Below are 144179 nucleotides of genomic sequence, written 5' to 3' on the forward strand. Positions count from 1 at the left end.
GCGCAATACCGAGTCTTCTCGACTATCGACCTCAAATCCGCATATCACCAGCTCCCCATTAGAACGGAGGACTGCCCATACACTGCCTTCGAGGCGAACGGGCGCCTCTACCATTTTCTCAGAGTGCCCTTCGGGGTAACAAATGGGGTCTCGGTCTTCCAACGTGAGATGGACCGCATGGTTGACGAGAATAAACTACAAGCTACCTACCCCTATCTGGACAATGTCACTACCTGCGGGCACAACCAGCAAGACCACGATCTAAATCTTGCGAGATTTTTAAAAACTGCCCTAAAGCTGAATCTAACCTACAACGAAGACAAATGTGTCTTCAACACAACCCGTCTCTGTATCCTCGGCTGTGTGGTGGAAGATGGGGTAATTGGACCGGACCCTGACCGATTACGCCCCCTAAAGGAACTGCCCCTGCCACACAATCCCAAAGCTTTAAAAAGGTGCCTGGGATTTTTTTCGTATTATGCCCAATGGGTGCCCAATTACTCTGATAAGGCCCGACCCCTCATTAAATTGAAGTCCTTCCCACTATCAGCTGAAGCTCGGGAGGCTTTCACCAGTATTAAACAGGACATTGAAAGGGCTGCAGCGTGTGCAGTGGACGAATGCATTCCCTTTCAAGTCGAAAGCGATGCGTCAGACTTTGCCTTAGCTGCGACCCTCAATCAGGCTGGGAGACCTGTGGCCTTCTTCTCCCAAACCCTTCAGGGACCTGAAATCAGGCACTCTTCTGTCGAGAAGGAGGCACAGGCTATAGTGGAGGCAGTGCGGCACTGGAGACACTACCTAGCCGGCAAACGTTTCACCCTGCTCACCGACCAGCGGTCGGTGGCTTTCATGTTTAATAACAAACAAAGGGGGAAAATCAAGAATGACAAAATACTCAGGTGGAGGATCGAACTATCCACGTTCGACTATGATATTATGTACAGGCCGGGAGCCCTTAATGAACCCCCAGACACCCTATCGCGGGGAATGTGTGCCAGCATTCATACGGACAAATTACAGGGTCTCCACAACGACCTCTGTCACCCAGGGGTCACCCGACTATACCATTTTATAAAGTCCCGCAATCTGCCCCACTCCATTGAGGAGGTCAGGGCAATGACCAGAGCCTGCCGCATCTGTGCGGAATGCAAGCCTCGTTTCTACAGGCCTGACCGTGCACACCTTATCAAAGCCACACGGCCATTCGAGCGCCTAAGTCTGGACTTCAAGGGACCCCTTCCCTCTGCCGACCGTAATGTATACTTCCTCAATATCATTGATGAATATTCCCGCTTCCCCTTCACCATTCCCTGCCCAGACATGACCAGTGCCACGGTCATCAAGTGTCTCTGTAATCTATTCTGCATGTTTGGAATGCCGAACTACATACACAGCGATAGGGGGACGTCATTCATGAGTGACGAGCTGCGCCAGTTCTTGCTCTCGAAGGGGATAGCCACTAGCAGAACCACTAGCTACAACCCCCGGGGTAATGGGCAAGTGGAAAGGGAGAATGCTACTGTTTGGAAGGCTGTCACGTTAGCCTTAAAGTCAAAAGGCCTTCCGACCTCCCGCTAGCAGGAAGTCCTCCCAGACGTGCTCCACTCCATAAGGTCTCTGTTATGTACTGCCACTAACGCTACCCCTCACGAAAAGATGTTCGTTTTCCCCCGGAAATCCACCTCGGGCATATCTCTACCCGCGTGGCTGACGTCTCCGGGGACAGTACTATTGCGGAAGCACGTGAGAGGCCATAAAACGGACCCCCTTGTGGAAAAGGTACAGCTCCTCCATGCAAACCCTCAGTACGCCTATATCGAATACTTTGACGGGCGAGAGGACACTGTTTCCATAAAAGACCTCGCTCCCTCGGGGAGCGGAGAGAACGATGGGAGACTACCCGATGAAGACCTACACAACAAAGAGACAGGACGCCCAGAGGTATCAATACCCAACTTTAACCTGGAGGACACTGCAGATAACCTGGAAGACACTGCGGAGGCCCGGACAGCGGAGGAACCAGAATCCACTCCCCGAGAGGCACCCCAACCGGCTTTGCGCCGATCACTGAGAACTGCAAAACCTCCTGACAGACTCACTTATACCAACTTTTAAGAAACATCACCCCGATGGACTAAATCTATAGAAGGGGTGAATGTAATGAAATCTGTTTGTCTTGGTCCTGTATTTGTTTTGCACTCATGTATATTACCCTCCCCCACTGTGTATAGTTTCACTTCCTCTTTCCCGACTAACCTGGGAGGTTCCAGGTCTTGGCTCTTGGCTCCGCCCCTGACTTCTCTTACATAAAGATCCCAGGATCTGTATGACTCATTCCTGTGAACCAGTCGGCGTGTTGAGATGTTAGCTCTGATCTTAGTGATTAAAAGCCAACTTGTTTAAGTCTATAACTTCTAGTTTTGTGGTTATTGAAGGCCCATCACTGTTTTTGCCACCAAAGTGGATAACCTCGCATTTATCCACATTATACTGCATCTGCCATGCATCTGCCCAATCACCTAACCTGTCCAAATCATACTGCAGTTTCTCGGCATCCTCCTCACAGCACACACGCCCACCCAGCTTTGTGTTGTCTGCAAACTTGGAGATATTACATCTAGTTCCCTCGTCTAGATCATTAATATATATTGTGAATAGCTGGGGTCCTAGCACCGATCCCTGCGGTATCCCACTAGTCACTGCCTGCCACTCGGAAAAAGACCCGTTTATTCCAACTCTTTGCTTCCTTTCTGCCAACCAGTTCTCTATCCAAGTCAGTACCTTACCCCCAATCCCATGTGCTTTAACTTTACATGCAAATTTCTTATGCGGGACCTTATCGAAAGCCTTCTGAAAGTCCAAATACACCACATCCAGTGGTTCTCCCTTATCTATTCTACCAGTTACATCCTCAAAAAATTCTATTAGATTAGTCAAGCACGATTTACCTTTTGTAAATCCATGTTGACTTTTTCCGATCCTGTCACTGTTTTCCAAGTGCTCTGCTATTACATCTTTTAAAATGGACTCTAGCATTTTACCGACTACCGATGTCAGGCTACATTAGCTACCCTCCAAACCATGGGAACTGTGCCCGAGTCTATAGAATTTTGGAAGATGAGCAGCAATGAATCTACTATTTCTAGGGCCACTTCCTTAAGTACCTTGGATGTAGCTTATCAGGCCCTGGGGATTTATCGGCCTTCAATCCCATCAATTTCCCTAACACCATTTCGCTACAAACACTGATTTCTTTCAGTTCCTCCCTCTCATTAGACCCTATGTTCCCCAACATCTCTGGGAGGTTATTTGTGTCCTCCTTTGTGAAGACAGAACCAAAGTATGTATTTAATTGTTCTGCCATTTTTTTGTTCCCCATTAAAAATTCCCCTGATTCTGACTGCAAGGGACCTACGCTTGACTTCGCCAATCTTTTTCTCTTCACATATCTATAGAAGCTTTTACAGTCAGTTTTTATGTTCCCTGAAAGCTTACTCTCATACTCTATTTTCCCCCTCTTAATTAATCCCTTTGTCCTCCTTTGCTGAAACCTAAACTGCTCCCAATCCTCAGGTTTGCTGCTTTTTCTGGCCAATTTATATGTCCTCTCCTTGGATCTTATGCTATCTCTAATTTCCCTTGTTAGCCACGGTTGAGTCACCTTTTCTGTTTTATTTTTATGCCATTAAGCCAAAGGTTCTCTCCCTTGCTACGGTGATGGGATATGATGGTCTATCCCTATATAGATCCAGTGACAATGTGCCTTGATGTTTTTATTTTATACTCATTGAAACCACCTCCCATTGGCTTTGCTTTATTTCAGAAGAGGCAGCTATCACGAAAGTTCACTTCAAGAAGGAAATGGTCTTGCATTGATGACAGTGACAATGTCGTAGACTGGTGGTCAAAGTACTACGCTTCTGTGGAAAAAGCCCAAAATGTACGGCATACTTATTCATGAGGGTTTGCTTCATAATGCTTGTCTAAAAATCATTATATCATTTATTGAAATGGTATCACTGATCAATAAGAATGATTGTATTTCACTGATTTTATTTATAATATATAAAACAAAAACAAATGGTTAAATACAAATGACCAACAGAAAGTTAAAAAAAAACAACAAATGCATCGGGTTCTTGAAAATAAAGAGAAAGCCACTGCTTCCCCCTTTCCCTGCCTGTGTGCTTTCATAAAAACGATTACATTTCTATAACATTTTCCAGTTCTGACGAAAGGTCATCGACCTGAAACGTTAGCTCTGTTTCTCTCTCCACAGATGCTGCCTGACCTGCTGAGTATTTCCATCACTTTCTGTTTTTATTTCAGATTTACAGCGTCCGCAGTTTTTTGCTTTGTTCTCATCCTGTTGCGTCAGTAGCTGGGCTCCCTGGAAGTGCAGCAGCTCCTTAGCTCCAGTGCTTTTAGGTGCTTGCACTATGGAGTCAATTTTCAGCACTCCTTACACACAACTTCATGTGCCAGCTATGCATATCAGAAAATTAACTGTTCACTGTCCGTGGTTTTCTATCCAGTCACTTTAATGCATGGAAAACTGCGGGCAGCGAGTGCCCAGCTTTCCGATATACCTTGCCAGTGTGAGAAGCACTGCATCAAGCATGCGGAAGACAAAACGTTACCCCTAGAAGTGAGTTTGTTTGAAATATGAGCCAATAAGCTGTGTCTGTACTTGCAAATTCTTGTACAAGTGCAGTACTATCAAGATTACCATCAGGATTTCTATGTGCTTGTGAGTTACTTGTTTTTTATCGGCCATCCTTTGTTTTTGTCAATATAATCCTTTAGTGACTTTTTAATCTAAATAATTCCATTAGTAATGCTTGAGTATTCAGTGACTAGAATAACAACACATTTATTTTAGTTTATTTGAGTAGAAAGTAAGTACAATTTGTTCCTTTTTCCTCAACCGAGGATTCCCCTCCACTGTAGTTGACACGGGTCTCGACCGTGTCTGTTCTATTTCCCGCACTTCTGCCCTCACCCCTTCCCCTCCCTCCCAGAACCACGATAGGGTTCCTCTTGTCCTCACCTTTCACCCCATCAGCCTTCACATTCAACAGACCATCCTCCACCATTTCCGCCACCTATAGCGTGATCCCACCACCAAACACATCTTCCCATTCCCTCCCCTTTTAGCATTCTGAAGGGACCGCTCCCTCTGCGACACCCTGGTCCACTCCTCTGTCACCCCCAACACCCCTTCCCCTTCCCACGGCACCTTCCCGTGCAAGCGCAGGAGATGCAACACCTGCCCTTTTACCTCTTCCCCCTTCCCGCTGTCCAGGGCCCCAAACACTCCTTCCAGGTGAAACTCATCTTTTGTTTCTTAACTTGTCCCATTACCATCTCCTTTCACCTTGCACCATCATTCCTTTTGTCATTTAATCTCTCCTGCCTTCCACCCTATCATAGACCTTCCCTTTTGTTTTTTCCTCCCCTCCCCCTTTCCCTTTCCCTACAGTTGCTTAAAAATCTGTTACATCTCTAACTTTTTCCAGTTCTGACGAAGGGTTATTGACCTGAAAAGTTAACTCTGTTTCTCTCTCCATAGATGCTACCTGACCTGCTGAGTATTTCCAGCATTTTCAGTTTTTATTTCAGATTTCCAGCATCCGCAGTATTTTGATTTTGTATAATTTTAACAGATTCCCCCAATGGCTCAGTGAGTTTACCCAATGACTAGCTGAGCTATACAAGGAAGTCCCAATCCAATTGTTGATGTGTGCCAACTGACCTCAGCTAAGGGAGTGGTGGAGGTGCCACAATTGGCCTGAATGTCTGTGAATTAGGGAAGGGGAAATTATTCAGAGTTCTTGCTCCTGATTTCTTAGAATTGTCACGTTAACTTTACTATAGGAAAGCTAGCAAACGTGTTATTATAACATTATTTACAAGTTAAATGCTTGCCTACTCACTTTTAATTTTGTCTTTCTGATAATGCAAAGCTGAAAGATTTAAGCACCAATCTGCATGCTGAGGGATATGAAAATGGTAAGTGAATACTTACGACAAAACAAGCTCCGTAATTGTTAAGAAAGCCTATCCTAAATACAAACCACTGCTCACATTATGTAACACTATTAATAGGCCCTATGCCCTGTGTTGGGAGACTTAAGCAGTCCAATTGTACCTAAAGGACATAATGTATGATTTATATATGTTGTGAAACACGGAGGCCTTGCATCTCCAGTGGACAAGAATGCTCACTGCAGAATTGGCCGCAGAGGACAATGCTTCTGATTTGCAGCACTGTCAATTTTCTGACCATTAATTTTAATCACCAGAAAAGTGGAAGTGGCCGAAAAGGTGAGCACGCTGACCTCCGTTCCTGATTCTCCGCTCTACACTGGCCACAGAACCGCACAAAATTTACCCCATAATATCTGAGATTTATTTGCATAAAATAAATTCTTTAAAACCTTTGGTCCAAAGGTAGAAGTGGTAGCTATAGAATATTTAGCATACTGTCAGTCAGGTTAGTGCATTAGCCAATAAAATGATGCCCCTTGGTGATTTTATAAAGGATAATTTTATGGACTTGCACTCCTAGTCCCACGCTTCAGCCGCCAGGAGTGTGTACCAGGAATTAGGGTGGGCTCCAAATACCTGAAGCTGTATTTCACTCAAACAATTGTCTTCTGAGGGTTGAATTTAGAAAATTGCCCAAATATTGCATTTGCCTGGCTGTCGCATGAGTGCTAATTCTGCTCATAATGCTATTCATAGAATCATTGGGGGCGAAATTCGTTTTAGCCAGTAAGGTTGCCGGTGTCACCGGCAACTGGAGTTAACGGCCGCTGAAAAGGGCCGCAATATTAACGGAGCAAAATTCGTCTGGGGACGAAGGAGATTGTTGGCGCATCGCTTACCTGCCGTGCAACACCGTCCTGGTGGCATCCGACCCGAAGTTTGCGTGCAGGTGCGGCGTTACTGCTTCCCACAGCCTCTGGAAGCGAGGCTGTGGAGCTCGCAAGGAATTGTGGGCAATGAAGAAGCCTGAGAATTAAAAGGGCCATGCATGCTGAAGCAATACAAATTACAATGAAGTGAAACAATGCAGTTTTCAGCCCTTTCTGCGTTAAAAAAAATTTAACATTAGAAAGAAGTCCCAAATGTGAATATTCAGCTCTTAAAGCTGAATTCCCTTCCTGACCTCAAAAAAATGGGAAAAATGCCTCAGCACAAACACACATGGTTCAGCAAGCTAGGGAAGGGGCACCCAGGGTCTCGCACGCAAAGGATAAAAGATGCTGTTATCCTCATACTTTACCATACTTCTAGCCTGCACCTCTTGCTTTCCCGCCCTCCCCTCACCACAACTCCACCCTTGTGCCTTCCTCATTTCATACACCCAAGAAATGCAGCCTGCCCAGCCAGTGGGTGACCTAGAAGAGGGAGAGGAGAGTGAATAAGAACAAGATTGATTTTACACTCTCAGCCATCAGCTCCTCAAGGTCAACCAGCAAGGCCATTTGCAGTGTCCCCCACTGAAAGTCAGCAGCCTTCCACCAGCCATGCTGCAGTCACTGGGGTAGCACTGTGTGACATCAGTAGGATAGGCAAAGGCACACACAGGACTTTCACTAAGCGAATGCATATGGGTGATGAGTTGATTTCATTGGATGGATAGACGTATATAGGTCGATTGGAAAGTTTGCTTTGTGGTGGCTTTTATTTCAACATTGTGGCCAAGCGGATGTTGTGATGGTCAGTAACAGAGGGAAGGTAAGGTGTGGGACTAATGTTGAAAGGGGAATTGGGGTTGTGGTCACAAAGAGGCTGTCTGAGATGCATCCTACCGTCTGCTTCCTCCTCTTCTGCGTCTTCCTCTTCCCTCTGCAAGCAGATGTTGTAAATGTGAAATGACAGCATAAAATGCTGGAAATACTCAGCTGGTCGACCTGAGACATGGGGCAGGATTTTCATTCAGGAATCGGGTAGGAGGCAGGGCTACAACTTTCGGGGTTGTAGTCCCGCCTCCATTGAGATGTGGCCAATCCACGCGATTTTAACTTGATTGACCTTGTTGAGCCCGCCCAGCGGGCTCAGCAGGCCAATTAAGGGCCACCCGGCAACAGGTAACGTCACAGACTGAAATTTCATCTGTCAAGAGGTTTTGACAGATGAAATATCAGCGTTTCACAGCTGTTTGAAGCTGTCAAACACTGAGGTCTAGAAATTGGATTAGGCCTGAAAACGGGCGGTGTCATGGTTCAGCGCCATTTGGCTGCACCCATTCAAAGTGGTCCAGGCAGCACGCAAAATTCATGCTGCCTGCTCATTATAAAGATTGGAGTGCTGATCTCAGCACTAAACATGCTGCTGTTTGGCTCACCGCTCAACAGGTGGGCCAAGATCTGGTGCAGCCTCATGGCCAGTAATGTTTGGCCTAGGCTTTCTCCACTACTTCGATGCAGCAGCACCTCATTGTCATTGGAGTTGGAGCTGGAATTGGAATCGCAGTTGCAGTTGGAACACATGGCTGAGCACCAGGAAAGAGAAGGAGCCAGAAGGTTCTCCGATGCAGCTCTGGAGGCATTGGTACTGGCCGTGGAGAGGAGGCGGGCTGTCCTGTTCCCAGTGTGGCAGGAAGCCATCAGCACATACATCGAGAAGGCTGTGGCAAGAGATAGCTGGGTACGTCATGGTGGTGCCGAGAACATGGATCCAATGCTGCAAGAAGTTTAATGACCTCACACGGCAGGTCAAGGTGAGTGAAGGCTTAAGCAAATGCCATATCCCACCATCTGCAACACTAGCTTCACACACTGCTCAATGCACCACACCCCCATCACTCACCTACCAACAATCTCTACTTTTCACCACTCATACCTCACTTCACTTCACCCTCACAACATTACCACTGCTGCAACACTCACACCCACATCTCACACCTTGCACACACTAACAGTTATTCAACTATGGCAGGCACATCACCCAAACACATTGCAGCACACTCACTGACACACTTCCCTTTCTCTTGCAGGTTAAGTTCACTCACAATCGCTGCGAGCAGTGGCAGATGGGAGGCAGCCAAGCCGCTTTACAGGCATTGAGCCAACTGGAGGAGACAGTGCTCGACATCATTGGAGGGGAAGTCACCGAGGCCGCGGCAATGGGCGAAGTTAAAGCCCATGGAGACAATAACAGTCTGCTTATTCCTAATCCTCCTTCTCACATCCCACTTCCCCCTCATCCCACAATCTCTTCTCACTTACAAGCTGCTGATGGAGTATGCATCGATATCTTGTGATCCCCCTCTCCTCACCATAACGTGACTCTTGTGCCTTTCTGCTTTCAGATGACCAAGATCTGCCATCTGCACAGCCTGTTTCCGAAGTAATGGAGGAGAGTGAAGGAGAAGAAGAAGGCACACAGTCACTGCATCTGACACTCGCAGACACCAGCTCAGAAACAGGCACTGCGTGTAATTTACATGGTAGTATAGATGTGGGATCTGCACAGGGTGAGGCACCGGGCACGAGTGGGCTGCAGCAAGGCCAGGGGGAAAGGGTCGCTTGGGGGCCAGCTCCCGGGGGGCGAGTTCGCGCATGAGTTCTGCTGCACACGCCTCAGATGAGGACCTCGATGGGGCGTGTTATGTATTGTGTGTTCTATTGTGTGTTCTCCTCCCACCTGTGGTGGCGCTGTCACAGGAGATAAATGGTTGGGTGTTCTCTGTTAAGTTTAGCTCTCTTTGTTTGGAACTTTCCAGAACTTCCTTTCCTTCCAATAAAGCACTTCATGTTTGAATCTCTGAGTTCTGAGTCCTAAATTGTGTCTAGGTAGAAAGGTACCAACACAACAGGGCGGCCTTCAGAAGAAGGATGATGGGCAAGCACACGGAAATCCTAGGAGCAATGGCAAGCCTGCCAGAGAGCCTCTTGGCAATGTCAAGGAGCATGGAGGAGTCTGTTTCCAACATTGGCCAGGGCTTTGCACATAGCTTGGAGCCCGTGATTTCCAGGCTGGAAATGATGGACAACTCCAGGAGAGCCCGCGTCGAACCAGACATGATGCTGCGTGTGATGGGCGATGTCGCGGCTTCCATTGCAGCACAGGCGGAAGCGATAAAACGTGTCAGTGCTGCAGTGGATGCGCAGACTGCTCTCCTGCAGTCTCAGCTTGCTGCCACCCAAGCTCAGACTGCTGCCATTGAGGCTGGGTTTATCAGTGTTGAATGGGGCTTGCAGGGTGTCACAGAAGCCCAGCAATCTCTCCTCTAACAGATTGCTAGGGATGCTAAGGTGCTCCCCCGGGGGAGTGGCAGTGGGTCAGTGGAGCAGGACTCTGCTGTCCTGTCTCAGGATGACAGTATTCATATTCCCACCACTGCCACTTCGCTATTGCCCTTGCCGCTGCCTGTCAACCAGCCAGCCCAGACTGCCGCCGCCCATGCGAGGTGGTGCAGTCTACAGCTGGGCCTTCTAGGTCCAGAGCTGGTTGAGGCCATCTGAAGTCTCCCCCACGGAAACTCTGCAGCCTTCCACCAGCCATGCTGCAGCCTTCCACCAGCCAGTCTCCGAGCAGCCACCCTTGGGTTTGACGTGGTAGCTGGAAGATTGCTGGCACACCAGACTGAGACAGGATGAAGGCATCATGACTGCTGCCAGGATAGCGGGCATTGACCATCAGGATTCGCTGTCTGTGGTCGCACAACAACTGCACATTAAATGAGTGGTAGTTATGGAAGATCTCAGGATTATTATGCGGTGCCCGCAAAGCCATGTGGATGCAGTCAATGGCACTCTGCACCACGGGGAAGCCCGCTATCCTGGCAAAAACAAATGCACGTTCGTCTTGCTTCTCTCTGCTCAGAGAGAAGACAACGTAATCCCTTCTCCTGGATGCAGCGATGAATGGCGAACTGGGAGATGTTAGCTATGTCTCCTGCTGCAGACTGGAAGGATCCGCTGGCGCAGAAATTGAGGGCCACAGTGACCTTGAGGGCTACTGGGAGAGCTGTGTTCGCCCTGCTCTGAGGCTACAGGTCTGGTTGCAGGAGGTGGTAGAGTTCTGTGACCACCTCCTTGGTGAAGCAGAGCCTCCTAATACACTGCTCCTCGCTTAAGTGGAAACAGGAGAAGTGCTCTCGGAAGACCCTAGGTGGGTAAGGCCTCCTGTTGAGAGCCCTCCTGACCCTCCTCTCCTCCCTCTGTGCACATCTTCTCCTCTTCGCTGCCTGCGCTCCCTCTCCTGAAGATACTCGAGCATGAGGGGGACTGCCCCATGACTATGAGCAAGTGTTGTGAGCAGAAGCCTTTAAATAAGAATGAAGGCGTTCTCCACTTGCTCCAACACTCCCAATCACCTTAGTACATTGAAAAAAGTTTAGAAAGTTGCTGGATTTGCAGAAAGCGCCACAGAGCCATTCAAACTGAACAAACATGTCAGCTGCAAGTAGTTGCTGATGATCCCTTTAAATAACGCAGTTGGAGCCTCCTTCCTGCTCATCAATGCTTGGTCAGCTGATTGCAATTAACACAGGCCAGTAAGTTGAGCAGCGCACTCCAAAATGGCAGATTGGGCGGCAGGTGAGCGTTGCACACTCACTGACATCACGATCTGCACAGTATCCATATTGCTAGCGAGCGTGGACATCGGCAGCGCCGTTGCCCAGCCAAAAATGGCGGCCGCCGTCAGCGGGCGTACGTGAGGCAGCCGCCATTTTTTTGCCGAAACGGGCCTTAAACGCCACGCTTACACCTTCAATTTCTGGGCCCTAGTGTCTTTGAAAAGTCAAAAACTAAATGTTGTTTCTTTTTTCTCTGTTCTAATGCACAATGTGATTACGTTAATAGATGGTGCCTACTTAAACCTCTTGTCTTTGTTTCTAGTGCGGTCTGCACATGGCACGCTTATCACTTCAGCTGGTGAATATGGTGAGAAGAAAAAGAGAGAGAAAATTGTCAAAAGGACCAAAATGCAGAAGCCTGGATTAGCAACTCTGGAGGTAGAGTCCAAAGCTATGTTGCCCATATTGTTCATTCTAGAAATACATGTCTATCAAAGCCATTCTTAAGACCATGTCTAATTGGTCCTATCATAGTCTAGACCTCATCTATTCAATCTCCTGAGGGAGGTGACAAACCACATGTAAAATCTCCAAGACAAATTACACACTGTGTAATTTCATCACGAAGTCCAATGAAATCTTTGCAAAAATCTCAGATATGAATTTTACACTAAATCCTACATTAAACAATCCTTTTTGAATTTGCACTCCATGGGTGACACCGCTATGGCCCCAGCACCATTGTATTCCAAACAGTCGCACATAGAATCATCAGCCCCGATATTTACACGGGGAAGCGGAGAGAGCAGGGCTGGGGAAGCGGCGAGAGCAGGGCTGGGGAAGCGGAGAGAGCAGGGTTGGGGGGTCGGGGGACAGGCGAGGATTTGCAGACGGAAAACCCGGAAGTATTGAAATTAACAGCAGGACACCTTTTAAATTTTTTCTGCAAGTTGCTGGTCGCCTGGCTGGAAAGCCTGCAGCACATGAATGCAGTCAAGGAGCAAAGAAGAGGGAGGGAGCGATGGCAGAGGGTGGAGATCCAAGGGGGGGGGGGGGGTGCTTGGTGAAGGTCGGGGGTTTGGTGAAGGTTCCGAGGGTGAAGGTCAGGGGTGTGTGGTGAAGGTCGGGGGGGTGTGAAGGTCGGGGGGTGTGAAGGCCGGGGTGGTGGGGGGGGTGAAGGGTCGGGGGGGTGGTGAATGTTCGGGGGGTTGGGGGGTTGGAGGTCGGGAGTGGTGAAGGTGGGGGGGGGTCGGGAGTGTGAAGGTCTGGGGTTGGGTGGTGAAAGTCGGGGAGGTGAATGTCGGGGGGTTGGTGAAGGTTCAGGGGGGTTGGGGGGATGGTGAAGGTCTGGGGTGGGGGGGTGAATGTCGGTGGGTTGGTGAAGTTTCAGGGGGGTTGGGGGGATGGTGAAGGTCTGGGGTTGGGTGGTGAAGGTCGGGGGTTTGGGGGGGTGAAGGTCGGGGTTTGGGGAAGGTTCGGGGGGTTGAAGGTTGGGGGTCTGGTGAAGGTCGGGGTGGTGAAGGTCGGGGGGTTGGGGGGGTGGTGAAGGTCATGGGGGTGGGGGGTGAAGGTCATGGGGGTGGGGGGGTGAAGGTCTGGGGTTGGGTGGTGAAGGTCGTGGGGGTGGGGGGGTGAAGGTCGGGGGTGAAGGTCGGGGCATTGGGGAAGGTTCTTGGGGGGGTGGTGAAGGTCGGGGGTGGTGAAGGTCAAGGGGGTGAAGGTCGGTGTGCTTGTTGAAGGTTCGGGGGTCGGGGGGCTGGTGAAGGTTCGGGAGGTCGGGGGGTTGGTGAAGGTTCGGGGGGTCGGGGGGGGTGAAGGTCGGGGGGGTTGGTGTTGGTGAAGGTCGGGGTTGGTGAAGGTCAGGGGGGTGGGGTGGTGAAGGTCGGTGTGCTTGTTGAAGGTTCAGGAGGTCGGGGGGCTGGTGAAGGGTCGGGGGGTTGGTGAAGGTTCGGGGGTCAGGGTTGGTGAAGGTTCAGGGGGTCTGGGGGTTGGTGAAGATTCGGGAGGTCGGGGGTTTGGTGAAGGTTCAGGGGGTCGGGGGGTTGGTGAAGGTTCGGGGGGTCGGGGGGCTGGTGAAGGTTCGGGGGCAGTGGGGTGAAGGTCGGGGGGGCTGGTGAAGGTTCGGGAGGTCGGGGGGCTGGTGAAGGTTCGGGAGGTCGGGGGGTTGGTGAAGGTTCGGGAGGTCGGGGGGTTGGTGAAGGTTCGGGGTTGTGGTGAATGTCATGGTGGTGGGGGGTGAAGGTCGGGGGGTGAAGGTTGGGGCGTTGGGGAAGGTTCGTTGGGGGGTTGGGGGGGTGGTGAAGGTCGGGGGGCAGGGGGGTGAAGGTCGGGGGGTTGGTGAAGGTTCGTGGGGTTGGTGAAGGTCGGGGGTGGTGAAGGTCATGGGGGTGAAGGTCGGTATGCTTGTTGAAGGTTCGGAGGTCGGGGGGTTGGTGAAGGTTCGGGGGTCGGGGGGCTGGTGTAGGTTCGGGGGGTCGGGGTGCTGGTGAAGGTCGGAGGGGTGGAGGTCGGGGGTGTGGGTGATGAAGATCGGGGAGGGTGGCGGAGATCGCCGTGGGTGGGATTGTGGCGGTGGGGGAGGCGTTCTGTGAAGAGATTAGCTGGGAGGAAACGCTCCTCCTGGCCCACAAGCAGTGCTGTAAATGCACTTACCTTATAGATCCGGCCCTTCTCGCCTCCTTTTACCTGCCAGGATTCTGGCTTGGGGAAACCCAGCCGATATTAGTTAAAAAATAGATGCATGCAGCCTCCTTAAAAGATTTCAATGACCGACCCGCCTCCTGAGAGCGGATTGGTTGCCTGCCCTGCCTCCGTTAAAACCGAAAGTGGGCGGGTTGGACTCGGGTTTGAAATTCTTACAATTTTTGCTTCCCACCTGCCTCAAATCCACCCGTTCTTGTGGGTTAAAATTACCCTATAGAATCTTACAGCACAGAAGGAGGCCATTCGGACCAGCGAGTCTGTGCCGGCTCTTTGAAAGAGCTATCTGTTAGATCCATGTATCTTGATGTTGTGTGTCCTTCAATAATTAGACAAGAGACTGCAGGGAACAATCAACAGGTGTTTACTGGATGAGGGTTACTCTAAAATTAACTGTACAGATCCCTACTCAGGGTTTATATACAGGTGTGGTCACTGCCGGTACTACAGTATACAGGAGCTGTAAAAAGTATTTCTCCCCTTAAAGGTACATACACTACAATTCCTCCCCTTTTAGATTAACAGTACCATAACATTCATTTAACAATTAAATATCAACTAATTACAATTAACACTTTTAACATGCAACATTAACTGAAAATAGTCTATTTATAAATTCAGTCTTTGGGGCGGCTTCCTGATCCTTTCTGGATAGCGCCTTTCCTGAGTGTCTTGCTCTTGGTGCAGAGGCGATTCTGGCCCCCTGTCGTCGGTTGGTTCATCGGCTTCCGATGCTACTGTTTCTGGGGTAGATGCTACCTGTATGTCGGGTTCCTCACCAGGTACGCGAGACATGGGGTTGACTCGTTCCTGTGACTCTAGGATCTGGTCAACATGGCGTCTCACAATGTTCTCCCCAACATCCACTGTGTACATTAGTGGCCCCTGCCGTGTGCATATCGTTCCTGGTTGCCATTTCTCTGTTTGGCAGTCGCGGGCCAAGACTGGTTGCCCTACATTGAAGCTCCTTGTCGGCTTCTCATTGATGTGCTGGAATTGCTTATTCTCAACATCTCTTCATACATTTGGTCTGAGCAAATCCAGACGAGATCTCAACCTTCGGTTAAAGAACATCATGGCCGGGGTCTGGTTGGTGACTGCATGTGTCGCATTTCTGTAGGCTAACAGGAAATTGTCCACCTTATGCTGCAGTGGAATGTCGTCATCGCACATGGCCCTTACTGCTTTTTTAAAGGTTTGTACAAACCTCTCAGCCAATCCATTTGTGGCTGGATGATACGGGGCGGATGTGTAATGCCTTACCCCATTCCTTTTCATAAATCTTCGAAACTCTTCGGACGCGAACTGTGGTCCGTTATCAGAGCAAATCTGCTCTGGCAAGCCGTTCCTGGCAAATATGGTCCGTAGGACTGAAATAGTTTTCTCCATGGTGGTGGAGGACATTTTGATCACCTCAGGCCATTTCGAGTGCGCATCCACGGCTATTAAAAACATTGAGTCCAGGAATGGACCAGCAAAATCAATATGCACCCGTTGCCATGGAGATGAGGGCCACTCCCATGGGTGTAGAGGGGCATGTGGTGGTGCATTTTGGACCTTCTGGCATCCTGAGCAGCTCTTTGTCAGGTCCTCGATTTGCTGATCGATCCCCGGCCACCACACATAAGCCCTAGCAAGGCTTTTCATTTTCACCCCTCCCAGATGGCCTTCGTGAAGCTCATTGAGCACTCTCTCCCTTAACTTGGGTGGAATTACCACTCGGGATCCACACATCAAGGTCCCCTGGCATACTGACAGCTGTTCTCTTCTGGATGAGAATGCTGGCAACAGTGAGTCACCATGTGTTGGCATCCCTTCACCTTCAAGTCATATACCCGAGACAGTGTTGGGTCATTTCGGGTCTCCTTCTCTATATCAGCGTTAGTTACTGGCAAGCGTTCAATTATAGTCGAATAAAATATTTCGACAGTGTCCACTGCTGGTGCTTCCTCCGCAGTAGGCACTGGCAGGCGTGATAGTAGCCCATCAGCGTTTCCATGCTGTTTCGTGCCCTTATACTCAATTTCATATTGGTTCGCCCCTAGAAAAAGGGACCATCTTTGTAGCCGTTGCGCAGTCATCACCGGAACGCCCTTCTTAGGATTAAAGATGGAGACAAGTGGTTGGTGGTCAGTCAGCAACGTGAACTTCTGCCCGTGCAGATAGAGGTTGAACTTTTTCACTCCCCACACTAGGCTGAGGGCCTCCCTGTCAATCTGGGCGTAGTTACGCTTGGCTGAGGATAGTGACCAAGACGCAAAGGCTACTGGCCTCTCCGAGCCGTCTGGGAATTTGTACGACAGCACCGCTCCAATGCCATAGGGTGATGCATCACACGCCAACCGAATTGGTAGTGCTGGGTTGAAATGAGCCAACACCTCTTTTGATGTGATCAATTCTTTGCACTTCTGGAAAGCTCATTTACATTCGTCATTCCACTTCCATGGTACCCCCGTTTGCAGTAGGGTGTTCAGTGGGTGTAGTACTGTAGACAAATTCGGCAAGAACTTATGGTAGTAGTTCACCAGCCCGAGGAACGACCTCAATTGTGACACATTTTCCGGTGCTGGAGCCTTGACTACTGCCTCAATCTTTTCAGGGGACTTATGTAACCCCTCTTCATCAATAACGTGGCCACAATACGAGATCTGCTTCTGGAAAAACTCGCATTTGTGGCGATTAGCTCGGAGCCCATATTCCTTCAATCTAGTGAGCACCTGCTCCAGGTTGGCGAGGTGATCACTGTCATTTTTGCCCGTGACCAGGATGTCATCCAAATAACATTGGGTCCCTGGAATCCCTTGCAGGACTTGATCCATTGCCTTTTGCCAAATAGCCGGAGCTGATGCTACCCCGAACACCAGCCGGTTGTATTGGTAGAGACCTTTATGAGTGTTGATCGTGAGGTACTGTTTCGAGGCTTCCTCTACCTCCATTTGCAGGTACGCCTGGGCCAGATCAATCTTAGTGAAGCGTTTCCCTCCAGATAGCGAGGCGAAAATATCTTCAATCCGCGGAAGCGGATATTGTACCGTGTGAAGGACTGGGTTCACTGTCACCTTAACGTCCCCACAGATGCGAACCTTCTTTGGTTCCCCAGGCATATTACTCAACGACCTCTTCATTACAGGAATGATGGGTGTAGCCCACTCGCTCCAGTCCACTTTGGACAGTACTCCTGAACGTTCCAAACCTTCCAGCTCTGCTTCGACGGCTGGGCGGATCGCATAAGGCACCGGTCTGGCCTTAAAAACTTTGGGCTTGCATTTTCCTCTATTTTGATCGTCGCTGTTATGCCTTTTAGTGTTCCGAGTCCCTCCTGGAACACTTCTTGTGCGTCAATTAGCATTTTTGACAGTCGTCCAGGTGTGACGTCGTCATCCTTTTTGGCATCTACAGTCAGTGCTTGTATGGAATGCCAATCTAGCTGTATCTTCCGGATCCATTCACGTCCTAGTAGTGGTGGCCCTCCATCTGGCAATACATATAGGTCAATTTTTGGTGTTTCCTTGCCGTTATATATAACGTTCACCCTTATTTTTCCTTTTGGATAGAATTTTTTGCCCCATGTACGTCTTCAAGACAATCTCTGTATCTCTCAAGGGTGTATGTGAGAATAGCCACTTGTAGTCCCTTCGGTTTATGACTGTTAGGGCTGATCCTGTGTCCAATTCCATTTTCACTTGGACTCCGGCTATCTTGAGCGTGACCCAGATAGTTTGGTGATCCTCCTTTTTGATCACATTATGTAGTTTCAGACAACCCAGCTCCTTGCTTCCGGAGTCTGTATCACTTTTCTGTTCATCTGAACTACTCTCCGTCACCTTATGTACCTTCTTGTACTTCTCCTGTGGAGATTTCTTGCTGCTGGTTTTCTTTCCCGACCTGCAGACTCTTGCTATGTGTCCTACTTTTCCACACTGTCTGCACACTTTGTCCTTGAACCAGCAATCATTATGGTCGTGTGTTGTTCTGCCGCAGCGATAGCACTTCACTGTTCCGTATGACATTTCATTTGTGCCATATTCTTGCGGTCTCCATTGTATCTCTGCAGCGCCCCGTGCGGCTGCTTCATGTGATACTGCAATGCTGAAAGCCTTGCCCAGCGTAAGATCATTTTCTGATAGAAGCCGTTTCTGGGTTCCTTCACTTTGAAGCCCACACACAAACTTGTCCCTTAAAGTATCTGCTAGTCACGTTCCAAACTGGCAGTGTTTCGATAGCTTGCGCAGTTCCGTTAAATACTCAGCATTACTTTCATCTTTATGCTGGTTCCTTTTGTGAAACTTAAATCTTTCTGCTATCAGCAACGGTGTGGGGTTTAAGTGGTCCTGTAGGATTGACACTATGTTTTCAAAATCCTTTTCCACTGGCTTCTCTGGGGTTACTAGGTTTCGCAGTAAGCCATACGTTTTTGCACCCATTGAATTCAACAATACCAGCGCTTTCCTGTCATCTGGCACTTCATTCGCCTTGCAGTACACTTCTATGCGTTCGACATATGTCGTCCAATCTTCGACTTCATTGTCGAACGCTGTGACACTGCCACTCTTCGGCATCCCTGGGTGTGGTTAGACTGGCTCAAAATGGCGTCTCTCGCGCTCTCCCTTCTTCTCCGCTGTGGCTCAAAATGGCGTCTCCCGCGCTCTCCCTTCTTCTCTGCTGCGGCTCAAAATGGCGTCTCCCGCGCTTACCTTTCTTCCCCGCTGACGCTGCTCGGCCCTTGAACACCGGCTACGCTCTGCTCTCTCTCGTTGACGCCGCTCGGTCCTGAACACCGGCTGCGCCCTGTGCGCTCTACCCTCTCTCTTCTCCCGTCGACGCCGCTCGGTCCTGAACACCGGCTGCGTCCTGTGCGCTCTACCCTCTCTCTTCTCCCGTCGACGCTGCTCGGCCTTTTTCTGTGCCGTCGGTCGGCTCTAGCCGCCGCTGTCCGGGAAGGGTCTGCGCCGTACCTGTTGCCAGCCCGTTTCGCTGGACCACCGTAACTGGAGAACCAAGCCCAGCTCTCAACAGCCTCCCCTGCGATGCTCAAGTCTCCGCTGGATGGTCGACGCCCATGCTTCTGGACTCGGCCTTCTTCTTTCACTGTTCTCCAGGAGCGAATCCCTGGGAGGTGATGCAAAGTTGCAGGTAGGTTTGAATCTTCTCGTCGTCAATGTTAGATTCATGTATCTTGATGTTGTGTGTCCTTCAATAATTAGACAAGAGACTGCATGGAACAATCAACAGGTGTTTACTGGATGAGGGTTACTCTAAAACTAACTGTACAGATCCCTACTCAGGGTTTATATACAGGTGTGGTCACTGCCGGTACTACAGTATACAGGAGCTGTAAAAAGTAGTTCTCCCCTTAAAGGTACGTACACTACACTATCCAATTATTCTCATAGTTCATAACAGTTTTATAGTTGGGAGTTATGGCAGTCAGCGGTACTTTGGCCATCAAATAATTTTAGTAGTGTCTACCTGCAGTGTGGCTCATCTCGCTTGAAAGGGATAAAGTTATCGTAAGAACAAAACTCCACATGAAGTAACACACTACATCTGTGAAGGTACATTCATATCATGTTGGGGCATGCACATAAAAAAATAAACACGTACGTTTTGGTCTATGCTTATCATTCTAACCTTCAACCCTGTTCTGAATAAGATATTTATCCTCAAGGATTTACTTAATATGGCACTGTTTTAGCTGGGAATCTATTCCACATATCTGCTGGGGGAAGGCAGAAAAGCTATTCTAACACTGAACTTTACTTCAGGCTTGTTAACTCTGTGCTGTGCTCTGCAGTGCTTTGTTTAAGTTAAGCGACCTGCTGACATTAACATTATCCACCCTCTCATCATGTGAGAGACCCAAACCATGTCTCCTCTAAGCAGCTAATTCATGAGTATTCTGCTACAGCAAATGAGCTTCGCAAAAATTACCATTTGATTCTTCATTCTTTAATGAAGAGAAATTCAGTTCGGTGAATCCCTTTTCATAACCTGAGCTTCAAGCCCCAGAATCATCCTGGTCACTTTTCTCTGAACCTTGTCCACTACATCAATGTTCTTTTAAAAGGAAGGGTGCTCAAAGTTGCATGCAATACTCCAAATGAGTTGCACAGGGTTAAAATAATCTGTTTTGACTTGCAATGAAATCCCCTTAAACTGCATCCCAGCCATGGCCATAAGCTGCAAGTTTAAAATTATACATAAGGATTGACCCCAAATCTCCTCTGATCACTTGCTCCTCATTTCTAGGTAACGTCCAGGGCTAGTTTGCCTGGAAAATTTCTATTTACCAATTGTCTGTTGTGCTGATCAGTTGCATAATTGGAGTAGATGATCCAGTTTTGTGAATTGTTTCCACCAGATATATGATAAAGAATTAGAAGGAGAATTTGATAACTTTTTTGATTGGGTACAAACGTTTGATCTTTTTCGTGGTAAAGCAAGTGAAGATGACACCAGCGTAGACGATGAAAGAATTGTTGGAAAATTTAAGGTAGGTTTAAGTCTATATTATTAATAATCTTAGGGTAGATTTTACAAATTAGTGCTCTTGGTGCAGGGATTCATGCAACATGATTCGGGCACATAGGACTGTGCGTCCCACACAGGAGAGAAATAAAAATTCACGGGAGAAGGAGGAAGAAGTAAAAATCTAGCTTGCTCCATGTTGAGATCCTAGTCAACACCAAGGCTGTAATTCTCTGCTCCTTGTTGAGAGAAACATGTTTTGTCCTGTCATCTCCTTTGCCCCAAAAGGCATTGACTTTTGTTCGCGAGGTATTGGCAGCCTTCCATTACTTTCCACAGTTGGTCATTCTTCGCACCCAAACCATGGGTGTCAGCAAGCTATTAGATCATGGGAGGGGCTTCATAGCCAAACTTGATCCTGTCCTCACTCAATGTCCACAGGTATGTGCATCAGGGGTCACTGGATAGCTGTAGGGAGCAGGAAATCCTCTGGGTACCCCCCTCCCCCCCACTAGCCCAGGTCTTTGAGCAAATTGTAGTACCCCAACTGTGGTTGTAGCTGAGATCAAAGATCAAAGATCAAACCTGGCACTTTCTAGTCTATTTGGCTCAGTACCCACCAGGACCCTCGGACATCATTGGAAAAATGTTTCGATAAATATTTAATATTAGCAGATCTCCCATAGCATTACTCACAGTGAGTTGGAGGATCTGCTGTTTTATAATCATTGAATCATAGAATAGTACATAACAGAAGGAAGCTATTCGGCCCATCGAGTCTGCGCTAGCTCTTTCGAAGAGCAATCCAGTTAGCCCCGCTCTTTCCCCATATCCTTGCATTTTTTCTCCTTCAAATATTCAAAAATAACCGCAAAGTATGATGGAGAAGTAACGGTATGTTATACAGAAGACTAATTGTAGATATTTACAAGCACCATGACATCTAAAGAGCACCATTAATCTATTTCATTGAAGGCAATATGAAGTGTAATTTCATGAGACTCTGCTGCTGCATGGAGTCTCACTCACTTGTGCCAAGCACAGGTCAGATAATTGCCGTATTGTTTTGTAGGGTTACAGCCCCAATTTTCTCATCCATGCTTGGTACTAGCCAGGCTCTGCACCGGCAACGGGGCCTTGCAAAACCATCCCTCTGTTATCTCGTTATAAAAATTAAATTGTTTAGCTGCATTTTGCATTTTTTGAACAGTTATGCTCTTTGAATAGTATTTAGTAAAGCTGCAGGAGAGCTGTATTTTTCTATTGTATATGTGTTGACCACTATTCTAAGTTATCAGTAATTTGACAGAAATTCCCCAGCGCTACTGCCTCTCACATGGGGCTGGAGCTCAGCACTTCCACTGATCTGTGGGAGAACAGACTGCAGAAGCTGAGTGACGCCTTGAAAGACCCAATTCATTAGCTCCGTCAATCTGTCCAAGGCGGACATCTACCTCTCCAAGGCTGAGCACAGGTTTGAGCCCAAAGTCCGCATGGAAACAGTTTGAGCTTTTGCGAAAGCTGCAAAGGCTGTGAACATTGACTCTTGTTGTGAGGGCCCATCTGCAGTGCCCTGGAGATGACTCCACTCTCCGAAGTAGACTTCAGAGAGCTGATGCCCTGGGAGATGACACCACAGAGCTTGGAAGCGGTCTCCTCCACATTTTCAGGTGAAATTCCTTGGAAGGCCTTCCAATACCTGATAGAATTGCTTTTGTGAAGCAAGCCGTTTTCTTCTCATTGCTGGGCCCCTGATGTCTGCATCTCTGTCCTCCTTAACAGAGCTGGGAGAAGACCATACCCTCTGGTGGGCTGTCCCTGCCACCAGTGCTGGGTGTTTCACCACATGCAGACCTCATTCTCTAATCCAGCTGGGGTGTCAATCATTGTGATGGTGATTGGTTGTGATGCAGCATGTGATAGTGCCTCCTTAGACAGATTCTCCGCCTTTGGGGTGTCTTCTTCTGTGGGTTGTGGCCATTGAGAAGGACCTAGAGGAGAGAGAAAAGGGATAAGATTTAAGGAGCATCTTAAAGTAGGAGAGAGTTAGGGAGGGAATTCCAGAGCTTTACGGCCTAGACTGCTGAAGGCACTGCCGCCAATGGTAGGGCGAAGGAAGTGGGGAAGAGGCCCGAGTTGGAGGAATGCAGAGTTCTCAGGGTTGTAGGGCTGAAGGAGGTTACAGAGATCAGGAGGGGCAAGGCAATGGAGGGATTTGAACACGATTATGAGAATTTTAAAATCGAAGCATTGGTGGAGTGGGAGCCAAAGGTGGAGGTCAGGGGGTGTGATTGAGCATTTATAGAATATCGTGGTAAATGGAGGGCCAAAGGCAAGACAGTTGGGAGCTCTCTTTTTTTCTACACATCAGCATTCTATTTCTTCTCCCCTATTGGGATAACACTATAAAAGGCCTTCCTTACTTCTCTTTTCAGGGTTCATTCTGTGTGTGGAAATGTTATGATGGCTATGATACCGATGGGCAATTCAAAATTTTGCAGGGAATGCCATCAAACACCCCTGTCAAAGTTTTAATCAGAGTCTACATTGTATCAGTAAGTAACATGCATGTTTCTTCTCACTCACCCCCACCCCCCAGTTCTCCAACTTTAACTGAGACTTATGCACACCACAGAAATTAGTCTTTTTTTTAAAAAGCTAAAAACTGCAAATGCTGGAAATCTGAAACAAAATCAGTAAATGCTGGAAACACCCAGTAGATCAGTCCGCATCCGTGGAGAGAAAAGATGAGTTAACACTTCAGGTGTGGAACTGGCTCTGATGAAGGGTCTACACCTGAAACGTTATCGCATCTCTTTTCTCCAGATTCTGACAGAAACATTTCACCAAGGAAGCGGAAATTTTCTTCTTTATTTGCACAGATCCCAAATGAACGTTACAAAACATTTTGAATCGTGCTTTTATATTCTGCGTAATCTCTGTTGACTCATTCCTTTGTAAAGAAATGATTTCAGCTACAGTTCCTGGCCTGGTGAAGTCATCACGTGGCTGTATTATTACAAAGCTGTATGTTAAAACCAATGTGTTTCCTGATTATTTACTCAAATATAATCATGTGTTTTAAAAAAAAAAACTGTTTGACCTGTACTAGGCTACTAATCTACACCCAGCTGACCCTGATGGCAAGGCTGATCCTTACATCGTACTGCAGCTTGGAAAGACTGAAATTAAGGATCGTGACAACTACATCCCTAAACAGCTTAATCCACTGTTTGGAAGGTCAGAAGTTGTGTGCGCGCATTTTTACTGTCTGACTTACTCTGCACCGTGTTCCTATCTCCTAAGTAATCAGATAAAGTATAGACTAGAGGGTTAATTCAGCACTCCGAGTGTTGAGCCACATTTGCGTTGACAGCACCCAATTAGGTCTAATGTTACAAGCCACATGTTAATATAGTGAGATTAGGGGCGTGAAGGGTAATCTTCTGCTGCTGTCACTACATCGCAGCTGCTGGTACAGGTCTGATACCATTTGAATAGTCAGCAGGGCATGGTTACACTGGCCACGTGCAGCCCTCTGTCTCTACTCACTGGAATGTGTGCACTCACCAGCTTCCGGCTGTGGTGAGATTTCTGTTGACCAAAAAAGGCAGTAATGCGACACTAAACCTGTTTCAATCGGTAAAGATAATATGATGCTGCAGAAGGATGTCTTTGTTTCAAAGCTGATTTTTCAATCCCAATTTAAAATTGGACCCTGCACCTGCCGGCGTTGTGAATCTTGAAAGGCCAGCTCTTAGAGATGATTGTATGGCACATTGGAAAGCCTTAGAATTCGATCAGTACATCTCAAATCAAATAAATACTCTTTTACTGTAATTTTGTCTCCAGGGCACTCCAGTACTATAGTCCAATGTACCTCCTTGTACTACACAGTGCCGCGATAGAAAAAAAATGACAATTATTTGACCCTGAAGCCATATCCAGAACTGTGGAAGGAACCATAAGTTCCTGGCTATGAATATTTGTCTAAGTCGCCTCTTTCACTCTAAATGTAAAACATTCAAAGTTATAGTGGCCACCATTTTGTTTACTCAGAAATTAAATCTACTTGAGACAGAATCCTTTCAAATACAATATTTCACAAAGAAGCTACCCTGAAAGTATAACCTGGTCCCATCGATAGGAGTGGATTTTCCAAAATCTGGCGCTCTGGTTCTTTAAGATTAAGACGTTATTGTTCAAATTATTAATTTTTCATTTTATGACTATTTTTGGAAGAAGCCATCTCTTGTACAATAATTCTTTCCTTCACCTGACAGGTCCTATGAGATTGAGGCTACATTCCCAATGGAATCTCTGCTCATGATAACAATCTATGATTTTGACGTGATTGGAACAGATGATTTGATTGGAGAAACTAAAATTGATCTGGAGAACCGCTTTTATAGCAAATACCGAGCTACCTGTGGGCTACCGCACAAATACGAGATGTAAGGATGGGTTTAGTATAAATTATTTTTTACACTACAGATTTTAAAGCACTTACAGAAAAGACAGAGGTGTCTGTGTTACCATACAAGTATGACAGGTACCAATAAATTTGGTGTAAATGGTCTTAGTAGTCCACTGATTTGCAGCATATTGGAGTGCCAGGGTGAGGAATCTATATGGAAGGACGTAGATTCAAGCCCCCATTCCTCTGTCTTCAACCATGCTGCTGTGGGAGGGGAAATTGGAGGGATTGACATTACTGGGCTGCTGTTGCTGGCTTTCACAAAGGCCTTGTTGGGCTCAATAGGTGCACGGCCCAGCAAGATCAAGGGGGACTGCAGGAAGAACAGAGAGATTCATTTCATATCAGAAAAATTGGGCATCTTGGCACCAAATGTACATTTGCTGTAGGCTTTTCATGTCTGAATTACAACAACCTTGCATATGGGTATTATACTGCAAAGTCAATGTAATAAAAGATCATTACCCTGTCTTTGTGCTTTTCCTGTTATATCATAGAAACTTACAGCACAGAAGGCGACCATTCGGCCCATCGTGCCTGTGCTGGCTCTTTAACAGAGCAGTCGTGCTCAGCCCCACAACCTCGCTTTTTGTCTGTAACCCTATAAATTGCTCATCCTCAAGCACCTATCCAACTGCCTTTTAAAATTATTTATGGAATCCGCTTCCACCACCTTTTCAGGTAGAGCGTTCCAGATCCCGACAACTCTCCGAATGAAAACATTTCTCCTCATCTCCCCTCTAGATCTCTTGCCAATGATTTTAAATCTATAACCTCTGGTTATTGACCCACTTGCCAGAGGGAATAGTTTTTCTCTATTCTATCAAAACCTCTCATCATCTTGAAAACCTCTATTAGGTCACCTCTTAACTTTCGCTGTTCCAAGGAGAACGGCCCTAACTTTTCCAACCTCTCCACATAACTGAAGTCCCTCATCCCTGGTAACATCCTGGTAAACCTCCCCTGTACCCTTCTTAAGGCCTTTACATCTTTCCTGAAGTGTGGTGCCCAGAATTGTCCACAATACTCCAGCTGAGGCCTAACCACTGATTTATAAAGTTCTAGCATGATCTCTTTGCTTATATATTCTATTCCTCTACTTATAAACCCAAGTAACCCATATGCTTTTTACATCCTTATCAACTTGCACTGCCACCTTTAAAGATTTGTGTATATGGAACACAAGGTCTCTCTGCTCATTTACACTTTTCAAAAACGTGCCATTTATAGTATAGTCTTTCCATATTAGTCCTCCCAAAGTGCATCACTTCACACTTGTCTGCATTGAACTCCAACTGCTGTGCTTCTGCCCATTTCACCATCCTGTCTGTGTCATCCTAAACTTATAACTATCCTCATCTTGATCTACAAATTTGCCAATTTTTGTATCATCTGCAAGTTTTATAATGCTGCTCCCTACACAGGAGTCTAGGTCATTTATAAAAATTGCAAAGTGTAAAACTGACTCTTGGGAACACCATTTCAAATCACCTCCCAGTCTAAAAAATATCCATCGACCACCACCCTTTGCTTCCTGTCACTGAGCCAATTTTGTATCCATACCGTCACCTTCCCCTTAATTCCGTGGGCTTCCATCTTCTTGACAAGCCTCCTATGTGGCACTTTGCCAAATGCCTTCCAAAAGACCATATATACAGCATCTACTGCACTACCTTCTCTGTCACCTCATCAAAGAATTCAATCAAGTAATAAATGACCAAATAATCTATTTTATTGATATTAGTTGAGGGGATAAATATTGGCCAGGGCACAAGGAAAACTCCCCAGCCAATCTAAAAAATCATAAAAATATGAATATTGTGATATGCAGCCACTGTTTAAAAATGGTAGTAACTGACATGACAGCATGTGGACTCTGATTTCCATATATCTGTTTTTTGTAATTTTTTTCATTAGCATACATTAAGTTAAAATTCTATTGAATATCAGGCCTGCTCCTATTTACTCAGCTCATGTCACCGTTTCAAAATGAGAACCTGAACAGACATCCCATCAGCACCCTGGTGACATGATTTGCCTGTCATTTGGCAATGTTACTTCAGTGCAGTGCTGAGGGAGTACTGCACTGTTGGAGGTGCCATTTTCAAATGCAGCGTTAACCTGAGACCCCATTTGCCATCTCAGGTGGATATAAAAGAACCCACAGCACTATTCAAAGGGAAGTTTCTCCCGGTGTCCTGGCCGACATATACCTCTCAACCAACACCTAAATACCAGATCAGAGGTGTCCTCATTGGATGAGACGTTAAACCAAGATCCCATGGCACTATTCAAAGAAGTGCAGGCGAGTTCTCCTGGTGTCCTGGCCAATATTTATCCCACAACCCACATCAATAAAACAGATTATCTGGTTATTTATTTTATTGCTGTTGCGGGACCTTGCTGTGAGCAAATTGGCTGCCACGTTTCCTACATTGCAACAGTGACTACACCTCAAAAGTACTTCATTGGCTGTAAAGTGCTTTGGGACACCTTGAGGTCATGAAAGGCGCTATAGAAATGCAAGTCTTTCTTTGTGAATTAAAGTGTCCAGTAATGAAATCAGCAACTCACCAATTTTGTCTGCCATCAAAAAATGCTCTTTCTATTAAAAGATTGTTATGGCAGCTGCATAGCAACAACCTCCTTTTCTGCATATCTTGGTGTCATCCCCAAAGTCAAATACCCAGTTGGAGCTGTTACCATTGATCATTATATTTGTTATTTTTCCTGATTCCCCCCCCCACCCCCCACAGCCAATTTTCTTTCATTCCCAGAAGCATGATTCATGCTGGAGTACAGAGTCACAGGGGTTGGCTGCCCTCTGGTACCATTCTTCATTTGTAAGTCTACACTGTGAGCGTCAGGAAGCTAATTGACTGTCGTGGGAGGTGTCGCAACCAAATCCAGTCACGTCCTCGCCCAATGTCTGCATATACCACCTTCTAGCAGGAGCCATTCGATAGTGATCAGAAGTGGGAACCTTCGCTGATTTTACCCTCCCTAGCCCAGCAGCACATAAGCCAATTATAGTATCCCTACTACTGCCTCAGGTCAGATCAGCTACTATAGTACAGACCAGGGATTGAAGGTGGGATCAACAATCGAACCACAGGAACAGGAGGAGGCCATTCAGCCCCTCGAGCCTGTTCCGCCATTCAGTGAGCTCATGGCTGATCTCTGTTACTTGATCTGTCATGACATCAGTGTCACTTTTAATTATAAAATGTTACTATAGTCCTCCAATGGGTCATCCTTGCTGTATTTGTGAAATGATATGCATGGTGTTGAGGCATTGTACATTTTTCCCACCTGGCTCAAACAAGCAAAGGAGAGATAGATTCGAAAAGTTGTCACAAGCTTTTGCTCTGGTTTGTTTTGAATCATCAACAGTTTCCTAATACTGTAGATTTAAAAGCTAGCATAATTTATCCAACTGCCAAAAAGGTTATCCTTCACTTCTCATGCATCTTTTGACTGTAATTTTTAATGGAATCTTTTTCAATTGCAGAGAAGGTTACAATGCCTGGCGTGATGCAATGAAACCAACTGAGATCCTGACCAGACTGTGTAAGGAAAATGGTTTCCATGGACCCTCCTTTACGTCAGGAAAGATTCAGGTGGAAGACAAACTCTTCACGGGCAAAACAACCTTTATGGAGGATGGTGAATGTCTACACTTATATTAATAAGAACCTGGAACTGAGAGAGGTCAAAATAATATTTGGGATTGTAACACTTTTACATGCCAATATTGTAACCAGTGGTTTTGAGATTGACACGAAATCTGGACATCCTTCATCTCACTTTAGGCTGTTGTGCCTTTTTTTCTGTCCTCACCAAACATGCAGAGCTAATTACCAGAAGCTGGTTTGCATATTAGGGCCTTTACACACAGGGGGTTGATGTGTTCATTAAAAAACAAGCAATGTGATCATTAAACAGATGTAACTGTATAATATGCAGAATGCTGCAGGGTCAAAGCACAGATTCAGTTATGTATGTTCAGCTTTGGCTCACTGCAAGCACTCTCACCTCTGGGTCAGAAGGTCGTGGATTCAAGCCACACTCCAGTACTTTTTTTTTATTCATTGATGGGATGTGGGCGTCGCTGGCTGGCTAGGCCTGCATTTAGTGCCCATCCCTAATTGCCCTTGAGAAGATGGTGGTGAGCCACTTTCTTGAACCGCTGCAGTCCATATGGTGTAGGTACACCCACAATGCTGTTAGGAAGGGAGTTCCAGGATTTTGGCCCAGTGACAGTGAAGGAATGGCGATACAGGTCCAAGTCAGGATGGTGTGTGGCTTGGAGGGGAACTTGTAGGTGGTGATGTTCCCATGCGTCTGCTGCCCTTGTCCTTCTAAGTGGTAGAGGTCACGGGTTTGGAAGGTGCTGTTGAAGGAGCTTTGGCGAGTTGCTGCAGTGCATCTTGTAGATGGTACACACTGCAGCCACAGTGCGCCGGTGGTGGAGGGAGTGAATGTTGAAAGTGGTGGGTGGAGTGCCAATCAACCGGGCTGCTTTATCCTGAATGGTGTCGAGCTTCTTGAGTGTTGTTGGAGCTGCACTCATCCAGGCAAGTGGAGAGTATTCCATCACACTCCTGACTTGTGCCTTGTAGATGGTGGAAAGGCTTTGGGGAGTCAGGAGGTGAGACACTCGCCACAGAATTCCCAGCCTCTGGCCTGCTCTTGTAGCCACAGTATTTATATGGCTGGTCCAGTTCAGTTTCTGATCAATGGTAACCCCCAGGATGTTGATAGTGGGGGATTCAGCAATGGTAATGCCATTGAATGTCAAGGGGAGATGGTTAGAGTATCGCTTGTTGGAGATGGTCATTGCCTGGCACTTGTGTGGTGCGAATGTCACTTGCCACTTGTCAGCCCAAGTCTGAATGTTGTCCAGGTCTTGCTGCATATGGACACGGACTGCGTCAGTATCTGCCAAGTCTTGAATGGTGCTGAACAGTGTGCAATCATCAGCGAACATCCCCACTTCTGACCTTATGATGGAGGGAAGGTCATTGATGAAACAGCTGAAGATGGTTGGGCCTAGGACACTGCCCTGAGGAACTCCTGCAGTGATGTCATGTGAATGAGATGAATGACCTCCAACAACCACAGCCAACTTCCTTTGTGCTAGGTATGATTCCAACCAATGGAGAGGTTTCCCCTTGATTCCCATTGACTTCAGTTTTGCTAGGGCTCCTTGATGCCACACTCGACCAAATGCTGCCTTGATGTCAAGGGCAGTCACTCTCACCTCACCTCTTGAGTTCAGCTCTTTTGTCCATGTTTGGACCAAGGCTGTAATGAGGTCAGGAGCTGAGTGGCCCTGGCGGAACCCAAACTGGGCGTCAGTTAGCAGGTTATTGCTGAGTAAGTGCCACTTGATAGCACTGTCGACGACACCTTCCATCACTTTGCTGATGATTGAGAGTAGACTGATGGGACGATAATTGGCCGGGTTGTATTTGTCCTGCTTTTTGTAGACAGGACATACTTGGGCAATTTTCCACATTGCCGGGTAGATGCCAGTGTTATAGCTGTACTGGAACAGCTTGGCTAGGGGCGCAGCTAGTTCTGAAGCACAAGTCTTCAGTACTATTGCCGGAATGTTGTCAGGGCCCATAGCCTTTGCAGTATCCAGTATCTTCAGCCGTTTCTTGACATCACGTGGAGTGAATTGAATGGGCTGAAGACTGGCATCTGTGATGCTGGGGACGTCAGGAGGAGGCCGAGATGGATCATCCACTCGGCACTTCTGGCTGAAGATAGTTGCAAATGCTTCAGCCTTGTCTTTTGCACTCACGTGCTGGGCTCCACCATCATTGAGCACTTAATCTAGGCTGACACTCCAGTGCAATACTGAGGGAATTCTGCACTGTTGGAGGTGCCGTCATTCAGATGAGATATTAAACCAAGGTCCCGCCTGTCCTCTCAGGTGGACGTAAAAGATCCTATGACATTATTCGAAGACTAGCAGTGGAGTTCTCCTCAGTGTCCTGGCCAATATTTATCCCTCAACCAACATCAATAAAAACCAATCACCTGGTCATTTATCTTGTTGCTGTTTCTGGGACCTAACTGTGTGCAAATTGGCTGGTGCGTTTCCCTACATTTCAACAGTGACTACACAACAACAGTAATGCATTGGCTGTGAAGTGCTTTGGGACGTCCTGAGGCTCTATATAAATGCAAATTCTTTCTTTGCTTTTTATATTTTTGCTAGTGTTTTTTTCCAGTTGTCATCAAGACATCTCATCCCTTAGCTGAGATGGCAGGGGACTTGTTTCCAGAAGTGCTACCTCTGTTCGGATATGGCAAGTGGTGTGTGCGAACATGGTCCCGGAGGTGACTTGCCCTCTGATTTGCTTTCTCTCAGTGGGAAGGAACCTGCCTTCTGCTCACTCATGGTTTAACAGCAAGGCTGAGGTCTGATACCTTTCATTGTGAGCAATCATGGCACGAAGGGGCACTATGTCTTTCGGTTGCTTGGATGTGGAGCACTGTGATTGAATTGCAAAGCTCATGGATAAAAAAGACTTTGATTTCAGTTGGCAAATATACCAGAATTATTAAACGTAATGACTGGAGTGTTACAAAGTCAACAAAATTAAGGTGGACAATTTTTCTTTTTCTTTCTCTCTCTCTTTTCAGTATCTTTCTCTTTTCAGTATCTTTCTCTGTATACGGTTATATAATATGGTGGGGAGAGAGAGAGATTGAGAGGATCCAGCATGGTGTTGTTATATTGCTCTTAAACAGGATTGCTGTAAGTTAGCACTAGGGTTATCCTCTTGTACAAGGCACTGATTATCATTTTGAGCCATCCTCTCCTGAAGGCACTGACTCCTGCTGGAATATGGTTCATTGAGCACCAGCCTTCCTGCAAGTGTCCATTTTCCTGGTGTGTTGCCACCTGATACTGTCTTTGATGTGAAATTTAATGAAAATTTCACTCCACTATCATAGTCAGTAATATCACACTTGATCAGCAGAGGGCTCTGTAGCATTCAATAATCCTGTTTCAATGCATCAAGACAATGGGCGGAATTTTCCGGGGGGTCAGCGGGCGGGATTGCTGCCAAGTCGGGCGGAAAAGTGAATTTTTTTAACAGCGGGTCAGGACCCCGCTGCCAACCCACCGCCACGTGCCTTTCTCAATGTCGGTCTGTCAGCGCTGAGTACACCCGACAGGCAGCAGCTAGGGACCCAATTAAACTCATTATAACAGATCATTAACAGGCTTTTTAACTTACCGTTTCACTTTAACTTCATGGCCACGGGAACCACGCTGTTCGGGGACCGCAGATGTCAATCTGAGGTGGGAGTTGAGTGGCCATTGCTCCAGCTGATTACTTGACAGCTTCAAGGATTGACCTGTAAGGAATTGGCATCCGAGGAGGCAGCAGAGTAAAAAGAGCAAGGAAGGCCAAGACAGCAGACCTGGAAGGAATCGGCAGCAGAGAATAAAGAGCACGGGAGGCTGAGGGCAGCGTGGACCCGGCAGGAGTCGGCAGCAGAGACGACAGCAGAGAATAAAGAGCGCGGGAGGCTGAGGGCAGCGTGGACCCGGCAGGAGTCGGCAGCAGAGGCGACAGCAGATACAAATTCACCAAATTCCAAAAGAACAGCAAAATCAAGGAGTGACATCACAGGACTGCAGGTAGGTGATTGGTGGGTGAGTATTAGCATTTTATTCTCTCTATATTAACTAATTAATATAACTATAAATAATTGTGTGAATAAAGACTTTAGCTAAGAGAGCGAGCGAAGTGGCTGGAGATAAATTTAGGCCTGACTTTTAAGATTCTTAGGGGGCGATTTTCTGACACCGGAGGAGGCGGGTTTGGAGTCGGGAAAGGTGGGAAAATTAGAGTCAATGAGGTCGGGTTCGAAACCCGACTCCAACCCGCCTCCGTGGGATTTTGCCGGTGCCGGTTTTGGAGGTCGGGAAACGCTCCCGCCTCCAGCTGGCCATTGTGTTAATTAACGTCTGCAAATGCTTGTTAAGGGCCTCTCTAATCCTATTTTGAGAGGCCCTCGTGAATTCCCCATCATTTCGGCGTGCTTCACGCAACTTCTGAACCACGCCAGGTGGCCTCCTCACTGCTGCAGGTCTAACAAGACATCACTTATTGCAGCAAGGATTACTTGCAGGTGCCAGACCTTGGCTTTAAAAGGTCTCTGAGCACTTTTAGAAGGCCTTCCGAAGTCGGAGGTGCTGCAGCTTGAATCAATCAACTGTGGGACCTCCTGAGAAGATCCTTGCCCCACTTACAATGAGCGTTTCCCCAGAGGAGGTATCTGCAAGCAGAATGGGAAACATACATTTCCTTTCACCTTGGACCTCAGATGAGGATGAGGACCATCCAGGGCAGCAGCAGAACCAGGCAGCTCAGCAGCAACATCAGCAGGAGCCCCAACCTCCTGCTCAGCCACCTGATGCTGCACAGGACAGAAGGCGCCAGTGCATCGAGGCACCTCACCGCAGGAGATACCCCCCACAGAGGGTTTTTAGATAAATGATGAGCTACCTCAACATGAGTGAGCAGCAGTGCCAAAGGAGGTTGAGACTTTCGCGTGAGGTTGTCTGAGAGATCTGCAGCCTGCTGCAGCAAGACCTGGTGCCCATAGGAATGGGTTGACACCCCTTACCAGTGACTGTCAGTCACCACCGCACTCAACTTCTTCACCTCAGGCTCCTCCCAGGGATCATCAGCAGACATCAGCGGCATCTCCCAGTCAGCTGCCCACAGTTGCATCATGCAGGTTACCGATGCCCTTTTTGCTAAGACCCACAATTACATCCAGTTCACAAGGGATCAAGCAAGTATAACCGCCCGTTCGGTTGGATTTGCAAATATGACACGCATGCCAATGGTGCAGGGCATCATAGACTGCACACATGTGGCCCTTAGGGCACCCCATCACAACCCAGCTATCATTGTCAACCGCAAGGGCTTCCAATCCCTCAACATACAGCTGGTGTGTAACCACAAGAAGGAGTTCTTGCATGTTTGCACCATGTATCCTGGCAATTGCCATGATTCTTTCACCCTGCAGCACTCTAATGTTCCTCCGCTTTTCAATCCACCAAACCAACTTAATGGATGGCTCCTTGGTGACGAAGGCTATCCCCTGAAGAGGTGGCTAATGACGCCGATCAGGAGGCCAGCTAACAAGGCTAAAGAGCGCTACAACGCCAGCCACACTTCGACCAGGTCCATCACAGAGCAAACCATTGGGTTGCTGAAGATGCGCTTCCATTGCCTTGACCGATCAGGTGGAGCCCTGCAGTATACACCATTCAGGGTCTCCAGAATGGTCGTGGTCTGCTGTACACTGCACAACATCGCACAGCGTCATGGCTTGCAGCTTCCTGATGAGCAAGCGGCTCAGTTCCAGCCCTCCTCAGATGAGGATGAGGAGGAGGAGGAAGCTGAGGAGGAGGAGGAGGAGGATCTGGAGGAGGAGGATCTGGAGGAGGAGGAGGTCAGAGCGCCGGTGTATCGACCAGTGGCAGTGGCAGCACGCGGGCACATGGCTGCCAGGGATGCAAGGGATGAACTTATCATGGCCAGATTTGTATAGGTTGGCCAGTTGGCACATGTCCTTGGCTCCATTCTAGGACTTCATTGACAATGGACATGACTCTCTGGCCTCCTTTCACTCAGGCCACCAACCTGACAACGCAAGTGTGGCGTTGCCCACAATGTGGAGCTGCCTAAGGCTAAGAAACAGATGGCATAACGCCAACATTTTGGCATCAAATCATGTTAATGCTTTCCAACAGGGATGGCATTTCATCAATATACAGAAACAGTCTCCCAATCTACACACAGATCTGGAGCTTATATCCCTTGCCAGCTGTACCCACACAGCCTTGGTTTCTTTGGCAGGCCTCTTCCTCCAAGATGAGTGGAAGAGCACCTCCATGCTAGTTCTCACCCCCTCAAACAACATTTGCAGAGCCTCATCTGAGAGCCTCGGGTAGGCCCTTGCCTTGGAATTGGACATAGGTATCTCAAAAGATGTTGGAGGTGGTGCAGCAGAAGCAGGAATACAGTGGAACGAGCCAAGGGAGCAAGAAGCCATAAAATCAGGCTGGAAAAGTACTGTCAACAGAGGTGAGTTTCAGTCCCAAAACACTAATTGAGCAAGGGCATCCCACACCTCTGAAATCAAGTGGCCAATCAAGGGATAATCTCAATTTTTTGAAAACTATCAGTGGAGGCGAGATTCAGATACACCCAAACTGAAACCCGCCTCCATCTCACCTCCAGTGAGAAAATCACCCCCTTAGTGTTAAGTTTATTTCTGTAAGATAGTTAATAGTCGAATAAATAGAGGCATGGCAGGGCACCTCAGTCCCGTGGAATGCAAATCCTGTGCCATGTGGGAAATCCAGAATGCCTCCCGTGTCCTGGACAACCACATGTGCAGGAAGTGTCGTCAGCTGGAGGAGCTCGAGCTCCGGGTTTCGGAGCTTTAGCAGCAGCTGGCGTCACTGTGGTGCATCCGTGAGGCTGAGAGCTACGTGGATAGCACATTTCAGGAGGTGGTCACCCCGCAGCGTAAGAGTGTGCAGGCAGAGAGGGAATGGGTGACCGTCTGACAGACAAGCAGGACCAGGCAGGTAGTGCAGGAGTCCCTTGAGTGCATCTCGCTCTCCAACCTGGCTGGTGAGGGCAATGGTTCCTCTGGGGCGTTCAGCCAGAGCCAAGTCCACGGCACCACGGGTGGCTCAGCTCTACAGGGCGGGAGGAGGAAGATCGATAAGGCAATAGTGGTAGGGGATTCGATAGTTAAGGGAACAGACAGACATTTCTGCGGCTGCAGACATGACTCCAGGATGGTATGTTGTCTCCCTGGTGCTAGGGTTAAAGATGTCACTGAGTGGCTGCAGGACACTCTGACGGGGGAGGGTGAACAGCCAGAGGTCATGGCCCATATTGGTACCAACGACATAGGTAGAAAAAGGGATGAGATCCTGCAGGCAGCTTTTAGGGAGCTAGGAAAGAGATTAAAAAGCAGGACCTCAAAGGTAGTAATCTCCAAATTACTCCCTGTGCCACGAGCTAGTGAGTATAAAAATAGGAGGATAGAGCAGATGAATGCGTGGCTGGAGAGATACATAGAAACATAGAAACATAGAAGTTAGGAGCAGGAGTAGGCCATTCGGCCCTTCGAGCCTGCTCCGCCATTCAACGAGATCATGGCTGATCATCCAAACCCTAGCACCCGGTCCCTACACCGACAGCCATCCCACCCAAGCCCTATCCCCGTAACCCCGTAACCCCACGTATTTAATCCCCCCTAACACTAAGGGCCAATTTTTTATCATGGCCAATCAACCTAACCCGCACATCTTTGGACTGTGGGAGGAAACCGGAGCACCCGGAGAAAACCCACGCAAACACGGGGAGAATGTGCAAACTCCACACAGACAGTCACCCGAGGCCGGATTTGAACCCGGGTCCCTGGCGCTGTGAGGCAACAGTGCTAACCACTATGCCACCGTGCATAGTGCAGGTGCAGGAGGGAGGGCTTCAGATTCCTGGGACATTGGGACCTGGGGGAGGTGGGACCTGTACAGGCCAGAGGGGTTGCACCTCAACAGAGCCAGAACCAATGTCCTCGCGGGGGGTTTGCTAGTGCTGTTGGGGAGGGCTTAGACTAATTTGGCAGGGGAATGGGCACCAAGATGTAGCATTAGAAAAGAGAAACAAAATGCACAAATGAGTGGGAGAGACAGATAGCACTAGAGTAAGAAATAGTACGGTATTAGGTGAGGTCAGACTAAGAGAGAATACAAGAAGGTCTAAGACAGGTTTACAGCGCATGTGCATAAATGCACGAAGCGTGGTAAATAAGGTTGGTGAGATGCAGGTGCAAATAGCCACATGGGAATATGATGTTGTGGCGATAACTGAGACCTGGCTCAAAAAAGGGCAGAATTGGGTTTTAAATATTCCTGGATATAAGGTGTTCAGGAAAGATAGGGAAGGAAAGAAAGGAGGTGGGGTGGCAGTATTGGTTAAAGAGAATGTTACAGTGCTAGAGAGAGAGGATGTCCTGGAGGGGTCAAGGACAGAATCTATTTGGTTAGAATTGAGAAATAATTGAGGTGCCATTAAACTACTAGGTGTATTCTATAGGCCACCAACTAATGGGAAAGATATAGAGGAGCAAATTTGCAGGGAAATTACAGAGAGGTGCAAGAACTATAGAGTAGTAATAATGGGTGACTGCAATTATCATAATATAGACTGGGATAATAATAGTGTAAAGATGGGGAAGAATTTCTGAAGTGTGTTCAGGAGAGGTATTAGGTGGGGTCAGACTAAGATAGAGAATACAAATATTTTTCTGGTCCAATGAGGAAGGAGGCATTGCTGGATCTGGTTCTGGGGAATGAGGTGGGTCAAGTGGAGCAAGTGTCAGTGGGGGAACATTTAGGGAACAGTGATCATAGTATCATAAGGTTTAGATTAGCTATGGAAAAGGACAAGGAGCCATCTAGAGTAAAAATACTTAATTGGAGGAAGGCAAATTTCAGTGGCTTGAGAATGGATCTGGCCCGGGTAAATTGGAATCAAAGATTGGCAGGCAAAACTGTAATCAAACAATGGGCTGCCTTTAAAGAGATGGTTCAGGTACTGTTGAGGTACATTCCCACGAGGTGGAAAGGTAGGGCAACTAAAGCCAGAGCTCCCTGGATGATGAAAGAGATAGAGAGTAAGATGAAGCAGAAAAAGGGGGCATATGACAGATGTCAGGTTGAGAATACAAGTGAGAACTAGGCTGAATATAGAAAGTTCAGAGGGGGAGTGAAAAAGGAAATAAGAGGGGCAAAGAGCGGGTATGAGAATAGAATGGCAGCCAACATAAAAGGTAATCAAAAAGTCTTCTATCGGCATATAAATAGTAAAAGTGCAGTAAGAGGGGGAGTGGGGCCGATTAGGGACCAAAAAGGAGACCTACTCATGGAGGCAGAGGGCATAGCTGAGGTACTAAATGAGTACTTTGCATCTGTCTTCACCAAGGAAGAAGATGCTGCCAAAGTCATAGTGAAAGAGGAGGTAGTGGACATACTGGATGAGATAAGAATTGATAGAGGAGGTACTAGAAAGGCTGGCTGAAGTTAAAGTAAATAAGTCACCAGGACCGGCCGAGATGCATCCTAGGATGCTGAGGGAGGTTAAGGAGGAAATCATGGAGGTACTCACCATAATCTTCCGATCCTCCTTAGATACGGGGGGGTGGTGCCAGAGGACTGGAGAATTGCAAATGTTACGCCCTTGTTCAAAAAAGGGTGCATGGATAAACCCAGCAACTACAGACCAGTCAGCTTAACCTCAGTAGCGGGGAAGCTTTTGGAAACGATAATCAGGGACAAAGTTAACAGTCACTTGGACAAGTGTGGATTAATTAAGGAAAGCCAGCACGGATTTGTTAAAGGTAAATCGTGTTTAACTAACTTGATTGAAATTTTAGGTGAGGGCAATGCGGTTGATGTGGTGTACATGGACTTTCAAAAGACATTTGATAAAGTGGCACATAATAGGCTTGCCAGCAAAGTTGAAGCCCATGGAATAAAAGGGACAGTGGCAGCATGGATATGAAATTGGCTAAGTGATAGGAAACAGAGTAGTGGTGAACGGTTGTTTTCGGACTGGAGGAAGGTATACAGTGGTGTTCCCCAGGGGTCAGTACTTGGACCACTGCTTTTCTTGATATATATTAATGATTTGGACGTGGGTGTACAGGGCACAATTTCAAAATTTGCAGATGACACGAAACTTGGAAGTATAGTGAACAGTGAGGAGGATAGTGATGCACTTCAAGAAGATATAGACAGGCTGGTGAAATGGGCTGACACATGGCAGATGAAATTTAATGCAGAAAAGTGTGAAGTGATACATTTTGGTAGGAAGAACGAGGAGAGGCAATATGAACTAAAGGGTACATGATGCGCCTCAATAACTTCAAGACTCAAAGTTAACTGAATAAAACAAGGCTTTTATTAGCAAAGAAAGATGCCTGTGTCTTCACCTAGCGTTCTGCTGTTCTGCTGCAAGACAAGCCTGGGCTTGTCTTAAGTAGGGCCAGGTATGGGCGGAGCCGACACATCCAATGGGGAGAAAGGGGGCGGTGCACTATATACAATACAAGGTAAAACACCGGAGCAGGCAATACAATATGTGTAGTTAAATACAGAGTCTGATGAATGACATATTTCATCACAGTACAATCCTAAAGAGGGTGCATGAACAGAGAGACATGGGGGTATAGGTGCACAAATCATTGAAGGTGGCAGGGCAGGTTGAGAAAGTGGTTAAAAATGCTTACGGGATCCTGGGCTTCATAAATAGAGGTATAGAGTAGAAAAACAAGGAATTTATGATGAACCTTTATAAAACACTGGTTCGGCCTCAACTGGAGTATTGTATCCAATTCTGGGCACTGTGGTTTAGGAAGGATGTGAAGGCCTTAGAGAGGGTGCAGAAAAGATTTACGAAAATGATTGCATGGATGAGGGACTTCAGTTACATGAATAAACTGGAGAGGCTGGGGTTATTCTCCTTAGAGCAGAGAAGGTTGAGAGGAGATTTGATAGAGATACTCAAAATCATGAGGGGTCTAGACAGAGTAGATAGAAACTGTTCCCATTGGCAGAAGGGTCGAGAACCAAAGGACACAGATTCAAGGTGATTGGCAAAAGAACCAAAGGCGACATGAGGGAAAAAAAGTTTACGCAGCGAGTGGTTAGGATCTGGAATGCACTGCCTGAAAGGGTGGTGGAGGCAGACTCAATCATGGCTTTCGAAAGGGAATTGGATAAGTATCTGAAGGTAAAAACAATTGCAGGGCTACAGGGAAAGGGCGGGGGAGTGAGACTAGCTGAAGTGCTCTTGTTGAGAGCCGGGACGGGCACGACGAGCTGAATGGCCTCCTTCTGTGCTGTAACCATTTTATGATTTTATGATTCCATTCTATGATTCAAATGTACAGTAAAAGCTCCCACCTGACAGATCACCACTTGCCTCAGTCACAAGCTGTTTCTCAGTCAATTTCCAGCACAGATTCTACAGGCTTTCCACTTTCCACTCTCTATCCACGCTTACCTAAGCATATGGAGGGTAGTCATAGGAGAACCTGGGTGCAGCTCTGCACCTCTGTGCAGTGCTTGTCAGTGTTTGCAGCACCTCAATGCTGTAGAACACTGACAGCCCAATGTCAAAGTAAAGTTGGCCATGGTCCCTTTAAGGAAACCGGCTGATAACAGCTGATGAAATGACATCACCAGACCTGCTTCCTCTAATTGGACTGGCAAACGCGCTGGGCAGGTTTAGCCCAATCAACGGAAATTCATTTTGGACAGCGGGATGGAGCCAGCAGCGGGGTCGGGACCCGCCACCGACATCACCCGCCCTGGACCCATCGAGATGAGCTACATCCCGGCCAACAACTTGTATTTATATCGTGCCTTTAAAGTATAAAGGTGTCCCAAGGCACTTCATGGAGGCATGAGGAAATAGGAAAGATTAGGAAGGGTGACTAAAAGCTTAATTACAGAGGTGGGTTTTAAGGAAGATCTTAAAGGAGAAGGAAGTGGAGAGGCAGAGGGGTTTAGGGAGAAAATTTCCAAGAGTGGGACCTAGGTAGTTGAAGGCACGGCCACTTATGGTGGGGTGAAGATGGGGGGGGTGGTTGGGGGACAGGGTGGGGTGGGGGTGGGGGCAGGGTGGATGCACAAGAAGCCGGAGTCACAGGCAATGAGAGTACCAGGTTTGGGGGGGTTGGCGGGGGAGGCTGGAGGAAGATACAGAGATAGAGAAGGTTGAGGTCATGGATGGATTTAAACACAAGGATGATCAATTTAATTGGAGGCATTGAGGGACCAGGAACCTATGTAGGTCAGCGAGGATGGGCAAGCAAGACTTTGTGCAGGATAGGAGACAGCAGAATTTTGGATGAGCTGACATTCGTGTAGAGTGGAGAATGGAAGGCTGGCCAGGAAAGTTCTGGAATAACTGAACCTAGACGTGACAAAGGTGTGAATGGGGGGTTTTGCAGACAGATGGACTGAGGCAGTGTTGAAGGTGGGTGAAGACAAAAGAGAAATTGAAAATAGGGAAGCCACATGCAGTAGTCTCAGCTTCCTAAACTCAAGGTGTATCTGCAAAGACTTAATACTATGACACATGCTACATAAAACAAATAATTGTGATACTCAAAGAAAACAAGACCATGATTATCTTTCAATGTTCCTTTGTTCTTATCTGTTATAACAGAAAAGCTTGTTATTCTCTATATTTTTTAGAACATGTGTGTAACTCAGCCACCATTAATATTTCCATATGATCTGAACATACTCCATTGTGTATTTAATCTAGGTGAAGAGGTGAAATCGCATGAACACCTGGCTTTAAAGGTGTTACACCAGTGGTCAGTGATCGCTAGGACTGAATACAAATTGGTTCCTGAGCACGTTGAATCACGATCCCTCTACCACTCTGACAAACCAGGCATGGAACAGGTGACTTAAATATTATCTGTACAGTGTCCTGGATTACTGATAGCTGAGAGCTTCAACCATTATGTGATGTGATTTGTGACCTTTTTATATGACCCACCTCCATTATAAGGCAATGCTGGTAAGCCAGTCATTTTGTGTGTTATGGTGAGATGTGTGACACATTTATTGACTCGTCAAAAATATAACGTGATACGTCATGAAATAGTGGGAGCTAAAGTTTAGCAGCTTTATATCACCGTGTTTTAACTATGGATAGACACCAAACTGTATTCTAAACTCAACACACAATATTTTGCCAAATACTTGAACTTTGACACTTGAGATTTGGGTTGGCCTGTTCTTTTTATAAAGACATTTTTATGAATGGAAAAAGTCATCCTCTGTGTAGTGTATGTACCCGTCTACCTTTAAGGAAACTATTGTATGTAACCGTTCACCTTTAAGAGAACTACTTTAGGTGTGGCACTACTTGTTTGGCTTCTGTATACTGTAATACCGACAGTGACCACACCAGTATATAAGTGTTGTGGCAGGATTGCTGGGGCAGATTCGCCCTGACCTTCGAATAGTAAAGACCTGTTTGTTTGTTACTTCTGAAGTCTGTGTATTTATTAACTGCACAACCAACAGACTTTACAGTGGCGACGAGTCCGATCGTACCCTGCGGCAAGACTACCAAAGCAACGAAGAGCGTCGAAGAGAGGCATCCGCCCTCGTCGTGCTGCTGAAAGAAAACACGAGGCTGCAGCAGGAGAAAGGAGGAAGACTTTAGCAACAAAAGCTTCCATCAGCAACAGGCACTGACTACCCTTCTACCACGGTGCAGAGTGAGCCGATCAGCTGGAAACAAGGCGGCCGCGGAGACTGAGTAGGGGAAAGTGTAAGGAGTATCCGGAGGATAAGGGCAGAGCACTCGACCTCGGTCGAGGGGGAGCTGAGCCGGTCAGAAGTCGGGTCCAACGGCGTCGGGTGACAGCCGGACCGCGATCGGCGGGAAAAATCCGGGCAGCGGCCGAAGCCACGAAGCGCTGAAACCGAGCGTGTGGGAGAGGCAGAGCCGAGCAAAGGAGGCTGCGCAAGAGCCAGCCCAGCGGCTGAACTGTTCTCCGCCAACGGGGTACCCAGCGCCGGTAGAGCCGAACGTGCGGGAGAGGGAGAGAGACAGAGCCGAACAAGGGGGGAGAAACTGCGCGAGAGCCAGTCCAGCGGCTGAACTGTTCTCCACCAACGGGGTACCCAGCGCCGGTAGAGCCGAACGTGCGGGAGAGAGAGAGACAGAGCCGAACAAGGGGAGAGAGACTGCGCGAGAGCCAGCCCAGCGGCTGAACTGTCTCCATCAACGGGGTGTACCCAGCGCCGGTAGAGCCGTGCGGGCGGGAGGAAAATACAGAGCCGAGTAAGGGGAGCTGTGCGAGAGCCAGCCAGCGGCTGAACCTGTCCGCTGTGGGGAAAGCGTACCCCTTCCACCAGGAAGAAACGCGGGAAGCCGCCATTAGGCGGTGAAGACGGCAGAAGCGGGAAACCGCCATTGAAGTGGGCGGAGAGAGAAGGAGAGAGCGGGAAACCGCCATTTTCGTGGGAAAAGCCGCCATCTTAGAAAAAAAAAACATAATAATTTAAAGAATTACTGGTGTTGTACCCAAAGAAAGGAAGATGCCTAAGTGTGGGGACAGCAACAATTTTAATTCTGAGATAGAAGACTGGGCCACGTACGTGGAACGTATAGAGATACATTGTAAGGCGAACAAAATAGCTGAGGATGAAAAAGCTGTAACCTTACTTAGCATGATGGGTGCGAAAACATTCGGGTTGTTGAAGCACCTTCTCTCACCAGCTAAACCGGCGGATCAGACTTTCGAAGAGATTGTGGCGGTGCTGAAGGACCACTTGAACCCCACACCGTTAATGCTGGCTGAACGATTCAAATTCCATACAAGAACACAGAAGAAAGACGAAAGCAACGCAGAATACTTGGTCGAACTGCGGCGGCTAGCGAAAGACTGCCAGTTCGGGGGGAACCTGACAGAGGCACTGCGGGATAAGTTCGTATGCGGATTGGCCAAAGAAGGGACGCAGAAGCGACTGCTGGAAGAGAACGACCTCACACTGGACAGGGCTGTCCTTATAGCTGCATCGCACGAAGCCGCAGCGAAGGGAACGGCGGAAATGCAGCTAAAGGCGGCGGCACTTGGGGTGGACCAAATTACCTCGAGCACAACAAAATGCTATCGTTGTGGGAAGACAACACACGACCAGAATCAATGCTGGTTTAAAAACCAAAATTGCAGGAAATGTGGAAAGATCGGGCACATAGCTAAGAGATGCCGGTCAAGAACGACGTACAACAATAATGAGTCACCACAAGAATGGTACAGAAAGGTACAAGAGGTGACTAGGAAGAGTCTGAAGGAACAGAAGTCGGACTCACACTCCAACTGCAAAGGACTGGACAGTCTGAGAATTCACAGTGTGAGTAATGAAGCTGACCGACAAACTATCTGGCTAACGCTACAGATTGAAAAGGTCCGAGTAAAAATGGAAGTAGACACCGGATCGGCGTTGACGGTCATGAATAAGCATGACTATAAAAGGTTTTTCAAGCATATTCCACTACGGGATACGGAACTAGTACTGCAGACATACACGGGGCACAAAGTATTCCCCATCGGAAAGATAGAAGTCAAGGTGAGATACAAGGATAAAGATCACCACCGGTTGGATCTGTATGTGTTGCCTGAGGGAGGTCCACCACTTCTGGGACGGGAGTGGATCCGAAAAATAAAGATGGACTGGCATTCACTAAACACCATGACGGTGGATGCCGAAAAAGAGGATGTCAAACCGGAACGGTTGTCCAGAATATTGGACGAAGCTAAAGAGGTATTCCAGCCAGGACTGGGAAAGCTGCGAGGAATTAAAGCAAAGGTTAAGATTGCAGAACATGCAAGCCCAAAGTTTTTTAAGGCCAGATCGGTACCCTACGCAATACGACCAGCTGTGGAGGCAGAACTGGAAGAACTTGAACGATCAGGGGTTCTGTCAAAGGTGGACTGGAGTGAGTGGGCCACGCCCATTGTTCCCGTCATGAAGTCCTCACCAAGTAATAAGCCAGGGGGACCAGGGAAGGTCCGTATCTGCGGAGATTTCAAGATCACAGTGAATCCGGTGCTTCACACGGTTCAGTACCCGCTTCCGCGGATTGAAGATATTTTTGCTTCGTTGGCTGGAGGGAAGCATTTCACGAAAATAGACCTGGCTCAGGCATATTTACAGATGGAGGTTGAGGAAGAGTCACACCAGTACCTCACCATCAACACTCACAGAGGCTTGTACCGCTATAATAGATTGGTCTTTGGGGTAGCTTCGGCGCCAGCAATTTGGCAGAGGGCCATGGAGCAGGTGTTACAAGGAATTCCAAGCACGCAGTGCTACTTAGATGATATCTTAATCACGGGAAAAGATGAGGAAGAACACCTCACGAATTTGAAACTGGTACTCACCAGGTTGAAGGAGTATGGCCTTCGAATTAATCGCAAGAAGTGTGAGTTCTTCCAAAAACGGATCTCATACTGCGGTCATGTCATTGACCGAGAAGGACTACATAAGTCACCTGAAAAGATAGAAGCGGTTGTGAAGGCCCCCGCCCCAGGGAACGTATCACAGTTAAGATCATTCTTGGGGTTGATTAATTACTATCACAAGTTTCTGCCAAATTTATCCACGGTGCTGCATCCGCTGAATGAGCTGTTGCGGAAAGAAACACCATGGAAGTGGAGTGATGAATGCAAAAAGGCTTTTCGCAGAAGCAAGGAGTTGATTACCTCGGAAGAAGTGTTGGCCCATTTCAACCCAGCACTACCTCTTCGTCTAGCTTGTGATGCTTCCCCGTACGGCATTGGGGCGGTACTTTCGCACAGGCTACCAAATGGTTCTGAAAGGCCAGTGGCATTCGCGTCCCGATCATTGACACCCGCGGAGCGAAATTATGCTCAAATAGATAGGGAGGCCCTCAGTCTTGTGTGGGGCGTGAAGAAATTCAACCACTACCTACAATGTAAAAAGTTCACATTGCTGACAGACCACCAGCCGTTGGTGTCCATATTCAACCCAAACAAGGCCGTCTCCACCATGACAGCACAAAGGTTACAAAGATGGTCCGTTTTACTGGGGGCACATCAATATGACATCGAATACAAAAAGTCTAAACAACACGGAAATGCTGATGGGTTATCACGCTTGCCATTGCCGGTGGTAGAAGAAGCGAGTAAAGTGGACCCAGTAGAGTTGTTCCACTCATCCATAGTGGAGTGTCTACCGATTACAAACTCAATGATTGAGAATGAGACAAGGAATGACCCGACTCTTTCACGAGTCTATGATTTAACGGTGGAGGGATGGCCAGCACAGAGCGAACCAACACTGCAAGCATTTGCACAGAGGAAAGAACAACTGTCAGTGTGTCGAGGAACCCTGATGTGTGGGTCGAGAGTGGTGATTCCACCCAAACTCCAAAAGAAAGTGCTAAAGGAGCTGCACGAAGGACATCTGGGTGGAGTAAAGATGAAGAATCTAGCAAGGGCGTTTGTGTGGTGGCCAGGCATTGACGGAGACATAGAGGAGATCACGAAGAACTGCCTAGGATGTCAGAGGGTTCAGAACGCGCCACCACAGGCCCCTCTGCATCCATGGGAGTGGCCCTCATCTCCTTGGCAAAGAGTACACATCGACTTTGCTGGTCCATTTATGGACTCGATGTTCCTAATAGCGGTGGATGCCCACTCCAAGTGGCCGGAAGTAATTAAGATGACCACCACAACGACGGAAAAAACCATCACAGTGTTACGGACTATGTTTGCTCGGAATGGCTTGCCGGAACAGATCTGTTCTGATAATGGACCGCAATTTGTGTCCGAAGAATTCAAGAAATTCTTAAAGAGCAATGGGGTTAAGCATTACACGTCAGCCCCATACCATCCCGCCTCCAATGGATTGGCTGAGAGGTTTGTCCAGACCTTCAAGAAGGCCGTAAAGGCCATGGGTAATGAAGACATAAGTCTACAACATAAGGTGGATAGCTTTTTGTTGGCATATCGGAATGCAACACATGCGGTCACGAATCAAACTCCCGCAATGATGTTTTGTAATAGACGCCTAAGATGCCAGCTGGATTTACTCAAACCAAACGTCAGAAGGGACGTAGAGAACCGGCAATTCCAGGGCATGAATGAAAGGCCCACTAGATCTTTCCAGATCGGTCAACGAGTTTTGGCCCGGGACTACCGTACAGAGAAATGGCAGCCTGGAACTATTGGAAAAAGGCTAGGGCCGTTGATGTACACCGTGGACATTGGGGACAATATCATAAGGCGCCATGTTGACCAGATCATAGGGTCCGCCACAAATGTGCAACCGACTTCACCACCTTGCCCGGGTAATGTTGAGGCTGAGATACTCCGAACACCTACGTCCGATCTGGTAATACTGGAATCAGCTGAACCTGACACTGGCTCTCAAGCCGAATCAACTTTGCCAGAAACACCGACTAATCCGCCTGGAATGACGACACCACTGCGGCGTTATCCGGACAGAATCCGGAAACCTCCGGAAAGACTGAATCTATGAACTGTCTGACATAAAGCTGTATATATGTTATAATGTTTGTTCACTATGGACTCCGTATGTTGAAATCTAAAAAGGGAGGATTGTAGTGTATGTACCCGTCTACCTTTAAGGAAACTATTGTATGTAACCGTTCACCTTTAAGAGAACTACTTTAGGTGTGGCACTACTTGTTTGGCTTCTGTATACTGTAATACCGACAGTGACCACACCAGTATATAAGTGTTGTGGCAGGATTGCTGGGGCAGATTCGCCCTGACCTTCGAATAGTAAAGACCTGTTTGTTTGTTACTTCTGAAGTCTGTGTATTTATTAACTGCACAACCCACAGACTTTACACTCTGTGTACAGAGGGACTGGATACACCTTCAAACTTGCACACTAACTAAGTTACCCAACAACAACAACAACTTGCATTTATACAGCGCCTTTAATGTAGTAAAACGTCCCAAAGTGCTTCACAGGAGCGTTATCAAACAGAATTTGACACCATACCACATAAGGAGATATTATGCTAGGTCAAAGAGGTAGGTTTTAAGGAACATCATAAAGGAAGAGAGAGAGATGGTGAGGTGGAGAGGTTTAGGGAGGTATTTCCAGAGCTTAGGGCCCAGACAGCTGAGGGCACGGCCGTCAATGGAGGGGCAAAGGAAATCGGGGATGTGCAAGAGGCAAGAATTGGAGGAATGCAGAGCTCTCGGAGGGTTGCATGGCTGGAGGAGGTTACAGAGATAGGGAGGGGCAAGGCCATGGAGCGATTTGAAAACAAGGATGAGAATTTTAAATTCGAGGCATTGCTGGACCGGGAGCCAATGTAATATTAACCCATTACAGCTTTCCATCTAATGCTTAAGGAAAAGTTCCTGCTGTCTGGCTGGAGGCACAATGACAAAGGTTATTTCTTTTTTAATTAAAAAATGTCTATTAGTTCGTCACCTCGGGCGTTCAGTGGTGCTGGTGGAGTATGTATCTTCATTAAAGTTTGCAAATAAAAATGATTCCACGCAGTTTGTTGAGAAACAATATGCAGCTCTTTGGTGAGTATACATCCATCCAATCTGTATAAACCTACCAGGGAAAGAGTTTGTGGCCTCATGGTGGCAATTAATCCATCTGCTCAGACCCAAGTTCTCAGCTTGTCAGCTTGGCTCAGTGGTAGAATTCTTGCCTCTCAATTAGAAGGATGTGGGTTCAAGCTCCACTTCAGGACTTTAGCACATAATCGAGGCTGGCACTTCAGTGCAGAACTGAGGGAGGGCTGCGTTGTCAGAGATGTGGTCTTTTGGATAAGACATTAAACCAAGGCCCCATCTGCCAGTTCAGGTTGTCGTAAAAGGTCCCATAACATTATTTGAAGAGCAGAGAGCTCTCCCAGTGTGCTGAACAACATTTATCCCTCAACCAATATCACCAAAAATAGATTATCTGGGACATTGTGGGACATTACGCACAAATTGGCTGCTACGTTTGCCTACAAAATAACAGTCACTACTGATGTTCCCCCTAAGGTGCGCGGCTGCGCACCATTCGCGAGGTCCCGTGCAGACCACTCAGCTGCTGTTCCGCTGGAAGAAATGCAGCTTATTTAAAGGGCTCGCGCAGGGAAAAAAAATTAAGGGAACATTGGTCACTACACTTCAAAAGTAGTTAATTGGCTGTCACATACTTTGAAACATCCTGAGGACATGAAAAGGCATTATCTGAGTGCCAGAGGCATGACTGGTTGATCAAAACCCATTCTAAACATAGCACAATTCAGACTTGAAGGCTGCACTTATGTTACAGTTCTGTAGAGTGTGATCCTCAGTGAAGTAAAGTGGAATTCTTAAGGGTAATCTTACGAATTTATGCCTCTAGCATGGAGCTTTGCCCATATTGTAAAAATACCATGATTTTCTGTCCGTTTGTCCACTTGAGATATGTTAGATCCGTGATTCTTAAAGTTGGATGTTTCCCAATAACTACACGGAGGCTGTAACTTAACAATCAACAGGTGTTTACTGGAGTAGGGTAGTCTCAAGACTGGGAGTACAGAGGCATGCTCAAGGCTTATATACAGGTGTGGTCACTGCCGGTACTACAGTATACAGGAACTGTAAAAGTAGTTCTCTCTGACAGGCACATACACTACAATTCCTCCCCTTTTAGATTAGCAGTACCCATAATATGCAAATAACAATTAACACTTTAACATGCACATTAAACACAAATAGTCCATTTATAGATTCAGTCTTTGGGGCGGCTTCCTGATCCTTTCTGGATAGTGCCTTTCCTGAGGTTCTTGTTCTTGGTGCGGAGGCGATTCTGGCCCCCTTTCATCGGTTTCCACTGCTACTGTTTCTGAGGTAGATGCTACCGGTATGTCGGGTTCATCCCCAGGTACGCGAGACATGGGGTTGACTCGTTCCTGTGACGCTAAGATCTGGTCGACGTGGCGTCTCACAATGTTCTCCCCGACATCCACTGTGTACATTAATGGCCCCTGCCGTGTGCATATCGTTCCGGGTTGCCATTTCTCCGTTCGGTAGTCACGGGCCAAGACTGGTTGTCCTACATTGAAGCTCCTTGTCGGCTTCTCATTGATGTGCTGGAATTGTTTATCCTCAACATTTCTTCACATATTTGGTCTGAGCAAATCCAGACGAGATCTCAACCTTCGGTTAAAGAACATCATGGCCGGGGTCTGGTTGGTAACTGCATGTGTCGCATTTCTGTAGGCTAACAGGAAATTGTCCACCTTATGCTGTAGTGGAATTTCATCATCGCACATGGCCTTTATCGCCTTTTTAAAGGTTTGTACGAACCTCTCAGCCAATCCATTTGTGGCTGGATGATACGGGGCGGATGTGTAATGCCTTACCCCATTCCTTCTCATAAATTTCTGAAACTCTTCGGACACAAACTGTGGTCCATTATCAGAGCAAATCTGCTCTGGCAAGCCGTTCCTGGCAAATATGGTCCGTAGGACTGCAATCGTTTTCTCTGTAGTGGTTGAGGACATTTTTATCACCTCAGGCCATTTCGAGTGCGCATCCACTGCTATTAAGAACATTGAGTCCATGAATGGACCAGCAAAATCAATATGCACCCGTTGCCATGGAGAGGAGGGCCACTCCCATGGGTGTAGAGGGGCATGTGGTGGTGCATTTTGGACCTTCTGGCATCCTGAGCAGCTCTTAGTTAGGTCCTCGATTTGTTGATCAATCCCCGGCCACCACACATAAGCCCTAGCAAGGCTTTTCATTTTCACCCCTCCCAGATGAACTTTGGTGGAATTACCACTCGGGATCCACACATCACTGTCCCCTGGCATACTGACAGCTGTTCTCTTCTGGATGAGAATGCTGGCAACAGTGAGTTGCCATGTGTTGGCCATCCCCTCACCGTCAAATCATATACCCGAGACAGTGTCGGGTCATTGCGGGTCTCCTTCTCTACATCCGCGTTAGTTACTGGCAATCGTTCAATTATTGACGAATAAAATATCTCGATAGGGTCCACTGCTGGTGCTTCCTCCACAGTAGGCAGTGGCAAGCGTGATAGCCCATCAGTGCTTCCGTGCTGTTTCGTGCCTTTATATTCTATTTCATATTGGTTCGCCCCTAGAAAAAGGGACCATCTTTGTAACCGTTGTGCAGTCATCACCGGAACGCCCTTCTTTGGATGAAAGATGGAGACAAGTGGTTGGTGGTCAGTCAGCAAGGTGAACTTCTGCCCATGCAGATAGTGGTTGAATTTTTTTACTCCCCATACTAGGCTGAGGGCCTCCCTGTCGATCTGGGCGTAGTTGCGCTTGGCTGAGGTTAGTGACCGAGACGCAAAGGCTACTGGCCTCTCCAACCCGTCTGGGAATTTGTGCAACAGCACCGCTCCAATACCATAGGGTGATGCATCACATGCCAACCGGATTGGTAGTGCTGGGTTGAAATGGGCCAACACCTCTTTTGATGTGATCAAATCTTTGCATTTCTGGAAAGATCGTTTACATTCGTCATTCCACTTCCATAGTACCCCCGTTTGCAGTAGAGTATTCAGTGGGTGTACTACTGTCGACAAATTTGGTAAGAACTTATGGTAGTAGTTTACCAGCCCGAGGAACGACCTCAGTTGTGACACATTTTCCGGTGCTGGAGTCTTGACTACTGCCTCAATCTTTTCAGGGGACTTATGTAACCCCTCTTCATCAATAACGTGGCTACAATACGAGATCTGCTTCTGGAAAAACTCGCACTTGTGGCGATCAGCTCGTAGCCCATATTCCTTTAATCTAGTGAGCACCTTTTCCAGGTTGGCGAGGTGATCACTGTCATTTTCGCCCGTGACCAGGATGTCGTCCAAATAACACTGGGTCCCTGAAATCCCTTGCAGGACTTGATCCATTGCCCTTTGCCAAATAGCCGGAGCTGATGCTACTCCGAACACCAGCCGGTTGTATTGATAGAGACCTTTATGAGTGTTGATCGTGCGGTATTGTTTCGAGGCTTCTTCTACCTCCATTTGCAAGTACGCCTGGGCCAGATCAATTTTGGTGAAGCATTTACCTCCAGATAGCGAGGCGAAAATATCCTCAGTCCGTGGATGCGGATATTGTACCGTGTGAAGGACTGGGTTCACTGTCACCTTAAAATCCCCACAGATGCGGACCTCTTTGGTTCCCCAGGCGTATTACTCAACGACCTCTTCATTACAGGGACGATGGGTGTAGCCCACTCGCTCCAGTCTACTTTGGACAGTACTCCTGAACGTTCCAACCCTTCCAGCTCTGCTTCGATGGCTGGTCGGATCGCATAAGGCACCGGTCTGGCCTTAAAAAACTTTGGACTTAAATTTTCCTCTATTTTAATCATTGCTGTTATGCCTTTTAGTGTTCCGAGTCCCTCCTGGAACACTTCTTGTGCGTCAGTTAGCATTTTTGACAGTCGTCCAGGTGTGACGCCGTCATCCTTTTTGGCCTCAACCTTCAGTGCCTGTATGGAATGCCAATCTAATTGTATCTTCCGGACCCATTCACGTCCTAGTAGTGGTGGTCCTCCATCTGGCAATACATATAGGTCCATTTTAGGTATTTCCTGGCCTTTGGATATCACTTTCACCCTTATTTTTCCTTTGGGGTAGACTTTTTGCCCCGTGTACGTCTTCAAGACATTCTCTGTAGCTTTCAAGGGTATATGTGAAACTAGCTGCCTGTAGTCCCTTTGGTTTATGACTGTTAGGGCTGATCCAGTGTCCAATTCCATTTTCACTTGGACTCCGTCTATCTTGAGTGTGACCCAGATAGTCTGGTGATCCTCCATTTTGGTTACCTTATGTAGTTTCAGACAACCCAGCTCCTTGCTTCCGGAGTCTGTATCACTTCCCTGCTCGTCTGAACTACTGTCCATCACCTTATGTACCTTTTTGTACTTCTCCTGTGGAGATTTCTTGCTGTTGGTTTTCTTCCCTGACCTGCAGACTCTTGCTATGTGTCCTGTTTTTCCACACTGTCTGCACACTTGGTCCTTGAACCAACAATCCTTCTGGTCGTGTTTTGTTCTGCCGCAGCGATAACACTTCCCTGCTCCATATGACATTTCATTGGTGCCATATTCTTACGGTCTCCGTTGTATCTCTGCAGCGCCCCGTGCGGCTGCTTCGTATGATACTTCCATGCTGAAAGCCTTGTCCAGCGTAAGATCCTTTTCTGATAGAAGCCGTTTCTGGGTTCCTTCACTTTGAAGCCCACACACAAACTTGTCCCTTAACGTATCTGATAGTCCCACTCCAAACTGGCAGTGTTTCGATAGCTTGCACAGTTCCGTTAAGTACTCAGCATTACTTTCGTCTTTATGCTGGTTCCTTTTGTGAAACTTAAATCTTTCTGCTATCAGCAGCGGTGTGGGGCTTAAGTGGTCCTGTAGGATTTCTACTATGCTTTTGAAATTCTTATCCACGGGCTTCTCTGGGGTTATCAGGTTTCGCAGTAAGCCATAAGTTTTTGCACCCATGGAATTTAACAAAACCAGTGCTTTCCTAGCATCTGGCACTTCATTCGCCCTGCAGTACACCTCAATGCGTTCCACATATGTCGCCCAATCTTCGACTTCATTGTCGAACGCAGTGATACTGCCACTCTTCGCCATCCCTGGGTGTGATTTAACTGTCTAAAATGGTGTCTCCCGTGCTCTCCCTTCTTCTCCGCTGGCACAAAATGGCGTCTCCCGTGCTTTCCTTCCTTCCCGCGCTCGCCCTTCTTCTCCACTGCGGCTTCTAAAAATGGCGTCTCCCGCGCTCTCCCTTCTTCTCCGCGGTTCAATGGCATCTCCCGCGCTCTCCCTTCTTCTCCCCGCGGACGCGGTTCAGCCCTTGAGCCCTGGCTGTGCTCTGCGCGTTCTCCTGTGCGCCTTTCCCGTTGCCGTCGCTCGGTCCTGAACCCGGCTGCTGCTTTACCCTCTCTCTCTGTCTGTTTGTTTTTCCTTCACCCTCTCTCTTACCCCATCGACGCTGCTCGGCTTTTCTACGCCGTCGGTCGGCTCCAGCCGCCGCTGTCCGGGAAGGGTGTGCGCTGTACCTGTTGCCAGTCTGTTGCTGGATCGTCGTGGCTGGGGAACCAAGCCTGGCTCTCAACAGCCTCTCCTGCGATGTTTACTCTCTGCCGGATGACTGGGCGGTTGCTCGTGGTCGACGCCCGTGCTTCTGGCCTCGACTTTCTTCCACCGTCCTCCCGGAGCGAATCCTTGAAGGGAAATGCAGAGTTGCAGGCAGATTCGAATCGACCTCGTCGCCACTGTTAGATCCGTGATTCTTAAAGTAGGATGTTTCCCAATAACTACACGGAGGCTGTAACTTAACAATCAACAGGTGTTTACTGGAGTAGAGTAGTCTCAAGACTGGGAGTACAGAGGCATGCTCAAGGCTTATATACAGGTGTGGTCACTGCCGGTACTACAGTATACAGGAGCTGTAAAAGTAGTTCTCTCTTAAAGGTACATACACTACAAGATAATTGCAGGAACTTTCAACTTTGATGGAGATGCTAAAACACGGGCAATATTGGATCGGCTGCCCATTATGGAAAAGAAAATTAGGTGGTGTGTATAATGGACGGACAATCCCATATCATTTGTTTAGATTGTCCTTGCCTGTTGTTGAATCTGAGTCATTCTCATTAACCACGAATGAGCCCATCACTTAATTCCCCATTCCCTAATCGTGTGTCTTGATGTAACCGTTCCTTTAGTATCATGTAGAATTTTATTGAAGCAGGTAACTGGTTCTCTAATATCATGTTTCTGCTTCTGATATTCCTCCAGGGCCGTGTTCAGATGTGGGTGGACATGTTTCCAATGGATATGCCTCCTCCTGGGCCTTCTGTTGATATATCACCTCGCAAGCCGAAGGGGTAAAAGGAAAATTCTAATTGAAACACAAGTAGAATGATATAGTTTTGCAAGAGCACTGCACTGTTGGAGGGCTGTAATTTATTCTTTAAAAGGATATTAAAATTTAGTCTTGCCGTCATCCCTTTAATTAAATTGCTCACTTGTCTCATCATTACTGTGAGGCCTTCTTTGCTGCGTCTTATCCCTCTCTTCAGAGCTCTCTGTGCTCATTTATTTCTCTGACCTAAATTTGCATTATCAAAAAGACATCAAATCAAATTACCTGGAAATTCAAAAAAATGCACTGACTTTTGAAAACTAAATGTTCCAAAGTTTACTTCTGAAATCACCTGTACCCCTCCTTATCTGAAACCGAGACCAGTTTTAGAATTGAGGACGGAGAGGTTTTTTTTACTCTCAATTTCTTCTGGTGGTCCCTAATTAATGGTAGACAGTGGGAAAACTGATACTCCCGGCAATGACATTCCGCACTTTGATGAGTACAAATATATCACGAAAACATATAAATTATTTACTAATTAGAATGGGAAGTTTGAGCCACTGTGACAGTACTGGTTACAGAAATCAGTACAGTTATAACAATATGGAGTGGGTTGAAAGCTGTAAATAGTAAATCTTAATTCTGCAGATCATAAATTACGAAGTTTTGCTTTCTGGTTTCATCAGAATTCCTTGATTTCTTGAAGTCTTGTAACTCCTTGTAATAGTGTCTATTATTGCTTACTCTCTGGCACTGTTCTCTTATGGTTTCTCTCCTACACATCAGATCATAGACACTACATTGCCTCCAACAGCTTTTCCTCGTTCCCACGCAATCACCTAAGCCGTAGCTCAGGGTTCCGTCCTTGGCCACTTGCATTTCATCCCTTACATGCTACTCGTCGGAGACATCAGCTTGAAGCATGGGTCAGCTGATGACATTCTCTACAGCCGCCAATCTCGTATTAAGATCTGAATAAACCAAAACTCCCTCCAGCTAAATGTTGGGAAAATTGAAGCCATACACGTCAGCTCCCACCAAATACCTAAATGTCTCTGGCCTCCACTTCATCAACCTCCCTACCTGCCACCCCCAGACTAAGCTCAGAGGTGAGGAACTCTGGTTTCCGCTCCACCCAGAGCTCAGCTTCCTCCAATTTGTTACCAAGATTGCTTTCTTTTATTTCTGAAAAATCACCCACTTGCTCTCTTGCTCTCTGCTGCAGGAACCCTAACTCATGTCTTTACCACCTCGAGGCTCTAGTGCTCCCCTTGCTGACTTCCTGCTTCCACCTTCCATAAATGATGATTCATCCGAATGCTATGGCTTGTGTTCTCACCCAAACTAAGGCCTATGTCCACATCACCCCTGTCCTTCCCATGCTCAAACGGCTTCCCGTTTGAAATGACCTGAAGATACTCGTTCTCAACTTCATACCAGTCCGTGGCTTCACCCCTCCCAACCTCAGCAATCTCCTCCTGCCATACGTCCCTTCATGCACCCTCAGCTTTATGAACAGTGGTGTACTTCTCATCATCTGTTCCCTGTGGTGCACCATTGGTAGCTGTTCCTTCAGGTCCCCACCCCCTGGATCTTCATCCCTCAGCAACTCTCCCTTGTCCTCTCTCTCCACTTTCTAAAGCCTCCTAAAGTCTCTTCTCTTCGCCCACTCTTAACCCCATCCTTCCCTTATTCCCTCCTTCTTGGTGTCCACGAGTTGTCCACTGCCCTGTGAGGCAGATCTCTGTATATGAGGAGTTCTATAGAAAAGTAAGTTGTACATTTTATTTCGATTAGAATAGAGGGGGAATTTTGCCAGCCCTGGGGAGGCGGGTATGGAGGCGAGACTGCCAGGAAAATGGCAGAAACTGGGAATGGGTACCAACCCCGCTCCCAATCTGCCTCCGTGCCATCTTCCCGGGAGGCGGGCCCCCGACTCGCGCAGGGACCCATCTCCTCGAGGCGGGAAGGGGATTACAGCCACAAGTGTGGGCTTCCCGACGGCTGCGAACCTCGCCAGGGTCAGCGAGGTGAGCAGTGGGTTTGCAGGGGTGAGAGGGGTCGAGATGTCAGATGTAAAAGAGAGTGATGGGTGCAAGTGTGGAGAGGTAATTGTGAGAGGTGAGTGCAAAGTGTTCGAAAAAGTTTACTTACCTTTGCTTCTTCCTGCAGGCTTCAACCTTTGGGGATCCGGAGGTGCCTTATCTCCATGGTAGAGGTGACAGAATGGCTGCTGCATTCTCTGATGCAGCAGCCATCTGCTTTCTGCTAAGGAGAGAGATTTGGTGAGTCTTCAGTCCAAGGGCTTACCTTAGAACAGAGATTGTCAGTGTTTGACAGCTTCTCAAAGCTGTCAAACACTGACAATTCATCTGTCAAAAATATTTGACAGATGAAACGTCATACACTGACGTCCTCTGTCACCGGCTTTCCCTTAATTGGCTGGCTAAGCCTGCAGGGCGGGCTTAACAAGTTCAATCAAGGGAAAATAGCATGGGTTGGCTGGACGTTGTTGGGGACAGGACTGAAACCCGACAACCAGCTGTCCCGCTCCCAATGTGCCCCTATTGAGAAAATCCAGCCCATAGTGTCTGAGGAAATCAGATTGCCTCCAATTTAACGTATACATGTCATGTCTTAAACGTCTGTGAGATCGTCTTTGATCAATTGTTGTATTTGATTGCAGGTATGAACTAAGAATAATTATCTGGAATGCCGAAGATGTCATATTAGAAGATGAAAATTTTATTACAGGTCAAAAATCAAGTGACATCTATATCAAGGGGTAAGAGTTTCATTTGATTCAAATTTACTTTTTAAATTAGAGAAGTGTCTTATTGGAAACTAGGATTAAAATCTATTTACAATCTTACCGAGATCTTATAAAATAAAACAAATTTAAATGTTGGATTAGTTGTTGCACAAAATCAGGAACTCACTGTGTGAGGAATCAAAGGTACAAAACTTCTGTCTTACTCCAATTATTAGTACAAAAGCCTTCTCTGCCACTAAATTGTCTTATGCTCACATACTCCTACTTTGGGAAAAATATATTCATGTTTTACATTAGTTGTTGAACTATTAAACAATGAATTTAGAAATCCCAGCGTGTACAAGAAACTAAACTGCATCTGTTCAATGAATAACCAGTGCGTCCACAGATATATAACTGGCAGCAGGTGTGTATTTGAAATATACACACACTCTATAAGTTCATCTATTCATGTTTGATGCGGTTACAACTACATCCTATCACAAAATTTTAAGCAATTAGTAAAATGGTGTAATCTTGGAGCATAGTGAGGCCTTAATGATAGTTTCTCTCACTTCATTCCAGTTTGGAGAAATGCTTTGGATTCCCACTCATGATGTGTTTGTGTCCCTTATGTGTATTTTTCATACCCTGGGCAATGTTTACGAATACAGACAGTGTACGTTGTCCACATGCTTAGCCTCAATTTACTTCAACTTATTTCAGTTTTGGAGTATTCCCTAAAAGTGAAGACACACGTGTGCGTGTGTGTGTGTGTCTGTGTGTGTGTGTGTATATGCTGTACACGCACACAGATACAAAACACATTGAGTGATGAATTGGGATTCTACAGGTTAATTTGGATTAAAAATATTTTTTTCTTAATTCCAATTCAGATTGCTTGTATGAATAAAAATTGTTGGTGCCTCACAGTTGCTCTTCAATTTTGAACATAAAGTGTATGTGCCATTCTCTGACCCCGCACTCCCCCCTCCCCCTCCCATGCAATCTTGGCTTGCCTAGTGGCAAGTTAGCTGAAGTGCTTGGACAAGAACTGTTGCCATATGGGATTATGCACTTGTGGGTAAGATTTCCGAGCAACCACAGTCAATGGGCGGGGGCTGAAAGTATGCAGTGCACCCAATTTCTCCACAGGTAGTGTGTGAATTTCCAGCAGGGCCTTAGATCAGGCCTCGGGAGCTCAAGGCAAAAAAAGACGAGAGCTTTAATTTTAATAGAATAATATATTGTATGGCTGTAAACACAATGTCCAGTGATTCTTGACGGGATTACGCTACAACTTGAGTTTGCCCATATATGATATGTTCTGGGTGCAGGCACTTTGAGGGCTGACAGGATCTGAGCATTTAAAGGGAGACCTTCTGTTTTTGAAGAATATAGGCCTGGAAATTCGATATCGGTTAAAAGCCTGCTGTTGCCACCGCGGGCCGGTGTTAACTGAAGCCGGAAATGATGGCGCTGGCAATTCCGGTAAATTGGCGCTGGTGCCTATTTAACATTAGCCCAGTGCTAAACTCGCCGTGCAAGGCTGCTTTGGTGCCATTCGTCGCGACAGGATGTCCCAATGTAGCGTGGCTGTAGCGTTATTGTAGCAAGAACAGTCTTCTCTTAAAGCAAAGCTGTCATTTCGGAAAGCTATTCGGTCCTTTAAAGGGAAACTGACTTCTGAAATGAAAAAAAAAAATCTAAAAATATGCAGTTTTTAAACCCTTACAGCTGAACTGTCTTCTGAAAAAAATATTAAAAAGAATTCTCAAATGGGAGTCTTCAGCTCTTAAAGCTGAATTGCCTTCCGCACCTAAAAAAAAAAAAATGGGAAAAGTGCTTCAGCACAAACACAAATGGCTCAGCAGGGCAGGGAAGGGGCACCAAGGGTCTTGCACACAGCACTCCAGCTTTGGGCAGGGGTTCAACACTGCAAGAGAGGTCCTCTACCTACAGGGGCCAGGAGGCCCACCAGAAAGAACGATGTGGGACCACATCACCGAGGCCATCACTGCCAGCAGTGTCGCCCCCACCACCTGGCTCCAGTGCCCAAAGAAGCTTCATGACCTCAGACCACTGGTCAAGGTCAGTGAATGGATCTTCAAAAGCCATCTCCTACCAACTGCACCACTAGCCTCACACACTGCTCAATGCATGACTCCCCCTCCACTCACCTACCAACAATCTCTACTAAACACGAGGCACACCTCCTATTTCTATCTTTACCTCACCCACTTGGCAGGGGCATGGCTGAGCCCTTGGCTAGCAGCGAGGCTGAAAGGATACAAGATGCTGGTATCCTCCTACATTATCCTCCTTCTAGCATGCACCTCTTGCTTTCCCGCCCTCCCTTCACAACTCCACACTTGTGCCTCCCTCATTTCACACACCCAAGAAATGCAGCCTGCCCGGTCAGTGGTTGACCAAGAAGCGGGAGAGGAGGCTGAGGGGTGACTTAATAGAGGTCTTTAAAATTATGAAACATTTTGATAGAGTGGATACAGAGGGAATGTTTCCACGTGTGGGGAAGAGCATAACTAGAGGCCATCAATATAAGATAGTCACTAAGAAATTCAATAGGGAATTCAGAAGAAACTTCTTTACCCAGAGAGTGGTGAGAATGTGGAACTCGCTACCACAGGGAGTGGTTGAAGCGAATAGTATAGATGCATTTAAGGGGAGGCTAAACAAGCATATGAGGGAAAAGGGAATAGAGCGTTATGCTGATAGATTTAGATGAGGAAAGATGGGAGGAGGTTCGAGTGGAGCATAAACGCCGGCATGGACTGGTTGGGCCGAATGGCCTGTTTCTGTGCCATATATCCTATGTTATCCTATGTAAGAAGAAACCCCATCACTTGATCTGACACTCCCAGCCCCCAGCTCCTCAAGGTCGGCCTGCAAGGCCATTTGCAGTGTCCCCCACTGAAAGTCAGCAGCCTTCCACCAGCCATGCTTCAGCCACTGGGGTAGCACTGTGTGACATCAGTAGGATAGGCAAAGGCACACACAAGACAGTCACTAGGCAATGCATAAGGGTGATGAGTTAATTTATTGATGTCATATTTGATGGATAAATGTATAAAGTTAGATTGTGGTGGCTTTTATTTCAACATTGTGGTCAAGAGGTCGCTGTGATGGTCAGTAACAGAGGGAAGGTAAGGTATAGGACAAATGCTGAAAGGGCAATAGGGGTTGTAGGCACTGCTACTGCAAGCAGATGATTCTATCCTGGATATCCCAGCCAGAAAGGGGCTGTCTGGGATGCATCCGTACTTCTGCTTCCTCCTCTTCTGTGTCTTCCTCTTCGGCGTCTTCCTCTTCGGCGTCTTTCTCTTCCCTCTGAGAGGGGATGGTGTAAATCTGAAATAAAAGCATAAAATGCTGGAAATACTCAGCAGGTCAGGCAGCATCTCGCCCTGAGACGTGAATTCTGTTTCTTTCCCCACGGATGTTGCCTGACCTGCGGAGTATTTCCAGCATTTTCTGTCTTCTCAAAGGCCTTCCTTTACCATCCGTGGCCTTGCAAGCGTCCGGCAGATCTCCTTGCACACTTAAAAAAAAAAACTTTTAACATGTATTGCACCAAGTCATTACATCAATAAAATCAAAAAAATCCAGTCCAAAAGCTTAAATGCAAACTTACCTGAAAGATGTGTGTCTGTCAGTCTGCTGCATGCTCACTTTCCTGAGCGAGCTTAGGACCCAGCGCTAAACTCAGCACTAAGGTCCAAGTTTGCACAGCGTGACGCCAGTTGGCATTGATGTCACGCTCTCCATATTTGCATCTCCAGGGCCAGCGCTGCTATTGGCAGCGCCAAGGCCCTCACCAAAATGGCAGCCACCGAGTCCCGTGCCAGAGAAGGGCGTTAGGGTGGCAGCTGCCATTTTTCGCAAGGATTCCAGCGCTAACGGGTGGCAGTAAGGAAGGGAATTTCTGTTTTTTCATATCTGAAAGTGTCATTTTTCTTTTGATTTGTGATTTCAGCTCTAGTTTTTGCCCAAATGTTTTGGCTACCACATTTTTAGTTGCTACAGTTAGAATTTTGAAACTAGGCATTGAAATGATGGTTCATCTTTTGCTGTGTTATTTGAGGAATAGGCAAAAGGAGGAATGCTAGGCAGGTCACGTGCATCAGAGATAGACTACCCTTACTCATATACCCTTACCCACAAAGTTGCATATACAGGTTGAGGCCACACTTACCTTGGAATGTCAGGGGCAGACTGCCTTTGCATGCGAGGCTTCACTGGAGAGGCAGTGACGGAACTTCTAGCCAACTTCCATCACATCAATGGCAATGGCATTGGTTGTTAAGGTCAGCACATCCCTGAACCTTTAGGTGTTTGGCTCATTCCAAGCTGCCACAGGGAACATCAGCAGCAGACAATCAGCAATTCACCGATGTAGCAAGCAGGTGACTCGTGTTGCTTGACGGTGCAAACAATTCCATCACTTCCCATGTGGGCACCCAGCAGCAGAATGAGAGAGCTGTGCAATTTGTTTGAGACATCAGAGGCCAGATTTTGACTATTGGGTAGCCTGCCCGTAGAGCACGGCAGCCGGCTGTCTGATGGTGCTGCTGGGAGCCTGGTCCGTTTTTAGGGCTGGGCCTCATTACCGTACACTCGGCAGGCCGCGGGCCACCAGGGAAGCTTGCTGGCGCTAATCTGACAGAATATTGGGCAGCCCCAGGCTGGAGAAAAAGGTAGGTCGGGGGTGTCCGCCTGCGCTGGTTGGAGGAACGGGTGTAGCAGTGGCCCGGATTATTTTTGCACAGCCCAGAGGAGCACTCCTGCTGCTCCTGGCCCCACAAAAATAAATAAAAACCTACCTGTGGTGTATGTAACCTGTTGCACCTTAAGAGAACTTAAGCCTGTTCCACCTTAAGAGATGTACTACTTTCTCTGGCTGCTGTATACGTAATACCGGTGGTGACCACACCGGTATATAAGCACTGTGTATTAATATTGTATTCAGTATAGTCCCGACCTCCAACCAGTAAAGACCTGTTGAATTTACTCTGGTAGTCTGTGTAGTAATTATCACTATAACACACAGACTTAACAGTGGCGACGAGTCCGATTCTTACCCTGCGGCAGTTATTTCCACGGTGGCTTCGTCCACAGACAGGACGTTGAAGAGAGGTTTCCACCCTCATCACCCTACTGGAAGACACGCCGAGCGGCAGGCATCGAGAAACCGGAGTGCAGAAGACATCCTGACCTCGAAGCCTCCATCAGCGACTGTCAGCTTTCTTCTTTTCTACCTCGGTGGTGGGTAAGCCGGGCAGCGACGCGACAGAAAGTCAACCGTGTTGGCTGTACAGACGGGGCTGGGAAGACGGAGGAATAAGGGCGGTGAGATCGATCGCGACCGGAGGTAAGGGCCGGGCCACTTTCGAGCGAGAGGCGCAGCGCGGGGACATCGATCGCGACCGGAGATAAGGGCCGCATTCGGGCTAAAAGGCGCAGCGTCTGGGGAAACTGAAGGCGCGAGAGCCGCGGTGAAGCGGAGACAGCGTCGGGGGACGGTTGAAGACCGCCAAGCGCGGGAAAACCGCCATTTTGTGGGCGGAGGACGACGACAAGAGCGGGAAGCCGCCACCTTGGATAACATAAAAATACAATAAATTGCAACGATGCCTAAACATGGGAACATTAATACCTTTGATAGTGACACCGAAGATTGGGCCATGTATGTAGAACGCATACAAAATTATTGTAAGGCAAATAAAATTCCTGATGCAGATAAAGCACTAACATTATTAAATTTAATGGGTGCGAAGACATACGGGCAATTGAAACACCTATTATCACCAGATGAATCGGCGGATAAGACGTTCGATAAGATTGTTACTGTCCTGAAAAATCATCTAAACCCCACGCCGCTGATGCTAGCGGAACGATTTAAATTTTACGACAGAAGGCAGCTGCAGAATGAAAGCAATGCTGAATATTTGATGGAATTACGTAAGCTAGCAAAATATTGTCAGTTTGGAACGGGACTGACAGAGGCACTACGAGATAAATTTGTGTGTGGTTTATTTAAACAGGATACACAAAAGCGACTGCTCGAGGAGAATGAGCTGACGCTTGAGAAGGCGGTCACTATGGCAGCAGCACACGAAGCCGCAGCGAGAGGCACGGCAGTAATGCAGCTACGGTCACCGGAACTCAGTACAAACAAATTGGGTTTGAGTTCTGTCAAATGTTATCGTTGTGGAAAGACAACGCACGATCAGAACCAGTGTTGGTTTAAAAACCAAGAATGCAGAATGTGTGGCAGGCTTGGCCACATAGCTAAAGTATGCCGGTCAGGAAAGAAGACCAGCAACAAAAAGTCACCGCAAGGAAAATACGCAAAGGTACACAAGGTGACAAAGAACAGTTTGACCGAACAGAAGTCAGATTCAGATGCTAGCAGTAATGAACTGGATAGCTTAAGAGTACACAATGTTGGTAAGGATGCAGATCTCCAGACAATTTGGGTCACTCTTCAGATAGCAGGAGTCCAAGTAAAAATGGAATTGGACACTGGATCGGCATTGACGGTCATGAATAAGAAAGATTACAGAAGGTTATTCCAACATATTCCCCTACAGGATACGGAGATTATATTGAAAACATACACGGGGCAAAGAGTGTACCCCATCGGAAAAATAGAGGTAGAAATGGTCCACAAGGGCGAAGAAAGCCAAGTAATGGACTTATATGTGCTACCTGAAGGAGGTCCACCACTACTAGGACGGGAGTGGATTAGGAAAATTAATATGGACTGGCACTCCTTGAAGGCACTAATGGTAGATTCCGGGGAAACAGATGTCAAACCTAAACGATTGTCCAGAATATTGGATGATGCTAAAGAGGTGTTCCAGCAGGGACTGGGAACACTGAGAGGAATTACGGCAAACATCAAGATTGATGAACATGCACAACCAAAATTTTTTAAAGCCAGACCGGTACCCTATGCAATACGACCTACTGTTGAAGCGGAACTGGAAGCACTAGAACGTTCAGGTGTACTGTCTAAGGTAGATTGGAGTGAGTGGACTACGCCCATTGTTCCCGTTATGAAACGTCCTGCGAGCAACAAGCCAGGAGATCCAGGGAAGGTTCGCATCTGTGGAGACTTCAAAATCACCGTTAATCCGGTGCTTCACACGGTGCAGTATCCGCTTCCACGGATTGAGGATATTTTCGCTTCATTGTCTGGCGGGAAACACTTCACCAAGATAGACCTGGCACAGGCGTACTTGCAGATGGAGGTTGAGGAAGAGTCACGCCAATACCTCACGATCAACACGCATCGAGGGTTGTACCGGTACAATAGGCTGGTTTTTGGAGTGGCATCGGCTCCAGCAATTTGGCAGAGGGCCATGGAGCAGGTATTACAGGGAATTCCAGGCACACAATGTTACCTGGATGATATTCTGATCACAGGTGATGGTGATGAACAACATCTCGCAAACTTGGAACTGGTGCTCAACAGACTGAAAGAGTATGGACTTAGAGTAAATCGGCAGAAATGTGAGTTCTTCCAGAAGCGGATCTCGTACTGTGGCCATGTCATTGACCGGGAGGGGCTTCATAAGTCTCCTGACAAGATTGAGGCAGTTGTAAAGGCTCCCGCTCCGGAGAATGTCTCTCAGTTGAGGTCGTTTCTAGGATTAATTAACTATTACCATAAATTTCTGCCAAATCTATCCACGGTACTGCACCCGTTAAACGCTCTTTTACAGAAAGGGGTACCATGGGAATGGGGCGAAAACTGTAAGAAGGCATTTCGCAAAAGCAAAGAATTGATCACCTCAGAGGAAGTGTTGGCTCACTTCAACCCGACACTGCCTATTCGGTTGGCTTGTGATGCTTCTCCATATGGTATTGGGGCAGTACTCTCACACAAGTTGCCAAATGGCACGGAAAGGCCAGTCGCGTTTGTATCCAGATCATTGACCTCCGCTGAGCGCAACTATGTGCAGATCGATAGGGAGGCTCTTAGCCTTGTATGGGGAGTGAAGAAGTTTAATCATTACCTGCAGGGCCAAAAATTCACACTTCTGACAGACCATCAACCGTTGGTATCCATTTTTAACCCTAAGAATGGTGTTTCGGTGATGACAGCGCAGCGTCTCCAGAGATGGTCTCTTTTCCTAGGGGCACATCAATATCAAATAGAATTCAAAGGTACGAAACAGCATGGCAATGCTGATGGGCTGTCGCGCCTGCCACTACCTGAAGAAGAAGGCACGACGAAAGTTGACCCTGTTGAGTTATTTCATTCGACCATCATCGAGTGTTTACCAGTCACCAATGCAAGTATTGAAAGAGAAACCAGGAACGACCCGACACTGTCCAGAGTCTACGAGGTGACAGTGAAAGGATGGCCAACACGGGGTGATCCTCTGTTACCGGCATTTTCGGCAAGGCGAGACCAGCTGTCCGTCTGCCATGGTACCTTGATGTACGGTACAAGAGTGATTATTCCTCCCAAGTTAAGGGAAAGAGTTTTAAACGAACTGCATGAAGGTCATCTGGGGGGAGTTAAAATGAAAAGTCTTGCTAGGGCTTATGTATGGTGGCCGGGTATTGACCAACAGATTGAGGAGTTAACGAAAAGCTGTGCTGGGTGCCAAAAAGTGCAAAATGCACTTCCGATAACCAAAGTCCTGCCATGATGTTTTATAACAGGAGGTTGCGGTCCAAGTTGGACTTGTTAAAACCAAATGTGCGGAGGGAAGTGGAAAACAAACAGTTTCGGCATATTAACAACAAGACCACTCGAACTTTCGACGTAGGACAACCAGTGTTGGCAAGGGGCTATGGAAACGAAAAATGGCAGTCCGGAACAATTCGGGCCAGACAAGGACCTCTGATGTACACAGTAGATATTGGTCATAATGTGATAAGGCGTCATGCGGATCAACTGGTAGAGTCGAGAGCAAGGGTCGAACCCATGGTTGTGACAGAGACAACTGTGGAAGACGTTAATGAACCTGAGGCATCTACCTCGGCAGGGAATGTACTTGATGATGATGACACCCAATACATTGGAAACCAAATAGAGGAGGCACCTCAACAACAAGAATCAGAGACTACTGAGAGGCGTTATCCAAGCCGCATCAGAAAGCCTCCTGAGAGACTGAACCTTTGAACTGTTATACCTGAAGTTATATATGTATATATGTTATTATGTTATGTTAAATGGGGATATGACTGTTAAGCTAAAAAGGGAGGATTGTGGTGTATGTAACCTGTTCCACCTTAAGAGAACTTAAGCCTGTTCCACCTTAAGAGATGTACTACTTTCTCTGGCTGCTGTATACGTAATACCGGTGGTGACCACACCGGTATATAAGCACTGTGTATTAATATTGTATTCAGTATAGTCCCGACCTCCAACCAGTAAAGACCTGTTGAATTTACTCTTGTAGTCTGTGTAGTAATTATCACTATAACACACAGACTTAACACTACCTTTGGGCTCCTCTTCAGAAGTCCATGGCACACGCTCCACCCAGTTTAGTTCTAAAGTGGCAATCAGGGTCCCATCTATGTCATAGGACCCCAATTCGCATATTAAAAGGGACTACTGCCCGAGCCAGGCAGATGCGTTGGCCCCTTTGATGGGGGCAGCAGCCGGAACGCTGGCCTAAACGGGGCGGTGAGTCATTTTCAGATCTCTGCCGCCCCATTTAAGACAGTGGGCCCAAGTTAAAGTTTAACCCCATGTTTTTCCAAAGTCCAGGACATCACAGACTGTGCAGTCCTCTGGCGGCTCCTGCACACAATCCAGTGTTCCGGGTTAACCTTTTCTATTACCTGTACAAATCGGCAAGTGAGTCTAAATGTTTCAAATTTCAAGTATATCCTTCCTTATTTAAGGAAGGAAATACTTGCATTGGAGGCAATTCAGAGACGATTCACTAGGTTAATTCCAGAGATGAGGGGGCTGACTTCTGAGGAAAGGTTGAGCAGGCTGGGCCTATACTCATTGGAATTTAGAAGAATGAGAGGTGATCTTATCGAAACATATAAGATACTGAGGGGACTCGACAAGGTAGAGGCAGAGAGGATGTTTCCCCTCGTGGGGAAATCTAGAACTCGGGGGCACAGTCTCAGAATAAAGGGTCGCCCTTTTAGAACTGAGATGAGGAGGAACTTCTCTCAGAGGGTCGTAAATCTGTGGAATTCTCTGCCCCAGAGAGCGGAGGAGGCTGGGTCATTAAATACATTTAAAGTGGAGATAGACAAATTTTTGCAAGATAAGGGAGTGAAGGGTTATGGGGAGCGGGCTGGGAAGTGGCTTTGAGCCCAAGATCAGCCATGATCTTATTGAATGGCGGAGCAGGCTTGAGGGGCCAAGTGGCGTATTCCTGCTCCTATTTCTTATGTTCTTATGTTCTTATTCATAAAAACATTGGACAGTTGGAATCCTATTGGATTCTGGACAAGATGTAGGAGCCTTATTCTCTCTAGCAGTGTGTACTTGTCTCGGGTGCAAAATACTTTTAACATTTCAAACACTCTTTCTTTTAGCTGGCTAAAGGGAAAAGAAGAGGATAAGAAAGAAACAGATGTGCATTACAACTCCTTGACTGGGACTGGAAACTTCAATTGGCGCTTTATTTTTCCTTTCAACTACATACCTGCGGAGAAACAGATGGTCGTATGCAAAAGGGAATCCATTTTCTCTTTAGACAAGACTGAACGCAAAGTTCCCGCAGTCCTTGTACTTCAAGTCTGGGATTTTGAGAGGCTTTCTTCTGATGACTTCCTAGGTAAGCCAGTAACTTGGAATGCTTCCTGTTTTTCTTGCAGAAGCTTAAAGAAAGAATTTGGGAGCTCACTGTGTTGAAATATTGTCCTTTCATATCGGAAACCTGATTTCAAATCTAACTCCAAGGCAATCAATAGACATAAAAAGACAAGGGTTTAGATCTTCCGCTTTTGAGGAATTGGGAGCACCTTCGGCATGGTGAGACTTCTACCTACCACAAAGATGCACTCTTGACAGCGGATGTTTTTTTTTAGCCTCACAGTCATTTAAAGTCTATTTTTGAAGACTACCTGGATTAGGAGCAGTAATTGTTCGTGCTGGGCCCTGATCGCCTGGAACAGTGCAGCTCTGCGGGCGCAAAAGTTTAAATGTAAAAAAACTTGGTACCTAAGCCTCTGCCAGTCTATGTTACACTCGTGGTTTTTGTACATGCCTAGCAACCCAGAAGTGGTGAGTTGAAAACCCACCATGGCACTTTCTGAAATTAAGTTTGATAAATCTGGTGATTTGTGGGTTGGCAACTGAAAAAGTTGACCGTTAAAGCCGCCATTTTAAAGTAGTAAAGGGGGTAAAAGCAGGAATAAATTGTCACAAAACATATTTTAAAGTTCTTTATCTGAATGCACGCAGCATTCGTAACAAAATAGACGAGTTGATGGTACAAATAACTACACATGGGTATGATCTGGTGGCCATTACGGAGACATGGCTGCAAGGTGACCATGACTGGGTACTAAACATCCAGGGGTATTTGACAATTATGAAGGACAGACAGAAAGGAAAGGGAGGTGGGGTGGCTATGTTAATAAAGGATGGAATCACTGCAATAGTGAGAAATGATATTGGGTCAATGGATTAGGATAGTGAAACGGTTTGGGTGGAGATAAGGAATAATAAGGGGAAAAAGTCACTAGTGGGCGTAGTCTATAGGCCTCCTAACAGTTGCAACTCTGTTGGTCGAAGTATAAATCAGAAAATAGTTGGGGCTTGTAATAAGGGAACAGCTATAATCATGGGGCATTTTAACTTTCATATTGACTGGACAAATCAAATTGGGCAGGGCAGCCTTGAGGAAGAGTTCATAGAGTGCATTAGGGACGGGTTCCTTGAGCAGTACGTTACTGAACCAACCAGGGGGCAGGCAATCTTAGATCTGGTCCTGTGTAATGAGACAAGATTAATAAAAAATGTCCTAGTAAAGGATCCCCTTGGAATGAGTGACCATAACATGGTTGAATTCCAAATTCAGTTGAAGGGTGAGAGAGTTGGATCTCAAACCAGCGTACTAAGCTTAAATAAAGGAGACTATGAAGGTATGAGAGCAGAGTTGACTAAAGTGGACTGGGGAAATAGATTAAAGTGTAAGACGGTACATGAGCAGTGGTGTACATTCAAGGTGATACTTCACAACTGTCTGTGTGGAGTTTGCACATTCTCCCCGTGTTTGCGTGGGTTTTCTCCGGGTGCTCCGGTTTCCTCCCACAGTCCAAAGATGTGCGGGTTAGGTTGATTGGCTATGATAAATTGACCCTTAGTGTTAGGGGGATTAAATACATGGGGTTACAGGGATAGGGTGGGATATGTGTTGGTGTAGGGGTTACGGGGATTGGGTGGGATATGTGTCGGTGCAGGCTCGATGGGCCGAAATGGCCTCTATCTGCACTGTGGGGTTTCTGTGATTTCTGTGAAAAATATATTCCACTGAGGAAAAAGGAGCGTAAAAGAAAAGACAGCCATCCGTGGCTAAGTAAAGTAATAAAGGATAGTATCTGACTGAAAACAAGGGCATATAAAGTAGCCAAATCTAATGGGAGGATAGAAGATTGGGAAGCATTTAAAAGCCAGCAAAGAATAACTAAAAGATTAATTAAGAAAGGGAAGATAGATTATAAAAGTAAACTAGCAAAAAATATAAAAACAGATAGCAAGAGTTTCTACAGTTATATAAAAAGAAAAAGGGTGGCTAAAGTGAATGTTGGTCCCTTAGAGGACGAGACCGGGAAATTAGCGGTGGGGAACATGGAGATGGCAAAAACGCTGAACAAATATTTTGTATCAGTCTTTACAGTAGAGGACACTAAAAATATCCCAACACTGGACAAACAGGGGGCTATGGGGGGGAGGAGTTCACAGAAATCACAGAATCACAACAGTGCAGATAGAGGCCATTTCGGCCCATCAAGCCTGCACCGACACATATCCCACCCGATCCCTGCAACCCCTACACCAACACATATCCCACCCTATCCCCGTAACTCCACGTATTTAATCCCCCTAACACTAAGGGTCAATTTATCATAGCCAATCAACCTAACCCGCACATCTTTGGACTGTGGGAGGAAACCGGAGCACCCGGAGGAAACCCACGCAAACACGGGGAGAATGTGCAAACTCCACACAGACAGTCGCCCGAGGCCGGATTTGAACCCGGGTCTCTGGTGCTGTGAGGCAACAGTGCTAACCACTATGCCACCAAGTTAAACATGATTAAAATCACTAAGGAGTTTGTACTCGGTAAGATAATGGGACTAAAGGCGGATAAATCCCCTGGACCTGATGGCTTACATCTTAGGGCCTTGAGAGAAGTAGCGGTAGGGATTGTGGATGCATTAGTGGTAATTTTCCAAAACTCCCTGGATTCAGGAAAGGTCCCAGCAGATTGGAAAACTGCTAATGTAACGCCCTTATTTAAAAAGGGAAGTAGACAAAAGGCTGGAAACTATAGACCAGTTAGCCTAACGGCTATGGTTGGTAAAATGTTGGAGTCCATTATTAAGGAAGCAGTAACAGGACATTTGGATAAGCATAATTTAATCAGACAGAGTCAGCGTGGTTTTATGAAGGGGAAGTCATGTTTGACAAATTTGCTCGAATTCTTTGAGGACGTAACAAACAGAGTGGATAAAGGGGAACCAGTGGATGTGGTGTATTTGGACTTCCAAAAGGCATTTGACAAGGTGCCACACAAAAGATTACTGCACAAGATAAAAAATCACAGGGTTGGGGGCAATATACTGGCATGGGTGGAAGATTGGCTATCTAACAGAAAACAGAGAGTTGGGATAAATGGTTCATTCTCAGGTTGGCAATCAGTGACGAGTGGTGTTCTGCAGGGGTCAGTGCTGGGACCCCAACTCTTTACAATCTATATTAACGATTTGGAGGAAGGGACGGAGTGCAACGTATCCAAGTTTGCCGACGATACAAAGATGGGAGGGAAAGCAGTGAGTGAGGAGGACATAAAAAACCTGCAAAAGGACATAGACAGGCTAAGTGAGTGGGCAGAAATTTGACAGATGGAATATAATGTTGGAAAGTGTGAGGTTATGCACTTTGGCAGAAAAAATCAAAGAGCAAGTTATTATCTAAATGGAAAGAAACTGCAAAGTGCTACAGTACAAAGGGATCTGGGGATCCTGGTGCATGAAACACAGAAGGTTAGTATGCAGGTACAGCAGGTGATCAGGAAGGCCAATGGAATCTTGGCTTTTATTGCAAGGGGGATGGAGTATAAAAGCAGGGAAGTCTTGCTTCAGTTATACAGGGTACTGGTGAGGCCACACCTGGAATACTGCGTACAGTTTTGGTTTCCATATTTAAGAAAAGATATACTTGCTCTCGAGGCAGTTCAGAGAAGGTTCACTCGGTTGATTCCGGAGATGAGGGGGTTGACTTATGAGGAAAGGTTGAGTAGGTTGGGCCTCTACTCATTGGAATTCAGAAGAATGAGAGGCAATCTTATCGAAACATATAAGATTGTGAGGGGGCTTGATCGGGTGGATGCGGTGAGGATGTTTCCACTGATGGGTGAGACTAGAACTAGGGGGCATAATCTTAGAATAAGGGGCTGCCCTTTCAAAACTGAGATGAGGAGCAACTTCTTCACTCAGAGGGCAGTAAATCTATGGAATTTGCTACCTCAGAGAGCTGTGGAAGCTGCGACATTAAATAAATTTAAAATGGAGATAGACAGTTTCCTAGCTGATAAGGGAATTCGGGGTTACGGGGAGTGGGCAGGGAAGTGGACGTGAGTCTAGGTTCGGATCAGCCATGATCCTATTGAATGGCGGAGCAGGCCCGAGGGGCCGTATGGCCTACTCCTGCTCCTACTTCTTATGTTCTTATGTTCATCTTGTTGTCAAAACTCAACTGGCCTACTAATGTCCTTTAGGGAAGCGAGCCGTTCGAACTTTAGCCGGCCTGGCCTACATATATCTCCAGTCCCACACTACGTGATTGGTTCTTCAGGGCAACTAGGGATGGGCAATAAACACCACTTTGCTAGCATTGTCCACATCCCAAGTACAAGTACATTAAAAAAAAATTGATGACATCGGTTTTTGGGGAACTTACATTTGAAGTGACCCTTGCAGTAAATGCCGGTGATGAATCGGGATCCCTCAGGCCAGCATTGCAATGGCATAAATGGCGGATTATACGTTGGATGACGTATTTTTGTCATTCCTTTATTATTTCAATGTGCCCACTTGTGTATAGGTGGGCATGTTATAACCTCCTCCCACCCCATCAGTTCTGATGGGACATCCTGGAAATAGTGCCGCAGCTCAGAAACAGGGCTTCCCAGCGTAACTCCAGGGGAAAACCTACCACGCTAATTGCAAATGCTAGAAGTCAGAAATAAAAACAGCAAACGCTGGACATACGCAGCAAGTGTGTGAGCATCTCTGTAAGTAGGGAGATAGTTTGATGTTTTGGGTAAAGATTACAGAAATGCTAGTTGTTGGCATTATACAGGGTATGAAACCGGTTCAGTTAGTTTTCCTCAATTCTACTTTAGCTTTGTATCCAGAGTAGAGATAAAGCTGATCAAAATCTAAATTGGGTCAGAATTTGCTTATTTAGAAAACAGTGTTCATGTTAGAGACTTCATTTCCCACATTTAATTGAAGGCAAAACCTCTTGGATAGCATCATGTAATAGAGATACAACAATTGGCCTTAGCACCCTTCTAGGGAGGGGAAAAATCAGCAAGGGTTGCTGTTTGAATACACCCTTCGCTCACTTACCCACAATTCTGAAGTAAATAATTTCAAAGGGATCGATTGTCAGATCATTTTTATCTTGAAAAAAATGGAAGTATTCAATATTGGTGTCCACCGCATTATTTTCCTTATTCTAGAATTCATCCAGATTCTCTGATTGGCCTCCCGGGATCTTGTGGCAATGTGTTTGTAGATATTATAGTTCCAAATTTCAACTATTCAAATTTGTCCTCTGACCTCTTTGTTCAACTCACGGTAGTGGTGATGACACCACCAGGGAAATCTTCTAATCTGCCCATCCCATCCTGCCCTAGCTCCTCCTACAAAAGTGGCATGAAGCTGTGAAGAAGGATCCCTCCCAGCATGGACAGGTAACCACTTAGCTCATGGTGTCATTTCTGGGCTCAGAAAGAATCATAGAATGATATAGCACAGAAGGAGGCCATTTGGTCCACCGTGCCTCTGGAGCTATCCAAATAATCCCACTCCCCTGTTCTTTCCCCATAGCCCTGCAATTTTTACTCCTTCAAGTATTTATCCAATTCCCTTTTGAAAGTTACTATTGAATCTGCTTCCACCACTCTTTCAGGCAGTGCATTCCAGATCATAACAACTCACTGCATAGGGGTTTATTTTGGTGAAAGGGCAAAAATGGGTGCTAAATGGATGTTGTGCTAATAACACGCGCCTTTTTGAAAGTCTGGTTTTAGCACGCAATTTTGGTCCTAATTGCTGATTACCATAATTTGAAGTTGCTTGGAGGTGCTAAAGCAGACACCTGCAGGTATAGCACTCAAGTGCTGATTAGACACAATTTTCGTGAAGCAGTATATGTGGGCTCGACGCACCCACTTCCACTGAAGGTGTGGAGTGTGCTGGATGACACACAGCGGCACATTTCAGGATGGCTAAGGGACCAAGTGAGAGGACACACAGGTTCTCAAACGTGGCACTGGAGGTCCTGGAGGAGGGGGGATGTCCTGTACCCGCAGATGGGGGAAGGAGTCCACCTCGGCCTCCTGTCCCTCCCTCCTGCAGCAGCTGGTGCTGCTCTGCCTGGCCTCATGTCCTCGTCCTCCTCCCATTCCTCCTGGAGACCAAGGGGGACCCCTAGCACGATAGCGATGACCAAGTCTAATGTATATACCTTTAAGGGGGGAACTACTTTTTACAGCTCATGTATACTGTAGTACCGGCAGTGACCACACCTGTATATAGCACTGAGTAGTAATCTGTACAGGCAGTTCCACTGTGAGCCACGTTGAGTAAACACCTGTTGTACCGTTTCTCCTGCAGTCTGTGTCTTATTATACACAGACACAACATTGGCGACAAGGCAAGTTCGAACCTACCTGCAACTCTGCATCACCTCCCGGGGATTCATTCCTGGAGATCAGTGGATTGGAGGTCAAAGCCAGAGACTCGGGCGTCGACCACGGGCAACCGCCCAGTCATCCAGCAGAGACTCGAGAATTGCGGGGGAGGCTGTCGAGAGCCAGGCTTGGCTTTCCAGTCGAGGTGGTCCAGCGAAACGGGCTGGCAACAGGTAGTGCGCAGACCCTTCCCGGACAGCGACGGGTTAGAGCCCGACCGAGATGCACAGCAAAGGGCCGAGCAGCGTCGACGGGGGAGAGAGAGAGCGAGGGCAGAGCGCACAGGGCACAGCCGGTGTTCAGGGGCTGAGCAGCGTCGGAGAGGGAGAGAGAGACGCGTAGAAACCCGCGAGACGCCGCCATTGCCACGAGGACCGCCGAGAGCGGCGTTGGCAGCAGCGCAGGAGAAGCGCGCGAAACCTACAGGGCGCTGCCATTGCCACGAGAACCGCCGGGAGCGGCGTTGGCAGCAGCGGGGGAGGAAGGAAAGCGTGGGAGATGCCATTTTAAGCCATTGGGAGACGCCATTTTAAACCACACCCAAAATGCCGAAGAGTGGCAGTATCACCGCATTTGACAATGAAGTCGAAGATTGGACTACATATGTCGAACGAATAGAGGTGTACTGCAAGGCAAATGAGGTGTCAGATGACAAGAAAGCGTCAGCATCGTTAAATTTAATGGGTGAAAAGACGTATGGGTTATTACAAAATCGAGTAACCCCAACGAAGCCAATGGAAAAGAGTTTTGAAGACATAGTAACGATACTACAGGAACATTTAAACCCCACACCGCTGCTGATAGCAGAAAGATTCAAGTTTCACAGACGGAACCAGCATAAGGATGAAAGCAATGCTGATTATTTAACAGAACTGCGCAAACTATCGAAACACTGCCAGTTTGGAGCGGGACTGGCAGATACCTTAAGGGACAAGTTTGTGTGTGGGCTTCAAAGTGAAGGAACCCAGAAACGGCTTTTATCTGAAAAGGACCTTACGCTGGAAAAGGCTTTCAGCATTGCGGTATCATATGAAGCAGCAGCACGGGGCACTGTAGAGATACAACAGAGACCGCAAGAATATGGCACAAACGAAATGTCATATGGAACAGAGAAGTGCTATCGCTGCGGCAGAACAACGCACGACCAGAATGATTGCTGGTTCAAAGACAAAGTGTGCAGACAGTGTGGAAAAGTAGGACACATAGCACGAGTCTGCAGGTCGGGAAAGAAAACCAGCAATAAGAAACCTACCAAAGGAAAGCACAAGAAGGTACATAAGATGACGGAGAATAGTTCAGACGAACAAAAGAGTGATAACGGCTCCAAAAGCAGGGAACTGAGTTGTCTGAAACTAAATAATGTGATCACAACGGAGGATCACCGAACCATTTGGGTCACTCTCAAGATAGCAGGAGTCCAGGTAAAGATGGAATTGGACACAGGATCAGCCCTAACAGTCATAAACCGACGGGACTATGAGCGGCTATTCTCACACATACCCTTGAGAGACACAAAAATTATTTTGAAGACGTACACGGGGCAAAAAGTCTACCCCAAAGGAAAAATAAGGGTGACCGTTATATATAACGTTAAGGAAACACCAAAACTAGACCTGTATGTATTGCAAGATGGAGGACCACCATTACTGGGACGTGAATGGATCCGAAAAATACAACTGGATTGGCATTCCATACAGGCACTGACTGTGGCTGACAAAAAGGATGACGATGTCACACCTGGGCGACTGTCAAAGATCCTAACTGACATGAAAGAAGTGTGTGTTCCAGCAAGGACTCGGAACACTAAAAGGCATGACAGCAATGATTAAAATTGAAGAAAACGCAAGCCCAAAATTTTTTAAGGCCAGACCTTATGCGATCCGCCCAGCCGTCGAAGCAGAGCTTGAGAGTCTGGAACATTCAAGTGTACTGTCCAAGGTAGACTGGAGCGAGTGGGCTACATCCATCATCCCTGTGATGAAAAAGTCGTTGAGCAGCACGCCTGGGGAACCAAGGAAGGTTCGCATCTGTGGGGACTTTAAGGTAACAGTGAACCCGATCCTTCACACCGTACAATATCCACTTCCGCGGATTGAAGATATTTTCGCCTCGCTATCTGGAGGGAAACGCTTCACTAAGATTGATCTGGCCCAGGCGTATCTGCAAATGGAGGTAGCAGAAGCATCAAAAAAATACCTCACAATCAACACCCATAAAGGTCTCTACCAATACAACTGGCTGGTATTCGGGGTAGCATCAGCTCCGGCTATTTGGCAGAGGGCAATGGAACAAGCCCTGCAAGGGATCCCAGGGACCCAGTGTTATTTGGACGACATCCTGGTCACGGGCGAAAATGACAGTGATCACCTTGCCAACCTGGAGCAGGTGGTCACTAGATTGCAGGAATATGGGCTCCGAGCTAACCACCCCAAATGCGAGTTTTTTAGAAAACAGATCTCGTATTGTGGCCACGTTATCGATAAAGAGGGGCTACATAAGTCCCCAGAGAAGATTGAGGCAGTAGTCAAGGCTCCAGCACCGGAAAATGTGTCACAACTGAGGTCGTTCCTCGGGCTGGCAAACTACTACCATAAGTTCTTGCCAAATTTGTCTACAATACTACACCCACTGAACACCCTACTGCAAACTGGGGTGCCATGGAAGTGGAGTGACGAATGTAGACGAGCTTTCCAGAAGAGCAAAACACTAATCACATCAAAAGAGGCATTGGCCCATTACAACCCGGCATTACCAATTCGGTTGGTATGTGATGCATCACCCTACGGCATTGGAGCGGTGCTGTCGCACAAATTCTCGGACGGCTCAGAGAGGCCAATAGCCTTTGCGTCACGATCACTAACCTCAGCCGAGCGTAACTACGCCCAGATTGACAGGGAGGCCCTCAGCCTAGTGTGGGGAGTGAAAAAGTTCAATCACTATCTGCACAGGCAGAAATTCACCTTGCTGACTGATCACCAGCCTCTTGTCTCCATTTTTAATCCGAAGAAGGGCGTTCCGGTGATGACTGCGCAACGACTACAAAGATGGTCACTTTTTCTAGGGGCGCACCACTATGAGATTGAATATAAGGGCACGAAACAGCATGGAAATGCTGATGGGCTATCACGCCTGCCACTGCCTACTGCGGAGGAAGCACCAGCAGTGGATCCTGTCGAAATATTCCATTCGACTATAGTTGAATACCTACCGGTAACTAACGCTTGTATCGAAAAGGAAACCCGAAATGACCCGACACTGTCTCGGGTATATGATTTGACGGTGAAGGGATGGCCAGCACATGGCGACTCACTGTTGCCAGCATTCTCGACAAGGAGAGAACAGCTGTCAGTGTGCCGGGGGACCTTGATGTGTGGATCCCGAGTGGTAATTTCACCCAAGTTAAGGGATAGAGTGCTCAATGAGCTTCATGAGGGTCATCTGGGAGGGGTAAAAATGAAAAGCCTAGCCAGGGCTTATGTGTGGTGGCCGGGAATCGATAAACAAATCGAGGACCTGACCAAGAGCTGCTCAGGATGCCAGAAAGTCCAAAATGCACCACCACAGGCCCCTCTACACCCATGGGAGCGGCCCTCATCTCCATGGCAACGGGTGCATATTGATTTTGCTGGTCCATTCATGGACTCAATGTTTTTAATAGCCGTGGATGCGCACTCGAAATGGCCTGAGGTCATCAAAATGTCCTCCACCACCACGGAGAAAACTATTGCAGTCCTACGGACCATTTTTGCCAGGAATGGCTTGCCAGAACAGATTTGCTCCGACAACGGACCACAGTTTGTGTCCGAAGAGTTCAGGAGGTCCTTGAAAAAGAATGGGGTAAGGCATTACACATCCGCCCCGTATCATCCAGCCACAAATGGATTGGCTGAGAGGTTCGTACAAACCTTTAAGAAGGCAATAAAGGCTATGTACAATGACAACATTCCGCTGCAGCACAAGGTGGACAATTTCCTGTTCGCCTACCAGAATGCGACACATGCAGTCACCAACCAGGCCCCAGCCATGATGTTCTTTAACTGAAGGTTAAGATCTCGCTTGGGTTTGCTCAGACCAAACGTACGAAGAGATGTTGAGAGTAAGCAATTCCAGCACATCCATGAGAAGCCAACAAGGAGCTTCAATGTAGGGCAACCAGTCTTGGCCCGCGACTACTGAACAGAAAAATGGCAGCCAGGAACGATATGCACACGGCAGGGCCCACTAATGTACACAGTGGACGTTGGGGAGAGCATCGTGAGACGCCATGCTGACCAGATCCTAGAGTCACAGCAACAAGTCAACCCCACGCCTCACCCATACGTACCTGGTGATGAACCTGACATACGGGTCGCATCTACCCCAGAAACAGTAGCATTGGAAGCTGATGAACCAACCGACGACAGGGGGCCAGAATCGCCTCCGCACCAAGAGCAAGACACTCGGGAAAGGCGCTATCCAGAAAGGATCAGGAGGCCTCCCCAAAGACTGAATATATAAATAGACTATTTTCAGCTAATGTTGCATGTTAAAAGTGTTAATTGTAATTAGTTTGATATTTAATAGTTAAATGAGTGTTATGGTACTGTTAATCTAAAAGGGGAGGAATTGTAATGTGTATACCTTTAAGGGGGGGGAGCTACTTTTTACAGCTCATGTATACTGTAGTACCGGCAGTGACCACACCTGTATATAGCACTGAGTAGTAATCTGTACAGGCAGTTCCACTGTGAGCCACGTTGAGTAAACACCTGTTGTACCGTTTCTCCTGCACTCTGTGTCTTATTATACACAGACACAACACCAAGCACTCCCTTTCTCCTGGTGACTCCTATAAGGTGTCCAATAAGAGAGAGTAGCACAGCACTTAATCTTTATAGGTGAAGTCCTCAGAGAATTTCCAGAATAAATGTTGCTCGAGTGTTGGTGAAGTCTTGACAATGTGTCCCACAAAGTCTCCCGATGTGTCTCAAAAGTCCTCTTCAAAAGTCCAGCAGCAAGTGAACAGTAAAAGGGGATATACCTTTAAGTAGCGCTCAAAATCCTCAGGAACGACTTGTTTACTCCCAATCAGCTGGTCGCTATTATGAGAGGGCGTTAGGTCACGCGCTGGCCAGCAAAATGCCATGCAGCCTCCTTAATGAGCGCTAGCAGGCAACTTAAGTGGCAGTCAACCCCCTAACGATCCTTCGGGCGGCCATTCCTAGCGCAAGCTTCAACTCCTTTGCCAAGATGGCGTCTTGCGTAAAATGCGGGCAAAAACATTTTTTCAGCTTAAGACCCCATCTTGGCCACCTTGGAAGCTCTTTACCGCCTAAGGTATCCAGGGAAAATCGCCCCCATAGAATTTACAGCACAGAAATGGCCCATTCACCCCAACTGGTCCATGCCGGTGTTTATGTTCCACACGAGCCTCCTCCCACACCTCTTCATCTCACCCTATCAGCATATCCTTCTATTGCTTTCTCCTTCATGTACTTATCTAGCTTCCCCTTGTGCTCTGCTGGGCCACTGATTGCACACCTCTCGGCATTTACAGGTATATTTTACTGTTGTCATGAATGTGAATGAATAAAGTTAGTGCCATTATCAGTGACTTATTTTTCTGCCCAAATAGGTTCTGAGACAAAGTCATTTTTACATCTTCAGGGGAATGAATCTCAGATTTTTTAAATGATTGGTAGTAATTTTCATCCAGCTCCTTCCAAGTTAAACTAGCTCCTTCCAAGCATCCTGAATGTAAATGTTGCCACAAATTCATTGGTTGTTTTCCCTGCTTCTTCTGTTGACTGTTGGCCTGGCTTCTCCACTGGTGGAGAATGTGGTGATGCACGGTAACTGCGGGGAAAAAAAAGTAGGATTTAAAATGTAGAGACGATTGAAAAAAGGGAATGGATAAAATATTCACTTCACAACATTGTCCATAACCTGAAGGGACTTATCCAATGTAAGCAGTTTTTCATGTGCATTTGTATTTTTCTGACCCCTTCTGTTTGTAGGATCTGTGGAACTTGATCTGAATGGATTTCCTAATGGTGCAAAAGCAGCTAAGAAATGTGACTTGGATATGATCGCAAAGGATTCTGAGACTAAACTTATCTCCATATTTCAGCAAAAACGTCTGCGGGGTTGGTGGCCTTTAGAAAAGTCAGGTGACCTCACTGTAAGTACAGTACTTCCTATCTGTAATAAATAAAATTAAACTAAACTTCTACCACATGAAAAAGAAATAGGGGACTGAGTGATGCAGTGAGTTAGACAACTTTCCTTTTCTCATTGGCAAGCTGAGTTTGATTTACCCAGAGAAAGTCTCCTCTCTATTAGCCATGAGTAAAGTGAGTTGGGCAGTCTCTACCAATGTTCCCTTTCATTTTATTTGGGCGTGTAGCCGCTTTAAGGGGCAGCGCAGCCCATTCAAAATACCGTGCGTTTCTGCTGGCTGCGATGAGCCCCCTTCCCGCTCCCCTCAGGCAGTCCAAAGTTCGATTGTTCAGCTGGGCGAGCTGCCTGTGGAGGTGTGACAGTGGCGACAGCTCACCACCATTCTTTAGATGAGGCCCGAGGACCAATTTTCCACGATCTTCGGGCCTCCTTTCAGGCACAGGGATTGTTCCCTGCGCCCATTTTGACACTTGAAAACTGGCCCGAACGAATTTCTAGACCTGCATTTTTTAGCTCAAGCTCTACCACATTCTGCTGGATAGAATTAATCAACAGAGTGCTAACTCGTATATTTAATTTCCACTCAATTTCCTTTCTGTCCCCCCCTTTAAGGCAGTGGCTTATACTGGAGTGTTATTCCACAGCCACTTGTTTAGGCTAGAGGTGTCTACTGCTTAATTAGTAGAGTATGGTACTGGACGAGTAACCCGGAGGTCATGAGTTTATAATCCCACCCAGGGTAAATTCTGAAATTGAATTCAGCAAGAGAACCTGCCACATCTACCTGGTCTGGCCTACATGTGACTTCAGCCCCACAATATTTGGTTGACTATAAATGCCCTCAAAGCAATCATAGATGGGCAATAAATGCTTTGCCATAATAAATAAATCCCAAGAGAAAATATAAAAAATATATATATTTGTTTTTTTCCCAGGATGGTGAGCAGACACCTTGGGATTGAGGAGGCAGATATCAAATAACTCACATTAGGGAGTATCATAGAATCATAGAAATTTACGGCACAGAAGGATACCATTTGGCCCATCGTGTCTGTGCCGGCCGAAAAAGCGCTATCCAGCCTAATCCCACTTTCCTGGTCTTGGTCCGTAGCCCTGTAGGTTGCAGCACTTCAAGTGCATATCCAAGTACATTTTAAATGTGATGAGGGTTTCTGCCTCTACCACCCTTTCAGGCAGTGAGGTACAGACCCCTCCCACCACCCACCCCCCCAACCCTCTGGGTGAAAATTGTTCTCCACAACTCCCCTCTAATCCTTCTACCAATTACTTTAAATCTATGCCCCCTGGTTATTGACCGCTCTGCTAAGGGAAATAGGTCCTTTCTATCCACTCTATCTAGGCTCCTCATAATTTTATACACCTCAATTAAATCTCTGCTCAGCCTCCTCTGCTCCAAAGAAAACAACCCCAGTCTATCCAATCTTTCCTCATAGCTAAAACTCTCTATTCCCGGCAACATCCTCATAAATCTCCTCTGTACCCTCTCTAGTGCAATCACATCTTTCCTGTAATGTGGTGACCAGAACTGTATGCAGTACTCTAGCTGTGGCCTAACTAGTGTTTTATACAGTTGAAGCATAACCTCCCTGCTCTTGTATTCTATGCCTTGGCTAATAAAGAAATGTATCCTGTATGCCTTCTTAACCACCTTATCTACCTGTCCTGCTACCTTCAGGGATCTGTGGACATGTACTCCAAGGTCCCTCTGTTCCTCTACATGTCTCAGTACCCTACCACGTATTGTGTATTCCCTTGCCTTGTTAGCCCTCCCCAAATGCATTACCTCACACTTCTCCGGATTGAATTCCATTTGCCACCTTTCTGCCTACCTGACCACTCCATTGATATCCTCCTGCAGTCTACAGCTTTCATCCTCACTATCAACCACACGGCCAATTTTTGTATCATCTACAAACTTCTTAATCATGCCCCCTACATTGAAGTCTAAATCATTGATGTATACCACAAAGCAAGGGACCTAGTACTGAGCCCTGTGGAACCCCACTGGAAACAGCCTTCCAGTCACAAGAACACCCATCGACCGTTATGCTTTTCTTCCTGTCACTGACCAATTTTGGATGCAACTTGCCACTTTCCCTTGTATCCCATGGGCTTTAAATTTTCTGACCAGCCTGCCATGTGGGACCTTGTCAGAAAGAGTATTAAGTCATCCTACCTAGAATCATACAGCACAGGAGGAGGCCATTCAGCCCACTGTGCTGGTGCCGGCTCTTTGAAAGAGCTATCCAATTCATCTCACTCACCTGCTCTTTCCCTGTAGCCCTGTAAATTTTTCCTTTTCCTGTATTTGTCCAATTTGCTTTTGAAAGTTACTATTGAATCTGATGCCACCACCCTTTCAGGTAATGCATTCCAGATCATCATAACTCGCTGCATAAAAATAAATTCTCCTCATCTCCCCTCTGGTTCTTTTGCCAATTATCTTAAATCTGTGCCCTCTGGCTATTGACCCTATGACCGTAGAAACAGTTTCTCCCTATGTACTCTATCAATACCCCTCAACATTTTGAACACCTATATTAAATCTCCCCTTAACCTTCTCTGCTCTAAAGAAAACAATCCGATCTTCTCTCATTTCTCCACATAACTGAAGTCCCTCATCCCTGGTACCATTCTAGTAAATCTCCTCTAAACCCTCTCCAAAGCCTTGACATGCTTGTAATAATAGTGAGTAAAATTAAATTTAAAATAAAACACTTATGGGAAAAATACACAGCAAGGAATTGTGTAAATCCAGTTTACTTAATTCATGAAGAAAATCGTCATAAACTCACTCTTGAATTATTAAGGGTTCCTGATTCATAGAATAAGCGAGATGGCCCACTGTCTCCCATTAGGTATCCTCTACATATCCTACCATTTCCTAACCGCAATAACATGTTTCCATAGAGCAGACTCCAGCCGAATTTCATTGGAACAGGGAAAACTAACTGGTTGAGACTGCACGATGGCCATCCCTAAGAAGAATATTTGTGCCAGTACATTTTAATTCATGACCATTAGCTAACCATTTGGCCAACAGCATTGGTTTCTGTTACTGAGAAACACAGATCAAGGGCTTGGGCCTATGGTGCAGAAAATCACCGAGGGTGAAAAAGTTGGCGAGAAAATGTGATAAATCAATAAGTAACCATTAGGTGACCCAGAGTTTGGGTTTTTTAAATGTATTGATTATAGAAAGGAGGGAAAACTGAGGGAGGGAAGAAGATCCACCATCGGAGGATAGTATGAGTCATTGTAGAAGATGTGGTGACAAGTCTCGATTTCAACACAGTGAGGATGGAGGGAAGCGGAAAGAGCATATAGGATAGCAGATTTGGAGTTTAAGAGGAACAGTCTGAGTAGTAATTGATTAAAATAAAGAAGGATTGTAATGAAGAGAGTAAAAGAAAGAAAGACTTGCATTTATATAGCGCCTTTCACAACCACTGGACGTCTCAAAGCACTTTACAGCCAATGAAGTACTTTTGGAGTGTAGTCACTGTTGTAATGTGGGAAACGCAGCAGCCAATTTGCGCACAGCAAGCTCCCACAAACAGCAATGTGATACTGACCAGATAAACTGTTTTAGTGATGTTGATTGAGGGATAAATATTGGCCAGGACAAAATAGTGCCATGGGATCTTTTACGTCCACCTGACAGGGCAGACGGGGCCTCGGTTTAACGTCTCATCTGAAAGATGGCACCTCCAATAGTGCAGCACTCCCTCTGCACTGCACTGGAGTGTCAGCCTGGATTTTCGTGCTCAAGTCTCTGGAGTGGGGCTTGAACCCACAACCTTCTCACTCAGAGGCGAGTGTGCTACCCACTTTTTTTATTATTAATATACTTTATTGAACATTAAGAACATTTACAACATCGTGATCATTTCATTGTATCATACAATTCCATTCCGTTGCTCTGCACAGCCATTCTGCCACCACATTTTAACATCAAAACCTGAAGTTTAATTTGTCTCCTGTAACATATATTAATCAATTGTGCTTTAAAAATTGATTGTAAAATACTATCTTTAAATTCCTTTCTGAATAAAACATCCACAGAGCCTTATAATGATCTTTTAGCTTGTATTTAAAATACTCTTTCAGATTGATTCTCCTCCCCTTAAAAAACAGAGCATTCCTTCTTTGCACAATCACGAATCTAGCCAAACTGAACATTAAATTAATTGCCGCTCCGCTAGACTCAGGCAGACTCTCCTGCAATCCCCATCTCAAAATTGAGTCCCACAGGATTCCCATTCTTGCTCTTCAGTCCCCACCCAGCAAAAAAGCTTCACACAACTGTCGAACATAGTACTTAAAATCATTTAACTGTGGACATAACACCAGTAAATGGGACAGAGTCTCATCCCGTATCCCACACACTGGGCAAGTTGCCGGCTCCACTCGTCCAACCTTGCACAAGACCGTCATGGTAAAAATCCTGTTATGAGCCAATTTGAAATCCAGTTCAATCCACTCTGGACATTTAAAATTCGCCCACACTCCCTCCCAAATCCTGTTGAATTCCAGCTGTGGGTATATACTCTGCCAAAACTCCTGACCAGCAGGTGTCTTGAATCTCCAATCTCTAAATACCTCATAGAAATCTCGAGTATTACTGTTGTCAAATTGGACCAACTCTCCCCCTTTCTCCAGCAGAAAGCATGGAAAAGCGGGACGCATTTTACTTCCTTTGGAGATTTCCGCATTTATTTCTTCCATCCAATCCTGTGGCATTGCCCTCACAATCTTCTCATACATGATCCCTATTGCTTTTTCCTCTACCTCCTGATCCTCCTCCCACACCATGTCCCTCACTATCGCTTCCGGCAACCAACCTGGAATTACCTCGTATAATACATCTTTCACACATATAATACCAGCTTTTATAAAAGCTTGATTAAATAAATCCTCTCCTTCGATGTTGACCCACCTGTTCAAAAATAAGGGCTGTTCTAAAAATTCCTCAGGCCCCTTGGGCATAAACTGCACACTTTTTAAAAAGTGGGCCCAAGTCTCTACAACCCCCTTATAAAACCTAGGGAGAAGTTTAATCGATTTCAAAAACATTTTATTGAAATTTTCCCCGAAACCAAATGCTTCCTAAACCTTCAATAAAAACTCATGAGACGGACTCACCAAAACAGCCACCCCTCTACTGTTTTTGTTTGCACAACTTGCAAACACCTCTCCCTTCCAAACCTTCTGAACTCTTTCTAGGATATCCTCATCCCAAAAGGTTTCTTGCAGACACAACGGGGGTGATTTTCATTCAGAAGTCGGGTTGGAGGCGGGACTACAACTTTCGGGGTTGTAGTCCCATCTCCATCGAGATGCGGCCAATCCACATGATTTTAACTTGATTGACCTTGTTGAGCCTGCCCAGCGGGCTCAGCAGGCCAATTAAGGGCCACCCGGCAACAGGTGATGTCACAGACTGAAATTTCATCTGTCAAGGTGTTTTGACAGATGAAATATCAGAGTTTCACAGCTGTTTGAAGCTGTCAAACACTGACAGTCTTACTTCTAACCTGAGTCCTTCTACACAGACTCAATTAGAAATCTCACTGGCACAGAAAGCTGCAGGCTATAACTTTTGACAGATCGCAGCCATACTGCTTTCTGTGCCGGTGAGATGATGGACTCCCCGAACCTAAAGGAAGGAAGGCTGTAAAGGTAAGTACAGGTAATTTAAACTTCTTTACACACACCAAACACACTTACCTTTGCACTCATGCACCCATCACTCACCTGTACACCGACATCTCGACCCCTCCAAGTCCTTCAACCCGACGGCCCGACTCCTGTAACTTGGCGTGGTTTGGAGCCGTCAGGAATCCCACATTTCAACATTCAAAATAGGGATTAGGCTAAAAACTGCCTGTTAACTAGCTGTTAACAGGCAGTTAATTGGCACTAATCCCTTCCCGCCTCGGGTAGGCGGGTCCCAGTGTGGGGCGGGTACCCGCCTCCTTTGAAACTTACATGGAGGCGGGTTGGGGGTGGGATGGTGTCGGGACCCCCGAATTCGGGACTTTAACCCCCCGCACGCCTCCAATCCCGACTCCACGGGTCAATGCAAATCGACCCCAACAAGTCCCTGCCTTTAAAACCCTGCAACAACTGCTGCAATTTCTTCTCACCCCTCAGTCCGTTCACATTAATCGAGACCAATGTAATCATGGCTCCAAAGAAGGGAAGTATGCCTGATAATCTCCCCATCATTTAATCTCTGGCCCTTCCCTCCTCTGATGCTCCTTCCCAACTTTTTGGCTAGCTGTTGCTTTTTCCTGCAGCCTCCGACTCTTTTTCACCTCCTGTTTGAACCTTCCCTGCTGTTTCAGCCTCTTCCTTGCATTAAGTTTGGGCCAAGGAGCTGCCCTTTCTCCCTCCTTCTGCCCCTCACTAACCTTTCTCTTTCCACATGATGCCACCACACCCCCCACTTCCATGTCTCTGTCCCCCTCTAATTCCTCACTCTTAAGCTCTTCTGTATCCCTCTGTGCCTGCTCCCCATCAGATACATCATCTCCCATAGAGAGTCTTCCTGCTATCGCGGTTTCTCCAACAGCGTCACTCCCTTCGACCTCATCTCCACCGCTGACCCTTGCTCCCTGATCCTTCTCTCTCTGGGACAATGGTGCACCTATATTGCTCCCTTCTGGCATCTTTGTCTCGCCGCTCCCGTCCTGCTGCCCCTTTAAGGCTCCTGCCTCTTGCACCCTCTCCTTGTCTTGGCTCCTCCTGCTCACCGAGATGTCCGACTCCCCGTCTTTCTTTGGAGTACTTACATTTATCACGCACCCCGCTCCTGCCTCCTCTCCCCCCGCGGACACCAGATTCTTTAAGGAGAGCTGAACCGTATTAAGGCTCGAGTCTGCACTCGACCCTTGCTGCCCGCTGCTGTCTTTGTTCTTTTCCACTGTACTTGGTGTGTTTTCCACCATCTCCATCCTGTTTTCTGCTCCGCAATTTTCTGCCTCTTCCTGTGCTCTTTTCTCCTTCAATTTACCAGCTGTGCCCTCCGACTGCTCCGCTCCTCCGGCCATTCCACTCACACCTCCTGCTCCTTCTCCCATCTCCTCGTCACTCATAGAGCTTCCTTCTGCCTCACACTCACAGTGGGTGGGGCCTTTGTGACACACCACACAGCTCTCCACTTTGCAGCTCCGAGCGATGTATCCAGACTCTCTGCAATTATAACAGTACAAGTCTGGACAGTTTCTTACAAGATGGTCGTGTCCAAGACAATAATAACAAACCTTTACTTGGTTATCATGCAGTACTCGGAAGTACTGCACTCCTTCCATTGTCTAGAATTTCATGCTGTACAGTAATGACTTTACCCCCTTTGGGAACCGCACCTTTATGTAACGGGTTCCATCTGCTACCTGTGTTCCTGGATAGTATCTCCTCTTTATTGCTGAGCAAATTTTAATGTCCCACGACTCCAACTTTTTGATTAGCACATCGTCCTCAATATAAACTGGCAAGTTTAAGAATGAGACCACGACCTCTTCCGAATATAGCAGAGATACCTCCAAGAACTTATCGCCAACGTTCAAACTGAGTAAAAGTCTTTCCACCTCCCCTCGGCCACTGACTGTCACCTCAAACCCAACATTCGGCTTTGGTCGGCAGGCAAAGCAGCTTCCCTCGCCACAGTCCTCATGTACTGCTTGGATCATATCCCAAGCTCGTATCTCCTTATCCTCGCACTGAACCACCACCGTGTTTTCTTTTCCAAACTTCCTGGGGTCCCGGCCCAAATCTTTGGGCCTTTTTTTTTCCCTTCCGACGACAGTTTCTCCCCTAATTAAATTCATCTTGCGAACACTGTCCCCTGAGCGGCCCGGCACTCCGGACCCCTCAGCAGCCATCTGGCTGTTGTTTATGGGCCAAAAAGGCCCTAAAACCTGAAAACAAAAACCACCACCAACTTTTTACAAACTCACTCCAACTCCCTGCTGCAACCAGGCAACCAGTAACACCTGCTCATTCCTAGCCCCTCCCACCTAGAGAGTGCTACCCACTGAGCCACAGCTGACGCAGAAGTTGGAGGTTAGAGGTGACAGAGGATTGCCAAACAAACAAGATTCTCCTTTTATCTTGTCAGGAGTGCAGGAGATGTGTTAGAAGAGCATTCTTGATGTGGGACAATTAATCAAATTCTAATCTACTAATAGATGCATTTTAAAATTAAAATACACCTGTTAATAACAGCCATTCTGCACTGATCAACGCTCTCAACCTAAAATTTGTACTTTTGTTATTCATGGTATTTTTTGCTCACAAGTGTCGTATGTGCTGCTATTCATGATTTCTACACAACTAATTTAGGGAAAGGTTGAAGCTGAATTCCACCTGGCTACTGCCGAAGAGGCTGAGAAGAATCCAGTTGGCTCTGGTCGCAAAGAGCCAGAACCACTGGAAAAACCCAAGTAAGTTTGGTTTCACTGCTGAACTGGGTGAAGGTTATAGAAGCTGGGGGTTTCAAGTGATTTGATCTGCACTTTCAAATTTTCTTGCCACTTTCACTCACCATTGAAACACGAGCATGCATGTTTGTTCTGATAAATATATATTTTCATTATATTGAATTTATCTTAATTTGTTCCTTATGCAATATCATTAGCTAAGGATATTGGAAAAAATCCACCAAATTTGCATAAATTCTTGTTAGCCAAAGGTTACATTTTGGTAAGCGCGTAGGACTGGGTTGAGTTAAATATTGTTGAACTGTACAGGTTTTACTCCAACTTTAACCTAAGTGGTTTCTTAACAATTAGAGGTCACTTCAATTTACTTAATGCTAACATTAACATTGCCTGTAGTTATTAGATCAGCACATTGTAAACTCTCCACCATAGTACTTATTGGGTTTTGATTATAAAGTTATTGCTGCTTGTCAGGGGCGATTTTCTCACTGGAGGCGAGATGGAGGCGGCTTTCGGTTTGGGTGGGTTTGAAACTCACCTCCACAGATAGTTTTCAAAAAATTGCGATTTTCCCATGATTGGCCACTTGATTTCAGAGGTGTGGGATGCCCTTGGTCAATTAGTGTTTTGGGACTGAAACTCACCTCTGCTGCCATCACTTTCCCAGTCTGATTTTATGGCTTCTTGCTGCCTTGGCTCATTCCACAGGATTTCTGCCTATGCTGCACCACCTGCAACATATTCTGAGAAATCACTACGTCAATTCCAAGGCAAGGGCCTCCCGAGGCTCTCGGATGAGGCGCTGCAAATGTTGTTTGAGGGGGTGACAGCTAGCAGGAAGGTGCTCTTCCACTCATCTGGGAGGAAGAGGCCTCCCAAAGAAACCAAGGCTGTGTGGGTACAGCTGGCAAAGGATATAACCTCCAGATCTGTGTGCAGATTGCGAGAATGTTTCTGTGTATTGATGAAATGCCATCCCTGTTGGAAAGCATTAAAATGAGTTGATGCCAAAATGTTGGCGATATAATACGCAGCTCCACATTGCGGGCTCCGCCATACTTGTGTTGTCAGGTTGGTGGCCTGAGTGATAGGAGGCCAGAGAGTGATGTCCATTGTCAATGATGTCTTTGGATGGAGCCAAGGACATGTGTCAACTTGGGCAACCTATGCAAATCTAGCCAGGATAAGTTCATCCCTTGCATCCTGGGCAGCCATGTGCTCACGTGCTGCCACTGCTGCTGGTCGATACACCAGCACTCTGACCTCCTCCTGCTCCTCCTCCTCCTCGTCCTGCTCCTCCTCCTCCAGATCCTCCTCCTCCTCAGCCTCCTCCTCCTCCTCCTCATCTGAGGAGTGCTGGAACTGAGCCACTTGCTCATCAGGAAGCTGCAAGCCATGACGCTGTGCGATGTTGTGCAGTGCACAACAGACCATGACTATTCTGGAGACCCTGTATGCTGTATACTCCAGGGCTCCCCCTGATTGGTCAAGGCAACGGAAGCACATCTTCAACAACCCAATGGTTTGCTCGATGATGGACCTGGTTGAATTGTGGCTGGCATTGTAGCGCTCTTCAGCCTCGTTAGCTGGCCTCCTGATCAGTGTCATTAGCAACTTCTTCAGGGGGTAGCCTTTGTCACCAAGGAGCTATCCGTTAAGTTGGTTTGGCAGATAGAAAAGCGGAGGAACATTAGAGTGCCACAGGATGAAAGAGTCATGGCAACTACCACAGAACTTGGCGCAAACATGCAAGAACTCCTTCTTGTGGTTACACACCAGCTGTACGTTGAGGGAGTGGAAGCCCTTTCGGTTGACAATGATAGCTGGGTTGTGATGGGGTGCCCTAAGGGCCACATGTGTGCAGTCTATGACGCCCTGCACCATTGGCATGCCTATAATATTTGCAAAGCCAACCGAACAGGCGGTATACTTGCTTGATCCCTTGAGAACTGGATGTAATTGTGGGCCTTAGCAAAAAGGGCATTGGTAACCTGCGTGATACAACTGTGGGCGGCCGACTGGGAACTACTGCTGATGATCCCTGGAAGGAGCCTGAGGCAAAGACGTTGAGTGCAGTGGTGACTTTGACAGGCACTGGTAAGGGGTGTCCACCCGTTCCTCTGGGCACCAGATCGTGCTGCAGCAGTCCGCAGATCTCTCGGACAACCTCTCGCGAAAGTCTCAGCCTCCTTTGGCACTGCTGCTCACTCATGTTGAGGTGGCTCATCTTCTGTCTGTAAACCCTCTGTCAGGGGTTTTTCCTGCAGTGAGGTGCCTCAATGCGCTGGCGCCTTCTGCCCCGTGCAGCATCAGGTGGCTGAGCAGGAGGTTGGGGCTCCTGCTGCTGTTGCTGCTGAGCTGCCTGAGCAGGAGGCTGAGGCTCCTGCTGCTGTTGCTCCTGAACTGCCTGGTTCTGCTGCTGCCGTGGATGCTCCTCATCCAAATCTGAGGTCCATGGAGAAAGAAAACGAATGGATCCCATGCTGTTTGCAGATGCTTCCGTTGGGGAAGCGCTCATTGCAAGCGGAGAGAGGGTCTTCCAAGGAGGTCCCACAGTTGATAGATTCAAGCTGCAGCACCTCCGACTTCGGAAGGCCTGCTAAAAGTGCTCAAAGACTTTTTAAAGCAAAGTTCTGGCACCTGCAACTAATCCCTGATGAAATAAACGATCTATTGTTGGACCTGCAGCTGTGAGGAGACCACCCACTAGTCAAGCCGACAGGTTTACCTGGCGTGGTTTAGGAGGGTCGTGGAACGTGCTGAAATGCTTGAAAAATCACGAGGGCCTCTCAAAATAGGCTTAGAGATGCCCTTAATGAGCATTTAATCCTCCTAACAAGCGCTATGGGCAGCTGGAGGCGGGACCGTTTCCCGCCCTCCAAAACTGGCACCAGCAAAATTCCGTGGAGGCGGGTTGGAGGCGGGTTCCAAACCCACCCTCATTGTTTCTGGTTTTCCTGCCTTTCCCACCTCCAAACCCGCCTCCTCGGACATCAGAAAGTCGCCCCCTACGTTTAGGCATTTGCCATCTTGTGCTTGTATGCAGTGGGTTGTGTCCCTCGACAAGCACATTTGTAGTATTTCAGTTTTAAAGGGTCATCAACACTGTACTCACACTGGTCTTAAACTGTTTTAATAAGCTTTTCTTTCCTCCCTATAGCCGTCCTGATATCTCCTTCTCTTGGTTCATCAACCCTTTCAAGTGCCTTTATTATCTGATCTGGAGAAACTACAAGAAGCACATCATTGTTGGACTAATTTTGCTAATCCTATTTTTGTTTATTGCGATACTGCTCTACACATTGCCTGGTGCAATAAGTACGAGGATAGTGAATGGATGAACTAAAGTTTTTTAATTGAAATTGAAGAACTCCTCTCAAATGTACTGATCAACATTACTGTCTTAAATCAACCAAAGCCTATCAACTATATTTCAGGGTTCAGTTTCATGTGTTTCATGGGTCATTCTATTTATACTGAAATCTTTGCAAGTTTCTTGCAGATGTTTGATTTACTGTGATAAAATGGTTCCTATTTGCTTTATTGAACTAAGGAGCCTAAATTAATACACAGATATGATCCTAACTCTGTAACACTGTGTTTATGAAATACAAGTGCAAAGATTTCTGCTTTAACCGACAAATAGGTAATTTTATAGTCTGTTTGCAGACTAGTCCCAGAATGACAACTATGTTGAAAGCAACATTCTTTATGCTTTGCTATTTGTTCACACCTCACGTTATGATGCTCAGTGTTGTAACCTTGAAGACGATCACTCAAATTGCCTCATGTTTTATAAATTGCTGGAAAACGGAATCTGCGAAGCACAGGAGTTGTTCAATTTCAGAATTAGCGAAAACAAAATTATAATACAGGTAGACTATCCTTTATCCGAACTTCCGAAAACCGAAAACCTCTAAAAACCGAAAGTTTTTTCGTTCAGCGTAAGTCGTGCGCACGACGCCGACCCCCGACCCCCCGCCGACCCCCCCGCTGACGCCGACCCCCACCCCCGACCCCCCGCTGGCCCCGACCCCCGCCGACCCCCCTGCCGACGCCGACCCCGACCCCCCGCCGACCCCCACCCCCCGCCGACCCCCACCCCCGACAAATTTCCCAGTCTTATAAAATACCTTCTGAAATCCGAAATTTTCCGAAAACCGAAACACGGCTGGTCCTGAGGTTTTCGGATAAAGGATAGTCTAGCTGTAGTAAAATTCTCATGAGAACAAAATATTTCCGTCTCAGCTGAGATTGATTTGAACTCACCTTTATTTTGGGGTGATAGATGAATCTCTGTGCTGTGGCAAGGCCATCAATCTAGGGGTGCAGAAAAGTACTAAGATTTTCCCTGTCTGTCGATGCCACCTCTCTACCAGACTCAAACACTTTGACAGCAGCTATGGAGAAGACGGTGGCCCAGGCCATTCACCTTTCAGCCAGCAAGAGTATTGGTAACAATTGGCTGAAAAATGAAGAGAAATATAACAAAAAAGATTGGGAGATATTATCAAAGCTTAAAATGTAGAAAAATATTAAAATTGGCTCTAAAAACATTTGCAAAAAAATATATATGTGAAAAGCAATGACCATTAGGAACAATCAGGCTGAGTGAAGAGGTTAAAATGCCTCACATTTATGAGGTGTGCGAATCTAAATGTAAAGCAGCTCCAAACCCTAGTCCACAAGCTTAGGCGACTTTGACAAGTTCTCACCTGAGTGGATCACACAGCACCTTGACCTTGTGGTTGTGGAGGCGTCCTTGATTGCTGTCTTGGCTAGGCAACTGAAGGCAACTGTATAAGCACCCAAGGAGACAATGAAATATAGCTGCCATGTTTTAGGAGGAACTAACTTGCTTTTAATGAGTGGGCTGGAGCACCAAACAATCGCACAACTCAAAAGCATTCAGATTCCTTTCCAGGAAAGAAGCTAGATTTTTATAGCTCTTAACAACAACAACTTGTATTTATATAGCGCCTTTAACGTAGTAAAACGTCCCAAGCTTGGTGGGAGTGCTGAGGGTTTAGGTGAGGGGGGCTGGACTCTACTGAGAGTACTACGACATTATAGAAATGAAACAGGATACGCAGAGCCCATCATGTTCATCTTGCTTGGATATGCAATACCATTAATGCAGCTCCAATGGTATTGTTAATTCATGTTTTATAGATAAAATATGTAAAATTAACCGCTCTTGATGACTTCTCTTGCCGTTGTTTAAACAATAACATTTAAAAAAATATTTTCCATCTCCAGTCTTGGGTTATTGCAAAGTTTAAAAAAAAATTCTGTTAATAGCACTTAAGGCTTTCTTGCTAATTAGTTCTCCTGAATTTTAGATGCTAGTGAGCTCAGGATAGTTTCACATTACTGCCAGAATAAAGCAAATACACACCACTATAATTGGCAAACTTTTGTCAAGCAGTAATTACTGCAATTGCACACTCAGCAATGGTTGCTAAATTGAATTGATCGTGTAACTGGAAATAACATTATGTGGCAAAACCACTAAGAGACTCTCACAGTGACTGGTACAATTGCCTTTAATCATGTTTATTACCTTTTAATGTTGGCTCTGGTTAAACAGAGCTAGATTGACAAAATCGCGATCTGACGCGATGACGTCATCACGTGGGTCATGTGACGTTCCAACGGCGGGAAACGTGATGACGTCATGACGTCAGAGGTAGAGGGCATTTCCAGCTAGTCCTCATGTGGAGTGATAGTGAATAGACCTGTTTAGAGCTTCTCCTGCATTTTCTTGTTTTGTAAAGTTTTAGTACATTAAACTCAGTTTGTTAACTACTAGTGAGTTTATAGATTCTTTGCTAGGAGTGCAGAGACTCCTACAATACGATTTGATAGCAGTCCATTGGCAGATATTGTAAAGTATTGTGATTAGCTTTGTTAACCAGTCAGAGTTAGAGGATTTGGATGAAATGTCAGGTTGCAGCTGAGTTACTGTCAATTTTCAGAGAGCTGGCGCGGTCAGTCGTAAACAATTCACAGCCTCTTCATATCAGAGCAAGGTACAGTATGATCCTTCACCGGAGGCTGTCAAAAATAAACCCAAATAGACACGTCTTATACCTTAGTTTGATAAATGTGATGTAATTTTTAAAATGAATATTAAATCTAGTTTTAAACATAGAAACATAGAAGATAGGAGCAGGAGTAGGCCATTCAGCCCCTTGAGCCTGCTGCGCCATTCAATGAGATCATGGCTGATCATCCAAATTCAGTACCCTGTCCCTGCTTTCTCCCCATATCCCTTGATCCCTTTAGACTTAAGAAATATATCCAACTCCTTCTTGAATATATTTAATGAACTGGCCTCCACTGCCCTCTGTGGCAGAGAATTCCACAGGTTCACCACTCTCTGGGTGAAGAAATTCCTCCTCATTTCAGTCCTAAATGGCTTACCTCTTATCCTTAGGCTATGACCCCTGGTTCTGGACTCCCCGGCCATCAGAAACATCCTTCCTGCATCTAGTCTGTCCAGGCCTGACAGAATTTTTTAGGTTTCGATGAGATCCCCTCTCAATCTTCTAAACTCCAGTGAGTATAAGCCCAATCAACACAATCTCTCCTCATACGTCATTCCTGCCATCCCAGGTATCAGCCTGGTGAATCTTCGCTGCACTCCTTCCATGGCAAGAACGTCTTTCCTCAGATAAGGCGACAAAACTGCACACAATACTCAAGGTCTGGTCTCACCAAGGCCCTGTACAATTGTAGCAAGACATCCTTGTTCCTGTACTCGAACCCTCTTGCTACGAAGGCCAACATACCATTTGCCTTCTTAACCGCCTGCTGCACCTGCATGCTTACCTTCAGCGACTGGTGCACAAGAACACCCGGGTCTCTTTGCACTTCCCCTTCTCCCAATCTATTGCCATTCAAATAATAATCTGCCTTCTTGTTTTTGCCACCAAAGTGGATAACCTCACATTTATCTACATTATAGTGCATTTGCCATGTTTCTGTCCAATCACCCAACCTGTCCAAATCGTACTGGAGTTTCACGACATCCTCCTCACAACATACCCTCCCACCCTGCTTTGTGTCATCTGCAAATTTGGAGATATTACATCCAATTCCCTCGTCCAGATCATTAATGTATATTGTGAACAGCTGGGGTCCTAGGACCGATCCTTGCGGTACCCCACTAGTCACTACCTGCCACTCGTAAAACGACCCGTTTATTCCAACTCTTTGTTTTCTGTCCGCCAACCAGTTCTCTATCCAAGTCAATAACTTGCCCCCAATCCCATGTGCCTTAATTTTGCACACTAATCTCTTATGCGGGACCTTATTGAAAGCCTTCTGAAAGTCCAAATACACCACATCCACTGGTTCTCCCTTATCTATTTTACCAGTTACATCCTCAAAAAATTCCAGTAGATTAGTCAAGCACGATTTACCTTTTGTAAATCCATGTTGACTTTGTCCGATCCTGTCACTGCTTTCCAAGTGCTCTGCTATTACATCTTTTATAATGGACTCTAGCATTTTCCCCACTACCAATGTCAGGCTTACCGGTCTATAATTCCCTGCTTTTTCTCTACCACCTTTTTTGAATAGTGGGGTAACATTAGCTGCCCTCCAATCCATGGGTACTGTTCCAGAGTCTATCGAGTTCTGGAAGATGACCAGCAATGCATCTACTATTTCTAGGGCACTTCCTTAAGTACCCTGGGATGTAGATTATCAGGCCCTGGGGGTTTATCGGCCTTCAGTCCCATCAATTTTCCTAACACCATTTCCCTACAAATACTGATTACTTTCAGTTCCACCCTTTCATCAGACCCTATGTTCCCTGGCATCTCTGGGAGGTTATTTGTGTCCTCCTTTGTGAAGACAGAACCAAAGTATGTATTTAGTTGGTCTGCCATTTTTTTGTTCCCCATTATAAATTCCCCTGATTCTGACTGCAAGGGACCTATGCTTGACTTCACCAATCTTTTTCTCTTCACATATCTATAAAAGCTTTTACAGTCAGTTTTTATGTTCCCTGATAGCTTACTCTCATATTCTATTTTCCATTCCTTAATTAATCCCTTTGTCCTCCTTTGTTGAATCCTAAACTACTCCCAATCCTCAGGATTATTGCTTTTTCTGGCCAATTTATATGTCCTCTCCTTGGATCTTATGCTATCTCTAATTTCCCTTGTTAGCCACGGTTGAGTCACCTTTTTTGTTTTATTTTTATGCCAAACTGGGATGAACAAATTCTGTAGTTCATCCATTCCGTCTTTGAATGTTTGCCATTGCCTATCCACTGTCAACCCTTTGAGTGACATTCCCCAATCAATCCTACCCAACTCGCTCCTCAGACCATCGTAGTTTCCTTTATTTAATTTGAGGACCCTAGTCTCTGAGTCAACTACTTCATTCTCCATCTTAATGAAGAATTCGATCATATTATGATTGCTCCGACCCAAGGGGCCTCTTACAACAAGATTGCTAATTAATCCTTTCTCGTTACATAATACCCAATCTAAGATGGCCTGATCTCTGGTTGGTTCCTCGACATATTCGTTCAGGAAACCATCCTGTAAACACTCTTGGAATTCCTCCTCCACAGTATTGTTACTAATTTGGTTAGCCCAATCTATATGTAGATTAAAGTCACCCATGATGACTGCTGTGCCCTTATTGCATGCTTCTTTAATTTCCCTTTTAACGCCATCCCCAACCTCCACCTTACTGTTTGGAGGTCTATATACCACTCCCACTAATGTTTTCTTCCCCTTAGTATTTCTCAATTCTACCCATACAGATTCCACATCATCAGAGCTAATATCCTTCATTACAATTGTGTTAATCCCTTCTTTAACCAGTAATGCTACCCCACCTCCCTTTCCTTTTTGCCTATCTTTCCTGAACATCGAATACCCCTGGATGTTGAGTTCCCAGTCTTGGCCATCCTTGAGCCACGTTTCCATAATCCCAACCAAATCATATTCGTTTACCTCTATTTGCGCAGCCAATTCATCTACCTTATTACGAATGCTCCTCGCATTAAGACACAAAGCCTTCAGGCTTGTTTTTTTAACGCTCTTAGACCTATTAGAATTATTATTTACTGTGGCCACGTTTGATTTAAACCGTTGATTTCTCTGACTGCCACTTTTGTTTTTCTCCTTCCTATCTTTTGCTTTTATCCTTGTTTCCCTTTCCTCTGTCTCCCTGCTCAGGTTCCCAACCCCCTGCCATTTTAGTTTAAACCCGCCCCCAGAGCACTAGCAAACACTCCCCCGAGGACATCGGTTCCAGCCCTGCCCAGGTGCAAACCGTCTGGTTTGAACTGGTCCCACCTCCCCCAGAACCGGTTCCAATGTCCCAGGAACTTGAATCCCTCCCCCTGGCACCATTCCTCTAGCCACGTATTCATCTGAAATATCCTTCTATTTCTACTCTGACTAGCACGTGGCACTGGTAGCAATCCTGAGATTACTACCTTTTGAGGTCCTATTTTTAAATTTACCTCCTAACTCCCTATATTCCGCTTTTAGGACCTCATCCCACTTTTTACCTATATCGTTGGTGCCTATATGCACCACGACAACTGGCTGTTCACCCTCCCCTTCCAAGATGTTCTGCAGCCGCTCGGAGACATCCTTGACCCTTGCAGCAAGGAGGCAACACACCATCCTGGAGTCTCGTTTGCGGTCACAGAAATGCCTATCTATTCCCCTTACAATAGAATCCCCTATTACTATAGCTCTACCCCTCTTTTTCCTCCTGTTCTGTGCAGCAGAGCCACCCCTCTGCAGTTGGCTGCTGCTGCCTTCCTCTGATAAGCCATCCCCCCCAACAGTACTCAAAGTGGTGTATCTGTTTGAGAGGGGGATGTCCACAGGGGACCCCTGCACTACCTGCCTGCACCTAGTTTTAGTTGACAAATGAGTGTAATGTTTACGCAGAAAACGCTGAAACTATTCAGCAGGTCAGGCAGCACCTGTGGGAGATGGCAGACTACTTTATGTTTTGGGTGCACACCCTTCTTCAAATACATTTTGAAGAATTTGTACCCAAAACATTAACGTGTCTGTCCTCTGCACAGATGCTGCCTGACCTGCTGAGTGTTCCCAACATTTTCTGTTTATGTTTCAGATTTCCTCCAGCTGCAGGTTTTTCATTTCTATTTTGTAATGTTTGCTCTGTGATTTATTAAATGTGCAAAATAGTGTAGCATTTTCATTCTAAAGTTAATCTTTCTAATTGGAATTGTATATACTGTATTTACTCTGCATATTTATCTGAAAGCTTTAAGGTGGTTTAGTATTTTACTGTTTAATGCTTGTTATCAATCATTAAAATTTAAAAATGTTCTTTACCTTGCGTTGTATAACTGAGCTGTTCTTTAGTTTATTGATAATAACAGTGATCATATCTTCAGTGAAGAAACCTATATCTTATAGGTGAGGGTTTTGTTTTATGCTGTTCTGTGAGCTGCCAATGTTAAACCAGCTGCTGAATGTGCATTTCAAAGATCACTCTCATTGATAAGTTCCTCGTGACGTCTACTCCTCCACCACCACCATAACTTTGGTGGAAGTTCGGTGAAAACTCATTCACGCCAAAGTTACAGTTGCTGAGCAGGAGATGCCCAGAGAACATTCCTGGCATATGCCTCAGTGATGTACAAAGGCAGTTCAATCCATGGTCAGATAAAACAGCGTGACCCAGAAATTCGATGCTTTTATGCGGGCTGTTAAGGCCGGTTTCGTAGAAAAACTGGCGGCTGCCTTGCGTTAGCCCACTTCCGGCGCGGAATGCGGTGGCCGCCACATTGGGCAGGTTGGCAGCGCTGCTGTTGCTTGCACTCGCCGCAAGTATTTTAATTACCAGGAGCGTGACGTCAATCGGCGTGCGACGCTGAATTGATGCACGCTCATCCATTTTGGAGCTCACCGCTCCTCTTCCCGCTCTCTCTAAAGCACGCCCATGCGTGCAGCCATTGACAGCGTGTAGAGCCGGGAGAAAGCAGCATTGAGCTATAAACCGCACAGTAAACAGCTACTGAGATAACTGGTAACTATGGAGAGCTGAGACTATGTACAGTAATTGGATTGAAAACTGCTCCCAATGAGTTGCATCAAATCTCCCACCTGGTCAGTCAAACATTACATGAGGTAAATACTTTTAAAATAAACTATACTCTACTACAGTTGTAATAATCTCAGGAAAAAAATCAAAACTGCATTTCCTTAAATTTTATAAATTGGGTTTTCTAGTTTCGAAACTGATAAAATAATATGCAAAGTTTGGAAGTCTGTTTTTAAAAGGCTTAACACCGTATTCTCACCAAGTGTTCTTCAAAAGTCTGTTGCTGTTATAAATTTAATTGAACTCTCTTCTGCACGATTTACACCAGTAAACTCCTGACCAAGAGGTTCAGGTTACCCTCTAAAAACTTTTTTTTATTTCAATTGATTTCTCCAGCAACAGTTTAAGGACATCTATGCCACAGTCTTTGTGGTGTTTTCAGCCACAGTCCCTACAGATCTAAGCCTGTGCTTTAAGATCCACTCACCAGGGAGTGAATCTCCTTTGCGATATGCAGGCTAGTGCACTGTCACTGCGAATTGCAAGATGGTGCATTACCATCCCCATCCCCATTCCCCTCCACCTCCACCTCCAGCATCACGATGGAGCACAAACCACCACACAGCAACCATCTGGGTGAAACATCTGTGGACCTATGGCAGCCAGCGAAGGTGGGAGTACCAAGCAGTCTGGAAACTATTTGTGGACCCCACATAAGACCCAGACAAATGTCCGAGAAAGTAAGAGGGGAGCCGTGGACAAAGAAATGCCTCCTAATGTGCCGCAGCGCACAATGCTCCAACCCTACAAGGGCCATCAGCGGACTCAATACCTCCTGACCCAGCAAAACCCAGGAGCCGTCTCCAAATTATCCCAAACAACACATTGCTCGAGAACGCCGTACTAATCCTTGAGACGCGGCCTTCAGCTTCCTGATGAGGCTACCGCCGGAAAGAACGCGTTGCACAAGAGGTTCAGCACTCTGCTCATGTAACTCAGCAGGCAGCACCAGAATACCGCTGCTGCCTGCGCTCTTTTTACAGGCAGCCGTTAACCTTGGCCTGCGGTGGCACCGGCCGTTTTCTGGACTAATCGAATTTCTAATTGAATCGAATTCTATATTTTTTTACAAGATGCTGTCTGGTCTGCTGCGTATTTCCAGCATTTTCTATTTACATTTCAGATTTTCAGCATCCGCAATATTTTGCCTTTATATTTTTTTATCAGCACTTTGTTTTTACAACTGAGCATTTTGCTTGTTCTAGGACAAACTGGTTTACAATGCTACAACCAGATGTGATGCTGCAGGCGAATGGCTTTGGAGAAAGCTTGCTGTCTTGGGAGGCATATCTAGTTTGAGTAATTAGAGCAAGGGCCTTTCAGTTTGCACGTGCAATGTCATTGTTGTTCAGCATCCCAGTTTCCACATGGGCACTATCGGTGATCCCCTGAACCTACAGTGTTACGGCCTGAAAGGTAAGAATGGCATAATAACTAGGGTAAAAATTGGGTTGCTTTGTGCCTCCCGTTAGCGCCCTAACGGGTTGCAAAGCAACTAGCGCCCGGGTGCGGCGCCACCCATGCCTCCCACAAAATTCAGCGTGAGGTTAGCGGCGGTGCTGACTGGTAGTGCCCCGTGGCGGCGCTGACCAGTAGCGCTCCGTGGTGCTGCGCCGCCGGTGATGACGTCATCGCCGTGTGCAGCGCCCCAGCCACGATCTTCAGGAGCGTCCCCAGACTTACCACTGGACACTATGTCTGACAGGGTCAGGGGGGCCTACCTGCGGCCGGGGAGGCGCAATTTAAAGGCGAGGTGCGGGCGGCCATATTTGTTGCTGGCCACCTGCCAGCACCTGTCTGCGCTCCCATCCCCAGCCTCCTGAATGCCCCCCCCCAACCCCCGGGGAGTGCCGGCTGCGCTCCAATCGCCCGGCACCTCTCATGAGTGCTGGGCTCTTTTGCCAGCACTCCTGATCCCCGGGGGCCCAGCTGGGCCCCGGGTCGCGCTGCGCAAGGCCCCTCCCCTTTAAGAAGGGGAGGAAGGCCTGCAATACCGCAGCATGACATGCTGCAGCGCCATTGTCTCGCAGCGCCCCAAGAGGGATGCGGGGCGCTTCCAGTAGCTACTCAATTTTTAGCCCTTAGTGTTGTCGTTACCTTGACTATCACGGAATGCAGTCCTGATTGAAGACTGGCCCTGCAGCTTATTGTTCAGGAGGCCAGTAACTTTCATCCATGTAAACAAAGCCTTACAGTGTCAGAATGCCAGATGATCAATTGAAATTTTGTGGGGTGAAATTGTTCTTTGGCGATAGAGCAAAATGGGCGATAGCGAATCGGCAGCCTGTTTACACCCCGTCAGATCTTCTTTTCCAAAGTCAACGGGAAACTAAATCGGACGGGGTGTAAAACATTATCTTATCAATTTTTTGTAATGACTTGTTTGCAGGTTGTTTCCAGTTTTACCCTGTTCTCATTTGGGGTCTTATAATTTCCACAGAACCAGTATCTGAATTAATACTTTCTTTCTACACAATACAGTGCGACTCATGTATTTGCATGTTGATAATTTATGTATTTGCATAGAGGACAGTAGAATAATTTTTTTGTTGCATAGTACAGTGTAATATAAATTATATAATTTCAAACCATTAAGTGACTGGCTAGAGGCTCTGAAAATCTGTGTCCTCCTGCTATGAAACATTTATTGTCAGATAACCTCTGGTATCTGCGTGGTTTGCAGCTTTGGAAACTTTCAGATCCTAAAATCTGAGAAGAACTGTAATGAGGGAGACACCACAGCCTTAATCAAATCATGCGCAAAGGAATAGAACTTCTGACTTGATAATCCGCTGGGTGGGGGGGTGGGGGAGGAAGGGGAGGGGGGGCAGGGCAGTGGTGGTGCGTAAGGGCCAAGACGCACCCACCTTGGACCTCGTTGCCGACCCCGCAGGGTTGGGGAAGGTCCCTTAAATTCCATGACCATGCGAGTGCCCCCTGTAGCCAGTCCTGCAGCAAGAATGCACTTAACGTAAAGTAAACTGACATTGAAGGCTTAAGCGGCTGTACTGTAAAGGCAGTTTTGTAAATTGACCAATCATAAGAACTTGACCAAGCTTCATATCCCAGCATGCCTCGAGGAACCAACGGGACTTTTAAACAAACTTTTAAAAAGCTGTGTGCCGAACGGAATGCAGGAGGAAATTATTCATACAGAGACACAGACACGATTGATTGACTTTATGAATATGCTAACCAAGGAAGTAGCTGGAGTAATCAGATCACACAATGACATGTGTTTGTTTAAATTTAACTGACTGTCCTGTCCATTGAACTCCTGTGGTCAGGCTGTTAACAAGACTTACAAATCAACACAACAGGTAACGACCATGGCTCCACCGAGTCTGGGTCGGTCCCCTCATCCTTTGGAGATGTTAATATCAAAATTGTTGCTGGAGTAAAACCCATTCACCAACCTTTCAGAATGCTGATAAGCCTGGAAATTTTCCCCATCGAAACACCTTTGTGTGATAATGGTTGAACATCGAACAGAATGAGAATATTTCCTTGTGTGATGATGGACTATTCACTGACCCAGGATGGGGACGTGATCAAATTAAGCACTCTATAGATTTACAGAAACAGACAAGATTAAGATGGTCCAATCAAGTGGGGGATGCATCAATCAATTGTCACGGGTATGATCTTTGTATTATAAAAAGGGTACGTTTAGGGACAAACTTCAGCAACTTGCAAGGGAACTGTGGATGGGTTTGATCATCCGGACAGATGGAAACATACTCCTCCAAGTGATCGTCGGGGTGAGTGGTGTTTGAAATTAAAGAGAGTTAAAGGGAACAGTATATGTGAGCACTGTTTGAAGTTAAAGGGAACACTGTATGTGAGCACTGTTTGAAGTTAAAGAGAACAGTGCATTGACATTTGTGTGTTATCCGTAGTACAATAAACAGTTAAAAGAATACTGACACTAGTACGATAGCAAAATACTGCAGATGCTGGAAATCCGAAATAACAACAGAAAATGCTGGAAAAACTCAGCAGGTCAGGCAACATCCGTGGAGAGAAATTTGAGTTGACGTTTCGGGTCGAACCCCTTCTTCAAAACTGGAAAGAAAATAAAATAGATCGAAGGCAAGGCTGCGATCGAACAAAAGAGAAAATAAAAGGTATTCGAAGCCAGACGAGATGGTATTAGGCCCGTGGCAGCTGAGATTAGGTGTGAAGTGTACTGGCAGGTAAGAGACAGCTGCCAGGTGAGAGAGAGAAACAAAAGGAAAGGGGGGGGGGAGGAGGACCCAAAACAAAGGGGTGGAAAAAATTATAAGTAAAAAAGTAATAGGGGCCGAGGTTATGATCTGAAATTGTTGAACTCGATATTGAGTCCGGAAGGCTGCAAAGTGCTTAGTCGGAAGATGAGTTGCTGTTCCTCGAGTTTACGTTGAGCTTCCATGGAACAATACAAGAGGCCAAGGACGGTGAGGTCCGTGTGGGAATGGAGCGGTGAATTAAAATGACAGGCGACCGGAAGCTCGGGGTCACCCTTATGGACTGAACGGAGGTGTTCCGCAAAGCGGTCACTCACCCCACCAGCCTCCACATTCAACGGATCATCCTCCGCCATTTCCGCTACCTCCAAAGTGATCCCACCACCAAACACATCTTCCCCTCCCCTCCCCTTTCAGCATTCCGTGGGGACCGCTCCTTCCGAGACACCCTAGTCCACTCCTCTATCACCCCAAACAGCCCTTCCCCTTCGCCTGGCACCTTCCCGTGCAAGCGCAGGAGATGTAACACCTGCCCCTATACCTCCCCCCTTCCCACTGTCCAGGGCCCCAAACACCCCTTCCAGGTGAAACAGCGATTTACTTGTACTTCTTGCAATCTAGTATACTGTATTCGCTGCTCACGATGCGGTCTCCTCTACATTGGGGAGACCAAACGCAGATTGGGTGACCGCTTTGCGGAACACCTCCGTTCAGTCCGTAAGGGTGACCCCGAGCTTCCGGTCGCCTGTCATTTTAATTCACCGCTCCATTCCCACTTGGACCTCACCGTCCTTGGCCTCTTGTATTGTTCCATGGAAGCTCAACGTAAACTCGAGGAACAGCAACTCATCTTCCGACTAGGCACTTTGCAGCCTTCCGGACTCAATATCGAGTTCAACAATTTCAGATCATAACCTCGGCCCCTATTACTTTTTTACTTATAATTTTTTCCACCCCTTTGTTTTGGGTCCTCCTTCCCCCGCCCCCACCGCCACTCCTTTCCTTTTGTTTCTCTCTCTCACCTGGCAGCTGTGTCTTACCTGCCAGTACACTTCACACCTAATCTCAGCTGCCACGGGCCTATTACCATCTCGTCTGGCTTCGAATACCTTTTATTGTCTCTTTTGTTCGATCGCAGCCTTGCCTTCGATCTATTTTATTTCCTTTCCAGTTTTGAAGAAGGGTTTCGACCCGAAACGTCAACTTAAATTTCTCTCCACGGATGTTGCCTGACCTGCTGAGTTTTTCCAGCATTTTCTGTTGTTATTTTAAAAGAATACTGAGTTCTACTGAGTTGTGAACCTTGGCCATTTTACCCCACCCGGACGGGTTCAGGTCGGATTCTGGAACTGGAGTATAAGAGGGAAGTTGCGGGTTCACTTACCTACACCGCACATCTAGAGCACCCTCCCGCCAAAGAGGTTGGAAAGTCTGGGTGAAGAATGGCTAAGTGGGGGGGTGGGGGGAAGGGAAAGAGTGAGTGCTAGGTCCCCTCCTCCTGGAAACATCTGATAGCTGCAGGTGACACTGAGTTCTGACTGTTTTTTCACTTGTAAGAAATATATTAACTCATGTTGGACCACATTCCCAGAAAGAGAATGGCAATGTACCACATCTAGTGCAATCGATCCCATTTTATACATGTGTATAAAGATACAATGTTAGGAAGATAACCCATTGGTATGATAATGACAAAGGGACTTGGTGCTAATTGTAATTGTGGCTTAATAAAAACAGCCAGGGCCTTTAAGTTATCAGTATCAGGTTTTCCAAAGCAGCTAATGCAGCGGGGAGGGTAAGGCTGAGCTCTGGAGTATCCGCTGTGTACAGTGTTCATAGTTGCATCCTTTTGTGGCTCAATGCCTTGCTTATAGCTCAACACTTCTTTGTGTGAGTATAAATATTCAATTGTCCCATTTTGGGCTGTGTGTGCTGCTGCCTTTATCAGTTATACTGCTACAGCGATGGTTACTGTGGAAATATTGCTTATACAAATGTTAAGATGGAATGAGACAAGCTACAGCAAAGTGGCTTTTGAAATAATTTCAACTGCATTCATTACTGACCTTTATCTCAAAACTAAAATCTATGGGAGAAAAATTGGGTCGCGCTCCCTTTGGGGTGCTAACTTCGCCAGGGTGCTACTTACCGAAAAAATTAGTGCCCCCGCAGCCGAAATGCACCTGTAGCACCCCAAGAGGGAGACGGGGTGCTACTGGAAGTACCCCATCTCCCTCTCGGGGCGCTGTGAGTGAATATTGCGGTGCTATGTGCCGCGGCGCCATGCGCTGTGTCATATCGCACCGCGGTACTGCAGGGCTTCCTCCCCTTATTAAGGGGGCGGGGCCTAGCGCAGTGCAACCTGGGGCCCAGCTGGGCCACCAGGAATTCGAGTGCCGGTAAAAGAGCCCGGCACTCGAGAGAAGTTCCGGGCCCACGGAGCGCAGCCGGCACTCTGCGGGGGGGAGGGGGGGCTGCTCAGGAGGCCGGGGATGGCAATGGGGGCAGGTGCTAGCAGGCAGCCAGCAACAAAAATGATCACCCGGCACTTCCCCTTTAATTTGCGCTGCCCAGGCCGCAGGTAGGCCCCCCTGAGCCTGTCAGACATAGCGTCCGGCGGTAAGTCAGGGGGCGCAACCGAAGATGCAGTGCCGTGGGGTGCTAACGGTTACAACGCCGCTAACCTCCCGCTGAATTTCGCGGGAGGCGTTGGCGGTGCCACGCCCAGGCACTAGTTGCTTTGCGCACCATTAGCACCCTCTTAGGGCGCTAACGGGAGGCGCAAAGCAACTGAATTTTTAGGCCTTAATGTCTAAATAAATATTGATAACAAACACATTGGGCCAAAAATTCAGGGGTTTAGCACCGGCCATTCCCGCTCGATTCAGGGGAAACAAATGGTGGCCACCACCGTACTTCCATCCGCTGTTGGTGGGTCCCGTGGCAGCGACCATTTTCAGCTGGGCGGCAGTGCTGCTGATGTCGGCACTCGCGAAAATTTTGTAGATTATGTAGATTGTGATGTCAGTGAGTGTGCAACACTCACTTGATGCCTGATTTTTTTAATTTGTTAATGGGATGTGGGCGTCACTGGCAAGGCCAGCATTAATTGCCCATCCCTAGTTGCCCTTGAGAAGGTGGTGGTGAGCCCCCTCCTTGAACCGCTGTAGTCCGTGTGGTGAAGGTACTCCCATAGTGCTGTTAGGGAGGGAGTTCCAGGATTTTGACCCAGTGATGATGAAGGAACGGCGATATACTTCCAAGTCATGATGGAGTGTGACTTGGAGGGGAACTTGGAGGCGGTGGTGTTCCCATGCACCTGCTGCCCTTGTCCTTCCAGGTGGTAGAGGTCATGGATTTGGGAGGTGCTGCTGAAGAAGCCTTGGCGAGTTGCTGCAGTGCATCTTGTAGATGGTACACACTGCAGCCACGGTACGCCGGCGGTGGAGGGAGTGAATGTTTAAGGTGGTGGATGGGGTGCCAATCAAGTGGGCTGCTTTGTCTTGGATGGTGTTGAACTTCTTGAGTGTTGTTGGAGCTATACTCATCCTGCTAAGTGGAGAGTATTCCCTCACACTCCTAACTTGTGCCTTGTAGATGATGGAAAGGCTTTGGGGAGTCAGGAGGTGAGACACTCGCCACAGAATGCCTAGCCTCTGACCTCCCTTGTTGCCACAGTATTTCTGTGGCTGGTCCAGTTAAGTTTCGGGTCAATGGTGACCCCCAGGATATTGATGGTGGGGGATTCGGTGATGGTAATGCTGTTGAATGTCAAGGGGCGGTGGCTAGGCTCTTGCTTGTTGATGATGGTCATTGCCTGTGTAGCTTTTAAAATCTCTTCAGAATAATTTGCCTGTGATTACACAAACCACTCTGGGTACAGGTATATTTTGTATCAGTAAAACAGGTTTATTAAGCATTAAGCATCCAGTACAAAGAAGTAATACTTAACAAGAAGATAGTCGCAGTCTGTTCATTGAACCCCGGCATTCCTTCCAAGTGACTGTTTAACTCTTGCTGTGTTCTGTTGACTGAAGCTTCTCATCCTCTGGTTTTGCGCTGCTTTCAGTGTTCAATAGCTGTTCCTTTTATACCTTTTTTTCCCTTTCAAAAATACATAGCAACTTGCAGCTGCTTGGGCTATCTCACCATTCTGACCTTCACAAGTACGGTCTATGATTTCCTCCCCTTTTCTGCTGTGAGCTTTACTATGAGAACTTTTACATCTTTTGTCTTTCCCATAGCCCATTAACTAGACTGGTCTGAAACTTCAATGATAAGGGATATTAGGTATTGAAAACCCTCGATCTTGCTTTGAGACTTAATTAATGTTTTGTCCTTCACTGTCTTTTTGTTTTTAACATAACAAAAAATCTACACTACCTCAGCACTATTCTCGGAGTTAACATAATGTTGGCTTAATTTTACCATCATGCTTTGGTCTCAGCCATTCGCCATTTTATACAGGCTTTTAACATACAATTTCACATATTATAGTTATATACTAATGGTTATAGAATCTTAATAATGTTTACTAAATCCTACAGGTACACTCTATCCTACAGATCCCTACCTTGAGGGCGAGACATTTTGCTGACCCCTCAAAACTAAAATCTTACATATGGATTTGTTCTCCCACATTTATGTACAGTAACTCTAAGATATTCTGTGTTCTGATGACATTTAAACATGATCGGGTTTTGTACGTTGGGTGTCTCAGGTAGCAGGTGTAAACTAGTAAGCATATCAATACTACAAGTTGGGTGATGACCAGTACATGGGAAATTATCCTAATCCAAGGAGGAAATTCCATGTTTGTCCCTATGTTGTATTATCAGTCCTAACAATTTTTGACTCCCTACCTTGTGGCATTTGTGTTTAACTGGGTAGATCATAATCAAACTTCTGATCTTACATAGTTCTGCATCATCATAATAACTGGATAGCTGATAAGTGTTTATTAGTGACCCAAATGGAGAGACGTCCCTTATTGATGGTCTGAAGGTTTTCCCTAGTTTGCTCAATCAGCCAATTCCCGTACATAGCGCATACGTCATTATGGGCTGCCTGATCAGAGGCATTTCTGTTTTCTCTAATCAGAGCATTAATTCTTTTGGCAAGATCCTCTATCTCGTGTATGATGTCCCGCAGGTGTATGGTCATTACCTGATCCTCCCTTAGCTCCTCGCGTTCTATGCTGTTTTCCTTACTGAGTATCTCCTTCAAATCTTCCCTTACCATTTGTACTTGTCTCTGTAAATCTGCGGAGTCCATTGAGTTAACTATTGAGGTTACTGTGTTGAAACCCGTGAGCCCATCATTTATCAATCCTCTTCTTTGCCTACTCTTTCCCTGGCTTTTCTCTTGATTGGTATTAAGCTCATGGCGGAAGGCCCCTTCTGTTTTTTCTATGCTTGTCGACAAAGTCGCCTTTTCCCAGTATTGGCTAAAAACCTGCTGCAGCATTCCTTGAGTTAATTTTGCTGTTTTGTTAGAGCACCACTTTGGTAGTATTAGGTCTGTTAAATTGAGGATAACAGAGGCCACTTCGATGATACTCTGCTTTATAGGTAGGGATAATTACAAGACCATTCCCAGGTCCTGGTTTTAAGTAGGGGCATTGTTTCTCGAGTACTCCCTCTTGGGTTTCTGAATGGTTTGTTTTCTCATAGGGTGTGAGCCTAACACTATAGAAATACCCATCCTCCCTTACACATCCGGTTATCCCATTTTTGAATTCTACTATGCTTATTCTCGGGGTCCTTATAATTTCCCCAACGTTTAAAGGTTGTCATAAAGGGTTCATTCCCTGCTGAGGTAATCTTTATATTAACTTCTGGGATATGAGACCAATCATCACTCTGATTTTTAAGGTCCGAGATAATATTTGACCCAATACAAGAATACTGACCGGTGTGTTTCCTACACCACCGAGGCCAACATAATTGTACGTATTCCTTGCTCTCAGAAGCTACTGGGCCCTGGTTTGATTCTTGTACCTGTTCCCAGATTGCATTATTTTTCTTCAGGAATTTCCACACATTTGGACCTTTGCTGTCTCCTATCCCGCACCTGATACACACACCATATCCTTCTTTTATTTCCCAACTATACACCTTTTCTTGTAATGTACCACAACCCGTCACATATGTTGTTGTTACATTGGCCCAGAAATTCGGGTCGGGGGCTTCCCGCGGGTGCAAGCCCCCGTCCTGCACTTACCTAGCGCGCTGGCTGTTGAGCTGTGGGTCTACGTGGGATTCCGATCCTGGGCCTCCTCCAACTGCTGGCACGCAGTGCTTGCGTATCCCAGGGGCGCAGTTAGTTCGATGCATCCCCTGGGATCACATGGGCCATGGAGAGCCAATGGTAGCAGGCAATGCTTCATTCATAAGTTTGACAGGAAGAGTTGTCAAACCTGTAAATACTATAAGCCCCAAAACATCACTAAAACTTCAAATAATTTTTTTTTAAATCACATTTTAAAAATAACTATATATAAAATAACAATTTTAAACAATAATTTAAATTTTTGAAAAAATTTATTACATTTTCTAACAGGGCTAAAAATAAACTTACCTTTCTTTAAAGTATTTAAAAATAATAAACTTGTGGAAAAAATGTTTTAATTTTAATTAATTCACCACTTACCTTGTTAAAAGCAGGCCTTGCGCCTGCTTTATACATGTGTAACTCCTGGAGACTTACCCTCCCGGAGAAACCTGGAAAACACGCGTTCCACCTCTGAACCCCTTCTTTCAGGGGAATGGAAGTTCCGGTTTCCCGCGCATGCGCAGTGCATGCACAAAACCGGCATTTCCATTGGGCCTACGGGTGAGTACCGAATTTCTGGGCCAGTATCTTTTGTGCTGTTTCTGATCCAAACCGGAAAATCCCCCCCATATGTCTCAGATGAACTACTATGGTTCTTTGATTGTTTACGTCTGCCAATAATTTGAGATTCCGTTCCATAGATGGGGAGTGGAGCACATTCACCTCCTTGTTCCAGTGTACAGATGTTGATGGTAAAGTCAAAAGTTTTTGTTACCTCCATAGAGCTCGCTGCACATCCAATCATCAATATCAGTATACAGAGCCACATCTTTAACCTGTGGGTAGACCAAAATGTAACATTTTAATTCTTAACAGTTTTCATCCGATTGATATGGAACCATTTTAGTTTAGGTTCTCCCTTCGGACCATATGGCACATTCAGTAGATACACAGCTGGATTTAATTTATCTACTGTGGTAAAACCACCAATGAACTCCTGTACAAATGAATAACTGTCTTTAAAGCAATGTTATAGCACCTATGTCCGTTTGTTGAGTGTAAACAAGCTTTCTGTAAAAACCCTGAAACAACACAATGACGTCATCACGTTGGTCACGTGGTGCCCCGAGTGGCGGGAAACGTGATGACGTCATGACGTCAGAGGTGGGAGGTTCTGAGTTCCAAGCTACTGTATAGACCTGTTTGCTGTTGCTCCTGCATGTTTTTGTTTTGTTCACCAGTTTAATTAAATTTGGTTAATTTACTGAACTGACTCGACCTCAGTGATTTAGATAGGAATCCATTGATTCCTACATTGGTGACCCCGAAGCTTCACGGACGATTTTCGCGGAGGCAAGCTCGAGAACAAGATGGATGTAAATGCAGCGAGTTTGAAGCTCCCTCAATTTTGGGAACAACAGGCAGCCTCCTGGTTCGTTCAAGCGGAGGCTCAGTTCCAACTGCGAAACATAGTGCTGGATCAGACCCGTTACCTTTATGTGGTCTCCGCACTGGACAGCTCGACGGCTTCCCGCATTATCAGCCTGCTGGAGACCCCGCCCGTGGAGAACAAGTACGAAATGCTCAAGGCGCGCCTCATGCAAGTATTTGGTCTCACAAAGGCGGAGCGCGCACGACACTTGCTCGCACTCCCCGGGTTAGGCGATGCTAAGCCTTCCGAGTTGATGAGCCACATGCTCACCCTCCTCGGGTCTGAGCCACAGTGTTTTATATTTTGTGAACTGTTCCTGAGCCAGCTCCCTGAGCAGGTACAAGCAGCCCTGGCCAGGTCGATGGCTACGGACGGTGTGGCGCTCACGGCCGAAGCCGACACCATTTACGCGGTGATGCAACAGTATTGTGCCACCTCAACGCGCCCCGCCTCCAAGAACCCCGCCTCGGCACCTCCACAGACCGGCCTTTGCTACTACCACGCCCGTTTCGGTCAGAAAGCCAGATGCTGCCGACCCCCGTGTAAATTCGTGCCGCCGGCACCGAGAAAGCAGCAACACCGATTGCGCGACCAGAAGGGAAGCCCCGAGGTCGGTTTCGCCTCCACAATGACAGTTGGTGATTCCGGGAAATTGTTGTACATCACCGACTCCATTGTGGGCTGGCGTTTCTTATGCGACACGGGCACTCAGTGCAGCATCCTCCCCGCTTCGGTTCTCGACGTCCGATCTGGGCGGCGCGGTTCTCCGCTACAGGCCACCAATGGCAGCGCCATCCGTACGTACGGGAAGTGGCGTATCCGATTGTGTCTCGGTGGCCAACTCTTCCACTGGGAGTTTATCACCACCACGATACCACTGGCAATCCTTGGAGCCGATTTTTTCTGCACGCATGACCTACTGGTCGATGTACGTAATCGCCGTCTGATCCATGCCGCCTCACGAGCCCCCATCCCCTGTTTTCGGGGCTCCGGCGCGACCCACGCGATTACCTGCACCGAGTCGCCGCCCGACGAGTTCGCCCGCCTGCTCATGGAATTTCCGGAGCTCGCTCGACCCACTTTCTCTGCGACGACCGCCAAACACGGTGTTGAACACCACATCGCGATGACCGGCCCCCCGGTTTACGCCCGGGCTCGGCGATTAGAGGCCAGTAAACTCGAGGCCGCGAAGGTGGAATTCGCCACTATGGAGCGGTTGGGCATCGTTCGCCGATCTGATAGTCCCTGGTCGTCTCCGCTACACATCATGCCAAAGCCCGGTGGTGGGTGGCGGCCCTGTGGTGATTATCGGCACCTCAACGAGGTCACAACTCCAGACCGGTACCCGATACCGTATATTCAAGATTTTTCCGCCCATTTGGTCGGCACGTCGTGGTTCTCCAAGATCGACCTCGTCCACAGGTACCACCAGGTGCCCGTCCACCCTCAGGATGTCCAGAAAACGGCGGTCATTACCCCATTTGGCCTTTTTGAATTTTTACAGATGCCTTTCGGGCTTAAAAATGCGGTGCAGGCGTTCCAACGCCTCATGGATTCGGTGCTCCGGGATCTCAGATTCCTTTTCGTGTACCTCGATGACATCCTCGTCGCCAGCGCGTCAAAGGAAGAACACCTACGTCACCTGCGCGTCCTTTTCCGCCATCTCCAGGAGCATGGCCTTATAGTTAACCCAAACAAGTGCCAATTTGGACTGAGGCAGATCGATTTTCTGGGCCACCGCATCACCGCGGAAGGGGCACTGCCACTCAGGGCGAAAGTGGCAGCCGTCGCTGCGTTCCCGCGGCCGCAATCCGTCAAGGCGCTCCAAGAATTCCTCGGCATGGTAAACTTTTACCATCGCTTTGTCCCCCGGGCTGCCCAGCTCATGCGGCCGCTCTACGAGGCACTCCGAGGGACACCGGGGAAAGAACCGGTGATCTGGTCGTCGGTCATGGACCGCGCATTTGGGGACACGAAGGAGGCCCTCGCCAATGCGACGATGTTAGCGCACCCGCTGCCCAGCGCCACCATCGCGCTCACGACAAATGCGTCGGACTACGCCGTCGGTGCCGTGCAAGAGCAATGGGTTGACGGGGCATGGCAACCGCTGGTGTTTTTTAGCCGCCAGTTACGTAGTAACGAACATAGCTATAGCACATTTGACCGAGAGCTGTTGGCGTTGTTCCTGGCCATCCGCCACTTTCGTTTTTTATTGGAAGGACGCCAATTCGTCGCTTTCGTGGATCACAAGCCCCTGACGTTTGCCATGGCCAAGACGACTGAGCCGTGGTCGGCCCGACAGCAACGGCAACTCACTTTCATCTCCGAGTTTATCACCGACATCCGTCATGTGGCCGGCAAGGACAACGTGGTTGCCAACTGCCTTTCGCGTGCGGCCGTCCAACTGGGTCTCGACTATTCACTAATGGCGGTCGACCAAGCGGCTGACCCGGAGACGCACGCTTTCCGTTCTGATTCGTCCGGCCTGCGGCCAGTGGACGTACTTTTCCACTCAGACGGCACATCCTTGCTCTGCGATGTCTCCCTGGGAGACCCACGCCCGATCGTTCCGTCATCCTGGTGCAGGAAAGTCTTCGATATCATGCACAACCTCGCCCACCCGGGTGTGCGGGCTTCACAGAAGTTGTTAGCATCCAAGTTTGTCTGGAGGGGAATGCGAAATGATGTGCGCGACTGGGCCAACACCTGTGTCGTGTGCCAGAGAGTGAAGGTGCAGCGCCACGTTAAAGCTCCTGTCGCCATTTTCGAGGTACCGGAGCGGTGATTCGATCATGTTCATATCGACCTCGTGCGCCCACTACCACCGTCACAAGGGTTCACGCATCTGCTGATGATCGTCGACTGTACCACCAGATGGCCGGAGGCCATTCCATTGACGTCCACCAGCTCCGCGGACGTCGCCCGGGCTTTTCTTTTGTCCTGGGTTGCCCGTTTTGGCGTGCTGTCGGACATTTCATCGGACCACGGGCCACAGTTCTCCTCTGCTTTGTGGAACGCCGTGGCTTCAGAATTGGGCGCCAAGCTCCATCGCACCACGGCTTACCACCCGCAGGCCAATGGGTTATGCGAACGCTTCCATCGTTCTCTGAAGGCATCGCTGCGGGCTACCCTCCAAGGGACCGCGTGGATGGATAAGTTGCCATGGGTAATGCTCAGGTTGCGCACGGCGCCTAAAGAGGGCCTGCAGGCGTCGGCCGCCGAACTGGCCTAAGGCCAGCCGCTCAGGGTCCCCGACGAGTTTCTCCCGTCGCCGACGCGTCCGTGGTCCGCCACTGAACAACTGGAGGCTCGCCGAGCCGCGGCGCACGCTTTCCGGCCCATTCCGACTTCACAGCATGGACTGCCTGCGTCACATGTTCCGCCAACGCTCATGAGGGTTAAATTCGTTTTTGTACGGCACGATGCCCACCGTAGTCCCCTCATGCCTCCATACACGGGCCCCTTCCGGGTACTGAAGGCGGGCACCAAGAGTTTTCTGGTAGACGTCGGTGGGACACCCGACTACATTTCCGTGGACCGCCTCAAGGCTGCACACCTGGACCTCGGCCAGCCAGTCGAAACAGCGCAGCCGCCGCATTGTGGGCGACTGCCCGCGGCCGCTACGCCTGGCCCATCGGCCCCGCGACCCAGCTCCTCTCCTGCACCATCCATTCCTCTCCGGGAATATCGGAGTCACTCCGACAGGGTTGTCCGACCTCCTCTGCGATTGACTTTGATGATTAAAGACACTTCTGGGGGGCGCATGTGGTAAAACCACCAATGAACTCCTGTACAAATGAATAACTGTCTTTAAAGCAATGTCACTGCACCTATGTCCGTTTGCTGAGTGTAAACAAGCTTTCTGTAAAAACCCTGAAACAACGCGATGACGTCATCACGTTGGTCACGTGGTGCCCCGAGTGGCGGGAAACGTGATGACGTCATGACGTCAGAGGTGGGAGGTTCTGAGTTCAGACCTCGTGGAACAAGCTACTGTATAGACCTGTTTGCTGTTGCTCCTGCATGTTTTTGTTTTGTTCACCAGTTTAATTAAATTTGGTTAATTTACTGAACTGACTCGACCTCAGTGATTTAGATAGGAATCCGTTGATTCCTACACTACTGTGGTATGAGGGCTCGTCCATTTTACCTTGAATTAGTGTTTTTTTGAAGTGAAATTTTGTAACATTACCTGGTCCCCAATCTCATACTCAAATGGTTTTACCCTCTTATCATAATATCGCTTGATTTGTTCACGCGATTTGCCTGTGTTAATGGCCACCAGCCTGTTCACCTTGTCCATATAATCTATCAAGGCTTGTATCCATTTTTGGCTACAGGGTTGCAACGTTAATGGTGTGTTATTTTCCAATATTATGTGTCCTGGTATCCGCATTTGTCTCCCAGTCATAGCCTCATATGGACTTACCCTCGTAGTCCCATGTGGGGTAGAATGTATTGCCATCAAACATAAGGGCAACCTGTCAGTCCACTGAGTGGGGTGTTCTGTACACAGCTTCTGCAGCATTGTTTTTAGAGTTCGATTCCCCCTCTCCACAATCCCTGGTGATTGTGGATGGTGCACAATGTGCAATTTAGGTTTTATCTGTAACATTTCTTGTAGGGTTGTGAAAACTGCCCCCGTGAAGTGTGGACCCTGATCATTATCCAATTGTAATGGTAATCCCCACCTACAGAACACCTCACTCAGGAGAATTTGGGCAGCAGTGCGCGCTTTAATGTTTCTTGTGGGAAACGCCTCGATCCATTTAGTGAATTGATCAATTACCACGAGCGCGTACTCGTAGTTACCCTTGGATTTTGTTAGCGGGCGAATAAAGTCAATCTGTAGGTGTGTCCACGGTCCCACAGGAGGGGACTGTGACCTAAGCAAGGCACGATTAAAACACGAAGGAGGGTTTGTTTGTAGGCAGGGCAGGCAGCGATTAACATATTGCTCCACATGCTGCTCCATTTCAGGCCACCAGCAAATGGGTAATAACTTTTGTAGTGTAGTGGCCGCTGAGTAATGTCCCGCCGTCAGGTGAGAATGGAAGAGGGCTAGAATTTCTTCCTTCAACTGAGGAGGAATATAAACTACTAAGTCTCCCTCTTTATTTTTAACCATAAGCAGGGGAGGGTTTTTATCCGCACCATGTTGTACTACAGTTGCGTTTGCCCATGGGGTGGGTGCTGGTAGTGGGCGTCCCTGTTCATGCCAGGCTATTACTTGCGCATAGGGAGCGTGTGAATCCTGTAGGGCCAAAAGATCAATGGGTTTAGTTTTAGTTACCGCCCTCACTATGGGTATCTGAGTGTCATTCATCACCCACCAAGGCAATAGACAGCCGTTCTTGGCAGCTTCCTTAGCAAGGCGATCGGCTGCCTGGTTACCTCGGGAGTGGGGAGATGAATCTTTCTGATGGGCTGCTACCTTTCCTACATGACAAGGAGCGACTCGCTCCTGGAGCTCTTTCCATAGCTCACAGAGGAGACCAGAATGTAATAAAGATTTACCATCTGATGAGCAAAACTCATTTGTATGATATAGGGGAAGGGCCATAACTGCATTACAGACGTAACTGCTGTCGGACCAGGTATTAGTTTCATCCGTAGTCGTATCGTGAGCGGCGATAATTACAGCAATTAGTTCTGTTTGTTGGGAGGAGTGGGCAGGAACCTGGAATCCTACTGACCAATCGGGAGCGTCCATATCAATGAGGGCACCTCCAGTTCTAGGATGGCTGTCTACATAGTATGACGATCCGTCTACGTACACATTTCGAGCTCTAGGTATGGCATTGACCTTTACTGGGTTTGGTTCCATATCTAGGGCTGGTAATGGACACTGGTGTGGGCTTCTCTCACAGGCGAGCATAAGAGGTAAGTTCATTTAGGAGTAATGTCCAGGTCTCGCTGTAACAATTCAAGTGTCCATTTACTGATTCGCTGAGAGGACACCTTAGTCTCACTTGATTTTAGGGGCATGTGTGGCGAATGCAAAATCACTTTCTGCAGTCCGGTGATGTAAGTAAAATGATTGACTACCCAAAATGTGGCCAACAGGTGGCGCTCGCATGCTGAGAATGTGCTTTCTACCCCTCGTAAGATACGTGAGGCTTATGCGATGGGGCGCAGTGTCTCGCTGATTGCTTGGGTCTGACTTAAAACGGCAGTTAGGCTGGTAGGGGTGGAGCCTACTTCAAGATGGAAGGGCTGGCTGTGATCTGGGATAATGAGGGCTTGTTTCAAAGCACTAACTGCTGCAGTATAGTGGTCTTCCCAAACGGATTGTATCTCTTCCGCATCGCCCTTTAAAAGATCATACAAAGGTTTAGCCAAGTCTGCAAAGTTCGGAATAAATTTTGCTGATATCCAACTAAGCCTAAAAAGGGTCACAGTGCGGTCTTTGAAACTGGCAATGGGAGTCTCTGAATAGTCTCGACCTTTTGGTGGTCCGGACTGAGGCCGGTCGCTGAAATCTTTACTCCCAGAAAGGTAACCTCATCTTTTGCCAGCTGAGCCTTTTTTGGATTTATTTTCAGCCCTGCCTTCTGTACTAACCCTATCAACTCATCTAGAAGTTCTAGGTGTTCCTCCATTGTTACGGTAGCCAGGATCAGGTCGTCAACATACTGTAGAAGGGCTGATGGTTTAGAAAAGTCTTTAACTGCTCATGCCATATACTGATGAAAGATTGATGGTGAGCTATGAAACCCTTGCGGTAAACACGTAAATGTGTAACCCTGCCCCTCAAACGTGAAAGCAAATTTGTACTGGTCCTCCTGAGCAACTGGGATACTCCAAAAACCATTCGCTATGTCTAGGGGTAGGGAAGACCGTAGCTTTGGGGGGTACGGATGTCAGTAGCGAAGGGGCTTGACTGTTGGATTTTGAAGTGGGAAAGCTTTGTTTAGGGCTCGGTAATCAATAGTAAGCCTCCAGGATTCATCTGGCTTCCTAACCGGCCATGCAGGGGAATTGGTGGTAAATGAACCTTTGCACACTACTCCCTGCTCTTCTAATGAGGCAATGACTGTTCGCGAATACGGAGTACTCTCCTGGGGAATCAGGTATTGTTTACATGCGCGATGGGGTGGACCATTAATTCGCGTTTGCCCTTCCATTCTCCCGCAGTCGTGTTTAGACTTAACAAAGGCTGCTGCGTGTTTAGTCACTAAGGAGTTAACAGCAGGCAGGGAATGTGTCAGCAGTGCTATCTGCTCAGGCTTCTTTATAGCAAACACCGAGTGGACATCTGAAATTTGCACTACATCTCCCAGTTTAGACTCAACCCACAAACAGTTCTGATTGTAATCTATAATGGCTGTCATTCCTCATAGGGTGTCATTGCCAAGTATTTCCATTTTGTTGATCATACACATATATAACAGATGTGATTTTTATGGGGAAGGTCTCAAGGGAAATACTAACTTCCTCTCCTGGATATGCTGGTGCCTGTGTGCCGGTGACTCCTGTTATTACGAAGCTACTTGATGTGCCTCAATAAATCCGAGACTCAATGTTAGCGGAACAAAACAAGGCTTTTATTAACTTAGAAGGTAACACACAGTGGAGAGGTATCTTCCATCCAGAGGTCTGCTGTACTGGATGTGAGGCAGGCTGGGCCTGCTTACATAGGGGCCAGGTATGGGCGGAGCCCTACACACAATACAATACAATGGTGAGGAAACGGAACTGAGGTAAGGGAAATGAAACCAAGCCACAGTCACAGGCAGAGAATACCGATGAGTGATGAATGGCATATTTCATCACATTCACCCCTTCTATAGATTTAGTCTGTTCGGGGGTTTGATAGTCCTCTGTGACCGACGTGGCTGTTGTGGTGCCGCGGGTGTCGGCTGGGTGTCCCCGGTGGCCTCCTGGGTCTCTGCCGGGGGTGCCACCAGGGTTGTTGAAGGGGTAGTTGGTGGGGGTACCGTTGGTCGATGTTCTTCCGGGGGTGATGAAAGAGTAGTGGGTGGGTAAGAGTTGCTGTGATCGTTGTTGCTGCTGTTGTCGTGGCTGTTGTCGTTACTGGCTGGGGCGACGTCTTTTATAGACACGGTGTCCTCCCTTCCGTCGGCGTGCCGGACATACGCGTATTGGGGGTTGGCGTGGAGTAGGTGCACTGACTCCATGAGAGGGTCCCTCTTGTGGCCCCTCACATGCCTTCGCGCGAATACCAGACCTGGGGTGGAGAGCCATGACGGCATGGATACGCCTGAGGTGGATTTCCGGGGAAAGACAAACATTCGCTCATGAGGCGTGGCATTAGTGGCAGTACACAATAGTGACCGTATCGAATGGAGCACATCTGGGAGGACTTCCTGCCAGCGGGAGATAGGGAGGCCCTTGGTCCTTAGAGCTAGAGTGACTGCTTTCCATACTGTCCCGTTCTCTCGCTCCACTTGACCATTACCCCGGGGGTTGTAGCTGGTGGTACGGCTCGTGGCGATCCCCCTGGACAGCATGTACTGGCGTAGCTCTTCACTCATGAAGGACGCCCCCCTATCTGTATGGATGTAGCTTGGCATACCGAACAGGCTGTTGAGGCATTTAATGACCGTGGCGCTGGGCATGTCTGGGCAGGGGAAGGCGAATGGGAAACGGGAGTATTCGTCCACAATGTTCAGGAAGTAAACATTGCGGTCGACGGACGGGAGGGGGCCCTTGAAATCTAAGCTGAGCCGCTCAAAGGGCCGTGTAGCTTTGATTAAGTGGGCTCTATCTGGGCGGTAGAACCGAGGCTTGCACTCAGCGCAAGTGCGGCAGTTCCTGGTCAGAGACCGAACTTCCTCAATCGAGTAGGGTAAGTTGCGGGACTTTATGAAGTGGAACAGCCGCATGACCCCTGGGTGGCAGAGGTCGTTGTGGAGGGTCTGTAGCCGATCCCCGGTGGCGCTGGCACACATCCCTCGTGAGAGGGCGTCGGGGGATTCGTTAAGGGCCCCTGGCCGGTAAATGATGTCATACTCGAAGGTGGAGAGCTCGATCCGCCACCTAAGAATCTTATCATTTTTAATCTTCCCCCTCTGTTTATTATTGAACATAAACGCTACCGACCGCTGGTTGGTAAGTAGGGTGAAGCGTTTGCCGGCTAGGTAGTGGCGCCAGTGGTGCACTGCCTCCACGATGGCTTGGGCCTCCTTTTCCACGGAGGAGTGTCTGATCTCGGGCCCTTGGAGGGTCCTCGAGAAGAAAGCTACGGGCCGCCCCGCCTGGTTGAGGGTGGCCGCCAAGGCAAAGTCAGACGCATCACTTTCCACTTGAAAGGGAGTGTTCTCGTCCACTGCCTGTAGCGTGGCCCGCTCAATATCCCGCTTAATGCTTTTGAAGGCGTGGGCCTCAGCAGAGAGCGGAAAAGAGGATGCTTTCAAGAGGGGGCGGGCTTTGTCGGAGTAGTTGGGGACCCATTGGGAATAATAAGAAAATAACCCCAGGCACCTTTTCAGGGCTTTGGGAGTGTTGGGCAGGGGCAGCTCCCGTAGGGGGCGCAATCGGTCGGGGTCTGGTCCGATTTCCCCATTCTCCACCACGCTGCCTAGTATGCAGAGGCGCGTGGTGTTGTAAATGCACTTGTCCTCGTTGTAGGTGAGGTTGAGTTTTTGTGCGGTTTTCAGGAACCTCTCGAGGTTCGAGTCGTGATCCTGCTGGTTGTGACCGCAGATGGTGACGTTGTCGAGGTAGGGGAATGTTGCCTGCAAGTGGTGGTCATCGACCATGCGGTCCATCTCCTTCTGGAAGACCGAGACCCCATTCGTCACCCCAAAGGGGACTCTGAGGAATTGGTAGAGGCGTCCGTTCGCCTCGAAGGCGGTGTACGGGCGGTCCTCTGGTCTGATAGGGAGCTGGTGGTACGCTGATTTGAGGTCGATGGTGGAGAACACCCGGTATTGGGCGATTTGGTTCACCATTTCTGATATGCGGGGTAGCGGGTAGGCGTCTAGTTGGGTGTACCTGTTGATCGTTTGGCTATAGTCGATCACCATCCGTTTCTTCTCGCTACCCCTTACCACCACCACTTGGGCGCGCCACGGGCTGTTGCTGCGTTCAATAATGCGCTCCTTCAGGAGCCTGTCTACCTCGGTCGCGATAAACCGCCTGTCCTCCCAGCTGTACCTCCTGCTTTTGGTCGCTATTGGCCGGCAGTTAGGGGTAAGGTTCGCGAATAGCGAAGGCGGCTTTACCTTCAGGGTAGCCAGACCGCACACTGTGAGGGGCGGCTGGGACCCACCGTACTTGAGCGTGATGCTTTGGTGGTAGCACTGGAAATCCAGGCCCAAGATCACGCTCGCACATAGATTCTTCATGATTAGTACTTTAAAATTATCGTATACCGTTCCGTTAACGGACAATTGTACCGTGCAGTAACCCATAATGGTCGATGTCTGGGTTTTATCAGCCATAGAGATGGTACCCCGAGTAGGGACCACCTTTTGGGAGAGTTGTACCAGTTCAGGGTGGATAAAACTCTCCGTGCTTCCACTGTCAATTAAACATTTAACCCCGCACCCGTTTACCTCGATGTCCACCATTGATTTGGATAGCGGGTGCGGCCTGGTCTGGTCCACTGTGACCAATGCCACTGTAGGGCCCTGATCGAGACAAGGTGGCGTCCACGCTGTCTGCTCACAAGATGGCGGACCCCACGAGGTTGGGCAAGATGGCGTCCAAGATGGCCGCTCCCACGGCGCACACGCGGCGGTGGCGGGTTTTCCGGCGGGGTTCCCTCTGCACACCTTCCCGAAGTGCCCCTTCTTACCGCACTTAAAGCAGGTGGTGCCTTTCGCCGGGCACAGGTTTCTGGTGTGCTTCGGCTGCCCGCAGAAGTAGCAGTTGGGTCCACGACGCGTCGCGGCTGTCGTAGGGCTTCTGGGGGGAGAGCAGGGTCCTGACGGTGTCGGGCTGCCGGGCGGGGAAGATGCCTTCCAAGGTGGCGGCGTGGACGGCGCAGGCTGAAGAGTAGGCGTCCGAGTTTCTCTGGGCCACATCCAGGGATCGCGCTGTGTCCACAGCCTGTTTCAGGTCCAATCCCATTTTTTCCAGCAGTCTCTGCCGGATGTAAGTGGAGCTGAGGCCTGTGATAAAGGCATCGCGAACAAGCTCGTCAGTGTACACTGCGGCTTTTACATCTTGGCACTTGCAGTCTTTGCCAAGCGTTTTCAGGGTGCCTCGGAACTCATCCAGCGATTCCCCAGGTTGCTGTGCGCGAGTAGCGAGCAGATGCCTAGCATACACCTCATTCGTAGGCTGCTGGTAATGCGCCTTTAAGATGTCGCAGGCGGCCGGGTACGTGTCGGCGTCTTGGATGAGGGGGTAAACCCGGTGGCTTACCCAATTCCGCAGAATTCCGAGTTTCATACTTGCAGCGTCCGTAGCGCCTGTGACGGCTGCGGAATTGTCCAGGAAGAATTCCATACACATAAACCAGTGTCCAAAGCGTGCCGATGCGTCCGAAGCATGCTGGTCCAAATCCAAACGTTCGGGTTTCAAGAGTTGATCCATTGTGTTGAAAAGTAAGTTAATAAAATTGATGTGCCTCAATAAATCCGAGACTCAATGTTAGCGGAACAAAACAAGGCTTTTATTAACTTAGAAGGTAACACACAGTGGAGAGGTATCTTCCATCCAGAGGTCTGCTGTACTGGATGTGAGGCAGGCTGGGCCTGCTTACATAGGGGCCAGGTATGGGCGGAGCCCTACACACAATACAATACAATGGTGAGGAAACGGAACTGAGGTAAGGGAAATTAAACTGAAACCAAACCACAGTCACAGGCAGAGAATACCGATGAGTGATGAATGGCATATTTCATCACACTACTTTTGCCTATTTGAAGCTGGCGTTCAGGGTCTGGGGTATGCAGGATTGTAACAGATGAACCAGTGTCTATTAGCATAGTCTGATGTCGGCCCCCAGGCAGCAAAGCTGAGACCACTGGTCGACCATGGCCATCTTGTCTGAACCCCACTTCAGACCAGGCTGGTGGGGCCGGATCCTGTCATAATGGGCCGTTGGGTTGTTGGGACAATGGTGGGAGCGGGAATGATGAACTCATAGTTGGAGCCACGGGGCACCCCGACATCTGGGTTGATGCAAGAGTTTACATGAGCCTAGGGCGTCTATTTTACTTTCCATTGGCTTGGGTGAACGGGACGAACCATATTGCGAGTAATTATTATTATTCTTCCCACCTCCAGAGCCTGTCTGTCTAGGACCTCCGCAATCCTTTTGCAAAGTGTCCCACCTTGCCACAGTTATAACATATCAAGGGTTGCTTACGGGGTGGTGGGCCTGGGGTCCCTCTACTATATGCACTGGTGTCTCTGCTGTTGGTACCTGAACCTGAGTTTTAGTGTAGGCCCATGCAGTGTTAGCGTCTCTTAAAAGGTCTATCCATTGCGAGTTGTGGCTGACAGTGTGCCCTAAGGCTGCTCGCAGTGAGGCCTGAATATTCTTTAAGTATATTTTCTTAAATGCTGCCTCATTCTTCCCGTTTAAGACATTATCATTGGGGCGTGCCTGCATCATCTCATAAACAGTGTACAATCGATCCCCGAATACAGCAGGGGTCTCATGAGGCCCTTGTTGAGACTGGTTTAATTTCTGAACCAGATCTATAGTGTCCAAGCCCAGAGCTGTTTGTATTGTTGTGATTAAGTTATTCAGGGGGCTCCCCACATTAAAGGCCATAAAGGGCAGACTAGTTCGTAGGTCCGGGGTCAAGACAGACAGTGTAACATTTTTCATGTCACTTCCTCAAAATTAGGATGGTAATTCCAGAACCCCACTATACGTTAGCTCTGTGGGGCATGTTCGTGGGTTAACTGGTCCAAATTGCTGGACGCATGCCTGTAGATCTGCATAGTTCAGGGGCTGGGATTGTTCATAAGTACCCGCCCATAACATTCCCGGGTGAGCTGCCGCTGGTTGTGCTCCTGCTTGTGCCTGGTCACCGTCTGCAGCTGGTGGCGCGTTAGGAATCACCTGGGTACGAGTCAGAACATTAACTGGGGCTTTAAAGTGTGCAGGCTCATCCACCGAGGTTTCTATGATATTGTTATCAGCATAGGCTGCGGGCCTCTCAGCCAGGTCGATGTGGTATACGAAACGGAGGCCTTTTGTGAAGGGTGTAGTAAGGGAGGATATAGTTCGCCGCTGATCTCCTCGCATTGTTTATCATAACTCATGGGGGGGTCTACTCCCGTGACTGCCGCTATTACAGCCTGTTGTTTACCCAGCTGGTTTTCCAACTGTTGTATAGTAGCTTGTCTTTTTCTAATTTATCTAACTTGGTTTTATTATTTTCCATCTCTAGGAGGGTCTCTTTATCTTGCTCTACACAATACACTGCCGCATCGGCCATTAGCTGCACTGCCCTATCTGACTTCCATTGCTTCTCCTTAACTTGTTTCTCAATGAACGCAACAACGCCCTCAAAGGATACTCTCTTATCCTTTTTTAGACATTCTACTACTAACGTCTGTAACTGTGCATCCTTGCGCTTCTTCATTAACTTCGTTTTAAAATCTACAAAAAAATTCTCACTCGACATTCTGCTGTACGTTAAAGAGACACTACCTGTTAGATAACCTAACTTTCCACAAGGACTTTCATAGAAAAACAGAAAAATTCAAGCAAAAATCCAAGTGCCTGCCTTATGCACAATAGACCTGGTTTCAGTTAATAGTCACAGCCCCACGTTGGGCGCCAATCTGTAGCTTTTAAAAGCTCTTTAGAATAATTTTTCTGTGACTACACAAACCACTCCGGGTCCAGGTATATTGTGCATCAGTAAAACAGTCCGTGACTACACAAACCACTCGGTCCAGGTATATTGTGCATCAGTAAAACAGTCCGTGATTACACAACCCACTCTGGGTCCAGGTATATTGTGTATCAGTAAAACAGTCCGTGACTACACAAACCACTCTGGGCCCAGGTATATTGTGTATCAATAAAACCGGTTTATTAAGCATTAAGCATCCAGTACAAAGAAATAATACTGAACAAGAAGATTGTCGTAATCTGTTCGTTGAACCCTGGCGTTCCTTCCGAGTGACTGTTTAACTCTTGCTGTGTTCTGTTGACTGAAGCTTCTCATCCTCTCTTTTCATGCTGCTTTCAGTGTTCAATATCTATTCCTTTTATACCTTTTTTTCTCTTTCAAAAATACATAGCAACTTGCAGCTGCTTGGGCTATCTCACCATTCTGACCTTCACAAGTATGTTCTATTATTTCCTCCCCTTTTCTGCTGTGAGCTTTACTATGGGAACTTTTACATCTTTTGCCTTTCCCATAGCCCATTATCTAGACTGGTCTGAAACTTCAGCGATAAGGGATGTTTGGTATTGAAAACCCTCGATCTTACTTTGAGACTTATTTGATGTTTTGTCTTTCACTGTCTTCGAATGTTATCTGCCACTTATCAGCCCAAGCCTAATCTGCCACTTTCAACTTCACTGCTCCACTTACTGGCATGCAATAACTGTGACCAGCTGACCAAGCGTTGACGAGCAGGAAGGAGGCTCCAACTGCATTATTTAAAGGGATCATCAGCAACTACTTGCAGCTGCCATGTTTCTTCAGTTGGAATGGCTCTGTGAAACTTCCTGCAACTCCAACAGCTTTCTAAACTTCTTTCAAGTTCCTAAGGTGACAGGGAGTGTTGGAGCAAGTGGAGAATGCCTTCATTCTCATTTAAATGCTTCTGCTCACAACACTTGCTCACAGTCATGAGGCAGTCCCCCTCGCACTCGAGTATCTTCGGGAGAGGGAGAGCAGGTAGCAAAGTTGAGGAGAAGATGCGCACAGAGGGAGGAGGAGGGTCAGGAGGGCTCTCAGCAGGAGGCCTTACCCACCTAGGGTCTTCCGAGAGCACTTCTCTTATATCGACTTAAGCGAGGAGCAGTGTAGTAGGAGGCTCCGCTTCATCAAGGAGGTGGTCACAGAATTCTGGCGCCTCCTGCAACCAGACCTGTAGCTTCAGAGCAGGGCGAACACGGCTCTCCCAGTAGCCCTCAAGGTCACCGTTGCCCTCAATTTCTGTGCCAGCGGATCCTTCCAGTCTGCAGCAGGAGACACAGCTAACATCTCCCAGTTCATCGTCCATTGCTGCATCCAGGAGATCACAGAGGCTCTCTACACCAGGAGAAGGGACTACATTTTCTTCTCTCTGAGCAGAGAGAAGCAGGAGGAGCGCACATGTGGCTTTTCCAAGATAATGGACTTCCCCATGGTGCAGAGCGCCTTTGACTGCCTTTGACTGGCCTTGTGGGCTCCGCATAACAATCCGGAGATCTTCTGTAACCGCAAAGGCTACCACTCACTTAATGTGCAGTTTCCATAAATGGCAGATTTTAATTTAAAAGATAGCCTGCTCACACTCTATGTTTTCTTGAAATTATTGACAGTAAACTGTGGCGGAGCCACTGAATGACTCTGGGCAACTGTATATAATTCCCTTTAACGATGTTCTAACACCAGCCTAAGCCTGTACCATTGTGTTAGACATTACTGTGTTTTGTGTATAGTGTTTGTATGTACGGGGCGTGGCCCCTTTAAGAGCGCGGGAAAACGCGATGATGTCACGTCGCAAACCACGTGACTGTCCGGGCAGTCCTCGTGGAATCTCCATCTTGTTAAGACCTGTTTTCGTGGTTCTCCTGTATCGCTCTCTACAAACTGTTTGACCTCGTTTAGTCTTACATTAAAGACTTGTTTGATTGATCTCCTGAGTCGACCTCAGTTATTGGTACGGAATTCAACAATTCCTACATTGGTGACCCCATTTTTAGTGAACGTTTTTCGCAAAAAGAACACAGCATGGAGGCCAACGCCATTTCGTTGAAGCTACCGCAGTTCTGGGAGCAGCATGCGACCTCGTGGTTCATTCAGGTCGAAGCACAGTTCGCCCTGAGGGACATCATTGCGGATCAGACCAAATATCTCTATGTGGTCTCCGCACTCGACAGCTCTACCGCCTCGCGGATCGTCAGCCTCCTCGAGAACCCTCCAACGGAGCGCAAGTATGAAACCCTCAAGGCGCGGTTGCTGCAAGTTTTCGGGCTCACTAAATCGGAGCGCGCCCGTCGATTGCTCGCTATGCCCGGGCTCGGGGACTCCAAGCCTTCGGAGTTCATGAGCCAAATGCTCACACTCCTGGGCTCGGAACCGGAATGCTTCCTATTCCATGAACTATTCCTCAGCCAGCTGCCTGAGCAGGTGCAAGCTGCCCTGGCCAGATCCGAGGTGGAAGACTGCACGGCACTCACGGCAGAAGCGGACAAATTTTTGCGGTAACGCAGCAGTACTGCACCGCCACGAGGCGCCCATCCCCCACAGACGCCGCCCCAGCTCGTCAGCCTGCTGGGCTGTGTTTGTACCACGCACAGTTCGGTGCGAAGGCGCAACGTTGCTGCCCTCCCTGCAGCTTTCCCCCCAAAAAAACAACTGCGACTACTGAGGAACGGGCCTAACGGGCGCCCCGCGGCCGCCATGGCGATCGGCAATGCAGGCAAGTTGCTTTTCATCACCGATACGCTCTCCGGTTGTCGTTTTATGTGCGACACCGGAGCGCAGTGTAGCATTTTGCCCGCGTCCGCCCTCGATGTGCAGGCAGGGAATCATGGCCTCGCCCTTGAAGCGGCCAATGGCGGAGCAATTCGGACCTTCGGCAGATGGTGAGTGGAGGTGTGCGTCAGGGGGCAACGTTTTCACTGGGAGTTTGTGACGGCCAAGGTTTCTCAACCCATTCTCGGCGCAGATTTCCTGTGCGCCAACAGCCTCCTGGTCGACGTGAAGAACCGGCGGTTGATCAACGCGGCAACTTTAAATTCTATCCCTTACCGCAGTAACACTACGTCGCGCAGCGTCGCCTGTGCTTTCCCGACTCCTGATGAGTTTGCTCGTCTGCTCGTCGAATTTCCCGACCTCACAAGACCCACGTTCTCCTCCACAGCCACGAAACATGGTGTGGAACACCACATCACCACCAACGGCCCCCGGTCTACGCGCGGGCCCGGCGCCTGGAACCTGGTAAGCTGGCGGTCGCAAAGGCGGAGTTCTCGACCATGGAACGGTTAGGGATTATTCGCCGGTCGAATAGTCCCTGGTCTTCACCCCTCCATATCATCCCGAAGCCTGGCGGCGGATGGCGACCATGCGGCGACTATCGACGCCTAAACCACGCCACCACTCCTGATCGGTACCCGATCCCCCACATCCAGGATTTCTCTGCCCATTTGGCAGGGAGCACCGTCTTCTCGAAAGTCGACCTCGTACGGGGCTACCACCAGGTCCCAGTGCACCCACAGGACGTCCAGAAGACCGCAGTCATCACCCCATTCGGCCTCTTCGAGTTTCTGCGAATGCTGTTTGGGTTAAAGAACGCCGCCCAGGCTTTCCAATGCCTGATGGACTCCGTGCTGCGGGACCTCAAGTTCCTCTTCGTCTACCTGGACGATATCCTAATTGCCAGTCCCACTAAAGAAGAACATATCTGTCACCTACGCACCCTTTTTCGACGCCTCAGCCACCACGGCCTGATTATCAACCCGGCCAAGTGTCAGTTTGGCCTGCGCCAAATTGATTTCCTGAGACATCGCATCACCGCAGAGGGAGCGGTTCCTTTAGAAGCGAAGGTAGAGGCGGTGATATCCTTCCCACGCCCGCAAAGCATTAAGGCCCTGCAGGAATTCCTAGGCATGGTAAACTCTTACCACTGTTTCGTGCCTAAGGCAGCACTACTCATGCAGCCCCTGTACGAGGCCCTCAAGGGCAAGGCTGGCAAGAACCCGGTAGACTGGATGGATGACATGGCCCGAGCGTTCGACGACACCAAAAGCGCCTTAGCCAACACAACCATGCTGGCGCACCCGCTGCCAGGAGCCATCATCGCCCTCACCATCGACGCGTCAGACTACGCCATCGGCGCCGTGCAAGAGCAGTGGGTGAACGGGACGTGGCAGCCATTGGCATTCTACAGCCGTCAACTACGGCGGAACAAGAGAGCGTATAGCATGTTCGACCGGGAGTTGCTCGCCCTTTTTCTGGCCATCCGCCATTTTCGCTTCCTCCTGGAAGGACGTCCTTTCACCGCCTTTGTAGACCATAAGCCACTAACTTTTGCCATGGCCAAGACCGCTGAACCGTGGTCATCCCGACAGCAAGGTCAACTGACCTACATATCCGAATTCACCACGGATATACAGCATGTGGCCGGTAAGGACAACCTGGTGGCAGACTGCCTCTCCCGCGCGACATTCAATACGGTTCATTTGGGCATTGATTATGCCCTTATGGCAGCGGACCAAGCCTCAGACCCAGAAGTCCAAGCCTGCAGAACGACCGTCACTGGCCTCCGGTTGGCCGACGTCAAGTTCCATTCGGCAGGTACCACGCTGTTGTGTGACGTCTCCATACAGGACCCTCGCCCGGTCGTGCCGGTCGTCTGGCACCGTAAAGTGTTCGACGCCATACATGGGTTGTCACACCCAGGAATGAAGGCCTCTCCGAAGCTGATGTCAGCGAAATTCGTATGGCATGGCATAGCATGCACAAGGATGTCCGCGACTGGGCCAACATCTGCGTAGCCTGCCAAAAGGCCAAAGTACAGTGCCACGTCAAAGCTCCGTTGGCCACCTTCACAGTTCCGGAGCGACGGCTTGACCATGTCAATGTGGACCTGGTAGGACCACTCCCACCCTCCCATGGTTTTTCACACATCCTGACCATGGTTGACCGCACCACCAGATGGCCGGAGGCGGTTCCCCTGTCATCCACTACTTCGGCGGACGTGGCCAGGGCGTTCATTTCCACCTGGGTCACCCGGTTCGGAGTGCCCGCAGATATTTCTTCCGACAGAGGACCGCAGTTTTCCTCCGAACTCTGGAATGCAGTGGCCCAAGGACTCGGTGTCAAATTACATCGCACCACAGCCGACCACCCACAGGCAAATGGCCTCTGTGAATGTTTCCACCGATCACTGAAGGCCGCCCTGAGGGCCAGCCTCCAGGATGCTGGATGGGCAGACAAGCTACCGTGGGTCCTGTTGGGCCTTCGCATGGCCCCCAAAGAAGACCTTCGCCCTTCATCAGCAGAGCTGGTGTGCGGTCAGCCACTGCGAGTCCCGAGGGATTTCCTGCCAGCTTCGACGAAGCCATGGTCCGCAGCTGACCAGCTTACTAGTCACCAGGAGGCAGCCAGATGCTTCGCACCGGTGCCCACTTCGCACCACGGGCTGCAGAATTCGCACATTCCCCCGGAGCTTCACAAGGCTGAGTACGTCTTTATTCGCCATGATGCTCATAAGGATCCACTCAAGGCCCCATATACTGGTCCCTTCCGCGTGTTGGAGGCAGGGGACAAAACCTTCACGGTGGATGTCGGTGGTAAACCGGACCACATTTCGGTCGATCGCTTAAAGCCAGCACATCTGGACCTCAACCGCCCCGTCGAGACAGCACTACCGCCGAGACGAGGCTGGCCACCCATCGCCGTTACAGCAGAACAAGTGCAACCGCCCGCCAGACCGCCAGCCGCCCAACAGCCTCCGCCTCAGGAGTACAGGAGTCGTTCTGACTGGCTCATCAGACCCCCTCACCATTTGACTTTGCCCGTTAAAGCGAATTCTGGGGGGGCGCATGTGGCGGAGCCACTGAATGACTCTGAGCAACTGTATATAATTCCCTTTATGATGATCTAACACCAGCCTAAGCCTGTACCATTGTGTTAGACATTACTGTGTTTTGTATATAGTGTTTGTATGTACGGGGCGTGGCCCCTTTAAGAGCGCGGGAAAATGCGGGCAAACGCGATGACGTCACGTCGCAAACCATGTGACTGTCCGGGCAGTCCTCGTGGAATCTCCATCTTGTTAAGACCTGTTTTTGTGGTTCTCCTGTATCGATCTCAACAAACTGTTTGAACTCGTTTAGTCTTACATTAAAGACCTGTTTGATTGATCTCCTGAGTCAACCTCAGTTATTGGCTAGGAATTCGTCAATTCCTACAAACCGATATTTACCAGTAAAATAAAGGGGAAACAGTGGAAATGCAAAGCAGGCCAGTCAGCATCTGTAAAGAGGAAAGATCGATTATTGATGTTTCAGGTTTGTACCCTTCATAAGAACTACCAGAAAATGCTGGAAATACACAGCAGGCCAGTCAGCATCTGTAAAGGTTATGGTGTCAGCAGTTCTTGCCAACATGTCCCAGTATCTCTTATTACATTTGAAAGGCATTTTATTATCAGTGGAATGCAGGCAAACCCTAGCAATGAAAATGTTGACACTATGCGCCACATGGAGCCACTGCTGGAACACGCGCAGAGTATTATTTTTCAAAGTGCTCTCAGAAAACTGTAATTGATCACTCAGTTTCCAGTAAATTACTGGACAGGCCCAAAACCAACATCTGGTTGGGAACCAAATGTGTGACCACATCTGAAAGAAAGAAAGAAAAATGTAGCACCCTTAATGACCTCAGAATGCCCCAAAGCATTTTACAGCCAATGAAGTATTTCTTGAAGTGGAGTCACTGTTGTAATGTGGGAAACACGGCGACCAATTTGCGCACAGCAAGCTCCCGCAAACAGCAATGTAATAGTGACCAGATAATCTGTTTTAGTGATGTTGATTGAGGGATAAATATTGGCCAGGACACTGGGGCTAATTCCCCTGCTCTTCTTCGAAATAGTGTCACGTCAACCTGAGAGGGCAGACGGGGTTTGGTTTAACGTCTCATCCAAAAGACGGCTCCTCCGACAGTGCAGCACTCCCTTAGCACTGCACTGGAGTGTCAGCCTAGATTTTTGTGCTCAAGCCTCTGGAGTGGGACTTGAACCCGCAACCTTCTGCTCAAAGGCGAGAGTGCGACCCACTGAGCCACAGCTGGAACAGAAGAACGGAGTGTATGAAATCAAAACAGAAAATGCAGATCAGTCAGGTTCGAGTACCAATGAAGGGCCTCACCTGAATTTTTAAATGGCAGAGACTGAAGCAGACGGAACAAGACAAAGAAGAGAGGAGCAGGAGCCAAGGAGCTCATTGATTGACTGGCTTACCCTGTGGCAGAACCACTGAATGACTCTGGCTAACTGTATATAATTCTCTTTAACGATGTTCTAACACCAGCCTAGACCTGTACCATTGTGTTAGGCATTACTGTGTTTTGTATATAGAGTTTGCATGTACGGGGCATGGCCCCTTTAAGAGCGCGGCAAAACGCGGGCAAACGCGATGACGTCACGTCGCAAACCACGGGACTGCCCAGGCAGTCCTCGTGGCATCTCCGCTGAGTAAAGACCTGTTTGATTGTTCTCTTGTGTCGATCTCCGTTATTCGTAGGAATTCATTAATTCCTACATTGGTGACCCCGTTTTTGTGAACGTTTTCACAAAAGAAGAGCACAGCATGGAAGCAAACGCCGTTTCGCTAAAGCTACCGCAGTTCTGGGAGCAGCAAGCGCCCTCGTGGTTTATTCAGGTCGAGGCCCAGTTCGCCCTGAGGAACATTGATGCGGATCAGACCAAGCATCTTTACGTGGTCTCCGCACTCGACAGCTCTACTGCCTCTCGGATCGTCAGCCTCCTCGAAAACCCCCCAAGTATGAAAGTATGAAACCCTCAAAGCGCGGTTACTGCAGGTTTTCGGGCTCACAAAATCGGAGCGCGCCCGTCGATTACTCGCTATGCCCGGGCTCGGGGACTCCAAGCCTTCAGAGTTGATGAGCCAAATGCTCGCACTCCTGGACTCAGAACGGGAATGTTTCCTAATCTGCAAGATTTTCCTCAGCCAACTGCCTGAACAGGTACAAGCTGCCCTGGCCAGATCTGAAACTGAAGACTGCGCAACACTCGCTGCGGAGGCTGACAAAATTTTCGCTGTAACTCGGCAGTACTGCGCCGCCACGAGGCACCCATCCCCCGCAGACGCCGTCCCAGCTCGTCAGCCTGCTGGGCTGTGTTTCTACCACGCGCAGTTCGGCGCAAAAGCGAAGCCCTCCCTGCAGTTTTCCCCCAAAAAAACGACTGACACTGCGACCGCCGAGGAACGGGTCTAACGGGCACCCCACGGCCGCGATGGTGATCGGCAACGTGGGAAAATTGCTCTTCATCACTGATACTCTCTCCGGTCGTCGTTTTCTGTGCGACACCGGAGCGCAGTGCAGCATTTTACCCGCGTCCGCCCTCGATGTGCAGACGAGGAATCACGGCCCCGCCCTTGAAGCGGCCAATGGTGGAACAATTCGGACCTTCGGCAGACGGCGAGCGGAGGTGTGCGTCGGGGGGTAACGTTTTCACTGGGAATTTGTTACGGCCAAAGTTTCCCAGCCCCTCCTCGGCGCGGATTTCCTGTGCGCCAACAGCCTCCTGGTCGACGTTAGGAACCGGCGGCTGACCAACGCAGCAACTTTTAATTCATTTCCATGTTACCGCAGTAACACTACGTCACGCACTGTCTCCTGTGCGTTCCCGACTCCTGATGAGTTCGCTTGCCTGCTCAGCGAATTCCCCGACCTGACAAGACCCACATTCTCCTCCACAGCCACGAAACATAGTGTGGAACACCACATCACCACCAACGGCCCCCCTGGTCTACGCGCGGGCCCCGCGCCTAGAACCTGGCAAGCTGGCGGCCGCAAAGGCGGAGTTCGCGACCATGGAATGGTTAGGGATTATTCGCCAGTCGAATAGTCCCTGGTCTTCATCCCTCCATATCGTCCCGAAGCCTGATGGCGGCCATGCGGCGACTATCGACGACTAAGCGACGCCACCACTCCTGATCGGTACCCGATCCCCCATATCCAGGATTTCTCTGCCCATTTGGCAGGGAACACCGTGTTTTCAAAAGTCGACCTCGTCCAGGGCTACCACCTGGTCCCAGTTCATCCACAAGGCGTCCAGAAGACCGCAGTCATCACCCCATTCGGCTTCTTTGAGTTTTTACGGATGCCGTTTGGGTTAAAGAACGCCGCCCAGGCTTTCCAACGCCTGATGGACTCCGTGCTGCGGGACCTCAAGCTCCTCTTCGTCTACCTGGACAATCTTCTAATTGCCAGTCCTACTAAGGAAGAACATACCTGTCACCTACGCACCCTTTTTCGACGCCTCAGCCAACACGGCCTGATTATCAACCTGGCCAAGTGTCAGTTTGGCCTGCGCCAAATTGATTTCCTGGGACATCGCATCACCGCAGAGGGAGCGGTTCCTTTTCAAGCGAAGGTAGAGGCGGTGATATCCTTCCCACGCCCGCAGAACATAAAGGCCCTGCAGGACTTCCTAGGCATGGTAAACTTTTACCACCGTTTCGTGCCTAAGGTGGCACTACTCATGCAGCCCCTGTATGAGGCCCTCAAGGGCAAGACTGGCAAGAACCCGGTAGACTGGATGGATGACATGGCCCGAGCGTTCACCGACACCAAAAGTGCCTTAGCCAATGCGACTATGCTGGCGCACCCACTGCCAGGAGTCACCATCGCCCTCACCACCGACGCGTTGGACTACGCAGTCAGGGCCGTGCAACAGCAGTGGGTGAACGGGACGTGGCAGCCGTTGGCATTCTTCAGCCGTCAACTACGGCAGAACGAGAGAGCATACAGCACGTTCGACCGGGTGTTGCTCGCCCTTTTTCTGGCCATCCACCATTTTCGGTTCCTCTTGGAAGGACGTCCTTTCACCGCTTTTGTGGACCAGAAGCCGCTGACCTTTGCAATGTCCAAGACCGCCGAACCGTGGTCAGCCCGACAGTGTCAACTGACCTACATATCCGAATTCACCACGGATATACGGCACGTGGCCGGTAAGCACAACCTGGTGGCAGACTGCCTCTCCCGCGCGATCGTCAATACGGTTCATTTGGGCATCGACTATGCCCTCATGGCAGCGGACCAAGCCTCAGACCTGGAAGTCCAAACTTACCGAACGGCCATCACTGGCCTCCAGTTGGCCGACGTCAAGTTCCATTCGGCAGGTACCACACTGTTGTGTGACGTCTCCATACAGGATCCTCGCTCTGCCGTGCCGGTCGTCTGGCGCCGCAAAGTGTTCGACGCCATACATGGGTTGTCACACCCTGGAATGAAGGCCTCTCAGAAACTGATGTCAGCGAAATTTGTATGGCATGGCATGCATAAAGATGTCCGCGACTGGGCCAACGCCTGCGTGGTCTGCCAAAAGGCCAAGGTACAGCGCCACATCAAAGCTCTGTTGGCCGCCTTCACAGTTCCGGAGTGAAGTTTTGACCACGTCAATGTGGACCTGGTAGGACCACTCCCACCCTCCCATGGTTTTTCACACATCCTGACCATGGTTGACCGCACCACCAGATGGCCAGAGGCGGTCCCCCTGTCATCCACTACTTCGGCGGACATGGCCAGGGCGTTCGTTTCCTTCTGGATCGCCCATTTCGGAGTACCCGCCCATATTTCGTCAGACAGGGGACCGCAGTTTTCCTCCGAACTCTGGAATGCAGTGGCCCAAGGACTCGGTGTCAAATTACACCGCACCACAGCCTACCACCCACAGGCAAATGGCCTCTGCGAACGCTTCCACCGGTCAATGAAAGCCGCCCTGAGGGCCAGCCTGCAGGACGCTGAATGGGCAGACAAGCTACCGTGGGTCCTGTTGGGCCTTCGCACGGCCCCCAAAGAAGACCTTCACTCTTCATCAGCGGAGCTTGTGTATGGTCAGCCGCTGCAGGTCCCAGGGGACTTCCTACCAACATCGACGGAGCAATGGTCCGTGACTGCCCAGCTTGCTAGTCACCAAGAGGCGGCCAGATGTTTCACACTGGTACCCACTTCGCACCACGGGCCGCAGAGGTCAGACGTTCCCACGGAGCTTCACAAGGCTGAATACATTTTTATTCGCCATGACGCACATAGGGATCCACTCAAGGCCCCATATACCGGTCCCTTCCGCGTGTTGGAAGCATGGGACAAAACCTTCACGGTAGATGTCGGTGATAAACCGGACCACATTTCGGTCGACCGCTTAAAGCCAGCACGTTTGGACCTCGACTGCCCCGTCGAGACAGCACAACCGCCGAGACGGGGTCGGCCACCCTTCGTCGTTGCGGCAGACCAAGTGCGACCGCCCGCCAGACCGCCAGCCGCCCTGCAGCCTCCGCCTCGAGAGTACAGGAGTCGTTCTGACAGGCTTGTCAGACCCCCTCACCGTTTGACTTTGTCCGTTAAAGCGAATTCTGGGGGCGCGCATGCGGCAGAACCACTGAATGACTCTGGCTAACTGTATATAACTCTCTTTAACGATGTTCTAACACCAGCCTAGACCTGTACCATTGTGTTAGGCATTACTGTGTTTTGTATATAGAGTTTGCATGTACGGGGCGTGGCCCCTTTAAGAGCGCGGACAAACGCGATGACATCACGTCGCAAACCACGGGACTGCCCAGGCAGTCCTCGTGGCATCTCCGTTGAGTAAAGACCTGTTTGATTGTTCTCTTGTGTCGATCTCCGTTATTCGTAGGAATTCGTTAATTCCTACAACCCAACCTTTTAGACACTGTTTTCCTGCATTGCAGACTATTCTCCAGCCACTAGCCTGCTCCTATAAATTCTTATTTTAAAGCCAAAAATTAATCATTTCAAGGTTGACAGAATAGTTTTGCAGCTCATGCATGAGATGTCAGCAGCAAGCAATTCAACCACTTTCACATTTGGAGTACAAATTTCTTAGAAATGAAGGTTATTCGAGTATTATCAACAACTGTATACCCCAGTAGGTTTTAAAGGTCATTTATCTGCCCTTTTATCTCATCTAACATCTATTGTAAAAAGCATTTAAAATTAATTAATTTATATAACAGAACTCACATTATACCTATCCTCAGTGGGTAGGGGTGCGGTGGGGGGCTGGGGGTTACCGTGAATATAGGCTGCACCATGTCTGAATGGAACAGGCTTGACAGACCAGTTGGTCTTTTCCTGTCCTCCTTCATATGTTTCACATCTTTAGAATGAAACTAATACACCTGCTGTGTTGCAGCTTGCTAGCAGTCCAGGACCTGCAAACCCTTTGTGCCGCTGTAATAGAAAATTCATTTTGCTGACATAGAGTCATAGCGGCACAGAAGGAGGCCATTCGGCCCATCGAGTCCGTGCCGGCTTTCTGTGGAGCAATCCAGTCAGTCCCATTCCCCCGCTCTATCCCCACAGCCCTGCAAGTTTATTTCCCTCAAGTGCCTATCCAGTCTCCCCTTGAAAACATTGAGTGTCTCCGCTTCCACCACTTCCGTCGGCAGCGAATTCCAGGACCTCACCACTCGCTGCATAAAAAGGTTTTTCCTCCCATCCCCCCCTGTATCTCTTGCCCAAAACCTTAAATCTGTGTCCCCTAATCTTTGTACCATCAACTAGTGGGAAAAGCCTTTCCCCGTGTAACCTATCCAAACCCATCATAATCTTGTACACCTCTATCAAATCACCCCTCAACCTCCTTTGCTCTAATTAACACAAATCCAGCTTCTCTAACCTGTCCTTGTAGCTAAGATCTCCCATCCCCGGAGCCATTCTGGTAAATCTCCTCTGCACCCTCTCAAGGGCCTTCACATCCTTCCTAAAGTGTGGTGACCAGAACTGGACACAATACTCCAGTTGTGGCCTAACCAGCGCTTTATAAAGGTTCAGCATAACTTCTCTACTTTTGTACCCAATACCCCTATTTATGAAGCCCAAGATCCCATGGGGGAAAAATTCAGTTGGTTTGCACCTCCCGTTAGCGCCTTAAGAGGGCGCTAATTGGGCGCAAAGCAACTAGCGCCCGGGCGCGGCGATGTTTGCGCCACTCGCGAAATTAACTAGGCATTTTGCGGCGGCGCTAAACACTACCGTCGCAATCTCCTGCGCCGGCAGATCGTGACATCAGTCGAGCGCGCAATGCCCCGGTAGCGCCCTGGACCAGATGTTGAGTGGCGCCCCTGCCTTACCGCCTGCCGTTAGCAACGACAGGTTGAGGGGAGCGTTTTGCAGTCAGAAAGGGACTGGGGAAGTGCTATTTAAAAGCGACCGCTTCCTGCCTTTTTTTGTTGGTGACATTTTTGCACCACGTATTCTGAGAGAGAGAGAGAAAGACCTCTGGAGAAATTCAACACTGTGTGAAGGAGTTTTGGGTACTGAGCTGCACTTTGCAGGTTCATTTTGATTTGCCCTTCCTTGTATTGATTTAGAAGAGACTGTGGGGGCTGCACTCTGAGCTCTTTCCCTGGGTCTCTCCATTGTTCTTTCCAGCAGATTTGATGTACAGGTCTCTCCAGGCCAAGATTCAAGGCTGCAATGAGCATAGAAACATAGAGATAGGAACAGGAGTAGGCCATTCGGCCCTTCGAGCCTGCTCCGCCATTCAATGAGATCATGGCTGATCTTCGTCTGAGATCATAGCTGATCTTACCAGTTCAGTACCCCGTCCCCGCCTTTTCTCCGTAACCCTTAATCCCCTTAGCCTTCAGAAATATATCCAATTCTCTCTTGAAAATATTTATTGAATTAGCCTTCACAGCCCTCTGTGGCAGGGAATTCCACAGGCTCACCACTCTTTGAGTGAAGAAATTCTTCCTCATCTCTGTTTTAAATGATTTGCCCGCTATTTTTAGACTGTGGCCCCTGGTTCTGTGCTCCCCGGCCATTGGAAACATTCTCTCTGAATTCAGCCTGTCCAGGCCTGCCATAATTTTATATGTTTCGATGAGATCCCCTCTCAATCTTCTAAACTCCAGTGAGTACAAGCCCAAACTATTTAATCTCTCTTCGTAGGTCATTCCCGCCATTCCAGGTATCAGCCTGGTGAATCGCCGTTGCACTCTTTCCATGGCAAGAACATCCTTCCGCAGATGGGGCGACCAAAACTGTACACAATACTCCAGATGCGGTCTCACCAGCACCTTGTACAGCTGTAGTAAGGTATCCCTATTCCTATACTCGAACCCCCTTGATATGAAGGCCAACATACCATTTGCCTTCTTAATCGCCTGTTGCACCTGCATGCTCTCCTTCAGTGACTGGTGCACAAGAACACCCAGGTCCCTCTGCACTTCCCCATCTCCCAATCTATTGCCATTTAGATAATAATCTACCCTCCTGTTTTTACCCCCAAAGTGGATAACCTCGCATTTATCCACATTATAGTGCATCTGCCACGTATCCGCCCATTCCCCCAACCTGTCCAAATCGCACTGTAGCCTCCTGACATCCTCATCAGAGCCCACCCCTCCTCCTAGTTTAGTGTCGTCAGCGAATTTGGAAATATTGCATCCAATTCCCTGATCCAGATCATTTATATATATATTGTGAACAGCTGGGGTCCCAGGACAGATCCTTGCGGCACCCCGCTGGTCACTGCCTGCCACTCCGAAAACGAGCCGTTTATTCCAACTCTCTGTTTTCTATCCGCCAGCCAGTTCTCTATCCACGTTAATACTTTGCCCCCAATCCCATGAGCCTTAATTTTGCATGATAATCTTTTGTGTGGAACCTTATCGAAGGCTTTCTGGAAGTCAAGGTACACCACATCCACTGGCTCTCCCCCCATCTATTTTACCAGTTACTTCCTCAAAAAATTCCAGCAGATTAGTCAAACACGATTTACCCTTTGTAAATCCATGTTGACTCTGTCCGATCCTTTCCCCATTTGTCAAGTGCTCCGCTATTTTATCCTTAATAATGGACTCTAGCATTTTGCCCACAACCGATGTAAGGCTTACTGGTCTATAATTCCCTGCTTTCTCTCTACCCCCCTTTTTAAATATTGGGGTAACATTAGCTACCCTCCAATCCACGGGTACTGTTCCCGAGTCAATGGAGTTCCGGAAGATGATCCTTAGAGCATCTGCTATCTCCAGGGCCACCTCCTTAAGTACCCTAGGATGTAGTTTATCAGGCCCCGGGGATTTGTCGGCCTTCAGTCCCCTCAACTTACCCAACACCATATCCCTAGAGATACTAATTTCTGTCAGCTCCTCCCTCTCATTAGTCCCTATGTTTGCCGATATTCCTGGGAGGTTATTTGTGTCCTCCTTTGTGAATACAGAACCAAAGTATGAGTTTAATTGGTCTGCCATTTCCTTATTCTCCATTATATATTCTCCTGAATCGGACTGCAAGGGACCGACTTGGGATTTTACCAGTCTTTTCCTCCTGATATACCGATAAAAGCTTTTGCAGTCTGTCTTTATGTTTGCTGCAAGTTTACTTTCGTATTCTATTTTCCCCTTCCTGATTAATCCCTTTGTCCTCTTTTGCTGTATCCTGTACTGCCCCCAATCTTCCGGTCTGGTGCTTTTTTTTGCCAGTTGATATGCCCTTTTTTTTGATTTTATGCTGTCCCTAATTTCCCTCGTTATCCACGGTTGAGTCACCTTTTTAGGTTTATTTTTATGCCAAACCGGTATAAACATGTTCTGGAATTCTTCCATTCTATCTTTGAATGCTTGCCATTGTCTATCCACTGTCAATCCCCCCAGAAACACCACCCAATCAATCTTACCCAATTCCCGTCTCATACCCTCGTAATTCCCTTTATTTAAGTTCTGGACCTTAGTCTCTGATTCAATTTCCTCACTCTCCATCTCGACTGAGAGCTCGATCATATTATGATCGCTCTGACCCAAGGGGCCTCGTACAAGAAGATTGCTGATAAGTCCCTTCTCATTGCACAATACCCAGTCTAAAATGGCCTGATCTCGAGTCGGCTCCTCGACATATTGGTCCAGATAACCGTCCCGAAAACATTCCAGGAATTCCTCCTCCTCAGAATTTTTACTAATTTGGGTAGTCCAATCAATATGTAAATTAAAGTCACCCATGATGACAGCTGTGCTCTTATCGCACGCTTCTCTAATTTCCCTTTTTATGCCTTCCCTCACCTCCATATTACTATTTGGAGGCCTATATATCACACCCACTAACGTTTTCCTCCCCTTGCTATTTCTCATTTCTACCCATACAGATTCCGTTTCATCCGAGTTAATATCCTTCCTTTCCATTGCATTAATCCCCTCCTTTACCAGCAATGCTACCCCACCTCCCCTACCTTTTTGCCGATCCTTCCTAAATATTGTATATCCCTGGATGTTAAGTTCCCAGCCTTGCCCACCCTGCAGCCACGTTTCTGTAATCCCAATCAAATCATACTTGTTTACCTCTATTTCCACAACTAATTCATCCACCTTGTTCCTAATGCTTCTAGCATTAAGATACAAAGCCTTCAGGCTTGCTTTTTTCACACTCTCATTATGAATTAGTTTGGCCCTTTGTGTTTCTCTCCTTTGCTTATTGCTTCTCACCTTTCTACCATCTATTTCTGACTTCATATGACTTCCCTCTTTTCCACTACCTAGGTTCCCATCCCCCTGCCAAATTAGTTTAAATCCTCCCGAACCGCCCTAGAAAATATTACCCCGAGGACATCGGCTCCCTCACAGTTCAGGTGTAGACCGTCCCCTTGGTACAGGTCACTCCTCCCCAAGAACTGGTTCCAATGCCTCAAGAATTTAAATCCCTCTCCCTTGCACCACTGCTCAAGCCACGTATTTAGCTTATCTATCTTACTCTCTCTAAACTTATTAGCTCGTGGCACTGGTAGCAATCCAGAGATTACTACCTTTGAGGTCCTACTTTTCAATTTAGCTCCTAACTCCCTAAATTCAGCTTGTAGGACCTCCTCCCTCTTTTTACCTACATCGTTGGTACCTACATGTACCACGACAACTGGCTGATCCCCCTCCCCCTTCAGAATGCTCTGCACCCGCTCCGAGACATCCTTGACCCTTGCACCAGGGAGGCAACATACCATCTTGGAGTCTCGGTCTCGGCCACAGAAACTCCTATCTATCCCCCTTACAATTGAATCCCCTATCACTATAGCCCTATCCCTCTTTTTCCCGCCCTTCTGTGCAGCAGAGCCAGTCATGGTGCCCTGAACCTGGCTGCTGGTGCCTTCCCCTGATAAGTCATCTCCCCCAACAGTACCCAAAACGGTAAACCTGTTTTGGAGGGAGATGACCGCAGGTGACTCCTGCACTACCTTCCTGCCTTTACCCTGCCTTTTGGTCACCCATTTACTGTCTGAGCTAGCCTTTACCTGCGGTGTGACCAACTCACTGAATGTGCTATCCACAACATCCTCAGCATCGCGTATGCTCCAGAGTGAGTCCATTCGCAGCTCCAGCGCCGCCATGCGGTCCGCTAGGAGCTGCAGCTGGACACACTTCCTGCACACATAGTTGTCAGGGACAGTGTCCCTGATTTCCCACATGGCACAGGAGGAGCATGACACGGGTCCGAGCTGCCCTTCCATGACTTAACCCTAACAATACCCTTTTATTTACTACGATTTAGCTTAATTATTGAATTCTACTTAGAATAAGTTTGTGAAAGTACTCACCAACCAGTCACCTACCTGTTTTCTGGTGTTGTATTTTCACTGCCGCCTCCTGTCCTGGAACCTTTTCCACCTAGGTTAGGCTCCTGAAATAAAATAAATTGAACCTACCTTTTCAACTTCCCCTAACCCCTAAAAGGTTAGAGGAGGTGGAAGGGTGGGAGACACTACACTGTAGTGTTTCGGGTTTAGCAACAGCTCCACCTGTATAAGAGTTACTGGCCTCCTGCTCTCCCGACTGCACCAGCTGCTCCCTGGTGACGTCACACACTGATTACTTTTTACCTCTCTCCTCTGCTGTTGATTTGGTACGCCTCGCAACTGCCGCCGGTTTTTAAGCCGGGCTCCTCCTCGCTGCTCCCTGCTGCTCCGAGTGGTCGGGCCTCGCAACTGCCGCCGGTTTTTAAGCCGGGCTCCTCCTCGCTGCTCCCTGCTGCTCCGAGTGGTCGGGCCTCGCAACTGCCGCCGGTTTTTAAGCCG

General features: G+C 47.7%; 1 protein-coding gene across 1 annotated transcript; it reads left to right on the plus strand.

Annotated features, from left to right (window-relative positions):
- The first annotated feature begins 3702 nt into the window (after window positions 1-3702).
- Window positions 3703-99594, plus strand: LOC147115173 (fer-1-like protein 6). Its single transcript, XM_085993497.1, has 15 exons — window positions 3703-3943; window positions 5970-6015; window positions 11862-11977; window positions 20601-20732; window positions 23143-23262; window positions 23820-23947; window positions 24991-25161; window positions 28696-28850; window positions 41591-41733; window positions 54642-54730; window positions 57398-57496; window positions 68009-68250; window positions 80622-80785; window positions 89152-89252; window positions 92410-99594. The coding sequence occupies exons 1-15, from the start codon at window positions 3728-3730 to the stop codon at window positions 92588-92590; spliced, it is 2103 nt and encodes a 700-aa protein (XP_085849623.1). The 5' UTR covers window positions 3703-3727; the 3' UTR covers window positions 92591-99594.
- The last annotated feature ends 44585 nt before the right edge of the window (window positions 99595-144179 follow it).

Source organism: Somniosus microcephalus, chromosome 7 (genome assembly GCF_052327205.1).
Source record: "Somniosus microcephalus isolate GS21.2 chromosome 7, FLI_Smic_1.0, whole genome shotgun sequence".
Lineage (NCBI taxonomy): Eukaryota > Metazoa > Chordata > Chondrichthyes > Squaliformes > Somniosidae > Somniosus > Somniosus microcephalus.

Coding starts and splice junctions, on each gene's coding strand:
- LOC147115173 (XM_085993497.1), top strand. CDS start 3,728: ATGATGGTCTATCCCTATATAGATCCAGTGACAATGTGCCTTGATGTT. Junction 28,851..41,590: donor AACAACCTTTATGGAGGATG/GTGAATGTCTAC, acceptor TATTTAATCTAG/GTGAAGAGGTGAAATCGCAT. Junction 54,731..57,397: donor TCACCTCGCAAGCCGAAGGG/GTAAAAGGAAAA, acceptor ATTTGATTGCAG/GTATGAACTAAGAATAATTA.